The 102,630-nt window shown below is 56.7% G+C and overlaps 1 protein-coding gene across 1 annotated transcript; it reads left to right on the top strand.

Moving 5' to 3' along the window:
• The first annotated feature begins 39,089 nt into the window (after nt 1-39,089).
• CACNG4 (calcium voltage-gated channel auxiliary subunit gamma 4) lies at nt 39,090-96,357 on the top strand. Its single transcript, XM_036838366.1, has 4 exons — nt 39,090-39,330; nt 84,671-84,754; nt 89,487-89,627; nt 93,658-96,357. The coding sequence occupies exons 1-4, from the start codon at nt 39,111-39,113 to the stop codon at nt 94,194-94,196; spliced, it is 984 nt and encodes a 327-aa protein (XP_036694261.1). The 5' UTR covers nt 39,090-39,110; the 3' UTR covers nt 94,197-96,357.
• Nucleotides 96,358-102,630: the final 6,273 nt, after the last annotated feature.

The raw sequence follows: 102,630 nt of genomic DNA, 5'->3' as shown, positions 1-102,630 counted from the left end.
CAGTTCTTTGGCCAGAGAACATTGCAGATTGCTCTGAAATCCCATCATCTCTAGCTAGAAAGAGGAAAATGTGGAGAATCTAGCAATTACCTCTGAAAGCGTACCCGGTGATGGGCGGAGGGAAAGGCGGGGAGAGGACAGGCCCTGGGCACCAGGTCTGAGCCGGTGTCTGGGGCAGCGGGAGAGGAGGCTGGGGGCGGGGGTGGGGCAGCGCTGCAGGCTCTCCCATTTGGGGCTCACAACCTCGGATGCGGGCATGCACCCGTCCCCCCCTGCAGTCTTTCTGTCTTTGAGAATGAACTTCTCAACAGCAGAGATCCAGCTCTATGAATTCACAAACCATGACTTCCCAGGAAGTTCCCTGCCTTAAAGAGGCACATCTGTAATTAACTCGGGGGTCCGTTTAGAGAAACAAATGCTCCGCAGCAGGGCCCAGCTGGTTGCCATGGAAACGCCCAGCGCACAGATGTAGGTTCTGGCGTATTCTGGGATGGAACATAAGTGCCCTGCTCTTCTGATGCAGCCATCTTGGTGCTGTGGACACTCTGACTGTGGGTGAGAACCAACCGCTTCAACTTTCAGATACTGTCCACTAGCAAGTGAGGGTCCACAGGGGATGGGAGAGCTAGACATGGAGGATGTAAATACAAATTTCAAGGACTGAGCCTAAAGGAGCAGCTGAGCTAGTGGGGCCCGTGATGAGGGAAGTCTTTCCGAGGGAAGTCTTTCCCAAGGAAGTGGCATTTGAAACCCAGCCCTGACAAGTAAGAGTTCCTGGGGAAAGGCCTCAGGCAGATGCTTCCAGGCTGGCACCGGCCCGTGCAAAGGCTCTGAGGTGTGTTTGAGAACTTGAAGGAAGCCCAGGTCAGCGAGCAGGAGGGCGGAGGGGCTAAGAGATGGCGTTAGGGACAGGGTAAGGGTGCAGATTATAACTATTGGACACACTACTTGGTATTTTTTTGGAGAGGAAAAAAAAAGCACTTTACAGAACCACTTTCCATAAAAATGGTCAAGTCGAAACTGCCCAGACCAGACACACTAGTTCACAAGGGCCTGTTTCAGTCCTTCTCTACCGGGTGTTCTGAGTTAACTGCCTATTTCTGAACACTCTGCAAGAGAACTCAGCAGAGAACAATGATGTCACGTTTTTAGTGTGAATTTTGTGTTTATTCTGAATTATTGCCCCAGGAAAAGGTGGAGAGTCACTCACACGTGTTAGGTGTCGGCCACCTGCCAGGTGCTGGAGGGGCCACTTCAGGTCTATGGTCTCCAGCCTTCTCTTCAGAATGGCCCGATGGAATAGTGGCTCTTTTTTCCACTGCATTCACGAGAAGCTGGAGTTTTGGAGAAAACAAATAACTTGCCCCAAACCACCCAGCCTGCAGGTGGAGAAGCCTGAGTGCTCTCACGCTGCCAGGATCGCCTGCCACCCTCAACTAAGCTCTAACCTAATCGAAAGGTACCTGTTGAGCGCCCACTGCGCGCCAGAGGCCGTTCCGGCGACAGGCCCCGCGCCCCAGGAACGGACCTTCCAGTGGGCGGGGCTGGGGATGGAACCCGGTAACACACACCTGAGGTAGGTGCAGGTGCGATGAGGCCCATAAAACAGGATCAGGGCTAAGAGAGTGGGGGCGGCCTCTCTGAGGGGGTGACATTTGGGTTGAGCGCTGTACGGTAGGGGACATTTGTGGAATCTGTTAGAAGTAAAGGTTTGGATTAAGTTCAGAAAATGGTGGCATAACTCGGTGCGGAGCCGTTGTCTAGGCTACCTGCTTGGACACAAGGGGAGAGCGCCATCTAGCGGCCGGATCCCGCAACTGCATGGATGGCGCCTGCAGGCTCGGCGCATTTAACATCCACACGCGCAAGAGAAACCCAACCCTTTATAAGCCCCCAGCAATTCAGAGACTGTACGGTGGGTATTCTCAACCCCGAAACAAGTAAGTAAGTAAACAAACAAACAAGCCAATGAATGAATGAATGAATGAATGAATAAACGAATAAATGAATAAATAAATAAAATAAATAAATCTCCAGAAGCAAAGGATCTGCTTATAAAAATCTGATTGGGAATAAGAACAGAAAAAGCCGACCCAGCCTACAAGGTCAGGAAGCTAAAGATGAGATTCTGAAGGCTGGAGGAGATCAGGTTGTACGTCTGCCACAGGGTTACTTTTCTGAGCAGGGGGTGCCATCCAGACCAAGACTGGCTCTTTCCCCCCATCTCTGGGTGTTCTCCAAGGGAGAGAGTAGAACTCCGCGATCTGGCAGCCGGAAAATGAGATTTCCACATCACCTGGCTCTGTCTGCTCCTCTGTCTGCCCAACTCTGCTCTGAAAACACAGAATCTAAAAGGACAACGGCCTTGATTTCCCGGTGGAGGAAGAGGGCAGGAGAGGCCTGTGAAGACCTCACATTTCTACAGCTTTTGGACGAGAAGCCTCTTGGATTTGGAAGGTGCCTTGTTTTTTCAGAGCACACATCCTGGTGGTTGCCACTTAGTACACGCTGACTGAGAACGTACAGAGTCCACCGAAAGTGACTACGAATTCCGTAGTGCTTTGGAACATACATGTGGCTGATTCATCACAACGGCATCTACACAATTTCAAAAAACAGTAATCTGTACCCACGCAGACCTTGTTTTATTGCACTTCACTTTATTGTGCTTCACAGATATTGCATTTTTTTTTTTTACAAACTGAAGGTTTGTGGCAACCCTTTTCCCACGAGCATTTGCTCACTTCACATCTCTGTGTCACATTTTGGTAGTTCTCGTCATATTTCAAAATTTTCGTTATTACTACTGTACTTGTCATGGTGATCAGTGATCGGTGATCTTTGATGTTACCACTGCAAAAAGATTACAGCTCACTGAAGGCTCAGATGATGCGTAGCACTTTTTAGCGATAAAGTATTTTCAAATTAAGGTATGCACATATTTTTTAGACATAAAGCTATTGCACACTCAATAGACTACAGTATAATGTAAACATAACTTTTATATGTATTGGGAAACCAAAAACTTTGTGTGACTTGCTTTATTGTGATATTCGCTTTATCTCGCTGGTCTGGAACTGAACCCGCAGTCTCTCTGAGCTCTGCCTGTGCACGCGAGACACGGCATTTACTCTGTCTGTGGGCAGAGCTGCTTCTCCAAGTCGACTTTGAGACCCTGACAATCAGTCACTGTCCCTTCAGGGTCTGTGGCCCATCATTTGGGAACCTCTGCTTTCAACCATTCATGAAAATAGTACCCACATTCCAAGGGGGCCTGGGGACAGGGGGTCCCCACCCCACCTTCAGGACTTGTTTATTTTTTAGTGTGATAGTCTTTCTTTTTTAAAATTTTATTGAAGTACAGTTGGTTCACAATGTTGTGTTAATTTTTGCCGTACAGCAAAGTGACTCAGTTATACATCTATATATTCTTCTTCATGTTCTTTTCCATTCTGGTTTATCACAGGGTATTGAGTATAGCTCCCTGTGCTGTACAGTAGGTCCTTGTTGTTTCTCCATCCTGTATATGATAGTTTGCATCTGCTAATCCCACCCTCCCACTCCATCCCTCCCCCACCCCCTCCCGCTTGGCAACCACAAGTCTGTTTTCTGCGCCTGTGAGTCCGTTTCTGTTTCATAGATAAGTTCATTCGTGTCATATTTTAGATTCCACATACAAGTGGTATCATATGGTATTTGTCTTTCTCTTTCTGAATAGTGTCTTTTTCAAACTCAGGGTTTATGGTTCCAGATTTTCAGACCCAGCAACTGCTTTGGATTCACGGGATTAAGGAGCGCCCCTCCTCAAAGCGTGTCCTTCACGTGGCCTCTAGGACGCCGCCCTCTCCTGGCCACTCAGTGTCCAGCTCCTCTGTTGCTTCCTTCTCCTCTCCAGAACTCTAAATGCCAAGGGTGTCCCAGGGCTCAGTTCTTAGACCTTTGCTCTTTGTACTAGCTCCTTGGGGACCCCATCCGGTCTCATGGATTTCCATGCCATGTACATATGTGCACTGGCACCTGCCAAATGAGTATCTCCCCCAGGACCTCCCTCGTGAGCTCTGAACCCCGAGTGCCTGGTGACACTTCCACTGGGAGTGCGAGTAGACATCACTCAGGTAACTGTACCAACCTGAACTTCCGGCTCCCCCAAGCCTCCTCCTCCTGGTCTTCCCCATCTTGGTGATGTCAGCACCATCCTTGGAGTCATTTTTAGCTCTTCTCTCTCCCCCCAGCCTCCCCCAATCCAGTCTTCTTCGCTCTATCTTCAAAATACATCCAGAAGCTGTCCACCAACTGACGGACACTGAACAAGATGTGGTTTATCCACGCACTGGAATATTATTCAGACTTAAAAAAAGAAGGAAACGTGACACATGCCACCATGTGGACGAACCTTGAGGACATCACACTGCGTTGATTCCACTTATACAAGGTCCCGAGAGCCGTCATATCCATAGAGACAGAAAGTAGGGGGTGGGGGGAGGGGAATGGGGAGTTCGTGTTTAGTGGGTAGAGTTTCAGTTTTGCAAGATGAAGAGTCCTGTGGATGGATGGTGGTGATAGCTGCCCAGAAGATGGACTTAATCCTACTGAATTGTATACTTAGAAATGGTGGAGATGGTACATTTTATGTTACGTGTATTTTACCACAGTTAAAATTTTAAAAAACAACACCCAGAATCCGAGCACTTCTTACCCATTTCACAGCTACCACCCTGGTCCCAGCCACCGACATCTCTTGCCTGAATTGTTGCCGGGCCCTCCTGCTGCACCCGGCCTCCTTTCAGAGCCGAATCCACCCAGCAGCCAGGGCATCTGGGTGAAGCCGGGTCACGCCAGCCCTCCCATCTCACTCTGGGTCCTGGTGGTCTTATGACATCCGGGCTGGGTTCCCGGGCTGTCCCCAAGCACACAAGTCCAGGGTCTGGATGGACACAGAGGCAGCGAGAGGAGCCAGTCCTAAGTCTGCACCTGCGCCTCGGTGATTTCCTTGACCTCATGCCCTCCCCTTCCCTCCTCCTGTGAGTCCTCCCAGCCACGCTGGCCCTCAGCCTTCCTGCCCCAGGGCCTTTGCTCCAGCTGCTTCCTCTCCGGAAACACTTCCCACCAGTGTCTGCCAGGCTTACCCCTCTCCTCTCACCTCCTTAAGTCTTTCCTCACCAACTCGGCCAGCTTCTCTTCTGGCCCATTCCAGCCCCGATGCTCTCCTCCCTGGTGGAATTCCCTCCGTCTTCTAGCAAACTACACACTCTGCTTCCTAACTTCCTATGTTGAGTGTCTCCCTCACTAGAAGATAAGCCACAGGCTGGGGGTTTCAGTCTGCTCTGCTCACTGAGGCATCCCCCGTGCCGGGCAGGTATCAGGTGCTCCATAAATCCTCAGTGAATGAATGAGTGAGTAGAACCAGGGGCAGGTGACCTCGCCCCGCTGTGCTTCCCGTAGGCCGCCCAGAACAGTGCTTCACAAACCTCAGCAAGAGTCAGAATCACCCAGAGGGCCGGCTGGACAGACTGCTGGCCCCCAGCCCAGAGACTGGGATTCGGGAGGTCCGGGAGGACGGCAGTCTCCGCACTCCTAGGAAGCCCCCAGGCGCGGCTGGTCCGATATTTCACCACCTCTCCGCGCTGGCCGGGGTGGACGGGGAGGGGTCGAAGAGAGCACGCCTGGAAGAGCGTTCCCCGGGGCATCGTGACCTGGGGAGAGACCCCGGGGAGGGGGGCAGGACAGGGAGGTTGGAGCAGAAGCCCCTCCGCGCCGCCTCGCGGGCCCAGGAGAGGGAGCCCCTCGCCAGCGCTAAGCCCGGGGGAGGCGGGAGGAGCGGGACGTGGGCGGGGAGGGCGGCCGGAGGGAGGGATGGTCGGGCCCTGCTCCAGGTCGCCGCGCGGCTTCCCGGCCGGGACACAGGGCAGGAAAAGTGCCCTTTGTGCACAAACAGCGCGACCGCGGTAACTGGTGAATTCACCTCCCAAATAAGGAGACGCCCACCCACCACCCACACATGACCCGCAAAGCCCAGCGGTTCTCGTTCTCGCGTTAAGAAAGGTCATAGAGGTCCTACACGGCCGGCGAATCTCACAGGCTCTGCATCTCACGTGCGTTCTCCCTGCTCCTTTCTCATCTCCCCTCCTCCCCTCCCTCTCCTCCCCCTCCTCCCCTCCCTCTCCTCCCCCCCCCTCTTCCTTCCCTCCCCCTCCTCCCTCCCTCCCCTCCCCCTCTACAGTCATCCCCTCCCTCTCCTTCCCCTCCCTCTCCTTCCCCTCCCCTCCTCCTTCCCCTCCCCCTCCTCCCCTCCCCCTCCTCCCTCCCTCTTCTTCCCCTCCCCCTCACCCCCTCCCCCTCTTCCTGTGCTGCTGCTTCTCCCCTCCCCCTCCCTCCACAGTCATCCGTCCCCACCCCTCTCCCTCGCACACACAAAGGGCACACACCCCTCCTCCCTCCGCACAGAAGTAAATGCACGAGCACAAACCCTGGCGTCTCACGCCCTTGATCCTTCCCCACCAGCACACACATGTGTGTGTCTGCACAGAACAGGAAGGGTCTCTCCCAACCCCTTCACCCCGCAGACCCCTGCGGCTCCTCCCTGTCTAGAAAGACGCACCTGCCCCGCGCACACCTCTCCCCGTCCTCTCTAGGAGTTGTCGCCCCCGACTTGCTCTGACCTCTTGGAGACACAGGTCACAAGGAGACTTCCTCACACCCAGAAGCCCTGCACGCTGCCCACGCCCACTCCTAAGGCCCTCGGGCCCAACACGGAGAACCAAGACCAGCCTTCAGGACATGGTCCCGGAGCAGTTAGGGGTGGCCTTCTAGGATTAATCAGAATCATTTCTGCTAGTGCTTGAGAATCGGTGTCCCGCTAGCAGGCGGCGGCACTTGCGGTGTGTCAGGCGCTGTGCTGCACCCAGGGCGGCCAGAAGTAGGGAGCTGCAGGCCCTGCCCTCAAGGGCTCAGCGTCCAGTGGGGACGGGGGGGTGGGGGGGGGAGCAGCCCCGGGGGGTAGAGGCTCTAACACAGTTACTGAGCACCATGGGCGCCCACAAGTGGGCTGTCAGAGGTACCTGGGCAGGTCACAGAGGAGTGGACGCTTGGGCTGGACCGTAGAGAATGGGCAGCCCCTTGGCCAGGCAGGCAAAGAGGCTAAGACATTCAGGGGGCAGAGGAAGGACAGAGACCCAGGTGGCAGCTCGGGGCAGGGGGGCGGCTTGTGCTGAAACCCGGTTCCCAGCCCTCACCCAAACATCCTGTGTTCCTTGTATCCTTCCAACAGGTTTTCTTCAGTTAAGTGGGCCAGAGTGATTTTTGTTGTCTTCTCCCCTCAAAGTATCTTCCTTTCAACTGTGAACTTAAAACTCTCTCTAAAAAAAATAAAGTCTTTAAAAACAAAACATCTCTTGCCCACCGACTACCCCTGTCCGTAGGACATACAGTTGTGAACAACAAGATGAGACACCAGGAGTCCCTCCTGCCTTTCTCCATCCCCTGAGATGACCAGTGCGAGGAGTAAGATGGGTTCCACAGCCTGATTTGTGTGGAGAGGGAGGGAGGGGAATACGTTCACGTGGTCAAGGTAACGGATGCCACTCCCAGCTAAAGCCGGTCTGTTGCTCTTTCCTTCCTCCCTAGTCACAGACCCCCTGATGTTTGGCTGGACACGTGGCTTCCATGAATAAAGATGACATTTCCTAGCCTCTCTTTGCAGCGATGGCACCTGTTTCCTTTTCGCCTTCCCTTCTTCCTCCTAACTGGAATGTAGATGTGAAGCCTGGCGCTCAAGCAGCCATCTTGGGTCACAAGATGACTGTGTGAGTGGAAACCATTTATGGAGGAACAACAAGATAGAAGGAGTCTGGGGCCCTGACACCAAGAAAAACACACTAGCCATACCTCCAGATTTCTTGACTATGAAAGAGAAGTATAATTCTACCTTGTTAAACTATTATTTTGGCTTTTTTCTTTGTTCCTTGCAGCCAGATCTGATCCTATGGTATATCCATGGGTGCCTCTGGGCCTTTCTGTCTCTAGTTGTGTTCCCACTCAGTCCCTCCTTCCTGTCTCCATCAGTGTGACTCCTTCACAACACAAATCTGATGACTTCCAATGGCTCTCCTTTGCCCATAGGATACGAAATAAACTGCTCGACCACTCGTGGTCTTGGCTTGGAGAAAACCAGTTTAATTCCTCCTCCTTGCCTGATGCCCTGCTATGACAGTTAAAAGAGGTTGAAATAAATAAATAAATAAACCCAAAGTTTAAAAAAAAAAAAATTTAAAAAAAAAAAAAAAAAAAAAAAGAGGTATTGGTGAAGACGGCAGGGCTGGGCACAGAGTCTGGGGGCTGGTCCAGGGGAATGAAGAGGTAAGATGAGTGCTGGTGTGATTGGGCAGAAAGGGGAGCCACAGGGGTGACCCACGGAACCTTGGTCCTGACAGGTGATATAGTGGAGAGAGAACCCGGCCCATCATTGGGGAGTCGGCTAGGACCTGCATACTTGGGCTCCTTAATTGGGGTGAAGCTAATAGCTTGTTAGAGTACTAAGAAAGGAAATCACGTGACCCGTTCAGTCCCCACATCCTTTACTCTGGCATCTTAATTGGGTATTTGTGTGTCTGGAATGAATACTTAGGAAATTGCAGCCACGACCCCAAGGGAATGGGTTTTCTGTTCTCATCCCTCATTCAGGGTGTTGGTTCTTGGCCCGCCTGATGAAAGTGCCCCATGGACCACTGGTCATCCTTTGGTTTCTTGGTGGTCGCCGGCACAGAATGTGAGCCGTGTTTCCAAAGGCTACTTGACCAGTCTGTCTGGGGCAGAGATCCAATTTTACTTACTGTCCCAGAAGCCACAGTGGAACCAGTAAATATCTGATTAATAAATACTGTTATTTACAGGTAAAGATGGTAGTGTAGAGAGGGAAGGAACCTTTTCCACTAGTTTGTACCAGAGCTGCTCTGAGGGAAGGAAGAGCAGCCTTTGATTAGGAAAACACCAGGATCGACCACTTTGAGGGGGGAGGGGAAGCCCGGGGGAGGATTAGAGAGAGAGAACAAAAGCCAAAGAGGAGCAGAAGTCTAGTGGTGGGTATGCATGGAGAACAGGGTGTGGAGGACCGCACACAGGACAGAGGCAGGACAGTGTAGCCCAGGTTAGTGGAAACAACCAAGGGACCATTTAAAATAGCAAAGTCAACTTGCAGTGATCTTTCTGGTGGTGCTGAGATGTGCCTTCCTTTGGCCACACCCTCAATACCCCGCAAAAGTCTATGTCAGTGGAAGTTTGAGAAGGACTCCAGGTGAAAAGGTGGTTCTCCACGGCGGGGTCAAGCTCAGGGTGGAGCTAGAGGCCATCCTGCCAGACAACAGGCGCAGACCAGGAGCCGGATGAGACCTGCAAAAGGCTCAGGGAAGTGAGATGGGGATTCAAGCAGGTCTCATCTTGATTTTAAGGGGCAGCGTGAGCCCAGGTGATATCTGGTCATCAGTGGGACTGGGTGTCTCTCAAGAGAGCAGGTGCTCAAAATTAGCTCTCCCTCCAGGAGAAGGATGAGGCGAGGTTGGATGAGTTGGGCTGGCGTGGGGCAGGATGGTGCACACGAGATGGGATAAGCCACCAGGACTCAGGCGCCTGGTTCTTTTGGGACCAAGCGTCCAAGTAGGGGAAGACGCTGGTCTAGGTTGGAGGAGCTTCCTGTGGTTTGAGGGAAGAGAAAAGTTAACTGGGCCATTCAAGTGCTGAACCCATGACCTTGACCTGAAGTCCGTACCTACCTCTGTCTACAGACACTTCTTGCCTCCGAGGCAGGTTCAGAGCTTAGAAGACACTTTCCAGTAGAAATGGCCCCATGCAAGATTCTTAGGTTCCCTGAAATTGTGGGCTGTGTCCAGCCCCCAAGACCAGCGTGAACTTCCAGTGTGTCTGGACGTGGAGCTAATAGGACTCGAGATCCTAACTTCAATTTAACATATTATTTCCCACAAAGGAAAACACAGTGCTAGTTGTGATTTAAAAACCAAGCAAACAAAGAAACAAGGGGTGTTGCTTCTTCTCCAAGCCCATCACGAACGCGGACATCTCCAGGACCTCATCGCCAGCTCACGTGGGAGGGACAGGCTTGGGGAACTCATGGGGACTCACATGGAGCACAGGGGGCACGAGTTAAACTCATGAATCAGTAAAATGGACGTGAATCAGTTATTAAACATTTAGCTCAACGCTGGGCACTGCTCACCTAGTTAGGGATCTAGAGAGGGAAAGGCAGTGGCTCTCCACCCACCATCTCGAATCGCTCTCACACACTCTTGCCGACTGGTCACCCAGCTTCTGCTTGAATATCCCCAGGGATGGGAGACTCACTACCACACAGGGAAATACCTTTGTGCTCTGGAGAGCCCCGCATGGCTGAAAGGTAACATAAACACATGTACCAAGTTTCCTAATCTCATTCTGCCCTTGGAGTTGGAACCCGCCAGCCCCTGGGGATGGGGGAAAAGGGGGGAGGATGCATGTCTAGGGTGCAGAACCCAAAGCCAAGGTGGGTCTTAAAGACCTGAATGTTGGGGTCCCTCCCTGCACCCTACCGCGTGCTGTGTCCTATGGCACTGGGACTGCTTGTCTCAGTTTGAGCTGCTATAACAGGAGCACCTTAGACTGGGTGACAGACATCAAACATTCACTTTTCACTCTCGGGGGAGTCTGAGTGCATGACGCCAGCCTGGTCGGTCCTGGGGTCGCTCTCTTCCTGGATTCCGTGCGCGGTGGAGAGAGAGGGCACAGTTCTCTGCAAGCCCTTTTAAGGGCATCAGTCCCGCCACAGCGGCTCACCCGCACCCCTCACCCAAATCAAATCACCTCCCAAAGGCCTTACCTCCACGTACCATCCAATGGGGGTTAAGGCTTCAACATACGAATTTTGAGGGGACACAAAGATGCAGACCATAGCACGGCTGTTTATTGAGCACTTAGTATGTGCTAACAGTCTAATAATTATTATATGCTAGTAGACAATTACTATATGCTCAATAGGTACAATTACTGCTTCCTTTGATGGGTGAGGAAACGGAGGCTGGCAAGGTGCAGTAACTTGCCCGAAGTTTACCCAGTCAGTAAGAGGCAGAGCTGCCAGGGTCCCAAGTCCATACTCTTGACCACGACCCGCGGCCCTGCCTGGGTACCTCGTCAGCCTGAGACCCCTCCACTCCTCCCAACCAGCCTCCTCCTCTCTGCCTTGCAAGAAACGCGGCGTGTTCTGCATTCATGGGCTACAAGAGGACCAGGACAGAACGGGTCATAGCTGAGCGTCTCTCTATTCCAGGAGACACCGTGGGCTGTTCCGAGGGAGGGAGAGTCTGCTTTCTGGGGTACAGACTGCGGCCACCACAAGCGGCCGCCTCGGAAGGCGCAGGCAGAGAGGTAGACGCAGACGGCAGGCTCAGGAGCAGCTGCGCCGAGCACCTTCTCCCTGGAGAAGAAGAAGTCATCAGTTTTTAAAAATAGAAAACCCAAAGTAAACCAACATCTTCAGAGGCATTCTGTGTGCTGTTCTCAGAAGTGAAAAGATTTGAAGCTTCCCACTTCTCTCCTCTCTCCTTCTCTCTCACACACACGTTCCCCAGCCTCCTCCTCTCTCTGAAGCTTGTCTGTGATACTCAGCCTAGCAAGGCTGTCTTCCGGGGTGTCTAGGCTTGGTACTAGTGGCAACACCGAAGAAATGTATTCTTTTCATATGCTTGTCTGCCTGTGTCTCAAGCCAGAATAATGATTTTCTCCTAAATGAATAGATCTTCGCCTTTTTCTCTCCTCTTAAAGTGGAGCAGGCAGCACTTTCCTTGTACTGGATTGGGCTGCACCCCATGACAGCTCAGCCCTGGGAGCCCTGGGGTGGGGGTGGGGCAGTCCATGGAACGTTATCTTTAAAGAAAGAAAAAACCTAATTTGTTAAGCAAAAAGTAGGATCTCTTTATTGCTATTTTTTAACCTTTATTGAGATATACATTACATACTATAAAGTACCCATCTGAAGTCTATAAATCATTATTGTTTTAAACCACTAAATTCCAGGGTCGTTTGTTACACAGCCAAAGCTAACTGGTATAAATAATGTATTAATATTGACAGTGAAATAAAAGCACTGAATAATACATGAAATAAATAGCTTCTGTACAGTCAAGACAACTAAATCAGTAAGTGGCACTGTTATTGTTATTGTCACTATTTGTAACAGTCAACTATTTATTGAGTTCCTGCTACAAGCATTTACTATTCTCCAACTCATTCGGATCTCTCAGTAACCACCCCGTGAAGGAGGTTTTGTTGGTTCAGTTCCGGTCCCCATAGATTTTAAGAAATTATTACTGTCCATTGCAGGGGTGCTGTCGGGGACCCAGAAGAATTAGATGACACCATCTCTGCTCACAAAAGTGGGCGAGATGTACAAATATGAAACGCCTCAAGAACACCGTCTATCTGTTCTCTCATTTATTTATTTCAGAAACATTTGTGGAGTATCCACTTCACACAAGGCTCCGTGTTAGACCGAGGGAAATAGAGACTAAGTGTGGGTTCCCGTTCCCCCACGCCCCCCACCTGCTCCCGCCTTAGTGGGTCCGTCTAGGGGTGGTCTACATACATAAACGCCGATCACACATCACAACACAGAGAGGTTCCAAGAAAATAAAGACCAGGGAGGACAACACTGGCAGTGAGACTCAAAGCACTGTGTGATTCCAGACTCCGTGCCAGGAAGTCAGAGAGGACCAACAGGCAGGGCTGCAAGCTCCCCACTGAAGGCATAACTCTGTCATATCAACAAGAAAATAGCCTACACGCCAGTAGAAAACTAGGCAAAGGCTTTGATCAGAGCGTTCGCTGGAAAAGGCACTGAAAGTTCTTATGAACCTGCTCTCATAATACGAGAAAATTTATCCTGATACACCATGTTTTACCTAGAGGATGGGCAAAGAAGTAAAAGTTTGATTACACTTTTGGAGATGCTCTTGTACATTGACGTAAAACGGTACAACCTTGTCTAGATCAACGTGGCAACACTGATCAAGATTATAAACGCACTTGCCCACTATCAGCACTACAGAATTGCACGTGTGTGAAACGACATATGTACAGGATTTTATGGCATTATTTGTGTTGACTAAAGATTAGGAACATCGAATCAATAGGGACTTAAATAAATGATGATACATCTACATAATGGAATAATATGCAGCCATTAAAAAGGAATAATAAAGATCTTATATACAGAAATCGGATCATTTACAAGATATATTGATAAGGTTTTTAAAAGTAAGATACAGAATATCATTTATAGTGTGTTGTTATTTTTCTTTAAAAAAAGGAAGAGAAAAATATATTTGCTTGTTTTTAGAGACTAGCTCTGAAGGATACATGCAGCACTCAGCCTCCTCATAACAACCACTGACGTAGGGATTACTGTTCTGATTTGTAAATAGGGAAACTGAGGTTCAAAGAGTTTAAGTTGCGTGGCCAGGGTCACACAGCTTGTGTGTGGTCGAGGTGGGATTTGAACTCAGGGCTGTCAAATGCCAAAGGCTTTTGTTTCAGGCTCACTGCTCAGCACCCACAGCTTTGACGCCTGTATGTGTAAAGAAATGAGGTTTCCAAGAGAGGGGAGGCATGTCCTTCTCTGGTCTTGCGTGAAACTGAATGCATTTGTCAGAAAACTACATGGCACTGGCCTTGGCCCTCTGTGAGATGTAAAGGTCAAAATCATGGCCTCAGACATTTTCTCAAAATTGCTGATTTGAAGTGGCGGTGTGGTCTCTCAGAAACACAGCTACCCAAACTTTTGACGATGACCGGGAAGTCTGTGCTAACGGGTAATGAGAGCTGGATAGCAGGCCTGCTGTAAGTCAATACCGTGGAGCAGCTACTCTGTGTCTCTCTTACAAGACCTCGTCCTAGACCGCCAGGTCCTGTTGGGCGGCATGGCATCTGCAAGTCAGTCGGTGCATCCACCACAGTTCTCAGGCGCGAGCACCAGGACCCAGTCTAGCTGCTTTCAGCTGAAGAGGAATTTGTTACGGACTATTATGCAAATCACAAATTCTGCAGGAGGCCAGGGAATCAGACTTGGAGGAGGCGCCACGTTCCTTCAGAGGCTCCGGGTAGAGATGCTCTTGCCGCCAACACAGGCACCTTGGCTCACACCACAAGCGCGCCCTCCCTGCGCCGGCGCCCCCGCCAGGACCTGCGCCTCTGCTCTGCCCCGAGAGCGCCACCTCTCCCCAGCGAACGGCAGCTGCAAGCAGCGCCTCTCCGTTGCCTGACGCTGCTCGCCAGTGGAAGAGCCGCGCAGGTGCGTCAGACCGCGGGGTCCAGGTCACGTGACAGCACTGGCGCTGCAAGGCAGGCTGGGAAAGTGAGTTCCGCTTTCTCCCCGGGGCGGGGAGGAGAAGTCATAGTGCGGGAAGCTCTCCAAACATGGGAAGGGCGGTCCTCACCAAGACAAACGGAACCCTAGAGACCGCACGGAGCCCGACGCCTTCCATCAGCAGGCGAGGAACCTGAGAGCCAGAGTGGGGAAAGGACTGGTCCAGCATCACACGGAGGGTGAGAGGTCGCGACCAGCATCTTCCCCCGCGCTGACTCCTGGGCAGTGTCTTCTGGTTCCATCAGTGTCTCTGTTCATTCTTTCAGCAAGTGCTGAGTGAACGCCCACGGTAGTGGGGCCTCTCAGACACACGGCTCCGCTAGCAAGGCCAGTGCTGAGGCGGGGCCCAGGGTCAAACCTCGCTGCTGCCCTCAGGAAGCCGACGTGCCGTGGGGAGGGCCCCTGGGTTCGTGAGCCAGCCGGTGCCGTGTGCAGGCCACCCGGCCTCGTCCCTCGATCCCGGAACGCCCAGCTCCCGGCCTCCTACTCTGGGAAGCCCTCCTTCACCCGCTCAGCCTGCAGGCACGGCCTCATCCCAGTTGCCCTTTCTCCAACCAGCATTTACAGAGCACTACGCATGCTCCGTCATGAGACAACCCCGGAAACCACTGAGATGCTTAACGTGTTTACAGGTGCCAGGACGGCCCAGAGGGACTTAGAAAAGGATATAAAGGGAAGACTGTATTCTACTCCTGAGGGTCTGAAATCTTTCCCCGGAAGAGATGCTGCTTGAGCTGGCACTTGGGAGATGGAGAGGCGTTTTCTAGGCAGACAGGTGAGGAAAAGTGGTCCAGGCAGAGGGGACAGCACTCACAGGACAGCGGGTGGGGGACGGCCGTCAATTCCACACCTGTCGTGTGACCCTTGGGCAGACATTGTCCAGGGCTGTGGGCCTGTTTTTCCAGCCCCTGCGGTGTGGGCGCCCCCCTTATTCACGCCTGGGGATGGTTCCGTTTCCTCGACACTCCCCTGCACGTGGGCCTCCCAGACCCCTGCTTGTTACCCACGTGGGAGCTGATTTCGAGCTCTGGCTGAGTGGCATCTTCCTTTCCTTTCATGTAAAACGTGTCACCACATTTCCGCAGCCCCAGTTGCTCTCTGGTGAAAATTAATAGACAAATAAATAATTTTTAACAAAACTGATTAGCAGAGAAGAAGATGGTAGCGTGTCTTGCCGACTGTATCTCTCCCCAGCTCGCTGCCAGCTGCCCGAGGGTGCCGAGGGGCTTGGGCTGTTTGGAGGCGGCACCGTCAGAAACGGCAGGCCCTCCAGCCCACCGGCCCCGGACTCCTCTCCAGCCTCTGGCCAACCGTCCACCTGCTGGCCAAGTGGACTCTGCCTTCACGATGAATAAAAGCTTCAGTTGGTGGAAAAGACTGTGATGGGACGGAACCCACATTCTGGAGTCAGACAGGCCTGGTTGGATTTTGGCATCTGCTATTTACTAGTCAGGGGGCTTTCTTAGCCTCAGTGTTCTCCTCTGCAAAATGGGGTTGCTGAGGATGCCAGTCTCTCAGGGCTGTGGTGAGGATTCAGTGAGGTGATGCACGGGAAGCCGCAGGGTGCCGGGTAGTGTGACCTCCGTCTCATGGTAAAAGACCCCGAAGCTCTCGGGGTGAAGTGACCTGCCCAAGGTCACACTGTCAGGGAGCTGGGTCTCTAGGTCTGCCTAGTCCAATCCTCGTGATCTCACACTGAGCCACCCTCCAGCTTTACAGAGATGCAGGATGTCCTCTGAAACGGCCCTGGGTCTCAGATCCTGCCTATGACATCAGGCGGCAGAGGGCAGCAGGCAGCCTTCCCAAGTACCTGCCCCTCGGTTACGCCTCTGTCATGAGATGAGAGAGCAAAGGACATAGCTGTTACCATTCTGGGAAGTCAGAGGTGAGAAATGGCATCTGTACAAGGCTATTCATCGCAGTGCTGTTTGAAACAGCAAAACAGTCTACACGTCCATCTAAAGGGGACTAGTTAAATCAGTTATGGTGCACGCATACCATGGAGTGATATGCGTGTTTAAAAATAACCAGGAAGCTCTCTGTGTGTTGAAATAGAAGGATTTCTAGGATTTAGTGTTATGTGAAAAAAAGCAAAGGGCAGAAAGGTATGTTAATTTACTATTCATCAGGGGACCCGTTCTCCGCCTGGCCTGTTCTCTCTCCACCCCGCCTGTCAGGTCCTGCTAAACTGCCCTGACCTCCCCAGATGTCACTTCAAATGTGCCCTCCCCAGGGAGGCCTCCCAGCCGCTAGGTCGGCCCAGCTGCCCGCGGTGTGTCACGTGATGCTTGTGGCCTCTACCTGTCACTGTGTGTTTTCTGCCTGTCTGCCCTGCTCGGTGCTAACGGAGGTGAGACCTGCCTCGTGGACTGTCACACACCCCGTCCTCTCTCCCTGAGGACCCGACAAGTGGATGGTGATGGCAGAGGTAACAGAAAGCCACCCACCCCCCAGAGAACAGAGCACGACCCCCCTCAGCTCTGCTCCCCTCTCTTGGAAAGCACTGAAAGAGCCACGTAGATAGACAGCTATACAGTGCCCTGTGCCCGGATAGAAAATCCTGGGGTCCGTGCTTCCTTCACAAGGGGCACCGTCGAAGCCCTGCTAACAGAGGGACAGCCCCTCCCCGAGCAAGGTGGCACCAGCCGCCCCTGAGGAAGACCACAGCTGCTGGGGAGGGGCACGTGCTTCTTGGGGCAGACAGGAGGGGGCTCAGCAAGAGCCCGGAAAGGCTCCGTGGTGGGGTGAGCCCTCCTCTCGCGGGATGCGGTCGGGGCCACGTGGTCAGTGAGCCTCCTCCTGGGAACTGCCCTGTGCGTCCTACCCAGTGGCACACTCTACAGAGTCGGGCATGATGCAGGGGCCCCAGAGGGAAGGTCACGGCTGCTCCCCGGTCATCTTTTGGGGCCTGGGAGGCCTGACCCCTCAGGGGACGGGCATGATCTCTCCACCGTGGTGGCAGGGGACCCGCGTGGGGGGCAGCGGACACCCACGTTCCCTGACTTCTCAGCAGGCTTTCAAGAAACGGACTTCAAAACAGAAAAGTGGGGACCGCACGGGACCCAGAGGAGCAGGAAGGGAAGGAGGGCGGGAGGGAAGGAACAGACAAGTCTGCCATCAGCCTGTTGACCATGGATTCGATGAAGACCTGTGATGGGACCCTGTGCAGGACCCAGGAGCCCTGGGAAGCCACGACAGGAAGACAGCAGAGACCCCAGAGGCAGACGCTGGCTCTGCCACGTCACAGCGGTGGGGAGAGTTGCTGGCACCTTTGTGCTGCGGCTCCTGTCCCTAGGGTACAAAGGCTCGCCCCGTATTGGGCTATTGGGTTGTCGGGGTGCTTAGGAAAAGCGCTGACTCAGAGAGAGCACTCAGGCTGCTGGCCATTACGTCCATCAATTCGTTCAGCTGTAGGATAAAACGGTTGGATCAGATGCTCTCTGAGTCGCCCTCCAGTAACCCTGCGTACATCAGTTAGGTTTTTCTGGTTATATGCAGCAGACTTGCAACTCTGGCTGAGCTCTGCAGAAGGGGATGGGGGAAGGGGGTGCTCACAGAACTGGGGGGCAAGAACCAGAGAGGGTCTGAAATCAGGGCAGTGGACCCCATTGACACCCTCTCCAAGGAACCAGCACCAGCAGGGGGTCTGGGTCCTCGCCTCACCCTCAGGAGACCCCACTCCTTGGCCAGCAGAGAGCAGGGTACCCAGATCAACCGGACCCCAAGGCTGCACTCAGGGGAGACCAGGTCCTCCAGGGGAGGTGGGGTGCTGTGGCCCACAGAGAGGAGAACGAGAGCCCTGGGGGCAGAACCAGCAGACACCCACCCCCCTGGGTGGTGAGACTGAGGTCTGGAAGCTCTGACTTCTGGTTCTACCCAAGATGATGAACAACCTGGGAAAACTAGGCCGGTTGCTGTTGAGGCTTTGAGAGGCTGTGTCTCCCCGTGGTCACTTTCCGTGGGTGGGTTTTCCCTCATCGCTAAAAAGCTCTGTCTTGGAGGATCCCACTTGCTGGGAATTCCTGGCGGTCAGCTCTGACACAGTGTCCAGCACAGACAGGTCCTTGATAGTAGCCAACCGATGGAGACGGTCAAGCAATCCCCGCGCAGATGAAATTTCCAGACTGACAAAGGGGGGCAGCAGCATTCTGCCTCAGAGGAGTGCAGCGTCCGTGAGGGACGGGTGATGGGGTCTCCAGACCGATGGGGGCTCACTTCCCTGATGATTTCTGTGCTGGTTTCTGAGCCCGGGTGTTCAGCTCTGGTGATTGACTCGCTTTTCTGACCCTCAGCTTCTTCACCTGGAAAATGGAGATGGTTATAACACCTCCCTCATCAGGGCTGTTGTGAGGTTTGATGAGTTAATCGTTCATTCCACAAATATTTGTTGAGCATCTCATATGTGTTGGTCACAGTTCTGGGTTCTTGAGATACATCAGTGATGAAAATAGACAGAGACACCTGCTCTCACGCAGCTTACATTTTAGTGGATACAAACAGAGCCATGACCACCAGGTAGGTGCTCTACTTCTTACTAAAGTGTGAGTGACTTTCAGCACGGTTGGCTGGCAGCTCCAGGGCACCTCTGTTGGTATGCATTCATCATGACTGTTCACAAAGATTCCACCTCTTTTTCTGGGCACACAGGACTTGCTTTGACCAAAGCAACATGAGCAGAAGTAATGGGGTCTTAATAAATACAGACAGACAGACAGACAGACATGAATAAAAAAATAAATATTAAACCCAATGTAGCCATAAATAAATAAGTAAATAATTTTAAAAATTAAAAAAAAAAAGAAAGAAGTGATGGGGTCCTGGGTGGAAGCTTTATGAACCAGTGCACAGTGCTGGGTCTCACGGATGCTGTGACCAGGCAGGCCCCTGGTGACAGAGAGGAGCAGTGCCCCTGTGGGGACTTCTCAGCTGCCCTCCCTGCCGGCCTTTCAAGTGGGCTGGTAGCGTGAGAGAGACATAGGTTTTCTGTGGCATTAAACCACTGATTTAATCTGGGACTTGAGGGTTGCCTATGATGGCAGTGTGACCGAGCTGCACTGATGGATAAATGCCCCCCACACCCCCTGCCGCCGGGGCATTGCAGAGACTCCCATGGTCTCCTCTCTGTAGCTGCGTCTTAGCAGGTCCCCAGGAAGCAGAAACTTAAGAAAGTAGGTCCCTAGGCAGAGAACGCCAACGCAGAACTCCTGCCTTGCTCCCTTGCTCTGTCCATCCAGGCAGGCTGGACGGCTGCCATGTCTCGGATTCACTCTGGGTGTAAACAGTGGCTGCAGCTCCATGAGCACCGGCTCCAGGAGGGTCGAAAGACTGCAGATTCCAGCACAACCGGGAAGCGGCTGGACCTGCACCCGGTACCCACCCCCTGCCCCCAGCCCAGCCATGTCTCCAGCCGTGGGTCCCTCCCGAGAGGCCTCTCATCCTGTCACCCCCAGGACATCGTCCCTCTTCCCCTTTCCTCTGACCCAGCCCTATCCGCTGCTCTCTTTCTACCTCTATTTACTGGGGCCATTGTTTCAAGAAAGAAACTCCTACACACAACCCTCCTCCCACCACCACTGATCCCCTGCCTGTTCAAAGACAGGTGGCTCAGATGGGGTCCAACCTGGAAAATGTAAACCATTCTGAATAGTTAAAATAGAGAGAATTGAATCCAGGGGATTGGTTCCATAGGAGGTAGAGTCACTGGGAAGTCAACTGTGATAGTCAGGGTGCCCGAGGCCAGCAGAGCAGGGAGCCGCCCTCACCGCTGGGCAGAAGGGACGGAGAACAGGGCCTGGGGTCAAGCGGGGAAACCTGGGACCGGAGCAAGGAGATGCAGGCCCTGGAGACAGAGAAGAAGGGGAAGACCCCTACTTCTCCCTTCCCCCTGCCCTCCAGGCCCCTCTGGTGCGTCCCATTGGCGGAATGAGTTAGGAAACACAGCCTCAGAGACAGGGGAAGGGCAAGACGTGGGTAGGAGACACTGAGGCCGTAAATCAACACACCCCCCATCCAGCACCCATGTCCGCATAACCTTCTTGGGTAGAGGCTGCTCTTTCTCTGCAACCCACTCACCCCAGGGCATGGGGCTCTGCCGCTTTTTCCTCTGAACCTTTCCATCTTGGTTGGTGACACTGCTGACTCAATACCCATTCCCAATCCCTTTCTTCCTTACTTGCCTTCACTGTTGGTGCTGGAAATTTAAAAACTCACTTTCCCAGCCTTCTTGCAGCTAAGGATGGCCATTGACCTATAGGCAGAATCTTCTGGAAACTTTGTTTTTCTTGATTAAAGGGAACAGACATGGCTGTGACCACCTCTTTCCCCTTCTTCTGGTCTTGAGTGCCATGAAAACGTCTGGAGCTACAGCAGCCACCTTGCAACCATGAGGTTAAAGAGCCAATACATTGAGGATGGGGGAGCGGAAAGAAAGACCCTAGATCTTTAATGACACTATCAAGATGTTAAACCAGCCCTAGATGGCTCACCACCAGACTTCTCGGTGTATGGGAGGGATAATTAAATGCTTTTATTGCTTAAGTCACTGTTAGGTTTCTATGTCTTGCTACCAAAAGCGTTCCTGAAACAGATAGGGGCAATCTTACCTATACAGCTCCCCAAGCCGGGATCCCAGGAATAAAATCCACCCCCTCCTTCCTCACCCTCCATGTCTCATAAGTCACCTGGAGATCTCACCTCCTCTCTCCTGGCTACGCTCACTGCCCACATCAAAGGTCAGGTTCTCATGCTGCCCGTCTCCCTCTCCTAAGCCTCACCCCACTGCAGCCAGAGGGATCGTTCTAAAATGCATACATTGCACATTGAGGAGTGTCCCTTTTTGGCTTCAAAACTTGTACAGGCTCCCCACTGCCTCCAGAATAAAACCTAAACTGCTTAGCAAAGCGGACACAGCCCTCAAGACCTGGCTCGCGAACCTCAGCCATTCCTCTCCTTGAACTTCTGCTAACGGTTCCCTGAAGTCGCCATCTGGCCACGCACCCCAAGCCTTGGCATACTCTGTCCCCCCGGCCCCGGGGCAGAGGCCGGCCCAGATCCAGGTGGGATCTGGACCCGCTTCTTTCACTGTTCACGTCACGCTCTATCGCTCTTTTACTGGCCTGCTTTTTCCTTCCTCCTTTACCAGAAAGCCAGTTCCTTGACAAGCGGACCGCGTGCGTTATCCATCTCTGTACCCCAGTGCCTGACACACTGCAGGGACGTGATAAACTGTGTGGAGTAGGGAGTGAATGAGTGAGTGAATGAACGGGGCCGTGCGTTCAGGAGCTAGGAAGTCAGCTGCTGGGGGGAGCTGACGTCTTGTGCTTTTGCAGAGGAGAGAACAGCAGTGACCTCAGCCTCTGAAAACCTGCTTAACAACCCGGCTTCCTGGAACTTTGCCCAGCAGCTCCGGGGAGCAGAACGCCCTGCCCACGTGTAGACAGAGCTGAGTCCCTTCTCCTGGAATAAATTCTGTCTCAAGCCACCTGCCATCAGGGAACCATCTTGAAGCGCGATTTTCCCGGAAATGTCACCATTTGTCTTGGAATGCTTGAGGGGAGGTGATGGCGAGTCGGGATCCATCTCTGAGATTCCTCTGAGGCATCCTGTTCCCTTTCTTTCTTCTCAGAGGGGAAGATGACTCAGGGAGCTCTGAGCTTGGCACACCGGTCTCCCGTGAGACAGGAGTGACGGGGTGAGAGCTGGGGCTACTCTTAACGATACAAAGCGCCCTTTGTCCTGCCGGTGAATAAATGATTATCGTGTGGATTACACAGCTCTCCTGTGATGCAGCCACACGGCCCCAAAGCCTCCCAAGTCGTAAAAGAAGGCTTAATAAAGAACTAATGGACTGGTAAAACGAAAAGTGGGATCAGTTAGTTCCCTTCAGATGAGAGCTGCTCATAGAACATTCGTTGTCTTAGCCCCGCCACACACGTGTGTGTGTGTGCGTGTGTGCGCACGTGTGTGTGCGTGCATGCGTGTGCGCGTGCGTGTGTGCTTTGGGGGCAGGGGGGCCTGTTTTCTGAAAAGTGACCATCGTCACCCTCTAAAGAGTCTCCCACACAGCTCACTGCTTCCCCTGTGTCTGTTCCTCCCCTTGGGGAAGTGCAGGCGACACCAGCTCAAGGGCGCGGTGATAAACTCCAGCGACAGTCCCAGCAAGCCCACCTCTGTTGAAGCATTTGGACGGTTGAAGCCCTTCTCAGCTGCAGCTGCAGTGTCAATGCGATTTTAGGTTTCATTGAGGAAACGGCATTTCCTTAGCTGATGTATTCAATCAATTAGATGCCAGTGGCCACAGAGGCCACGCCAACTTCCCAAGTGCCCGTCACAGGGACCATGAATCACACAGTGTCAGGGTGGCGTTGTTCACTCAATTCTGAGTGACACGTCCTGAGAGCTGAAGCTGGGCACAAAAATAAACACGGTGTGTGTCCCGGGACCAGAAGGGATCGGGAAACGGTCTGGGACATAAGTGGCTGCTGTCCCTCTGCTGTTTCCTTCTCGGTTCGGTTTTATGGAAACCTCTGTCCGAGACAAACTCCCAGTGCCGCCCCCCACCCAGGCCAAGCTCAAGTCTCTCCCCCTCTCCATCCCACTGTCCCTGCCCAGCCCAAGCCAGCACCTTCTCCTGCCCAGAGGCCCACAGCCTCCCAGCTCAGGGTCTCCTTCTAGAACCCTCTGCTCTCTGCTCCACGCTGATGCTAGTTTCAGCTCTCCAAAAGGTTTGCCCATGTCGCTCAGTTTCTTGCTCCTAAATTCCTTCGATGACATCCCACCCTTTCAAGAAAAGATGCAAAATCCTTTGCGACCCAACTCTTGAGTCCGTGCCAGCCTCAGCCCTCTCCCCTCCTGCCAGCTTGTCCCCACCACCCCCGACTCCCCAGATGCTCCTCCCTCCCTTGAGCAGACCTGTGCTGAGCGCCTGGCCTGGAAGTCTCCCCTGTGCTCCGCTCATCGTGGGGGGCTGCATAACTGTCCCCTCCCTCCCCACACCTCCGCCCAGGCTGGACTCCCTCAGCCCCTGCCTTGCCCGTCACAGCACTTGGATGTAGAATTTGTTGTCACCTGTCTGCCTCCCCTCCTGGCTGGGAGCTTTCTGAAGGCGGACTCCAGCCTTTGACTGGTACCTGTAGCTCAGTTTAATCGCTGTCTGTGAAGGGATGGGGCTTCTGGCGAAGGAAAATGTGTGTCTTCTGGGCCTGGTGCTGGAGGGTGCCGGTGAGAGACGGCGTGAGCCAGATGGAAACAGGAGAGGAAGACAGGGAAAGAGAGGGCCCCCCAAACCAGGAGCAAGGCCAGGCCTCTCACCTGCATTTTGCTGTTCAGTCTGGCAAGCACGAGATGACTTGGGAAGCAGGTCTGGCTGGGAGACAACCCAGCTCTGAAGGCGGCCGCAAAACGCCGCTCCTGAAAGCCGCTGCTTCCGAAAGTGGCCGCCCCAAACCCCAGAAATCTCCCCTCTCGGTAGAGCAAGCCCACCCCAGGACGGGTCTAAGAAGGACCCTTGGGGACTGCGGGGAGGAGGCTGGGACGGTGGCTGGGACAGAGGGGAGAGGCTGGCTCAGGAGATGCCAGGGACCTGGGTCTGAAGCCTCACCGTGCCCCTGACAGCGTGTACGTGGAAAACTGCCGAACCCTTCGAGGGTGTGTACAGAGCACTTGCTATCATAGTACCTGGGGGTCGTGGTGGGGTTTGAATCACATGGTGGTGTCACCACGGTGACCCAGGGACCCGGACACACTGGAGAAGGAGTGACAAGGCAGGACCCAACTAGTAGAGCCGCAGAGGACAGTGGGAACTTGCTCAGAAGGACTGAGGGTCCCTGAGCTCAGTCACAGGAGGAGTGAATTCGGGCTCCTCCTCAAGGCCCACCTGTGGGCCCCGTGGCTTCGGCTGAGGGCAAGAAGCTCAGCTGAGCGTCTGCACTTGACCTCAACCTTCCAGAGCCCAGACTGCGGTTCTCCATCGACCTCCCACTTGCCCAGAGCCCTTCTGGCTGCCACGCAAACCCGGACACGAAGCCCGAGCCTGAGCCCAGCCCTGGGCCCCGAGCTTCACCAGGGCAGCAACCTGCTGCTCCTTCCCGGCTCGGGCCACCCAGGCCTCAGCTCGCCAAGGACAGGCTCCGGCCGAGCAGCCCCCAGGCCTGGGGGTGTCCGTCCGCCTGGGAGAGCCAGCTGCAGCCCCAAGCGGCCCGAGGCCGCCCCCTCCCCGGGGACTGCTTTGTCAGCAGGCTCGAGAAATGCATGAAATGCCTGTCTTCATTCTGGCTGGTGATCCATTTCCTGCTTTTTTTATATTAGAAAATCATGGCAATTATGCCTTAAATACTCAATTTTTACAGTTCACGTTTAATTTATGAAGGGCCGGCAGGCCCAGTGCTCGGCCTGTGACGACGGCTCCTTGCCCACTGCCTTTTTGCCTCGGGGCCCCTTGAGGAGAGGAAAGCGTGTGCTGGGGTGCAGGCCGGTCCCCGGAGCTGTAGGACTTATTTGCAGCGGGTCAGGCAACTCTAGGTGTCCAGACTCAGCTGGGACGAGCGGAGGGGAGGGCGCCCCGGCTCGGCCCAGGGCCCCGACGAGCTTTGATTTCCATCCACTTGGCTCTGTTTTGGACTTGCTTCGCGTCTGCCTGATTCCTCTGGTCGGGTTCATCAAAACATGTCAGTTTCCTGCTCAGAACCTTCGAGGCCCCCCTGCAGCTCTCAGAGGGAATTCAAGCCGCTTAGGCGAGCTCACCAGCCCTGCTGCAGGCTCAGGGCTACGCGTCTCTGCGGCCTTCCCAGCCCCCGACCCCCGCCGGCTCCCTGGTCCGGGCTGTCCTCCCCCTGCCCCTCTCCCACTGGCCAGTCCTTCCTTCCGCCCCCAAGAGGCCCGGCTGCCCCTTCTCTGGACTGTAACGCCGGGGTGGGGATGTGGGTAGCACGCCTCCCTGGCACTCGGAGTGTCCTGGGGCTGCTGTAACAAATCACCACACATTTCATGGCTTCAAGCAGCACGGGTTTATTATCCTACAGCTGTGCGGGCCTCCCTGGGCTGAGGTCAAGGTGTCGGCCGGGCCGTGCTCCTTTCCGGAGGCTCTGGGGGAGCATCGTTTCCGTCCGTTCCAGCTTCCAGGGGCCGCCTGCCTTCCGTGGCTCAGCCCTTCCTTCATCTTAAGAGTCAGCGGCGGGTTCAGCTCTTTCAACATCACGTCACTCTGACCCTCTTCTGCTTTCAAGGACCCGTGTGATTACACTGGGCTCACCCTGCTAATCCAGGATCACCCCCTGCGGGCAGGTCATCTGATTAGCAGCCTTAATTCCATCTGCAGCCTTGACCCCCTTATCTCGTAACATATACATATATTCACAGGTTCCAGAGATTAGGACGTGGGCTTCTTCGTGGAGCCGTGATTCTGCTTCCCACAGAGGGGGTTCGATAAACGCACACTGAACAAAGACGAAGGGTGAAATGAACCTACAAACGTCACGGACCACCACCCCCAACTGCCTTCATCACGAACATTCTTTGTGCCTCTTTGTCACTTAAAAGTGCCTCTGTAGAACCACACGCTCTACAGATAATCTGCTCGGAGAAAACCAGCCGAGGCTGGGCCGTCCCCTCACGAGGACCCCTGCATTTCACCAACAACGTGGCCAGGTCAGGGTGCCTGCCCGCACCGTCCCGTCGCTGCTCTCCCCCCGTAAGCAGGTCACTGTTCCCCACGAATCCCAAACGCACCGTTGAGAATCGCCTCTGAGACTTCACTCCCCCGTCTGATACTTTCGGTGAACTCTCCCAGCGCAGGTGGGTGGATGCCACCCTGGGAAACCATATATCGATAAAAATCTGAATTTACCAGGAGAGTCTTCTAGAAGTAGATTACTCATTACCAAAGGACCTGGCACAGAGGAGCGTTTTAATACAGGAGCTGTATTAAACTGTACCACTTTGAGAGGGTCGGGAAGCCTTGTCAGGCGGGCATCAAACATTCTGCCACCCGTAGGAGCCAGGGAAGCAATGGAAATGACAGATCAGGCTGGGGAGGACAGCCCAGCAGCCAGACCGATGCAAGCACGCAAACGTCATTTTATGCTGGTGATGTGAAACATTTCACAATGTTGTCGCTGATTCTATTTGGACAGCTCCTTCTCTCAAGCCTAGACCAAAGTTAGGTAACTCTGTTTTTTTTTTTTTTTTTCCCCTTTCGTCTTTCTATGTTTTCCTTGTGAGGGAGAACCAGGACCAGTTGCTATAGCAACCAATTTATTTCTGCAAGTGCATTTTAACTTTCATCCAATGTTCTGTTGGACGGGAAGTTTCTCCTTCTGGGGGACTGACTTCCGCAAGCTGGCTCTAAACCCGCAAACCCTTCTCCTGCTGCTGCCTTAAGGGTTAATGCACATATTTACTCCCCAGGGAAAAAAAAACAAACTTAAAAAAAAAGGCTTTTGGAGGAGAGAGAAAAACAAAGTAATTACATTTCCAAGCCTGCGGTCATGGGACAATAAGCTTGTAGGGTCTCGGGAGAAGTTTGCCACCTAAGTGGGGGCTCTTTTTTCTCCTCCCCTCCCCCATATGATTCAAGGAAGCTATTCATTTACCTTTTCACTCAGCAAATATTTATGGAGCATTTCTCTCTGCCAGGTCCTACGTTCGGTGGTGGAGAATCAGAACTGAATAAAACAGAGAGGGCCGCTGCCCTCCTGGGGTTTGCCGTGTGTGGAAAAGACAGGCATGAAACGTCTCCCCTCTTAATCACTAAGTGATGGTGGCGATCACAGCCGAGAAGAAAAGTACATGAGGAAGAAGAAAGAGGTGCTCAACCCCGGCCGGCCGGTCTGGAAAGGCCTCTCTGAGAAGGTGACACTGAAGTCGAGACCAAGAGTCGAGACCCGCAAGGAGAAGAGAGAACTTGCTAGATAGAGAGCAAGCCAGGTGTGTGATGGCCTTGAGCTGGGAAAGAGCTTGCAGGCTGAGAAGGGAAGGTGAGCTTCGGCCAGCTGTGCAGGGAGAGGGCAGCAGGGGCGGGAGGGCCAGGTCGGGCCTTAGTGTTTGACTCTCCAGGCTGGGAGATCTGGGACCTGGCGTCCAGCAGGAGCGAAGTCACTAGCATTTGTCCAGAGCCCTCTGGCTGCCGAGGGTGAGTGACTGCAGAGGACGCAGGTTGAGGGCGTCCGGGGGAGGTGAGTCAGTCAGAGCGGGTGATGCCGTTCAGGTGAAGAAGCAGCTCTGGAAGAAGACAGACTCTGTGGTGCCAGCGCCCTGGGCACAGTGTCCCCTGCAGGTCTGTCCCTGCTCCAGAGCAGAAGGTCTGCGAGGGCCGGGCCCTGCGGTTCCGACTGGGCAGCCCAGCACCTCCTGCCTCTGGGCCTCACAGGTGCGCGGCGTTAGTTTCCTGGGCTGCAAGTTGCCACCAGCTGGGTGGCTTAAACGTCGCATGTGTATTTTCTTGCATTCTGGGGGCTAGAAGTCCAAAGTCAGGGTGTTGGCGGGGCTGGTTCCTTCTGGACGCTCTGAGGAAGAGCCCGTCCCACGCCTCTCCTCCAGCTTTTGTAGCTGCTGGAAACCTTGGCCGTCCTGGACTCACAGTGGCCCCCCACTGTCCTCTGCCCCTCTGTCTCCCCCCGTTCTCTTGTAGGGACACTTGTCCCTGGACCTAGGGCCTGCCCCTCATCTGGGATGGTCTCGTCTCAAGGTCCTTGACGACACCTACAAAGATCCTTTTTCCTCATAAGGTCACCTTCACAGGTTCTGGGGGTGAGGACACGGACGTATCTTTTGGGGGGGCCACCATGCAACCCACAACATGTGTCACCTGGGTCAATAAATAAATACATCACATTTGCTCTGCTTAATCACTCATCAGAGAGAATGCGACCAGCCCAGGGCCAGACACCAGGAGGAACCTGTAGGACGAGGTCGGCTGAATGAACAGCCAAGTGTAAGTCAGGCGCTCCCTCAGAGAGCCGATCCTGATAAACAGCTAGGTCCTACTGTGTGTCAAATACCCTGTGATAAACCGTAATGGAAAAGAATATCTTTTTAAAAAGAATGTATATATGTATTACTGAATCACTTTGCTGTACAGCAGAAATTCACACAACATTGTAAATCAACTATATTTCAATTAAAAAAAATATATATATAAATGATGTATTACTACAAAGAAAAAAAAGAAAGAAAGCAAATCCTTTGCTTCTCAACCAGCCCTATTTTCAGGGTGTTTTTAATTCATCATCAGTTTCTCTAAGTCCATCTTTTAGAATTGTGTCCAGAGCCCAGAATTTCTGTCTGGTAGAACTGACTCACCGTCAATACACGGACAGAACTTGACGCAGAAAGGCAGACTTCACGCCCCGCCGGTGGACACAGACCCAGCCTGTGGTTGAAGCCCTCTTCCTGAGGAGACGGACAGAGAAACGAGTGCCAGCTCGAAGGTTCTAAACCCTTCCGGAAGCAGTTAATAGTTCCAACGTCTGCACTTTGAGGAAGAGACAGGCTGTGATGGTTAATTCTCTGCATCATCTTAGCTGGGCTGAAGGATGCCCAGTCAGCTGGTTAATGATGGTTTCTGGGTGTGTCTGTGAGGGTGTTTCCTGAAGAGAAAAGCACTTGTCGGGACTTCCCTGGTGGCAAAGTGGTTAAGAATCCGCCTGCCAATGCAGGGGACACGGGTTCGAGCCCTGGTCTGGGAAGATCCCACATGCCGCGGAGCAACTCAGCCCGTGCGCCACAACTACTGAACCTGTGCTCTAGAGCCCACGTGCCACAACTACTGAAGCCTGTGCGCCTAGAGCCCCTGCTCCACAACAAGAGAAGCCACCGCAATGAGAAGCCCGCGCTCTGCAACGAAGAGTAGCCCCCGCTCGCGGCAACTAGAGAAAGCCCACGTGCAGCGACGAAGACCCAACGCAGCCAAAAATAAATAAAATAAATAAATTTAAAAAAAAAAGCAAAGCACTTGTCAGGAGACCAAGAAGAGCCACCCCCATCAACGCAGGTGGGCATCACCCAATCTGTGAGGGTCCGAATAGAACAAAAAGGTGGAGGAAGGGCGAATTCTCTTTCTCTTGCTGAGCTGGGACATCAGTCCTCTCCTGCCCTCAGACAGCACAGCTCCTGGTTCTTGTGCCTTGGGACTCAGACTGGTTTTCACCACCAGGTTCCCTGGTTCTCCAGCTTGCAGATGGCATATCGTGGGACTTCTCAGCCTCTATATTTGTGCGTCAGTTCCCACAGTAAATCTCCTCTTACACACATACAGGTATGTGCTCTATTGATCTGCTCCTCTGCAGGACCCTGACTGATACACAGGTAACAGGAAATGCTCCTCTGAATGTCTCGGTCAAGGTCCCCGGGGCCTCCACTCCATGCTGGGGGACAGACATCTCCTCACGCCCCATCACTCCTCCGCAACCTCCTCCGCCAGCCCCCGGCCCCGACTGCAGATGCGCGGAAGGCCCTCTCCCGGTGCGATGGCGCCAACCATGGAGACTAAAGAACGGCAGTCACTACAGATTGGGAGGGCAGTATGTGCACCCACCCCCCGGGCAAAGGTGCCCGGAGCACGTCTGCCTTCGCAAGTTAACCACAGGCACCGACGCTTAGATTTAGGGACCCCACTCCTCCCAAGGAAGTTCTCCCCAGGGTTTGTCTTCTGGAGACCCTGCCCATCCCGGTGGCTGCCCGGCGGACCATCCTCTCCTCCGGTATGACGGGTCCGCCTCCTGTGACCCAGGACGGACGGGCATCGGGCCCCTGAGTCGGGCAGGTGACCCCGCAGGAGGGCAGGCAGGAGAGCATGCTAGGAGCCTGAAGGCCTCGTGGAGCTGGGAGCGGCGGCTTCTCTTTCCAGGGACGCACGGGCTGGTGTGTCCGGAACTGGGAGTGGCAGGGGTGAGGCGAAGGTGGTCTCCAGGCCTGGGAGGGCCTGGGACTGCTGACGACACCGACCGGCCTTAAACGCCCTGTCTCTCCTCAGCCGAGTCCCCGGGGAGGTGGAGGCCCCAGCTCAGGGGCCTCCCAGCTCAGGTGTGCGGTTCTCTCCTCCTGGCACGGGTGCCAGCTCTACCCTGTTAGCGCCTCAGCCCCCAGGGCCTCTTTACTCTTCTCCAGGGGCTCCCCTAGAAGCCTCTTCAGCCCGTGCTGCACTTGTAAGAAAGTCCCAGGCGGCTGGGTTTAGAGACACAGTTGTGCATTATGAATAAAGGGCAGTCGGCACCTGAGTGTGCTCGGCGTCTGCTGGCGACCCAGGCAGGCCCGGCCTCCCTCTGGAACCGCGGGCGAGCCACGGGCCCCTCGGTGCGGGCAGCCTGAGCCAGACACGGCCCCTGGCTGCTCTTGCAGGGACCGTCCTGCAAAGTGACGAACGTTAACGACCTGCTTCCCCCATCTGTTAGGGCCATCACTAAGATGCTTCCAAACGCATCCCAAAAGGTTAGTTCCTTTTTTCTCTTCCTTTTTGCTTTTTTCCAAATATTTATGAAGAGATTTTCCATTTATCCTGACACATCTTCTCCACCGTGGGTGTCAGCTGGGAGGGCTCAGACAACAAACTCCAGAAGGTATTTTCCCCAAAGCAGCATCTGGCTCCATTGGCAAGTGCAGCGGGCAGCTTGCTGGGAATCGGCCGAGGCAGAGGGAAGAGGAGCCCAGGGTGGGCAGCCCCGCAGCCCCCAGCCCGGGCACCCAGCTCTGGGATGCCCTGGCGCATGGGGTCCGGGCATTGCGAGAGAGCAGGGTGCCTCCGCCGTTTGGTGTCCCACAGCCCCGAGCCCCCGTGGGAGCCCAGGCACAGGACCCTCAGAGCAACCCCACCTGCTTCTCATCCTTCAAGCCCTCTGATCTGATGCCAGAGTTCCTCCACTCTCCCAGGTAAGCCACGCGGGTGGGAACCGGCTCCCTCGTTACCTGTGGCGCAGGGTGCTGGAAGGGAGGGGCTGGCTCTCTCCCCAGCCTATCCCATCCCAGGAGGTGGCCTGGAGGTAGAGCCACAGCCCCCTTGTCCTCACCAAGGAGCATTTCCCACCTGCTGGGCGGAAAGGCAGACAAAGGGCCAGACAGCGTGACCCAACCCAGGGCGGAGGGAGAGCCTCATAGAATCTCCCAGATCACACCCGATTAATAGCTGCCTTCCCCACTGATCCGAGGGCATAGCCAGCCCAGCTGATGCCAGGACCACCACACACACACCCTCCCGCCATTCCCTGTTAGTTAGCACAGAGACTGAGCCAGGCTGCAGGTGCCAGCAATGAATTCAGCTGAGAATCAAACACTTTCCAGGAGAACTTGGGTCCAAAGCCATGCTGGCCCTGTGCCCTGATTCTTTCCCAGGCTGTACATTAGGAATTCCTTGGTAGCTTTAAAAATTACTGATGCCCTGAGTGTGTCCAGAGTGGTCAGAATCTCTGGGAGTGGGGCGTACATTTCTAGGGTAGGCCATTGTCAAGGGTATCCAGTGTTGAAAACTATTGCACTGTGGGAAGAATATGTTCCATGGAGACAGCCAGTTCTAGACTGGAACACGAGCTCTTCTATCTACTAGCTTTGACCTTGAATAAGTTTCTTGGAGCCTCAGTTTTATGATCTATAAAATGGGGATGACAACATCTTTCTTGTTATAAAGTGCCTGGCATATTAACTGCTCAGTAAATTAGAGCTTCTGTTAATCATATCCCATCATGAACCCATCTTGTGGGACAGAGGTTGTTGAAGCTGGACACGCAGAGGAGCCCAGCAAGGACGCAGGTCAGGGAACTGAGATGCACAGGACCATTCCCTGCAGAACTGTCTCTGGGTGGAGGCTGAGGGCAGGCAATTCAGCCCCCTGGCAGTGCCATCCCACAGGCGACAGCACTCTCTACAGATACCGCACCAGCCCAGAGAAGCCTTCTCCTTGAATTTTTAAAAGATCTAGAGCATTTGAAATCGCTCCTCTAGGAAGTCAATTCATTGTCCATCCTCTGTTTATGTGGGAACGGCCTGTTATCAGATCCAGCCGAGTACGGAGCCAGATGCAAGCATCTGCAAATTCACTCTGCCTGGTGCTGCCTTGTGCCAGGGTGGGTGGAGGAGGCCTGAGAGGGGCACGGCCCTTGTGCCGGGAAACAGGTACTGTGGCAGACACGCCCAGGAAGACACCAGTGATTTTTCGGACCGCTTCAAGAGGGCCCCAGAGTCTCGGCTGCCTTGTTTATCTGCACAATAAACGTGACTTCTCAGTTCATGTTATGTGCATCTAGCAGTGACATCAGATTTGAAGGAGATGGGTGAGGGGTGTGGTTGGGGTCAGCTGGGACCACACTTCTCAGAGATCATCTCCTTCCAGTCTGACAGCAGCCCTACAAGGAGGTGGTACCGGAGGAGCACTGAGTGACATGCCCCAGGGCTGTTCCCTACCCCACTGTGTGCCACCGGCCCAGCTCTCTGGCCACAGCAAGATCTCGAAGAGGGTTTTCGCAAAGGACGGCAACGATTTTAATAATGTCTTTGTCACCCAGAAGCTCCACAGTCATAGGTTCCTATGGGGACAGAATGATACCACTTACTTAGTAAAGTCAAAATTATAAGTGTGGCTTCTGGAAGCTGACTGCCGAGGTGCAGAATCAGGCTCCCTCCTGCACAACCCTGGGAGAAGGACTCAACTTCTCTGAGCCTTCATTACCTCCTCGGTTAGATGAGACCAATCATAGTACCTATCTCAAGGAGTTCTGGAGAAAATCAGGTGCGTTAGTATGCGTTAGGCATTCAGGATGGAGACTGACGCTCACGAAGTGCTGAGGAAACCTTAGCTCTTGGAAGCCTCCAGTCAGTGCCTTGCCTGGGCTTCTTGAATCTGTGCAACAGCCCCACGATGAGGCAGGTGCTTCCTTCCCCATTTCACCAGGGCCCAGAGAGGTGTGGCCACTAGCCCAAGGCCACACAGCAGCCAGTGGCAGAGCAGGACCGGAAAGCTTCAGTGACCCGACTCCAATGACCTTCCCTTTCCTCTTCATGAGAAACGGCCCCGGCCCCGGAGAGGAAAGCAGCAAAGACCCAGCAGCTCTTCCATAACAAAGAGAGTGGGAATCGCCAAAAGAGGAAGCAGAGTGCCAATATTCGGTCGGTTTCCATGATCCAGAAAGGTGTCTGCAGAATAAAGCAAGCTCTCCCACCAAGTGGCAAGCGCAGCCCCAAGGGGGCCAAGGGCAGCCTCAGCCCCTACCCCAGCGGGCAGCCCGCAGCCACAGGAAGCCGGAGATGAAAAGAAAGGTGATGTCGGAAGTCGCCAGACCTACCCTGATCCAAAGCTTTCATTCCGCGGCAGGGCGCTTGGCAGCAAAGTTCTGCTGGAGAGGCTGCCTTTTCTTCGAGCTCCTGCACAGGGCAGTTATATTTTAGGAATGAAAAGCTCCGCTTTGCTAAGAGCACAATGATCCACGTTCGCGGCAGAACAAGCGGTCACTGACCACCTTCCCCAGCCCCGTTCTCAAGCGTCTCCGCCGCCTGCACTGCCGACCCCTTCCCTGGAGTTCTGCTCGGCCCTTTGAGCATTGGCTCAGTTCCAGAGGTGGCTGTGGACAAAGGAACCTCTCAGCCTGTTTGTCATGTCAACTGTTTTGAAAAGAATGTTCTCAGAATAACTGGCTAACTGTCAGCGTGCGGGGCCGGAAGCTTTGGCCAAGTCAGGTCGTTAATACCAATACACTCATCAGCGGGGCTGGTTCCCGAACAAATTCTAGAGGGGGAGGCCACCCAGTACGGTGACCCGAGCGAGCGCAGGCCTGACGGGATCTAGCCTGAAAACACATGGGTTTGACTAAGCCCACAGGTCCAGGAGGGTGGCAGTCCGAGGCCAAAGCTGTCACGAAGAAGCCGCTGCTCCCGAACCGGGGGCGGCCCCTGTCCTCCACTCTGGCCAACCAGGACGGGCGATGGGCGTAGCAGCTGGGGGGGTGGGGGGCTCCCGAGGCCGGTGGCTCCCATCACCTGCCATCGGCCCAGCTCACCTCCACCTTCCCGGGGAAACGGGGACTCTGCTTCGTCCCACCTGGGTTACAAGGTGCAGGCCTTTCCTAACCTCTCCAGCTCTGTGTGACTTTGAACTCGATTTCATCTGGATAAATACAAGGAGTGGGGGAGGAAGCAGATGTGGGTGGAGGGACTTCGAAGACCCTGAGTTTCTGCCACCCCCGGGGGGTGGGGTGCAGTGTGTAGCTGACAGAGCCTGGTGGTGCCCGGGCTCAGTGGGTTACTCTCTGTCTAGCTGCAGGTTCTTCTTCTACAAACTGGCGGAGGAAAGCATCCACCTGCCACAGCTGCTGTCGTGATAAATGAATTGATGTGCACACAGGCGCTGGCACGCAGAGGGCACTCACGAAAGGCGGCTTCTCCTCCCTCTGCACTTCTAGGGGCTGGCCTGGCATGGAGACTGAGCCCGCCACTGCCTCACTGCGGCAGAGCTGGAAGAGAACGTATCCAGCTCCAGTCACCTTGCCTGAGACCGAAGTGATACGCAAATGAAATGGAATAAACTCGAATACATAATGCCGAGTACCATTTTCTGATCTGCGCTCTCCCTCAAAGGATCCTGCTGAAATACTGAAGAAAAAACAAAAAGGTCATTCTTGTGGCGTACCTAATCTGATGGGGAGAGGCTGTCAGGACCGGGATCTGGGGTCATTCTTCTCGGATTCCGAGCAGATTGGATGGGTTGCAGATAAGCCTCCACACTGAGCCAAGCCCCGGAACCTTCTAAGACTCATCCCCAACCCTTTGCTATAAAAACTCAAAATCACTCTTTATGTCTGTTCACCTGACATACCTCCCAGGCTCCCCAAATCCCCTTATTAAGCCTTGTGAAATCAGCCAAACCACTCGCTCGGGGCATGGAAATGAGATATGACAAAACGTTGCCACACAAGGTCATTATTTCTGGAGGACAAAGGGGGAGAACCAAGCTTTTGATAAAGGCTTTCGGAGCCGCTGCTGCAGCACAATGACCGAGCGCCCCAAACCAGCCAAGGGCGGCTCCCTTCCTGCTCCCCTTCCTCCGCCTGTGGCCACAAAGGCAGCCTCCCCACGGCTTTGATATGCATCTTACGGGGTGGGAACCGGCTAATACTGTATTCCTCTCCCACAGCCACTGCCCGCTGCGTCACCCTGCAGTTGGGATTGTCAGACGGTTCTGAGCTCATTGAAGCTTTGTCTCCACAGCCAAAGTAAAAAGCCAAGAATTGTGGGAACTACCCAAGTGATCTGCTGAGGGGGAAGGAAACCACTTTGTTTTGAAAAAGACAGCTTTGGACGGCCGGTCTAAATACCTCCACCTTCTCAGCTGTCCAGAGAGGTAAAAATGTGTATGATGATTTGTCCCCTCCCCCCAACAGGAAAACGCATCCTGAGCGGCCCCCTGGGGGAAGAAGCCGAGCATCCAGCCTCTCCGGAACAAGAGCGGTCCAGAGCCTCCTCCAGAGACAGCGAAGGGCACATCCCCCCTCAGCTCTGGAAATGTCACCCGGGAGAAACTCCAGGGACCTCAGGTGGGAGTTACATACTGCCATTTAGAGCTCTCTAACCCGGCGCAGCAGAAATCCCGGATTTAAATCGTGCTCACCCAGGCATGATGAATGGTCTCAGACGGTCTTGAGTTGGTTCTAAGTCCCCTCGCTGGCGGCCAGGTCCTTCTGTGACTCCACACCCTCACTATCTCAGGACGAGGCATGCTTGCCAGCTGGGGGTCCACAGATAGAAAAGCAAACCACCAAGCTCCCGATGGAGTCCCCTCCCCTCTAGTGAATTAACAGGTAAAAATAACACAGTCAAGCAACACTCAGCAAGAACAAAGAGTCCGTTCAGTGTCCTTGGAAAACTCTGGCCTTAAGGTCATCGGGGTCTGAGCTGGGATCTTTCAAGGTGTGAGACCTTGAGGAAGTTACCCTCTAGGGGATGTATTTTACATTTTCTGTTATTCTCACTATTACCCCGCTTACAACACCTCAGGAATCCGAGGCACAGAGAAGTAATTTGCTTGGTGGTCTCCAAAGAAACGTAGAAAAGGGAACATCTACTGCTCATTCCATGAAGGGTTGCTAAGTGGATGCGGTGTGCAAGCCTACTTTATTTGACCCTTAAAACAATTCTGGAAGGGGGGCTGGAGAGCTGTCTTTCTCCCCAGTGGTGCTGGCTTGTCCAAGATCACCTTGCTAGTTAGTCGTGGAACCAGCACGACACGGCGACTGTCTTGGCTCCGAGCTGGGCGCTTTTTCAACCCTCCCACACCTCCTCTGAGAACGGCGGGGTGGGAGCTGGTCTAACACTGCTCCGATGAACAGGGTTCTGCCTCCGTGGGACCAACCCAAAGGTCGCTTGTTTGGAGGCGGACCCCATCATCCAGATGTCACCTCTCCGACCTTAGGGGAGATCGAGGGAAGCTACTCGCCCCACTCTCCCACTCCCACAGATCAGATCAGCTTCTCTCGAAGTCCCCGAGGAAGGCTGCCAGCAGAACAGAAGGGAGGGCTTGTCCCCGAGTGACTCAGGGGCTGACTTAGGGTGTCAGTTTTCACACCATGTTTCATGGACGCCTAGGTCCACAGGGGTGCTTTGGGGGCTGCAGGGGATGGTGTGGGGGGTGGGTACAGGTACCTTGGGTCCCCCATTCAACCAGAGCAACTCCAGCTATCGCCTACAGGGCTAACTGGTGTGAGACCTGGCTTGTTTACAGTGGGTTTCTGTTTAAGATTTAATTTGAAGCAAAGATTTGCTGCTTTTTTTAAAAAAAGAAGAGAAAGAAGAAGAAGAAAAGAGAAGCTTGAGATCCACCTTTCTGGGAGCTTCTGAGAACAGAACCCAGAATTTATCCTTGTGGATATTAGGGGCAGAGGTAGGCAGCCCTGTTCTGGGCCAGAGCGCGCGGTCTCACACCTGGTGCACACCTTCAGACACACGCTGGGTACCTGCTGTGTGCAGACCCCGGGACCAGGTGGTGGGTGGGCGACAGTGAAATACACATGATGGCTCTTGTCCTTTGAGACTTGGAAGAAGCAGAACAAACACCCCAAAGGCAGAAGAAGGGGCCAACAAGTGCTAATTAATGCAGCTATATTATCTTGGAATTTCCCCCCCTCTTATTTACAGGCTCTATTTTCCCCAATCAGACTACCATTTCCCATGGGGCCAAGAAACACTGCTCACTCAGCAAATGTTTCTTAAACACTTCTCATATATGTCAGGTATGGGAAAGGCTCACAATCTCATGGAAGAGAGACCAGTAATTCCAGCATGGGGTAATTAACTTTCTTTGGGTAGTAGGGGCCACGGAAAGTGCCAAAAGGAGGTGAAATTTGCATCTTGCATGAAGAAAGCAGCTCTCCGTAGACCTCCTTTCCTGGGGTCCAGGGCTGCATCCTGCAAGACACCCGTCAGTGATGCCAACGATGTGAGCTTTGGGAGGGGATGAAGTAAAGGCACGCTGGACATCCAGGTGCTGGTCTCTGAGAGCCTCCTAGAGGGAAGAGTTTGGAGCTGGATTTTAAAGGAGGAGGAGCCCGGGTTGGCTCTGGAGAAGGGAGCGTGTCCAGGCTGGGATCGTGCCAGCAGCAGAGGCAATTAAGTGAAGCCAGCAGGGCCTGAGGCAGAGTCTGGCAATAAAGGGAGGAGGTGAGGGAAAGCTAGTTAAGCTCGAGTAGAGTGAGAGGGAAAAAGAAATAAAGGTATTGAAGAGGGAGCTGGGAGAGAGCGGGAACCAGCTGGGGGTGGAGACGCTTGAATCCAGTACAAGTGGGGTGTTCCTGACTGGCAGACATGGACCATCCGAAGTGTAATGGGGGAGGAGCGTCGCAGCTTCCACCACAGTTTCCCCGTCTGTCCATAAAACAGGGATCAGGTGTTCTTCCCGAAGGGCCGCTGGCTGACACCTCCCTTCGGCCTCAACTGTAAAGTCTGGGTCCTCCAGCCCCTGCCGGCGGATCTGCAGGAGCTGGTGGCCCGGAGCCACCTAGGTGGGGGGAGGGAAGTGGCCGGGGCCTGGCCTGTCTCCCAGCTGTGACCCACATCTGGGGCTTCTGGAAATCTGACCTGAACACTCCCACTCCCACACTCACGCCTATTCATTCGTCACCAGGTAAAGGCGCGGATAGGGCACGGGGAAGGAGGGACACACACACGCACACCACATATTAAAGAGCCCCCAGGGCCATGTAAGGAAGGCGGGGTGTCCTGGGCTGGGAAAGCGGGGAGGCTGGCCACGCCGTTTCCCCTCGATCCCCCTGGGGAACCCGTGCCCCGGCTCCCTTCGCTCTGATAATGTGAACGAACCGGAGAGGAGAGCGGAGCGCGCGCGAGCGCGGGCAGCGGAGAGGCGCGGAGGGAGAGAAAATCCGGGCCGGGCGAGAGGGAAGAGCGGCGAGCGCACACCCGGCGGGGGCCGAGGCTCGAGGGGCGGCGCCGAGAGGAGCGGGGCGCGGCGGCGGCGGCGGCGACGCGGAGGGCGCGGGGCGGAGGCGCGGGCCGAGCGGGGAGGGCGGGCCGAGAGGGAGGAGCCCCGGTCGCCGCCGCCTGCCGCCCGGCGGCCCGCGCAGCCCGCACTCGCCGCCGCGCATCGGAGTTTGAGCCCCGGTGCGGCGCCGCCCCCCGGCCCTCGGCGCCCCCCGGCCCCGGCGCCCCCGGAGCGGCGCGCGGAGGGAGGAGGGCGGGCGGGCGCGGCGGGCCGGGCCGGCGGGCGGCGGACTATGAGGCGCCCACCATGGTGCGATGCGACCGCGGGCTGCAGATGCTGCTGACCACGGCCGGAGCCTTCGCCGCCTTCTCGCTCATGGCCATCGCCATCGGCACCGACTACTGGCTCTACTCCAGCGCGTACATCTGCAACGGCACCAACCTGACCATGGACGACGGGCCCCCGCCCCGCCGCACCCGCGGCGACCTCACCCACTCGGGGCTGTGGCGGGTGTGCTGCATCGAAGGTACGGCCGGCCCCGGCACCCCTCGCCACGCGCGCGCGCGCCCAGGCGCGCACACACACACACACACGCGCGCGCGCGCGCGCGCGCACACGCACACGCCCTGCTCGGGGCGCCGGCCGGGAAGGGGTGGGCGCGGCCCTGGCTCCGCGCGAGACACAAAGGAGCCGGGGCGAGCGGGCGGGTCCCCTCGCGGCCAGCTGTGCAGCACCTCGCGGTCCCTCCCGACTGGGGACGCCCCCCCCAACACACTGGCCCTACAAACTCTCCGCTGGCACACGCACACCCCCTCGCACACAGACACAATGAAACACACCGAAACTCACGCGCGCGCGCGCAGCCCGAGACCGGAGCGATCCCGAGGGGCCGCGCCAGCGCCCCCGGGGGAGGCGGAGGCTGGCGAGGGGGCGGGAGGAAGCTAGGGTGGGGGGGAGCGGACGGCCGAGGAGGGAGGGAGCAGGGGGAGAGGTTGCTTGGCAACCGGTGTCTGCGCGATTGCTATGGGAACTGGCCATCCTGGGGCGGGGCCGGCCGGGGGCGGGGAGCGCCGGGGCCGCTCCGCGCTCGCTCGAGGCCTGGCCGAGGGGTGGGAGGGGGCGCTGGGCTCCGAGCGGGTCTGGGGACCCGGGTCGCCCGAGCCTGGCGCCTGCCGAGACCTTGCTCCGCCACGTACTCCTCCAGGGGGCCACCGGCCCACTCCTCCCCGCTCGGTGGGGAGGGGAGGGGAGCGTCACCAAGTCTCCCCCCCACCCCCCCCGAGTAGGGCAGCTAGCCCGCCGCCGTCGTCCCAAGGCCGGGAATCTGAGGTAGAACTGGGGCGCGCAGGGGCGACCCGCGGACCGCGAACTGCCTGGGAGGGGCGTGGCCGCCGGGTCCCGGCAGGAGGGACGCGGCGCTGCGCCCTCCAGGTGCGCGGCCGGGCCCTGTAGTAGGTGGTGTACGGATGCAGTGCCTCTGGGGGCCGGGACTGGGTGTCCCCGGACTGCGGGGACCGCTCCCTCCGGGGGAGGGACCCGGACTCCTCCAGCGGCGACGTGCGCCAGACTTCAGCGCCTCCCGCCCGCCCCGCTGCGGAACTTGAACTAACAGGTGGCTTTGTCCGGGCGGTCTGTTCCCCTCCAGGTTGTGCACGGGTTCGCCGCTTGGTCTTGGCTTTCAGATTGGAAAAGGGGTGGGGGACGTTGGTGGAGGGTTCCTCTCAAAAATCCTTGGACAGAGTTTCCTCCTCCTTTTTCTGTAACCTTTCCGCGTGTGTCAACTCCGCGTTCCGTGGTCGGGGAGGTTCTCCTGCACCCCCAGCCTTCCTTCCTGCAGTTCCAGCCCCTGCGAAGAGTTCGGCGGGGTGGCGTCTTCCTGGAGGTTGGTAGGGAGCTCTGGAAGAGATGGCCCTTCTTCTGGCCGTATTTGGGGTCGGGTAAAAGGAGGCTTTGTAAAGCAGGGTCGCCAGGTGAGGTGGCGCTTGCTCCCTTTCTCCCCACCCCCGTGATGCCTATTCTCATCTGGAATCCTGCCCACCCCTGCCCCCCACTTTCTCTCCCAAACGGAGGTGCTTTGACCTTTGAATTTGGAGCTTATTGCCCGGGGTTAAGTGGAGTCTTCCAGGAGCAGGCATGTGCAATCAGTAGTTTGGGAAACACAGCCACACAAAGGGCCGGCGGGCCCACCATCACACCCCCCTCTTTTCTTTCGGAAAAACATCATTTTTGGTTGCAGATGCTCAGATCACGAACACCTACTCCTCTCCTCTGGAGGACGTGCCCACGTCACTGCCTGCCAGGGCACCTGAGTTAGACACAGAGCAAGGGCGGCTGGGCCCCCGTGTTCTACCTCGCAGGCCCCACTGGGTGCTGCGTATGTGGTCCAGTAAGTCGAGCCCCTGTCATGACCCAAGCCCACGCATGTGGGCCCCAGGCCTTCCAGGTTCCCGGTCGAAATTGGAAGTCACTCCTCCATGCCGGCGAGCCTGGCCTCTGCAGAGTGGCTCGAATGCCTCCTTTATTAATTTCTCATCCTAATTAGGATTGATGCCGCACTTAGCATCTTGCCAGCTGCCTTGAGCCGTTTGCACTCGATGTTCATCAAGAGAGCCCCAAGCTGATCTGGGCAGCTGGCTCTGCTGGCGGAGGGAGGGTGGGGAGCTGCCATCTGGGGACTTCACCCAAAGAACTGGGCCGCCTCTGTCATCCCCCAGGAGCTCGGGGGTTCTGGGGGCCAAACCAGGCCACTTCCAAGGGCCAGGACATCCTTGGACCAAGCCAGGGCTGGGAGAGCTGGCTCCGGATCCCTCGGGGTGCGCTAGAATCATCCTGGCAGTCCTTCAGCCTGGGTGGAAACTGCCAGCTTATCTCACAAAAGCACATCGCAGAGTCCGACGGCCGTCTGCCATCTGTGACGTCTCCACCTGCCAGCGAGGGTCCAGGCCGAGACCCGGACGACACATTAACCCCGGGCCGCTCCCTGGGGACATGGTCACCTCAGTATTGGCTTCTGTGTGTACAATGCATTATTTCCACCTGCTCTCTAGCAAAGTACCCCAAAGCATTTCATGGGAAAAAATGAAAAGCTCCAACCTCTAAGCTGAAACTGAAGAAATACTGCAGCGGGCAGCTAATAAAACACCAGTTGTGACAGTGGGACTCTGAAGGGTTTGCTGGCATCTCACAAACAGCAGATTCAGTTCCCTGGCTGTTTCACAGGAATGATGTTGTGAGGTCAGGAGAGCCCAGCCCTCTGTGTACTTAAGGTGTCCGTGCAGGCTGGCAGGGCCGCGTGCAGAAGACTGCCTCTCCCAGACTCACCACGGCTGACCTCGCCCTTTTCCGCCCCCAAAGCCGGGTCTCCCCGCTGCCCCTCCATAGGACGAGTGTCAAAATCCTCCAGCGCACAGAGCCTTGTACACGTTACCGCATGGCACGCTCACAACAGCCCTGAGAGGGTGCCCTCTTCACCTCCACCTGCAGCGTGGGGAACAGAGGCTCAGAGAGGGCAAGGCACTTGCCCAGAGGCACCCAGGTAGGAGGCTGCAGGGCCAGCATCGAGCCTTTGTCTCACTACAAAGCTCTCCCCACTGTGTTGTCCTGCCCTTTCCCAAACATCTTCTGGGTTACCATTAAAAATAGAACCAAGTACTTGACTATCCAGTGGAGGAGCCCGGCTCTGAGGCTGGCTTGCGGCAGCGTGAAGGCATTTGGAAGTGAGAATGTACAACTGATACACAAATTGCATAACACACACTCCCTTCTCGCTTCTCTCTGTTTCTGTCTTTGTCTCTGTGTGTCTGTCTCTGTCTGTCTGTCTCTCTTTTCCTACCACGTTCTGGACTAGCCTGTTCCCGCCACAAACAGCCCTCTGCTTCCTCCGTCCCCTAGACCCCCACCTCCTTCTTTCTTTGCATCTTTGGTGACATTCAGCCCAAGGCTGGGGACACAGGAAAGGAGTAACAAATCTTTGTGGACTTCTCCACCGAAGCTACCACCCACCAACATTTGTTCAGTCTCTAACGCATTCTGGAATCAGGCAAGGTGTAGAAGGTAAACAGGCATTCCGGAGCACGCACTCTGTGCCGGGGACCGGAGACCTCGTGTAGACACGGGAAGGGAAGGGGAGACTCTGGGCCCCGAGGGCAGCAGCTTATGCGGCAAAGCCCCCGTGCCCACTGGGAGCTCGAGATGTTCACGGGGGCTGCCAGACACCAGGGTCCCCGAGCGAGCCGGTCACTGTGCTGTCATCGGGAGAGCTCTGGGCCCAGAATACAGGGTCCTGGCAAAGTTCAGCCTCAGCAGTACCACCCGCCCAGGTCCCCCATAGACGGAGCTGCCGTCAGCACACTTGCAGCTCGGTCAGAGCCTTGAGATGGCAGTCTCAGTGCCAGGGGTGGCCCCGGGCCTGCTGCTTTGTGTCAGCTCTGTCCTGGGCACCTACTGGGGAGGGGGTAGGGAGACCCTGGCCCCTGCGAGTGAGAGGCTCCTTTGCCCCATCATGCTCACTCCCACCCCCGCCCCGCCACGGGCAGCATCTCTCACCAATGAGTGTACCCAAACTTCGTTCACACCACGGCCCCCAGAGGAAGAGAAGGTATTTGCACTGCACCCTGGGGGCGGGGGAGGAGAGGACAGCCATCGGTGACTACCCCGGGGCACCAGCCACCCCAGGCCCTGCCCAGTTCCTGGGGGGCACACTTTTCTGGCACATCTGGAACCCTTTCACGGCCGGTCAGCTGGGAAGCTCTGCCTTATACCACATTCCGGACACAGGCCCGTTCAGGGAGGTTTGGAGCTGAATGCCCTCCTTTCCCCTCCTGCCCCAGGCCAGGCACTGGGCTGGGCGCTCTTCCTGTCTTTCATTTTCTCTTGCAGTAACTCACAGGCAGCCTGTCCAGTGAGGCCCGGGGGGTGTGCGAGCAGAGAGCAGGCTCCCCTCCCGCAGCACCCAGCCCATCAGCTGGTCCCCTCGTCCGCAGGCCCTCCTTTGCCCTGCAGGGTTGCTCGTAACAGCCATCACGTCAACCTCCGTGCAGGACTTAGCATTAGTTTGTATAATTGCCAGCAACTCTGCAAGGTAAATCTTAATTATCTGCCTTTTATAGGTGGAGAAAATGAGGCTTAAGGTAGCCACGGCTCCTGGGTGTCAGGGATGCCTGCCTCTGTCTGGATCACGGTTGAGGCTGAGCAGATGAGCCCAGCTTTCCCGCAGCCAGGGGATGCCCTTTGTTTGAACCACACAGATTTGGGAAGGGACAGGTAAGGGGGCTGCCTTAGTCAGCTCGGCTGCCATAACAAAATGTGATAGACTCAATGGCTTAAACCACAGACATTATTTCTTACAGTTCTGGAGGCTGGAAGTCCAAGATCAAGGTGCTGGGCAATTCGGTTGGTTCCTGGTGAGAGCTTCTTCCTGGCAAACGGCCACCTTATCCCTGTGTCCTCATGTGACGGAGAGAGCTCTCTGTTCTCTCCTTGTAAGGGCACTAATCCCATCATGAGGACCCCACCCTCATGACCTCATCTCTCTAGTCACCTCCCAAAGCCCCACCTCTGAATACCGTTGGGGGTTAGAGCTTCAACATATGGATTTGGGGAGGACGCAAACATTCAGTCTGTGACAGGCCTGCTCTTCCTCTGTCCCTGCTCTGTAGCTGGTGCCCAGTCTCTCATCGTTCAGGAAGGGGCCCTGGCAGTCCCTTCTCATGTCTACCTTCCCTTAATGTCCTGCTCTGTCTCTTCACCCTCCTCTGTTCTTCACTCTTTTCTCTCTTCTGACAAGAAAAACCCAGCTGGAGCCAGCTGACTTAGTGAAGAGAAGCTGGGGATCTTGGTGGACCCCAGCCTGACTTAATGGTCTCGCAGCAGAGCCGGCTTTGGAGGAGCCCCGTGTCCAGGGCTTCAGAAAGGCTCAGTAGGAAACCAGCAGCTCTTTAAAGTAAATCTCCTGGTGTCAGTCTGCTCAGATGACCAAGACTCTGGGGATATCTAGGACGTAGTAACAGACGCAGAGTAGGAAGGGGCCTCAGGTCATCAGATCCAGGGTGTCAGAGAGCCTGGTGGGCCCCTGTCTCCTCATCTGAAAGTGGGGCCTGGCTGATCTGGAACATTCCTCCCACCTTTGTCTTTCAGCCACACAAGCCCCAGAGAGCCCTGCCCACAGCCTCCAGGTAGAACCAGGTTCAGCGTGGCCTTGGTGTGGCCCACAGGAAGCCAGGTTCTCCAGCTGGAAGAGCCTTTGAGATTAGTTCAGTGCCTCTCAACCTTATTTCTGCTAAGACACACGTGTAAAGGATATGTCACCTGCCTGCTGGGCATGCCTCATCCATCCATCCATCCATCCATCCACCCCTTCATTTACTCATGCTCACGGAGCACTGCTCTGTGTCAGACGTGTGGGGCTCTGAGTCACAGGGGGGGACAGGACAGACGTGGCCCCTGCTCTCTTGGAGCCGAAGTTCTAATGGGGTCGCTGACGCTTCCAGGTGCTGATGAGTGTTTTGACGAAAACAGAGCCGGGTCGGGGGCGCTGGGAGAGGCTGGGGAGGGTGGCCATTGGTCAGAGGGACATGAAGGAGCTGTCAGAGGAGGATTGGAGGGAGCACTTCCAGGAAGAGGAAGAGGCAGGCGAGGCCCCGAGGCAGGAAAGAACCTGGTGCGGGTGGCGGAGCGCGAGGAGGGGGGGCGGGGCTCCATCCCTGCGGAGGGGCTGGGAGAGGCCTCGAGGTCAGGGTCAGCACCCTGCTTTATCTGCTTTTTATGACAAGGGATCTGTGCTTGGGGTGGGGAGGGGATGGCGTTGGGATCTGACTTACGTTTTCAGAAAGTCCGCTGGCTACCTGTGGAGAACAGAGATTCTAGGAGGCAGGGAGGCCGCCAGGAGGCCAGTGTGGGCGTTGCTGCAGGTGCCCAGACTGGAAGCCTGGGGCCAAGTGGGAGCAGCAGAGATGGGGGGACGTGGGGGGAAGGCTGGGGCGGGGGCAGGGATCGAGCATAGCTGCCTGGACGGGGGGCTCGGTAGCTGGCGAGCAGCGGTGCTCTGTCCACATGGGGAAGATGGAAGAAGGAGCGCGGCTGGGAGAGGAAATCAAGTGTGAGCCCGCGGGGGTCCCAGGTTTTCACACTACTGCCCAGCCCCCACAGCCAAAAGCGTGCCGGAAAGTTCTGTAGAGCACAGCTCAGGGGAGCCACAGTAGCTCGTACCCGTCCAGGTGTTGTGGGTTCACTACCGCTGCCCTCACGACAGGGCGGGATTTCTCACCCTCGGTACCTTGGAAATTTTGAACGGGATCGTTTTTTCTGCGGGGCTGCCCTGCGTGTTGTACAAGGTTAGCAGCGTCTCTGGCCTCTACCCACTAGATGCCAGCTACAGCCCCGCCTCTCCAAGTTGTGACAACCACAGACGTCTCCAGACTTTGCCAAAAGTCTCCTGGATGGTGGAGGGGGCCCAGGCAAGATTGCCCCCCATGGAGAACCGCTGCTCTAAGGGAAGTGTCATTTCGGTTGAGGGCAAGGGCTGATCTGATTCCGGGCAACTAAAAGGAACTCCACTTATTTCTCTTTCCTTCGAGAAAACACACGGAACCTTGGGGGGTGGGGGGAAGGGGGTGTTGGGGAGCATCTCTGTTAAGGGGATGACCTGGCATCTGCTTTAGGTGACCGCAGATGTAACTGGTACCCGGCTCCATTCCTTTCTTAAGAGTCGTGAATTGCAGGTGACCCAGCTCACCCTGCCTGTCACGCCCCAGCAGGTGTCTACACGGGTGGGCACTGCAGATGTGGCTGGATCCTTCCACTCTGCAAGCAAAGGAAACCAAGGCTGGAGAGGCAGAGGGACTTTCTCAAGGTCACACAGCTGGTTAGTACAGAGCCGGGGGCAGAAGGAGGTTTGGGGCCGTCTGGTTAGGGCTCTGTCGGCCCAGTCTCCCTGTGGGCCGGCACCTGGGTGAAGACCAGGCAACTAGCAACCACCGTAGCACGAGGTGAGCAGCAAGAAATACAGAAGGACGAAGGGGACTCCCTCCCCCTGGGCCTTTCTCTGCTGTCCTTGCCCCATGGCATCTCGAGGGCTCCCTGAGCATCGGGACGGGGCTGGGGTCCAGACAACACACCAAGTGAAGCTCCAGGGTCTTTGCAAAGCAGACGGCACCTCGCCTGAGACCCACGGCTCCCAGCTGGCCCGAGGATGCGGGGTGTGACCTCACACTTAGCCATGCCTGGCCTTGGCATCAGGCCGCCTCCTCCGCCCCTCCCCCTTCCCCGGAGCCAGGATGGAGGCAGGGGAGCCGCCCTGTTGGGATGCTGGAACCAGAGCTGTGCTTGGGTCAGAAGAACCCTCTGACTGTTTCTGCTCCCCAAAACATCAGGACCTCTCCATCACCCTCACGACTACCCACCCCAAACTTCTATCTGTGCTTCAAGTCAGCGTCCTCCGTAAAGTTAACCCCAGCTCTTTCTTCGGGCTCCTTGAGCATTCTGTCCCCCAGCTGCAAAGGACCTCACTGCCCACGGGCTTGAAAGGGCTTTGGATTCTAACTGGAGCTGCTCTCGCCCCTCCCCCGCTCATCACTCCCCTCCCCCACCTCCGCGATTGCAGAACTAGAGCAAGGTCCCCACTGTCACAGCATCCAACCCTCTGTGCCTCCTACCTCACCAAGCCCACGGAGGCAGAGGTGCCCAGCAAGTGCCGTTTATGTGTCCTCCCCCCACCCCACTACAACCCCCTGCCCCTCCATTGCCCCATTTACAAAAGAGTGTGCAGAGGCCCAGGGGAGTTTCTGGACTCAAGCCCAGCTCCAGAGCCTGGAAGGAAAACAAATGATTAAAAATTGTTTGCCTCCCTAGCTCCCCCCGCCATCAGCCTGTCACCTCCTGGCCCTGGGGAGACAGACAGGGGCTGTGCGCTTGTCTCAGCTCACTTTCCCCCACCTGCGTTAGTCCACGTGGAAGTGGCAGTGTCAGGTGGCTCGCACTGAAGTCACATGGGCCTCGGTTTGAGTCCAGGCTCTGCCATTAGTCAGCTGTGTGTCTTCAGATAAATTAGCTAACCTCTCTGAACTGCGGTTCCTTCACTGTAAAATAGAGGCATCATTGAATCAACCCCTGGGATTGTTGTAAAGGTTTTATGGGAAAATGCATGCAAAATAACCCTCATGGTGCCTGGCATCTTGTAGATATTCAAGGTGTGATTGCCTTCCCCTTATTTCCATATTTCCTGAAACTTGGAAGTTTTCCCAGAAAAAATAAGTCACCCAACCTTTGCAGCTCAGCTGAGTGGGGCCCCAGGTCAGCTCACGGGCCTCCAGGGTCTGGGAATGGAGGAAGCTGAGTGTCCCCGGGGATGTTCAGGCCACTGTAGAACGTGGTGTTCTTTCATCACCTCTCAGAGGCAAAACCACGCTGAATGGCTTCTGGGAGCCACAAAATCAGAACCAGAGGGCTCTCAATTAAGAGTTGAAATAGGGTCTAGCACCAAGGCAGCGCCCAGAGCGCTGATGGCGGCCACCCAGACCGCGCTTCCCCCATCCCACTTCCTGGCAGGCACCGGGGCTACAGCTGTGACCTCCAGTGTTGCGGGATCAGGGCTGTGATAAACGAGGAGAGGGTGCCGGGTGTGGAAACATTGGGGCAGGAGTCAGGAGACCTGTGCCTGGTTCTGGTTCTGTCACTAACATCCGGACAGTCTTCTGGGTATCCCTTAACCTCCTAGAGCCTCTGATTGCTTGGCTGTCAAATGGGCAAATGACACCTGTCTTTCCCTTCATCCGTCTCTCATCCCTCCCTCCATCCTCCGTTCTCCTTCCGTCCTTCCCTCCATCCTCCCGCCTCTCTACCTCTGTCTCCCTCTTTCCCCCTCTTCCCTCCGTCCTCCTGTCTCCTAGCACCTTGTCTTCCCCCTCTTCCCTCCATCCTCCTCTCTCCTTGCCTCTTTTCCCCCCTCTTCCCTCTGTCCTCCTCTCTCCTTGCATCTGTTCTTCCCCCTCTTCCCTCCATCCTCCCGTGCCCTCCCAGGGTTGTGCGAATACCCAATGAGAGGGTACTTGGGAAAGTGTCGTGAAAAGCACGGTGGCTGGGCTCCCACAGAGGCGCTGCAGAGGGTACGGGATTTCGGGCTCATTTTCTTGGAAACACTCGGCTTGGCCTCTTTTCACCCTGACACCTCAGTGAGGACCCGCATGCTGGTGGCAGCCTCACCCATCGGATGCACTGCTGCTGGCTACTTTGTTCTCACCTCCAGAGAGTCAGCCGGTCCCCTCTCCCACCCACTTGATCATTCGTGCTCAGGACACACTGATGACCTGCTTTGTGCTCAGCCCAGAGCTGGCCACCGCAGAGATGAGAAAAAACCCCTTTCCTGCGACATCCCCTTGGGATTCCTTATAGACCGCCCAGACCCACCCACAGCTTTCCCTCTACCTGGCTCCCAGCTGCTGTCATGTCTTGCCTGGATGCCCCAAGGAGTGTCCTGACCCGTCTTCCCGCCCCTCCCTCCCGCCCGCCCCCATGCTAGCCCTTCTTCACACACAGCCAGAAAGAGCTTGGAAAAATGGAAATCAGATCATGTCATTCCCTAGCTTGATGGCCGTCAGTGGGGCCACATCCCACTTGGGATAAAGTCAGGCTCCTTCCCTGATCTGCGAAGCTCCGCAGATCTAGCCCCACACACCTCTGACACCTCCCACCAGGGGCTTCACTGTACTGAAGAGTCAGGTCAGGTGATCTCTGAACCAAGTCTGCGGGATGGTTAATGGGACAGGGGCTGGGTGTGTGGCAGGGGAGTCACCGAGACCTGCGTTTGAATCCTGCTCTGCCCTGTGTTAGCTCTGTGACCTTGGGCAGATTCCTTGGCTTCTCTGAGCCTCTGTTTTCTCATCTGTAAAACGGAGATACAGCGGTAGACACCCCCAGCCGATGGAGCCACTCCCCAAGACACAACCAAAGAGGAGTGCCCTGAGAGACTCCTTGGCTTCAGATGGGCTGAGTGCACAAGGCTGAGGGCCCCCCCTCTGCAGGGTGGAGGCGGGGCTGGCCTGGACGCCGGGACATGGCAGTCACCTGCTTGATGGATGGAAACAGCTCCCCTTGTGACGGGATGTCAGGCTGTGCCTGTTGACCCCAGTGTCTTGGTTCCCTGATGGGACCAATGGCACTGGGGCCTTTGTATTGTCTGAACCAAAGTTCTAGACAAAAGAGCAGAGGACAAATTCTCCCATGTTGTTGTATATGGTGTAGGAAGTGTTACTGAGATCCTGAAATGTTGGCATTCTTAGATTTGGTGGGGAGATGGTGGCGTAGAAGGGAGAACGATCCAGAAAATTTTAAATCAAGACTGCCCTAGAGAAACCCAGACCCTAGGACAGGAATAAAGATGCAGACGTAGAGAATGGACTTGAGGACACAGGGAGGGGGAAGGATAAGCTGGGACGAAGTGAGAGAGTGGCATGGACATATATACACTACCAAATGTAAAATAGATAGCTAGTGGGAAGCAGCCGCATAGCACAGGGAGATCAGCTCAGTGCTTTGTGACCACCTAGAGGGGTGGGATAGGGAGGGTGGGAGGGAGACGCAAGAGGGAGGGGATATGGGGATATATGTATACATACAGCTGATTCACTTTGTTATAAAGCAGAAACTAACACACCATTGTAAAGCAATTATACTCCAATAAAGATGTTAAAAAACAAACAAACAAACAAAAAAACCCAGACCCTAATAATGGGTCACGTGCAAAGGATATAGAATGATTGGTGTCACCAGGGCTGTATTCATGCACCCTTGCGTCATTTCACGCTCTGCTGTCGCCATCTTGAAATTCTTAATGATTTTTGAACGAGAGGACCCCCATTTTCATTTTGCACTGGGCCCCCCCAAAATTCCGTAGCCAGGCCTGGGTGTCCTGTTCTGTCCCCAGAGAAGACTTTGATTGGAGGAAGGGTGGGCCGGGTAAGCTGGAACTGGAGGGGGTGATGCTGGAGGGTCCTGAGTTTGCACGGAAGTTGGCGGCTGGGGCGGGGGGGGGGGGAGCAGGGGGCGTTACTGGAACCACCTCTCTCTTGTTTCCTCCAAGGGCCCCCGCAAACAGCATGCAGGGCCGGGGCTGCCTTGGAGATTGGAGAGCGCCTTGTTAGCGTTTATGGGGCACCTGCTGAGTGCCTGGCTTCGTGCTGGACCCTGTGCGTACAGAAAGGCCTTGGGGAGCTTATTGTCCGGTGCTGGGGAAGCCACGGGAGAAGAGGTGGCAAAGTGAGGACAGAGCCTCAGAACACATCTGGATGTCAGGGCCTCCTCCCAGGGGCTCCGCTAAGGCCTGTTTCTTAGGGTCGTCCGGAGGATCAAGTGGGAAACACTCACGGCGCTCTGCGTACACCTGCTTCGCCGTAGGCGCGAAATACACAGCAGCGCTTATGAGTGGTGTCTTGGAGGACGTCTGGTGGACGTGGGGCGGAGGGCCCGGAGCCCGGGTGCGTCGGGCTTTGAGTCCAGGCTCTACCTCCCAATGGCCTCCGACCGGCCGTTGCACCGTCTCTGAGCCTCAGTTGCTTTCTCGGCAAAATGAGTACGTGAGCAACACCTCCTGTGCAGATTTGCTGGGGGGGCCGAGGTGAGCTGTCCGCGGTCGGCCTGGGGCTGGAACACACGCCCGACGCCCCGGAGGCTGCCCTGTGCCTGGGGCTACGGGAGGGCCCACCGTGAGGGTGGGGCTTGAGGGGCGCGTCCAGCCCATCAGCAGCGCCCAGACCACACTGCGAGCTGGGAGGGGAACGGGACTCCCCGAGGACATCTCAGGACACCCAGGCTTCCTTCCAGGGGCGGGACAGTCCAGCCAAGGCCGTGTCACCAGCTCGTCCGGCCGCGCAGTGGGGGGAGGGTGCCCCAGGCTTGCTTCCGCCGATAACAAGCGCACATTGACGCCGGCTCCCCGGGGCCAGCGTGCCGTTCCGGCTCGCATCTGAGCCCTCGCCCGAGACATTTGCTCGCTTCAGCAGTTTGGCATGTCATACAAAGGGGCTCTGATTTCCCCTGATGTCCAACTCCTCTTGCATGAAAAATAGCTTTTGTTATCTTTCTGCCCACGGATTCCTGCATTCGAGTCAAGGCCAGACGCCTGGGGGGTGGAGAGGCCGCACCGGCTTAACCACTGGGAGGGTCTTCCTTCTCCTGCCTGGCGGCCCCTGTGGCCGGTGGCCGCGGCCCTGGCGATCCGGCTCCCGGGGCGTTGCCTGCGGGCCCCTGGCCTGTCCCCCACCTTCACGCTGGTCAGCTCCTCTTCCCACTCAGTGGCTGTTTGTGATGTGTCCCCAGGGTCCTTGTTTGGGTTGCCTCCATCCCCACTGTCCCCACCATCACCCCCTCCTCCGAAACCCAGCTCCTTTGTTCCCGCCCATCCCCCAGTTCTCCCCGCCCCGCCTTCTGTTTCTTTCTGTCTAACTTGTGTTTCTGATTATTTCTTCCCCTTTTCCTTTCGAGTCTGCCATACTTAAAGCACAGACGCCGTCTCCTCCTTCCTGTTCAAGGCAGTTTTTTGAAAGTTCTTGAGACATTTACTAGATAAAAATGTATTCTTTTAACTCTGCGATTATTAGGAGGGTTATTAAACATGAGGAGAATTCTATTAAATAGCAAATTGAGTGAGTCAGACACCCACAGATGTGAAACCTCTAAAGGTTATCTGGTACAAAATAGATGTGAATATGACTATGGCTGTTCTCCGAGGCCTGAAAAAAATATTGGGAAAAAATTCACCAAAATGGTTTTTCTTAATGATGGTCATGGGAACTCTGAGTGATTTATCTTACCTCCTTCTGTCTTTTTCTCATTTTCTACCCTGTTTTGGGGGGGGAGGGCAATACATGAACCTGATATTTAATTTTAAAAAGCACCAGGGCCAGTCTCCAGCCCGCAGACAGGTGAATGGCTCAGTATGTTCATTCAGCATCCATGGTGTCTGCTCTCTCTCTCCTTAACCGCATCCAGGAACATGCCCCAGGCATCACGCCCAGTCACCTTTTGTCAGTGTTTTATTTCGGGTTGCCCCTGACTTATAACCAAATTGATTGCTGGATGAAAGCCTTTTCGAGCCATCCACCATCAAATCTTTATTTCCTGTAAGCACAATTTACACGTTGGGTTTCCATTCTTAGACATCCATCTCACGTAATAAAAGTGCCCAAAGTGACTGCAACAGTAAGTGAAAAGCAAATAAAACCCAGATATATGCTCTCACAAACTTTTATCACATATGTAAAACCAAGTACTTAATATAAAAGCTTGGCCATGAAATCTTCCTTTGGGGGAATTTTTCTGCCTGAGCCAGACTGGCCAAGGTTTCTTAAAATACGAATCCAATGGAGTTTGAACAGAAGATGCTTGCTTTTTTTTTTTTCCCCTGAAAAATCACCCTGTGGCAAATTTAAGCACGCTCCGTTGCACCAAAAAATCCTCAAATGCTTTAAAATAAAGGATTCTTCTGTCTCAAAATTTTTCCATTGCCAATTCCATTTGTGTAAATTCTTTAGAAAAGGTCTTTGCCTGGTGGATATTGGAGGAAAGGCAGTTTCCACTGTGACCTGTACCGCCGCTGCTGTAACCACACCCTGCTCTTTGTGTCAGTGAGTCAGGTGACAGGTCAAATGCCAGTGGATGCTGGGGTATCAGCTTCCAGGGGTCCTCGTTGCCAGGTTAATGGTCCTTGTTGCTCATTAATGCTGCTTTTAGCCATTAGCGGCAGTTGTGGTTAAGATAAAAGCACCAGCGAGGTCCACATCTGGCGTCTGTGGCTGAGACGGCCAATACTTGAACTAGAAAGTTGTTTCTCGAATCTCATCAGAATCTCTGTGCCTCTAATGGTGATGTCTGCTCCTTCTTGTTCAATCTTTCCTGGAGCTGAAAACAAAACACTCATCTTCAGCCTTGAAAGCCCTTCACCTTCTCGGAAGTGGTGTTTATGCCCGCCTTTGGTCTCCCCATCTCCGGAGGATTGGGAAGGAAATCTACCTGGTTTTCTTGCTTTTTGCTTTTAAACCTGGGTGCTTTCTCTAGCTCATTTCTGGCTTTCAGTCAGCAAGCCTTTGGGGCGTGCCTGCCGGTGCAAAGGGCTCTGGGAGGGGCTGGGGTCCAGAGACCCGGAGGAGACCCTCTCCTTATCAGAGGTGGGGCGTCGAGTTGCCCACGAGCAGGAGGTGGCCGGGCCAGCCCTGCTCAGCCCTCACGGCGCCCTGTTCCCCCGACCCGGTTACCTGTTTATCCATCCCACACCCTCCCGCCCACTTCTCCGTGTAGGACCCAAAGCACGAAGGGTTATCTGGTGAGCACTCATTGTGTACCAAGCATGACATGTATTATCTCAGGAACTTTCCACATGTTATGTCATCCTAATAACAGCCATGATTTAATACTACTTAATTATTTGTCAAACTATTCGTTATAGTTTGAGCTGTTACCTACATGGCCTTTACTATGTGCCAGGAACTGTCCCAGGCACCAGGTAGCTAGATAGACAGCTAGATAGCTAGATGGACTGACTTAGTTAATCCTCAGCCCCCCATGAGTGAGGTGCTATCACTACTTCCGTTGTATACGTGGGGAAACTGAGGCACGGAGAGGTTAAGCAACCTGCCCGAGGCCCCAGAGCCCGCACGTGTTGAGATCAGGATTCAGACCCACGCAGTCTAGCTCCAGGTTCACCCTCCTCGTCCCTGGGCTGTGACAGCGGCAGCTATGACATCTGAATATCTCTTATGTGCACAGTTTGTTTCATCTGTGCACCGTAGCGAGGGTAACACTTCCTGTGTGGGCCGTGGGGAGGCTGGGGCAGGCTTACCCGCCTGGGACACAGCCAGCAGTTGAGCCCCAGTCTCTGACTCCAAAACCCGCCCCCAGCTTTTTCTGCAGTCCGTTGCTGACACCTCCCGTGCCCGCTGCACGCTGGGGAGAGAAGCAGCCTCAGGCTCCCTGAGGAGAGGCTGTGGGTGGCGCAGGGTCCGGAACCCAGGGGCCACACGGACGCTGGGGGCGGGGGTGACGGGGGCGGAGGGCTGGATGTGAAGACAGAGCAATACCCACCCCACAGGCGCAGCCCAGGGGTTGCCAGATGCTGGCTGTGGGCCGGGCTGGCACGGCAGGCTTCTCGGAAGAGGTGGGCACAGCATCGTGACCAGAACAGAGCATGATGCCGGGCCCTGGGGCTGACTCATGCAGCCTGGAAAGGAAAGATTCAGCTGTCAGACCGAGGGCGGCTCTTAAGACGGGGTGCTCTCAGCAAAGAAGGTGAAAATTGTTCTGCTCAAGACAGCTCCTTTACGGAGGCAGTAAGTGTGCACTTCAAGCCCCCGGAACCCACGTCTTGCAGGGGATGCCACCTGTCAGCAGGCTTTCACACCCAGACTGCGATTGTTGGCACTCACGTGGTGACTCCCGGCTCACAAAAGGCAGATAGAAAAGCAGAGTCTGATCCTACTGTATGCTTCCATTCATATCAAGTTCAAATGCAGGCAGGACTAATCTGGGATGATGGAGGTCAGCCGTGTGGCTCCCCGTGTGAGGGCTGGCTGCCGGGGCGTGGGGCGAGAGGGAACCTCCAGGAGGGCGAACACGGTGTCTGTACCTTGATCTGGGTGGTAGTTGCATGGATGTGGACATACAACCATCAAGCCGCACTTAGTGTATATTAGCCTCAACAAAAATTGAAAACAGACAAATACAGGTCTGGGGTGACAAAGACCCCTCAGGTGGCCTGCCACCAGCCCTCACCTGCCCCCATGGCTCCTCACCTACTGGCCTGTGTTTTCGTCAATTCTTGTCAATCCAGCAAATACTCGTTGGGAATGTGTGCGCTTACCCGTGCTAAGCTCTGAGGACTCAAGGATTCATTCATTCATTCATTCATTCATTCAGCTATTATTTTGGTGCCTGGCCTCTTGGAAATGCTGCTTGACCTGCTAAAGGAAAAAGTCTTCCTGTTTCAGCGAGTTCCGTGGTTCAGAGCTGCTCAGAATGACAAGACCTCCCACTTGGACCTGTCATGATCTATAGCCTCTCCGGGAACCTTCAAGACCCCTAGGGAGACCTTCTCTCTTGGCCCAGCCGCTGTGATTTTGAGAGACTGTTTGGTACCCTGCCCTGGGGGACTCGGCCACCAGCCCTCGTCCTGCCCCATCGGCCCCCAGAGCTCCGCCAGTATATGTTTTAAGTTTCTATTCAAATCCAGCAAATACTCATTGGGAATTTAAAAACCAGACCCCAGACTGAGTCATGGGCACCCAAAGATTCATTCATTTATTCACTCAACAAACATTTATTGAGTGCCTGCTACTTACCAGGCAGCCTTTCAGGTGGTGGGGAAATTTTCTTTCACAGCAGTAAATAAATAAAACAGACAACAGTACACGGAATGATGGTATCGTCACAGGAGAGACACACAGTAATCGAGAAAAACCAGGAGCGTCAGAGTGAAGGTCGTGATGACAGAGTGGCTAGGGGGGCCTCGGAGGGAGAGCCCTCGGGGACCATCGTGTCCGGCAGAGGGACAGCAGGTGTCACGGCCCTTCCAGAGCCTGTCCCAGGCCTGAGCGGCTGAGCAGGGAGCAGGAGATGCGGGTCAGAGAGGGGACCGCGGCCACTGGCAAGGACTTGGCCATTTACTCTGAGGGAGGAGCCATGGAGGGCTTGGAGCAGAGGCCTGAGGGGCTTCCACCTGGATTCCAAAAGGATACCTCTGGCTATCATGTTGAATAGGGTGGGGCCTGCCCTTGGGTGGCTCTTAAGTGGGTGGGGCTCTTCTGGGATCCTTAATTAAGAGAAACTTGTCATGGTGCTCTCGATTCCACAGAGAAGTCAGGGAAGGCTTCCCAGAGGCGGTGACATTTGGTCTGTGTCTTGCAGAACACGCACGAGTCTGCAGGCAGGGGGAGCTGAACATGCAGAGTCACGCGTCTTCGTTCGTTCACAAGTTCATTCACTCATCTATTCATCCTTTATTCATTCAGAGGACATTTTATTGAGCACCTGGGTAAAAAGTAGAATCCAGCCCTGTTCCTCAAAGAAGTCAGCGTCCAGTAAGGAGTGGGAAGACAGAGGGACAGCCAGATCCATAACACATCCATGAGGAAACGCGGCAGGGAGCTGCAGCCGCACAGAGCGGGCGGGGGGCGGCCTCCGTGGCCCGGGGTGCGGTCACAGGAGTCTTTCTGGACAACGGGTCATCTGAGCCAGTGTTGAAAGATGAGCATGAATCCACTGAGAAACAGGAAGGAGGAGAATTTCCAGGCAGAGCACCAGAATGGGCACAGGCCTCCCACATCCCAGGTCCCAAGTGGGCACTGCAGAGGCGCGGGACACAGTATGTTCTAGAAAGCCAAAGAACTTTGGGTCTGCTGAAACCAAAGGCCAATATGGGAAGAGGCCCAGGAGCCAGTGTTAGGAGGAAGGCGGGGCCCAAAGCTGGAGTCCTTTGCACATGTCAGGGGCCTGCATTCGGCCCTCGGGCACCCAGATTCTGTGGCTCTACGACAGAAGACGGGGAGGAGGGACCCAGGCTGGAGGCAGGGAGACCTGTTAGGAAAATGCGGGGAGAGTCCAGACCAGGGGTGATGAGCCCTGAAGGAGGACAACGGCATGGGGAAGAGGATGCATGTGAGTTGCATCTTGGAGATGGACGGGTGAGCGGGGGGAGAGCCCATCACAGGGTGACCGTGGACGGTGTGTCACCAAGCAAGACGGAACACCTGGGAGGAAAGAGGACCTAATGAGCTGGACCTTATGAAAAGTCCAGCTCCAGGGCAAAAGCACGGGGCACACGAGGGGAACAGCGGGGCCCCTTACAGCAGCTGGTCTATACGAGACCATACAAGGCTCTCGTGTCTTAACTAATTTCTCCACTATTTAACTATCCCCATTTCACCGATGGGGAAACTGAGGCACAGCGGCTGACCGTAACTCTCCCAAGTGGCAGAGTGTGTAAACGGCAGGGCTGGCCCTGGGCTTTGAGCCCAAGCTCCTGACCACCAATCACACTGCGAGGCAACCCTGGAGAGGCCCCCGCCCCCGGGACGCAGGGTGAGAGCTGGAAACTTCTCTGGGGCAGTGAGAGGAGCCGTGTGGGCTGGGAGCTGTGTCTCAGCAGGACAGGGGTAGCTCCGCCCCCCAGGCCCCCGTAGGCGTGGCTTCTCACGGAGGCCTCCAGCCGGCCTCCCCACACTGGTCACGCCTCCGTCCCGCAGTGCTCGCTGGGACGGACTGAAGTGCTCAACACTCGAGAACGAAGCCGCAGAGGACCCGGAACCCAGTGACGAGAAACGCTGCAGCACGCAGGAGCGCGTAAACAGCATCCTAAGTGAAAGAGGCCAGACGCAGAAGCTGGGGCTGCTGTAACAAAGTGCCACACCTCGTGGCTTGAACGACAGAAACGTATTGTCTCGGTTCTGGAGGCCACAAGCCCAAGATCGAGGTGTCGGCAGGCTTGGTTCCTTCTGAGGCTGGGAGGGAGCATCTCTGTGTCTCTGCCTGAGCTCCAGTGGCCGCCAGCGATCGTAGGTGTCCCCTGGCTTTTCGACCTCCGCCTTCATCTTCACAGGACATTCGCCCTGTGTGCGCGTGTCTGTGTATAAATGCGCCCTTTTTATAAAGACGTCAGTCATGTGGATTAGGGCCCATCCGAATGGCCTTCTTAGCTGTCTTGGCAGTGACCCTATGTCCAGATAAGGCCGCCTTCCGAGGTCCTGGGAGTTAGGACTCCAACAGGAATTTGGGAGGAAAGGGACACAATCCAACCCTCAACGCTCACATATCGTGTTATTATTCCTTTTACACAAAATGTCCGACATATTCGTAGAAACAGGAAGCAGATTAGTGGTTGCCAGGGGCTGGGAGGAGAGGGGAGTGGCAGTAACTGTCTAATGGGTGCGGGGTTTCTATTTGGGGTGATGGACGCGTTCTGGAACTAGGAAACGGGGGCTTGGAAAGATTAGGTAGCTTGCCTGCAGACAGACAGCTGCTAAGTGGGTAAGATGGGATTTGCCCCGTGGCTCGTGTTCTCTCCACTACAACTGGGTTCAGGCGGACGTTTCTTTCGGGCAAGTTATTTAACTCCTGCGAGCCTCATCTTCCTCGTCTGCAAAATGGAGTCCATATATCAACCCCAGCCTCTACCCACGTGCCAGTGCAAGGAGACCGTGCACGTAAGAGCCGCTGGTACGGCCTAAGTGCTTCGCCATTTTCATTCCTCCATCAGTTGAGCTCCATCCAGGACCACAGAAGCCACTCTGTGTGTTTAGACAGAGGAACTGTAACGGAGGGAGAGACGACCCAGGTGACGCAAGAGCTGAGAAGCGGACGTAGGAGCCGTGGGGCGCCCCGACGTGAGTCACTACAGGAGGCCCTGCCGGCCGGACAGTGGCGAGACGGCAGGAGGAGGTGGCTTCGCCAGAGGCCAGGCCATTCAGCAAGCGTCTGGGTCTTGGGGGAAGCAGGGCCCACGGAGGGAGGGACTTCCCGGGAGGGGCTGGACCCCCAGAAGTGGCGCAGCGGCTGCCGCAGACCCTGCCCGAGGCAGCGGGAGGGACGCGCCGACCCCCCACTTCCTTCCCTCACGTCCCAGGCCCCCCCCCCCCCCCCCCGGGCAGAGCTGCCCGGAGTCACAGGGCGAGCCAGGCGCGCGGGCCTGCGGAGGGTAGACTCGCGCCTGGCGAGCGCGCGCTCGGCTCTGCCGCGGGGAAGCGGCCGGCAGCGCCCCCAGCCGCCAGCGCGCAGCCGGAGCGCACGAGTGCCGCGGGCCAGCCCCGGGCGCCGCGTGCCGGCGAGGACGGCGCCCGCCTGCAGCCCGCCCGCCTGCAGCCCGCCCGCGCCGTCGGGAGGAGCCGGCTGGGGCACGAGCACCAGGGCGCAGGGCGCCGCGACTCCGCCGGGCTGCTCAGCTGGGCCACCGGCCGGACGCGTGCGTCTTCCCGCTGTAACCCCCGGGCGCGAGAGAGGACGGAGCCGGCCCGAACCTGCGGCGCTCGCTCTCCTCTGAAGAGAGGAAGCAGCTTTCCTGTTGCCTCCGAGCTCCAGCTCCACCCCTGGAGGTTTTGCCGCATCTGCCTGTGACTCTGCAGCTCGGCCGGGCCTCCCTCGGGGCCTGCCGCCCGGCACCTGGGCCCGCGTCTCCCGTGGCCTCCGCGATTGGTTTGGCCCCGGCAGCTGTCGCGCAGCGGCAGACAGATCACGGTCTCCACTGCTCCTCAGAGGGTCGCCAGCGATAGGGGCCTCAGCGGGGCTCCCCACGGCTCCAGGACAGTGTCCTACGGAGGCCTGGGTGGAGGCTCCCCCTTTCTGGGTCTGTCACGTGAAAGGCACTGAAGAGGCAGGAGGTGAAAGGGAAAAGGAGGATGCTGAGGGACTTTTCCTCCCAGCACCTTTAGCACTGGGGTGCGATATGAGTTGAACTGTGTCCCCCAAAAGATAGATTGAAGTCCTAACCCTGGCAGCTGTAAATGAGACCTTATTTGGAAACAGGGTCCTTTCGGATGTGATCAGGTTAAGATGAGGTCATAACCAGGATGGGCTATAGTGCCATAGACTGGATCCTTAGAGGAGGAGGAGGGACACACAGAGGGAGAAGGCCCGAGAAGACCGAGGCAGAGATGGGAGTGATGCAGCTTACAAGGCCAGGGGCACCGAAGATGGCTGGCAAACGCCAGGAGCTAGGGAAGGGCGTGAAGCAGGTTCTTCCCTGGGTCTTTCAGAGAGGGCAGGGCCCCGCCCACACTTTGATTTTGGACCTCTAGCCTGGGAAAGTAAGAGAATACGTTTCTGTTGTTTTAACCCCGGTTTGTGGTGCTTTGTTACGCAGCCCTAGGAAGCGAATACAGGGAAGTTAGTTCAACCCCGCAAATGGCTACCCAATCAACCAGCCTCCCAGAGTGTTGCCCAGGTCACTCTCCAGGAGTGGGGAACCTTGAACAAAAGAAATGCAGTTTTGTGAGCAGTGGTGTGTTGAGAACTCACGGGGTGGGCTGAGAAGGGATATGGGTCGCCTCGTTGAACCTTCCCACCAGCCCTGCGACGTAGGTACCACCAGTATTATCCCCGTTGACAGTTGAGGAAACTGAGTCTCAGAGAGACGAAATACTTCTCCCAAGGCGACATGAATATTTTTATTCCTTTCTGGCTCTGTGGCTATTTTGAAGGCTGCACTGGGCAAAATGGACTTGTTTGGATGAGAGAGACGTTTGTATCCTGTGCTTCTTAACAAATTACCACGAGCTTAGCGGCTTAAAACAACAGGTGGAGTGTCTCACGGTGTCCACGAGCTGGGAGCCTGTGCCGGCTTGGCTGGGCCCTCTGCCTGCGTCCCCCGAGGTTGTAACCAAGGTGCCTGCGGGCCGCGTTCCTTCCTGGGCTGCGCTCCTCTCCCCAGCTCACTGGCTGCTGGCAGAATTCGTTTCTTGTGCCTGTATGACTGAGGCCCCGTTCTCTTGCTAGCCGTCAGCCAGGGGCCTCTCGGCTCCTAGGGGTGCCCAGAGCTCATTGTCACACGGCCCCCTGGCAGCTCACAACCTGACAATCTGCTTTCTTCCAGGCCACCAGGAGTGTCCCCCTGACTTCTCCCCTCCAGCCTGCCCGGGTGGAGCCTTACGTAACAGCACCCAATCATCCTATTCACAGAGGCTGCCCACACTCGAGGGGAGCGCACCGAGGGGTGGGGTTCCGGGAGCTATGTTAGGATTCTGCCTACCAAGCTCAGATGAACTTGACCTGGAGACCAAGGCGAACTTGAGCCCTGGCTCTGCCCCTGACTTGGGGTGTGACCTTGGAGAATTTTCCCCACACCCTTTAAGTCTGACTCTCCTTGTTTACAACAGCGGGATGACAATACTAGACTCCAGGGGGTGTCATGAGGATGAGATCAGTGAAACCATCAAGCGCTGGAAGTTGCTAGGAGCTCGGTAAATGGCAGCTCCCTCCCCTCCCTTTGCAAGGGTGTCTCCTTCACAAAGGAAAGCATGGGCTGGGCAGGGCACGTGGAAGGCACCTGGCCCTGGAGCCAGAAGGCCTGGCCGGGCTCCAGCCTGATCTCAGGCCCGAGTGTCTCTCAGTTTCTGCTGCCCCTTCCCCTGCTCCCAAACAGTAAGAATCACTGCAGCTTTGTCTGGAAAAGTGAAGCTGAAATGAGATCCCCAGACAGAACAGACACTCCGGAGAGGCTTTCCTCCCTGTGCAGTGTGAAGCCTGGTTCCCCTCTTCCCAGGGGCCAGATCCCACAGGGGGAGGGGCGCTGTCCCCTGCAGGCGCCGAGCCAGGCAGTGGCGGCGGGGAAGTGGCGGCAGATGTCTTTCCTCCTGCGTTATCACTCGTTGTGCATTTGGCCCCTTCAGCCCGTTCTCTGTCGTGACCCTCAGGAGGGTCTTGTACGGACAAGAGATTTCCCACCTGGACAGGGCATGGACCTCCCTGGGCAGACCCCGGAGAAGACCTGACAGCTCCTGACCTCATGTTCATTGGTGATTCTTGGGCAAGTGTCTTGCCATCCGAGGGCCAGAAACCTTCTATGTTTAGGGCATGACATGGCCCTGAGGTTTTTTTTTTTTTTTTTTTACTATGTCCTGGGGAACCTGTTCTTTTTTTTTAAAATTAATTAATTAATTAATTAATTTTTGCCTGTGTTGGGTCTTCGTTTCTGTGCAAGGGCTTTCTCTAGTTGTGGCAAGCGGGGGCCACTCTTCATCGCGGTGCGCGGGCCTCTCACTATCGTGGCCTCTCTTGTTGCGGAGCACAGGCTCCAGACGCGCAGGCTCAGTAGTTGTGGCTCACGGGCCTAGTTGCTCCGCGGCATGTGGGATCTTCCCAGACCAGGGCTCGAACCCGCGTCCCCTGCATTGGCAGGCAGATTCTCAACCACTGCGCCACCAGGGAAGCCCGGCCCTGAGGTTCTGAAGTGAAGAGAAATCAGAGGTACCAAGACACAGTCTGCAGGCCGAGCTTTCTGGGCCACCTCAGAGGAGAGTTCCAGGCTGAGATCCCTCTGTCTGCTCACATCTCCAGCCTCACGTCCCTCCACGCCTGCTAGAATGCCATGGGGCCCTCCCCGAGGGAGCTGCCTGCCCACCCAATTCTGTCCTCAAGGCTCACCTAGAGGCGGCCTTCCGCACGAAGCCTTAACCGCATTCATTCATTCATTCATTCATTCATTCGTGCATTTGACCTAGCACTGATTCCCCCAAGCACAGGGTGTATTATCAAATAAGAAAGTCCTCCCAGCTGCACAAAACGGACCCAGCCCTGCCACCATGCCCATCTTTCTCAGACTGAGGGGTCTGTGTTTAGAAGCCAGCTAAAAGCAGCCCTGCCACGTGTGGGTTGGGAGCAGGTCAGACAGGAACCGCCTGTGTGCACCCCTCTGAGGCCCCCCAAGGCTCCCAGAGCCTGACGTAGAGACCACCGGTCTAGTGGGGGCTTCCTGATCAGGTGACAGCTGGGAGGGGGGTGTTTGCATTGCTTTCTCGCGACAAGATCAGCACGAAGTGGGCTTACCCTGAGGCTTCAGAAGCCAAAGCTTCAGGTCCTGCCTTGCAGGGGCCCTTCCTAGTCCCGGATTCTAACTGTGTATGTGTAATTGTGTGTTCTTTTTCTTTAAGAGGGCCTGTCTAATTACACAAACTTCAGGGCCCAACGAAATCTGGTTCTGTCTCAGTTGGGCCGTAGGTGGAAACGTGACCCACGCAGGACCCTCTGGAAGATGGGGTCCTTGTCTGTGGCGACACCAGGAGGCCGTTTATGGAAGAAGGTTCAGGGGCCCAGAAAGTACATGCACCCCTCTGGGGGGAGCCCGCTGTCCCCCAGAAGGTCTTCCTAAATCCAGTTATATGGGGACAGGGATGGGGGCTTCTGGCACTGAAACAGGGCCGGGCTCTCTGGATGGAATCGGGGGCGCCTCCTGGCCGAAGCCAGCCCGCTGGCCCTGTAACCTCACTGCCCCCAGACCCCAGACCAGGCAGGGTCTCCCAACAAGGACTGTGGGTCTTCCCTCTCCTTTCTCTGTTCTGCGGCTCCCCAGACATCTGGAAAACACCTGGCTGACCTTTCCGACTGCAGCCGCCGTCCTGATCCCCATCAGCAAACGGAGCCCTCGGACCCTGGCTGCCTCCGACTCCCGCAGGGAGACCCCCGAGGGGACGCCCAGCCCCACGTGTCAGCAGCTGGCCTGGGGTCGCCGGCCCGGGCGTGGACGGGTCAGGAGAGATCTCGGGCCGGCCTCGCAGCCCAGAGGCTGCCTGGCTGGGTTCACGGGGGCCGCGCTGCGCCGCTTGCGGGCTCGGCATTTGCTGAGTGGCTTCCCATCATTTATGAATGAGTGTTGGCAGCAGCCTGTGAGTTAGGGCTCGTGGGAGTCGTGGCTCTGACAGGCTGGGCAGGCCGGGCCGCCTGCTGCCGGGGCCTTGTCATCTGCCCTGTCTGCTCCTGCCTGCAGGTCACACCAGAAGTGCCTGTCCGCGCAGAGCAAAGCGCATGTGCTTGGGGAAGAAGGCAGCTTCTCAGCCCCGCTGGGGCTGGGCTGGGCCCTGGGCGGGTGCACGTCTGTCCATCTACCACCCCGCATGGTCGTCCGGCTGGAGCTTCCAGGCACCCACTCACCCACACACCTGTCCACACACAGGCAGCTGGGCACGTCCTGTCCGTCGAGGACAGAAGCCTTTTAAGGTTGGGGCTAACGTTACAAAGTGCTTTCCCTCCCGGCGCAGGCGCACGTGGAGAAGCCACATCAGGCCCTGTGCCGAGGTCCTCCCGAGGACCTCATCCGCACCCGCGGAGGTGGGGCCTGGGTTTATCCAGGCCGTTTGGAGCAGGAAAACAAGGCACAGAGGAGTTAAGCCACTTGCTGAGTACGAGCAGTAATAGACTCAGCTGACTGCCAAATTGGCTCCTCCGGTGGCCGGGTCCTGGTGAGCCCTGAGCTGGGTGTCATGTCAGTAGAAAGCATGCACTTTGGAACCAGATATTTGAGTTGAAGTCCCGGCTCTCTCCACTTGCTCTTCATAGCACTTCCTGGGGCCTCAGTTTCCTCCTCTGTAAAATGGGGACAGGCAGTAAGTAGAACAGCAGCGTGGCCGGGGCCGCACGCCCAGCTCTCGGCTTCCCTTCCTTCTCAGAGGCCGACAGGGGGCAGAGGGTGAGTGAAGAAGTGATATTTCCAGTACAGGGGGGGAGGTGGTGAGGAATGGGGGAGTCAGGGCATCGATACGAGGAGGGCAAGAATAGTCTCCCCCCCACAGATTATCCAGAGATTCATGGCCTCGTGAGCGCCGGTGGCGAGAGCGACTTTGCAAAGTACCTTAGACTCCATCTGACATCTTTATTTCTCTTTAACGAATTTCCCCTGAGGGCGATTTCAAATCAAGTTTATTCTGGTATCTAAAGGTATAAAGGCCATAACTCAGAGGCATTAGATCTAAAATATTCAGGCCTCCACGGCTGTGCTGCCCTGGGTCGAGGCACCTGAACGAGCTTCATTTTCCGGCCGTTACTTGAAGCCTGGAAGTGGGTATCGCGGGCTTCTGTCCACAGACGGGAGCGGTCCTGCCAGGCGCCGAGGGATGTGCCTGCCATTCCTGTTTCTGGATCTGGGTCTCAATGTGGGGGGAAACGGCTCACTGAGTGACCCGCGCCCTGCCATCCCGGGGCGGCTTCTCACGGTGCCGGCTGAGAAAGGGAAGGCATGGGGAGGGCAGGGTGGGAGGACCAGACCCTTCCAGAACTGCCAGGGTCGGGATTTGTGAGTCCGCGCCTCTCCGTGGGGGCCAGTGTTTCTTCTGAAACATCAAGACTCTAGGATTTAGGACAGTGTGTGTTGTGTTGAAAATGGGATCCAGACAGACCTCGGAGTTTTTCCTTTTTCCTGCGGCTCTCACTTCAACCTTTGGTTTTGGAGTGGATTAAAATGGAGCTTGTCTGACAGCCGGTCACGCTGGATCACAACGGTGGTTCTCAGAGGGCGGATCTCCCGGGGATCCTCCTCTAGAACAGTCACATTCACCATGTTACCCTCGGTCGCGCTTCCTGCAGTGAAGTCTTGGCCCAGGAGGGTCGATGACAGCAGCGCTTTGACTGGCGTCTCATGAGCAGACACTGCACACGTCCTCCCACGGCTTCTCAGGACTTGTTATGGGGCATTCTGGGGGCTTCGCTGGAGGGGAAGACAGGGCAGTGCAGCGTGGGTGCTCTCTCCACCCTCCCACGTGGGCCTGGAGCCAGGGGGCCAGGAGACAGCAGTGCTCCCCGACTTCCCCGGCCCCATGGAAGCCCCCCTGGGCGGCAGAAGTTCAGTGCAGTTTCGCCGACATGAATCAGGCACCTGGGAACAGGAGCTGGAGGTCCAAGGACAGGTGAGTCTCAGACCTGTTGACCTTCTGGCTCGGGGGAGACACAATTTCAATACAGTGCAGAACGCAACAGTGATGGGGGAGTGCGCGGAGCATTATGGCCGCTCAAAAGGGAAGGGAAGCAGGTCCAGGAGGGCTTCTGGGAAGGGGCGGCGCTGGCCCTGATGACCTGGGGAGTGTACAAGGCGGAAGGGGCGGGGGAAACTCCAGGCCAGGGAGAGCCGGAAGCGGAGCGTGGCTCGGCAGAGCGTGACGGGAGCGAGGACCCCTGTGCGGTTGCTGGAGGGTGCGGCCAGCAGGGGACGCAGGGTCCAGAGGGAGCAGCCCGAGGTGGCCGCCGTGCCCGAACTCCATCCCGGGGGCCCCGAAAGTCGCCGACGGCGCTGTGGTCAGAGTCCCCACGGCAGGAAGTTTCGAGGGAGGCTGTACAAGGGTGCCCGTTAGGGGAAGGCCGTGCAAGCCCAGCCCCGGCGATGTCATGGGGGTGCAGGCGGGGAGGGGTCAGAGGCATCTTCAGGAGGTGAAACTGCTGCAAGACTGGCTGGTGGATGAAACGCAGGCAGGAAGGAGAGCGCCCCCCAGCGGGCGGGGGCAGGAAGACAAGGAGGAGGACGAGGGTCGCCCAGGGCAGGGCGATGGTCTGGTCCCTGTTGGACATCTGGGTGGCAGTGTCCACCTGCTGCTGCAGGCTGGGTCTGAAGTCAGAGAAGCTGTGGATGGATGGGAGACTGGAGCCCCCAGGGTGGTGGAACGTCACCCAGGGGCTGTGAGCATGGGAAGTGAGGGCAGCAGAGAAACTCCGACCGCCGCCCCCGCCAAAGGAGGAGCCCGAGAAAGGGCCCGAGAAGGACCATCTGGAAGAAGTCGAGAGAGCGCGGCAGAGAAGGGCCATGGAAGCCAGGAAGGGAACCACACCCAGGAGGAGCTGCCAGGGTCAGGGGTGTTGAGCCCCTCGCTTGACTGGTCAGGGTCCAGGACACTCGAGGGTTCCTCTGGACAGAGTGTGCCGGGGGGCGGGGGGGCGCGTCCATCCGGAGGCCCCTGCGTTGGGCGTCCCCAGGGTCAGGTCTCAGAGGCATGTTCACGTGTGCTTTCCTGAGTCCCGATCGGTTCTGGTCCTTCCGGTCTGTGCCTCCTGAATGTCCCCCCAGGCAGGCAGCTCCTTGCCAGCAGCAGCGTGGGGTTGGGCTCACCTGGGGCCCGGCCTGGGGACCTGCCCAGTCCCCTCCGTACCTCCTGCTCCAAGTCTCCAGGTCCCTTTCGTGTGCGTCCTTCTCCCTCTGGGGCTTTGCTTCCCCCAGAACCCTCCTGCGCACATTCCCAAGAGACACATCCGTCACCTCGGTCCACTTGGTGCCTGCCTGAAACGGAAGCCAGTGAGAGGCAGCCCTCCTGAGATGGCCCGGGGCTGGCGGGACATTCCACCACACGGCTGGGCCTCCCTCGGCCCCTGCCGGGCCAGCGGGTGCCCGTGCGTAAGTATTATCTAGCACAGCGGTTCCCAACCTTTTTGGCACCAGGGACTGGTTTCGTGGAAGACAGTTTTTCCACGGACGGGGGCAGGGGATGGTTTTGATATGAGTCTGCAAGCAATTGATTTATTATGGTCTCTGTGCAGTCAAACCTCTCTGCTGATGATAATCTGTATTTGCAGCCGCTCCCCAGCGCTAGCGTCACCGCCTCAGCTCCGCCTCTGATCATCGGGCATCAGATTCTCACAAGGAGCGCGCAGCCTAGATCCCTCGCATGCGCGGTTCACAGTAGGGTTCGCACTCCTATGAGAATCTAATGCCGCCGCTGCTCTGACAGGAGACGAGCTCAGGCGGTAATGCGAGTGATGGGGAGCGGCTGCAAATGCAGATGAAGCTTCGCTCGCTCGCCGCTCACCTCCTGCTGTGCGGCCCGGTTCCTAACAGGCCACAGACCGGTACTGGGGGGTTGGGGACCCCTGATATAGAGTGTGTGTGGATGGCGGTAGGGCTGAGTGGTTTCAGGCTTTGAGGGGTGGCTGCCTGCGTCCTAATGCCAGCTCTGGGCAGCCCTGGGCAGCCCAAGTCACTTAACCTCTTTGGGGCCTCAGTTTTTTCATCTGTAAAATGGAGTCGATGATAATCGCAGCCGGCACAGGAGAGGGTTGTGGTGAGGACCAAGCTGCTGGGGATGGTGGTAGTTGTCCTAGTAACGGGGGTAGTTAGCATGGGAGCAGCTGCTTGACCCCCGAGGGTCCCCTCTGCAGACTTTTGTCCCGTGTCCCTTGTGCGTCTGGTAAGAAACCAGAGCACCTGCAAACTGTTAGGCTGGGGGAGGCTCCAGGTTCAGGCCGTCTGACAGGGCGCCCTCTGGGGAGCAGGGCTTTCCGTAGATGATGGAAGGAGAGGGCCAACTCCGCCCCCGACTTTCAGTGGGCCTGGGACGGAGTGGTGAGTAATAGATTGAGAAGCCCCCGGAGATGACATATAATTGAGTTATGTCCAAACACTGACTGCTTCCTAATGAGGTGATGGCTGGGACTCCTCCCCACCCTGACCCCGGGCTCCCTCTGAGCAGAATCCCGCTGCATTCCCAGCCTCTTCGCCTTTTCTTTGTGTCTCTCGACAGCATTTCTCTTGCTTAATGCTGAGGAGCTGCACTAAGGCTTCCCGTTAACTTGTATCCTCCCCGTAAATGGACACAATTGTTCTGCTCTGTTTCTGGGCGTTTCTCTGTCATCCTCTCGCTCCCAACCAGCCTGGACCTGCTGTGTCCCGGCCCACCAATGCCCCAGCCAGCCCTGCTGGGCCCTGGAGGGAGGGAAGCTGGCTTTTGCAGTTCGTTTGCTTTCATGCAAGCAAAAGCCCCAGGCCTCAGCTCCAAGCCTCCTGGAGGAATGGGAGGGAAGGTAAGCTGTGCCTGGGAATGAAAGGGCCTGGGGCTGGGGCAGGGCACCTGCCCTGGAACCCGAGCCAGCAGCAGAGACAGGGTGCGGGTGTGGCCTCTGGGACCTGCTGGGAGGGGCACAGGACAAGTGAGGGCTGGTGGCCAAGTCCTCCAGGCCCTGAGTCTGGGCACAGCCAGGAGGAAGGGGGCACAGCAGCCTGGGAAGGCCACTGCGAGGGGGCCAAGGCTGCTTTCCCCGGGGGCAGGGTGGGGGGTGACTCTGAAGATGGGCGGGGCATCCCCCCTCTCTGCCCCAGACCAGCGGGTGACCTTGGGTGAGACTTTGTCCCAGAGCCTGGATTCCAGCTGCTGCCCTGTCCCCCTCCCTGGGGAGGGACAGACCTTCTGAGGATCCCACCTGATGGCTGGTCTGACACTCTCCAAGGCTCCCTCTGACCCCGAGGACCCGCCACCTCCCATCTCCTCCCCGGCCTCCGCCTCCAGACACTGCTTGGCCTCCTCTCACCTCCCCAGACGCAGCCCGACCTCCTGACCTCTCGCCTCTGGGCCTTGACAGTGCCGTTCCCTCTGACTGGAGTGTCCGCGCTGCCTTCGTGGTCATCCTTCAGGGCTCAGCTCGAGTGCCAGCTCCTTGGGCAGCTTTCCTGACCCCGTTACGGGCTCCCCAGCACGCTGGTGCCAAGTCAGAGATTCTGGCCGACGCCCCGCCGTAGCCCAGCGCCGCCGGGGGCCTGGCACGTGCAGGCCCCAGAGTGTGGGCCCAGACTTGAATTGAGGGGGGCTGGGCGTCCACAGCTGCTCTGCCAGCATCGGGGGTCCTCGTGGGGGGCGGGAACGGGATGGACACGCTCTCTCTGGCTCCAAAGAGAACGGAAGGAACAGGGTCCAAAATCATGACGCCTTCCCTGGAAAGTCACCGACAGTGGGCGGGGCACAGGCCGGACGTTGGGCGCTCTGGGGGTTGGCGACAATGGATGGGGCGCGGGGTGTGGCTCATTAGCCCAGGTGCTCCGAGTCCAGTCTCAGCCCACGACTTGGTGTCTCCTGACCGAGTGCCCTGGCAGCCCCGGTTCCACCAGGTGAGGGAGGATTTGAACCTGGCACTCTGGACTGCAGGTGCCGGTCTTGAAAACTGGGTTTGAACCCAGTCTCTGGCTGCCCAGGAGGAGCTCTTCCCAACCTGGGGAGACTCAGGAAGCGGATATGCAGCCCCTGCAACCCCCAGCCCCGCCCAGACTGTCAGAAAATGCTGGTGGTCGGTGGGCAGGTGTGTGCCTTCAGGACACTGGCGCTGGGGCCCCGGTTCCGGAGTCAGCCCGGGGCAGATGAGAATCCGGCTCGGCTGCTTGGGGCTCTGCTACCTTGGGGAAGTTACCTGCCGTCTCAGAGCCTCGGCTTCCTTGTGTGTAAAATAGGTTCCTAGCAGCTCCTATTTCATAGGTTATTTTGAGGCGTAAATGAGAAAATGGAAAGAGCTTAGCACAGGGCTTTGCAGGGAGTCAGTGCCCACGGGGAGCCAGCCCTTGTCTGTCAGTCCATTGGCCATGGGCCTAGGGGGCAGCAGTCATCTTGCTGGGCCTTCTAAGGGTTGGGGGGCTTTGCACATTCTGAGCTGCAACGTCACGGGCATATGAGGACAAGGAAGAGTCCATGTCAGTCCTACAGGGTACAGAACTGGCCTGCTCCCCTGTGATAGGACCAGCTGCCTCTTTGTCACTAGAGCAGGGCTGATTATCATAATAACAGCTTACATGTTGTCCCAGGCACGGTGACATTTACAGACTGCATGAACTTGTTTAATCCGCCAAACAGCCCTCTGAAGTTTTTCCCGTGGATGATCCCCATTTCACAGATGGGGAAAATGAGGCACAGAGAGATTAGTTAGGACCCAAGATGACACAGCTAGTAGGTGACGTCAGAGCCAGGACTCGACCCAGCAGAACGACTTCAGAACCTACCATCTCCGCGGTCTCTAGCGCTGGGATGATCGAAAGGTATCATCTCGACGCGTAGCCCCTGCATGGAGCACCGCATTGAGAAGCCTTTAGACCGTGATTAAGGAGAAGACTGCTGTTATGGATTCGCAGAGTCTGCCGTGGGCTTGGGAAGGGAGGACTCAGCTCTGTGCAGGCCACTTGCACGTCATGAACCACAGCACTGCTGACATTTTGGGCGGCATCGTTCCCTGTGGGCTGGGGGTGGCCGTCCTGTGTGCACGGTGGGGTGTTTACCAGCATCCCTGGCCTCCGCCCACTAGCTGCCAATAGCACCACTCCTCCCTCCCCGCCAAGTTCTGACAATCAAAACTGTCTCCAGACATTGTCTCCTCCTGAAAGGCAAAGTCTTCCCTGGTTGTGAACCCTTGCACCAGAGCAGGCAGTGAGGACAATGGGCCAAACAGCACTGAACTTGGAGTCCAGAGACCAGGGTTCTAGGCTTGACTCTGGCACCAACCAGCCTGTCGCCATAGAAATGGCCCTTCGTCTCTCCAGGCATCAGGTCCTTTATGTGTAAAGTGAACAAGATGAAGTAGATGGTCCCAAGGGTTCCTTCTAGAAGTTTGTAATTCCACACTGTGATCCTCCTTCCCTCACCCAAGCCCTTCAGTTAAAACTCTCAGGTTATTGGAACATAACTTTCCAGAGATCCACAGAGCCAAACCAGCAGAAAAGCCTGCAATCTGCAGCGAGCTGCTTTGCCCCTTGGAGCTTCATATTTGCTCATTAAAGGGAAGAAACAAGAAGAAAAAACCCTGAACCTTGGTATTGAGATTTCATCCAAGCAGCAGTTATCAAGCAGATTCAAGTAAAAAAATCACAGAGACAATAAGCGCACACCCACTTCCCTGTGTTAGGAGAGAGAACGAGCTCTCGGGGAAATCTCCCCGGCTCCGTTCAATTATGAATCTCGGCAGGAAGCCTGGAAAATCCTGGCAGCCCCGGAGCGAAGGGTTGAAGGAGGCGTGAGGCTGGAGAGTGAGACGAGGGACACGGATGATGAGAGAGGGAGGCCGGGGTCCCGCCTGCAGCCAAGCGCCAGGGAGCCGGGCTGTGAGGTGGGGCTCTGGGGTCCTCACAGCAGGCGTTCCTTGAAACAGCAGCACGTATATGGGAGGAGACTTGGGTCCAGGGCTTGGTTCGTGGGCCACCAGCAGGTAGGAAGGCTCTTTTTTTCCTTTTTTAATTTTTATTTATTTATTTATTTACTTATGGCTGTGTTGGGTTTTCGTTTCTGTGCGAGGGCTTTCTCTAGTTGCGGCGAGCGGGGGCCACTCTTCATCGCGGTGCGTGGGCCTCTCACCATCGCGGCCTCTTTTGTTGTGGAGCACAAGCTCCAGACGCGCAGGCTCAGTAGTTGTGGCTCACGGGCCCAGTCGCTCCGCAGCATGTGGGATCTTCCCAGACCAGGGCTCGAACCCGTGTCCCCTGCATTGGCAGGCAGACTCCCAACCACTGCGCCGCCAGGGAAGCCCGGAAGGCTCTGTTTTATGGAGATGGAGGAGAAGCCACCACGAATGGGAACATTGTCCGTGCTGGTCACACACTCTCCCCTTATTCCTCAAGGCAACGGCACCAGGTCTGTGGGGATCCCACTTTATAGACGAGGAGAAAGGAAACGACCAACCGACCAGCCCAGCGAGCGTTTTCCCAGGTGACGGTGATCTCAAGAGGCTGAAATTCACAGGCCACGTGCTTCCACGTGGGAACCTGGGGGCTGACGCTCGGCATTGCCGTCCCCCGGTATCCTGTACCCTCTCTCCCCAGGGCTCCGTGGTTGCCCGGAAACCTGCAGTCATTTTCACGTCTCGTGAAAGCATCACAGACCTGCCCTGAGGAATGAAGTATGACCTGGGCCCGCGGGAACTGGGTTGGAATCTCTGATGAAGGTGCAGCTCGTTGTGGGTCAAGCTCTCCTGCAGGCAAAAAACCAACTTCTTCTGACTTAATCCCAAAGGAAGACTTTACTGGGAGTGTGTGGAGGGTCCCAAGGGATTAAACGAGATTAACAGCCAAGACTGAAAAAGGGGAGAATCTTCCGTAACTGGCCTCATGGACCACCAAGAACTCCCCATTCATGAGCACCCCCAAAGTCTCTCTGCCCTTGGGTCTCCTCTGCTTCTGATCCAAACTCCAAACTCCTGAGAGTACATCTGATTGGTCCAGCTTGGGCTGGATGTGTGCCCAAGATCCCTGGCTGGGGCAGGGCCATGCGATGCAGCCGCTGGGAAGTGCGGGGGGCACTCTGTGAGAGACCCATTCCCAGCGCAAGGGGCTCCACGGGCATACCCCAGGGGGCCATCAGAGCCTCAGGATGGGCTGAGCACCGGCAATGGCCCGCCCTTCTCTCCCCATCTCCTGCCCCAGCCCACCTGTCTCAGCACAAGATCCTTAGAGTCTAGGACCTCGAGAGATGCCTCCATTTACCAGACTGTGATCTCTAGGTTCCAGGTTTACAGAGACAGAATTTGGGGACAGAAATCGTCTCTCTGTGAATCCCACCGCCTGGGGGCAGGAGCTTGCACCACAGACCCCAGTCCCCTGGTGGACACTGAACCAGAGTCCGGCCCCGTTGAAACGGGTGCCATCTTTCTCCTGTTGCCGGTGACAAGGGTGACTTCTTTCCCAAATCCTCCACTAGCCCCACTCCGACCGTCCCGTTGGGGGAAACGCCCTTGGACCTGGTGGCTCCCCTAGACCGTTGGGGAAGTTAGGAAAGATCTCGGAGTGGGACCCCTGTCTGCCACCTGCTTACGGCCCGGAGCTGAGGGTGGGTCCAGGTGTCTGCGCAATCCATTCTCCCCTGCTGGGCCTGACACGATGCAAGTTGAGACGTTCTCGCCTCGTGACTGAGGTGAGCGAGGGGTGAGGCAGGCTACCCCGAGGTCCCCCCCCCGCCCACGCTCCTGCCCGCGGGCCCTGAGGCTGCCACAGTCTGTCTGGCAGCTGCAGGAAGCTGCCGGCTCTGAGCCAAAGTCTAAATGCGTCCCGCCTCCCCCAACCCACCCACCCTGCGCCCACGCTCTCCTCCGGAAGCTCAGTCCCCAAACATGCCTCTGGGCTCCCCCCTCGCTGCCACCCCCAGCTGCCACGCTCACTCCTCAGCTCTGTGTGAACGCAGCCCGTCCCCCGAGCTGCCCAGACACCCGTCCAGCACCGGCCCTCATTCCTGAAGCCCCCTGAACCTGCGGCTTCCCCCGTAGCACGTGTCACCAGCTCCCTGTTCTGAGGTGATGTGGGCACTTCACCTCCCCAACCAGGCGATGCGTTCTTGCCGGCCGGACCCGCGCCTCTGGGCCCCCGCAGGGCCTGGCATCGGTAGATGGCTACTGAATTAAAGGAAAGAGTGGGCAAAGGGTTGAATGGATAAACGACATCCACATCAAAAAAAAGACCCCAAACAGATCCTAGAGGGACAGCAAGGCCCTTCAGTGACCTATGAGCTCATTTTAGAAAGGAGAAAAGAGCGCGAGGGAAACCTGTCCCGGGCGCTGGGGCTCAGAGCAACTGCGCAGGCTGTGAAGCCCAAGCACCTGGCCGTGGGGAGGACACGGGGGCTCCTCCCCAAACTCCACAGTCTGGTCTGAAGGCAGCTCCGAGAAACGAGAAGTTTCAAACTATAGACTTACCCTCCACATCATCACAATCGATCTTCTCAAAGTGCTCTGACCGGCATGGGCTAGGGTTAGGGTTAGGCCCCGCTTCCGCTCTGAAAGGTGGTAAAGACATTTCCCACCTTCCCGACGAGGAGAAGCTCTCCTGACCGCTCCTCTGCAGCCGCGGATGGCGTGCTCTCTGGAACTCTGGCCTCCGCCTTCAGACCCTGTCCTCAGGCGTCACTGGATGGCTGTGTACCTGGAAAGCTCCAGGACGGCAGAGACCACGCCTGTCTTGTCTTCTTGATTATCGATGAAACAGAAACACGCCAAAACGTAGAATGTCTGAGATGAAATCGAAGTGGACTTACTGCCCTTGATGCAAGGTGGGTCGTCCTCTTTGGGGATGGCTCTCCTCCACAAAGGATTCAGGGATCCAGGCTGTGCCCGTCTTGTGGCTCCACCACCCCCCGGGCTGGCGGGAGAGGCCGTGCAGAGGGAGAGGTGCACCCACCTCTCCAGGAAGGACGCCTATCACTTCCGCCCAATCCCCATTGGCCAGCTGGGTCCCATGGCCCCTCTACCTGCAAAGGAAGCTGAGAGATCCAGTGTAGCCCTGAGCCCAGGAAGAAGGATAGTGAGCAGATACTCTGCCACATCTGAGTCCCCAGCATCTAGCACGTAGCAGGTGCTCAAAAATGTAAGTTGGATGAAGGAACTTCATAATGCATAAGGTCGTAATGCTTAACAGGGTCTCACAGGGTCACTTACAAGCCAGGGAGCTAAGGCTCCCCCAGGAAAGTCCAGCCCAGCCCTTGCTGCCACTCCAAGCCTGGCAGTTCTCTGCAGGAGCCCGGGGGAGAGGCTTCCCACAGCCTGCCGCCTTACAGCTGGAGAGAGGCCAGCCCTCTGGAGAACACCAGCGTGTGCCAGCCGGGAAATCACAGTTATTAGGAGGTTCTTTGGAGATAAGCATGGAAGCGGAGAGATGATGAGGGGGCGTTCAGAGGGGGAATTACAGGGAGCTGGAGATGGGGAGGGACCGGGGAGGCCTGGAGCCTGGCTTTGCGGCGGCAGCCGGGAGCACGGACGCCTGGCCAGTCGCGTCTGCCCCTAACCCGGTGTCACGGGCTGAGTTGCGTCCCTCCAAATTCGTATGCGGCAGTCCTAACCCCAGTACCTCAGGGTGTGACCGTGTTTGGAAATAGGGTCTTTATAGAGGCTAATCAAGTTAAAATGAGGTCGTGAGCATGGGCCCTGGTCATATATGAGCGGTGTCCTTGTGAAAAGGGGCAATTTGGAGACAGACAGGCGTACAGGGAGAACACTGTGTGAAGGTGAAGGCAGAGATCGAGGTGATGCTCCTGCAAGCCCAGGATGCCAGTGGTGGACAGCACGCCACTAGGCGCTGGGGATGGGGAGCGGTGCGGGGAATGCTCCCCGAGCCCCGGGAGGGACCACCTCTGCCCGCACCGTCTTCTAGGATTTCTGGCCTCCAGAACCGCGAGACCGTGAATGCGTGTGTGGTGCTTTGTAACGGCAGCGCCCCTGCCTCCCTGTGCTGGAATGGTCGAGGTCACTTCCACCCTGGGCTCCGGTCCCTCATCTGCAGACACGTCTAAGACCAGGAGCCAGGGTCTCCCCCAAACAGGCGCGCCGCTCGCCGTCGTCCTGGGCTGCCCTTTCCTTTTGCACCTGCCTGCCGCCCTCACCCAGGCAGCTCCCTTCAGGAGAGGCTGCCGCTCAAGCTTTCCAACCCCGTCGCCCTCCTGGCGGCTGTGCGGTTAGGCCCCATCTCCTCAGCCTCCCTGCGGGACCTCCACTGCACCCCCACGGCCGCTCTCCCCCCAGGCCAGGCCACCTGGGGTTCCAGAACACGAGGCCGGCCTGCCTGTCCACTTCTGCCCTTTCGCGTATGCGGACCCCTGTAGCGCCCCTCTATACACATCAGCACCTCTGGAAAACCCTAAGCTGCCACCGTAGCCAAGCTCTGCCCTCCCGCCCTCCTCCACCTCTCCCTGACCTCTCTGTCCTGACTGGAGGGGGCCCACTCTTGAAAACCTCCACTTCCAGTGCAAGGTTCACCCAGCCTCGAACCTGAGCCAGTGCCCTCGGCCCAAGACTCTGGAAGAACAGGTTTCCCACCAATAAAGAGTGTCGAGGACCCATGTTTCCCCATCACGCTGCAGCCAATCAGAACTACCCGTAGCCCTGAGGCCACGCCATGCCCTTCTGCCTCCCGAGTGTGGGAGGGAGGGTTAGGGCCCGGACTCTGGAGCTGGGCGGCCCCGGTTCGAATCCCGGCTAGGGCGCTTGGTAGCGAATGGTGTCAGTAATCGTCTCTGCGTCCCAGGGTTAGTATGAAGACGAAGTGAGTTAACAGATGCCAGGTGCTTAAACAGTGCCTGGCCATGCAGGTGCTAAGTGAACCCTTGATGTTATTCTTATCCTGAGGATAACACTGTCCCCTCCGCTCCTCACCCACCAGCCCAGCCCCGTCCCCCCAGCCCCCGCCTCCTCCACAAAAGCCCTGGGTCCTTTCTGGCAAGGCCTGTACCCTCCCGGAAACATACAGGCCTCCAGGCCCGCCGGGCTGTTCCCGCCCTTCCCATGGGGGTTGGGGCCAGGGGCCGGGCAGCTTTGGGGAAACACGGGGGCAGCGGAGGCTCAGGCGGGCTCTGAGCTCCTCCCACTGCCCACCTGAGACAGGGACTTGGTCCATCTGGCCCTTGGACCAGGGCTGCGGCTGGTACGGACAGTCTGACTCAGGTCCAGTGAGACCTCCCTGATCTGGACTAGTTAGGACACGGCCACCTCGAATTATTATAAAGTCCAAATTGATAGCTATTTAGAACACTTAATGTAGTTTGATTATTTTCCCACACATAAGATGATTCGAACAAGGCTGCTGGAATGTTTGGTCCACATGGGGTTCTCTCCCTCACCTCCTCTCCGGTCTGGGTGGCCTTTGCCGGCAGCCGGGCCTCGTCTGGGCTTTCCCATTCCTCTGGTGACCAGGGATGTTCTGAAGTCACGAGTCTGAGCACTCCCCACAGCCCACGCTGAGAAGCACCTGTTCCCGGGTGCAGGCCTCCCACCGGAGCCCCGACCTCAGCTCGGAGCTCAGCCTCAACTCGGGGATGAGAGCCCAGGACCAAAACCGCCTCACATCCCTCCCCTGCTGTCCGACCGGATCTCCCCCTGAAACGGCACAGCTGGAAACCCATACAGAGGGCCAACTCGACTCACGTTCACCCGTCCTGGAGCCCAAAGGGGCCTTGCTGACCGGGCCTCCCCGGCCCTGCCGCCCGGGCCTCCGCCTGCCCTGCCGCCCGGAGCTGCCTCTTCCAAAGCCTGGAGACGCCAGTTGCCTCCTGCTTCACTGTCAGGAAACCGTTGTCTTAAAGCTAACCCAGCACTCGCGGTTGTTAGCTGGCTTCACTCCCTGATGTGTCTGGGGAGGACCCACCCTGCATCAGAGCCCTTTCCCTGCATCAGAGCCCTTTCCCGCACTCGCGAGGATTCCTGGAAGGGCGTTGGCATCGGGCGCTTGGGAAGAACGTGTGGTGAGACGTCAGGAGCTGGACTCCAGCAGCTGCTGTGCCATGGGCGCCCCGAGCCTCCTCTTCTCTAAAACGAGGCAGAGATGTCTTTCCTCTGCGGCCCAAGGTAGGGCCTAGTTCTCCGAGCTGGGCCTCTGCCCCGGGACTTGGGAAAAAGCAGGGCTTATGACACCTCTACGCCTCTTTCTTGCATCTTCAAAGGTGTGTTTTCACAAAGATGAGATGGGCTGATGGGCCAGCTTTCATCTGAGCCCAAGCCAGGGCCTGTGTGCAGGCGGGGTGTCCCGGGTGGCCGTCCTGGGGAGCGGGCCTGGGGGAGGGTGGGAGAGGGAACCCAGGTAGAGGGAAAGGCGGTGCGAGGGGCGGCCCTGAGCTGACCATCACTGGTCTGGTCCTGCCGGGACGCGCCCCCAGAAGCAGGTAGAATGGGTGGAGGATGGGAACGCCTAGCTGCTGGCTGCCGCCCTCCTGCTCCAAGGTCACCCGGGGCTGGGGGGCCCTCGCCCCCCAAACCTCCAGCTCCACAAGTGAGTGAGTGTGTGTGCAGTTCCCCCCGGGCGACCTACCCAGTGCCACGGGCAAAAAAGCAAGAAGCAACTGGAGCAGCTGAGTCGAGGTTCTGGCAGGTGACGCCACGGGGAGCTGGTCGCTGCTTTGAGGAGTGGCTGGGATAAAGGTGGGCAGAGAAGTGAGAGGTGGGCCCGGGGTGCCCGTGCGCTCAGCTGGCGCTGACGCTGCTTCCGTGTTTGGGAGGAGCGGGTGACGCCGTGCCTGTGGGAACGCTTTGCGAGCAGCCGTAGGGATGACACGAAGATCACCATTATTATCAAGTCACCGTCCAACATCCTTTTCTCCAGCGCTCCCCTAACTGCGACCGACCTCTGAGGCGGCCTGTTATGGAGGCTTCTGTCACACCCTGAAATGACTCACAGTGTAACCAACTCGTCCTGGTTTGCCTGCGACTTTCCTGGGTTTAGCACTGAAAGTCCTACGTGCCCGTCACCGCCTGAGTCCTGGGGGTCGGTCACCCTCGCGGTCTATCAGGGCGTAACCCCAGGGCACAACCGTCACCGCCCAGAGGCAAGCAATGGGGATGTTCCCCCACGGGGGCAAACGTCACCCACACACACGTCCCCCCGGCAGGTCACCCGCCACTCACCAGCCTCCACATCTGGGTGGCCCTGCGGTCACTTCAGACACAGCCCCACGTTTTCCCTGGAGTCAAAGATCCGGTTTCTTTTCTTTCTTTCAATAAACCTCATTGGTTCATTTTCAGACACTGTAGAAAATTTAGAAAATACAGAGAAAATGTAAAGAGGAAAATCTGAATTCACCGAGAAATGAAACAGTGGACACCTTTTAGGATATTTCTTTCCAGATGTTTCCTAGGCTTAGAGAAATACCTCTAGTATGATGTATGTAGATGAATGGATATGTTAACATCGGCACACAAAATAGTCCTAGAATCTTAGAGCAGGAGGGACTCCTTTGGGCCCAGTTCCCGAGCTTTAACAGATGAAGAAGTAACTCGTCTGGGGCCACGTGTCTCAAGAAGTCTCTTCACGCAGTGGTTCCCTGTCCCGCGAAAGGAGAGGACCCCCGTGTCCCCGGGAGCACAGGCCACGACCCCGGGAGTGCTGCGGCATTCCCGCTGTGTGGTCCGTCTGGGATCTCCAAATTAGCCGCCCCCCCTGCTCATCACTTAGCAGATAACGCAGCAAATGGCCCAATTACCGAGAGAGCACGTGTGAAACGGATGGGAAATGGCGTTCTCTCTTCTCACATCAGCCATTAGTTTTCTCCCCTATTAAATGCCTTGAGGCCAACACTCACAAAATTCAGTTTGACAGGGATAGATGTGAAGTCCTTCAGACTAAAGGACTTTAGTCCAACTAAACAGGTTGGGGGAGGTGAGGCCACTCATGAACACATCCTGGGAGGCCGAGTCCAGGAAGAGCGGGTCCCGAGAACAGAAGCCGGGACCCCGAGAAGAGGAGGGGCAGGGCTGCGCTCCGGGGCTGACCCAGAACAGCGGGCGGGGCCGGGCGAGGGTCTTGGAAGCATCAGTAAAGAAACGGCTGAAGTAGATGGGGATAGTGGACCTAGAGAGGACGCTCGTTTAGGGGAGGTACCCACGTTCTCTGCTCGAGGCGCCCTCCTCCTCCTCAGACCCCACTTCTTTAGACTGGGGCCGGGGGACGCGTCTGGTCCCGACTGCTGGCAGCTTGCCAGCCTCCTCTCGTCCTCGACCTCGGGCCCCACTTTTTGTGCAAACCCTGGATGGCTGGAAAACTAGCTTGTCCTTCATCCTGTTGGAAACAATTCCTCTCTTCAGTGGCTTGAAGGGTTGACGCACGATAGAGGATGGTTCTTTTATTCCCAGGGATTATAAGTAATACCCGTGGATAGGGTCTTGTGGAGGCGGACAACCTCTCAGGAACTGGAAGTTAAAGCTGTTTGGAAACAAGGCCTTGGGAGGTGGCGAGGTCCCTGTCGCTAGCTGGAGGGTACAGGGAGAGGATTCGAGTCCCTGGTGGGGAACCTGCTCCAGGGGCTTTGGAAGCGTGAGCCTGAGAGACTGCACGAGTCTCGTTGCAACAGGAAGATGCTTTTGCGGATGCAGTACACGCAGCTTCCTGAACATCGCGTGGGGGCCCCCGCCGCTGACAGAGGAGCAGGCAGGGCCAGCACGTCTGCTTGCCTTCCTGCAAGGCTGGCCCCCAGTGAGTGAACGAGGCGTGTTGCATTTCCTCTCACCCAGCAGTGCTCCTGTGTTAGTGTCCTGGGGCTGCTGGCACAGACCATCACGAACCAGGAGGTTTGGAACAACAGGATACAGTTGTCGCACAGTTCTGGAGGCCCAAAGTCCAGAAATCAGGGTGTCAGCAGGGCCCTGCCCTCTCTGAGACTCTGGGTACGTTCCTTCCTTGCCTCTTCCTAGCTTTGGCTGGTTGCCTGCGATCCCTGCCATCCCCCGGCGTGTAGACGCATCACTCCAACCTCTGCCTCTGTCTTCACACGGCCTTTTCCCTTGGGTCCAGGTTTCCCTCTTCCTATAGGGACACCAGTCACTGGATTTAGGGCCACGCTAAGTTAGTGTGACCTCATCTTAACTTGATTCCATCTTCAAAATCCTGTTTCCAAATAAGGTCCCATTCACAGGGACCAGGGGTTAGGACTCCAACATGAGTTTTCCGGGGGGGGAGGTGGGGTGCAGGGGGGACACAGTTTAACCCAAGGCAATGCTCGTTCCTTCAGTCTGTGCACAAAAGCTTGGTGTGGAAGGAGGAACGGAGAGAAGTTAGGAAAGCAGAGGAGGGGCGGGGGCAGGGACGCGGGAGAGCGGGCTGTCAGCACGCTCTGAGCAGAATCCCCTGCGGTGGGATCCGCAGTGTGTACACACGGCCCCGAGAAAGGGAAATGTCTCTTCCTATCGTATAGTTGGATCGATGAGCCATAAGTACGCATGGTTACGCAGCCACTAAGAAGAATGTGTCAGAAAATCTGCTAATATGTTGGGCAGTGTGATCCCTTCTTAGTTTCTATCAAATAGAAAATAGCACCCTAAATGCAGAGTGGAGGTTCGCAAAATACATTGGAAGGGCATTTGGAACTAACGTGTCTACATGCAAGCTAGTTTCAAAACCTGCTTTGTTTTCTGATCGAATATGTAAATATGTGGTTTCCTGGCAAAGCATGGTTTTAGCATGGTCAGTGGTGGAGCAAAAGCTTTACTTCCCTAGTCTCTGTGCTATTTCCTTCTAAGATTGCCAGCAACTTTTGGATTAGTATCAACTTACTACTTTTTATTAAAAACAAACAAGTTTTTTAAATCTATAGGTATTTTTTAAATCTATAGGTATTGACCTAGAGAAGTGTGTATACATTATTACATGAAAAAAGTAGGTTACAGAGTAAAGTGTATTGTATTATTCCTTTTTCAAAATAAGGGCTATAACCATCGTGGAAACCAGCTTGGCAGTCCCTTATAACAAACATGCAGCCGTCACGTCATCCAGCAATTACTCTCCTGGGCATTTAGCCCGGAGAAATGAAGAGTTAGGTTCATCCCAAAACCTGTTCATAGCAGCGTTATTGGAAATAGCTGGAAACCACAGGTGTAATCGCTGGACACAATCCAGAGGTCATGAACTCTAGTACATCCGTGCTGTGGAATATTGCTCAGCAGTCAGAAGGAGCAAACTATTGATACTTACCACAACTTGGTGACTCTCGAGAGAATTATGCTGAGTGGAAGAGACAGGCCCAACAGGTTACATGCTGTAAGAGTCCATGTATAGAACCTTCTTGAAGTGACAAAACTGTGCAAATGGAGATCATCTTAGTGGTTGCCCCGGGTCAGGGCCAGAGGCTGGGGACCGGGAGGAGGTGGGTGTGGCTATAAAAGGGCAACACGAGGGATCCTCCAGGTGGTAGAATGTTCCTGACTGTAGCATGTCAGGATCCTGGTTGGGATGTTCTCATCGGGGAAACCGGGTGAAAGGTACACGGGATCGCCCTGCAGTGTTTCTCACAACTGCGTGTGAATCTACAATTATCTCCAAGTAAAGAGATTAATTTTTAAAAAACAGGGGGAGCCTCACGCACGTGCACACGTGGGAAGACGCACAGCCGACTGTCGACCCCGGAGATCAACTCTGAAGAGAGATTATTTACTTCTTTTTCAGCCTCTTAATGTTTGACTGTTCCCACAAGCGCGGGGGACTTGGTGATTTTGTTTAGACCCGTAAAGTAGCCCCAAAAGTGTGCAGGGGGAGAGGGAAGAAGGGCAGAGGGCGCCACCTCGCCCAGCCACGCCTGGAAGACGCTTGCTCGGCATCTCCACGAACGTCCTGAATCTGGGGTGCGGCCCGCTCTGGCCATCCTGACACCAGCCTGCCCTGGGCTCCTTCCTCTGGCTCACAGGTACTCAGGGCTCTCCACCAGAGTAAGAGCCACGGAGCAAAGGGTGGGTGACGTCTGGGTCCCAAAGCAGCAAATCTCCCCTGAGCCGTCAGCGCCGGCCAAGAATCATTGAAGTGCCTTTCAGTAGCGTCTCACATGACTCTCCCGAGATCCCTAGAGGGGGCCTGTGGTTGTCCCCATTCTCCAGAGCAGGAGACTGAGGCAGGTAGCTAAAACGCTCACACTTGACCCGGCTCAGACGACACTGTGGAAGCATATCCCACTCAAGGCGCCACCTCTGACACCCTCAGACTGTCCCCCACTGTCCCTGACCAAACCCAGCCTGCCCAGCAGTGGCCTGGAGAACAGCCCCTGAGCTCTCTGAGGTCAGCAGCTCATGCGCCCAGCTGAGGGGAGGCTGGGGGGCAGCTGACTGGTAAACGGGAGGCACTGCAGGTGCCCCCAGCTCGTCGAGGCCCTTCTCCCTGGGAAGGACGGGGACGGAGCCTGGCCTGGCGCGGGCCCTGCTTCCTGCACCGTGTGCCCGACCAGGAGGTGTGGCCGGGACGTGGGAGGGTCAGCGAGTCGCTCAGCAGCAGCTGCAGAACGAGAACGGCCTCCAGCTGAAAGCAGGCGGGCCCGTGCGGGGGTCAGCACGAGCTCCTTGTAGGGCCGGGGGGCCGGCCTGGGCGTGAGGGGTGGGCTGGCAGGACAGAGCCCGGCACCCTGTGCCCCCCGACCTGTGTCCGCTTCTGCCCCGGGCACTCCCACACTGCAGGGGAGCAGGCGCTGGGAGAGCTGGCAGAAGATTCCAGAAGGGAGGACTGGGCAGTCCTCCTGCCGTCACTAAGCTACTCAGGGTGTCCCGCGAAGGCTACTTCTCTGAGCGGGGAGGGAAACCGGGCAGGAGAGGGTCTGGGCCTTTCCGGAAGTTTCTCTTCCTTCTATCACACCGAGTGAGGGGATTACAGTCACGTTGCCGACCGTGTGCAGAGTCGGCCTGTAACTTAGGAGAGATTCACTGTAACTGTGTGCTCGCGGGAGAAGGGGAGACAGACAGACAGACGGACACTGCCGCAGGGAGGTGGGCGGCAGATCTCATCCTGGCCCACGGCCCCTCTCCCTGCGCGGGTCCTTCTCACCTCTGGCCGCACTGGACTTCCCACCCTCCCCAGACACACGGCCGGCCCCAGCCCTGCCTCTTCACAGCCCCGCCTCTGCCCGGCTGGCCCCTCCGCCATCCCGCTGGGAAGGTCTTTGTCACTTTTCGAGCCTTGGCTCCGCAGTCCCCTTGGGTCCTGCTGGCCCAGGATGTTCTGCTTGAGGCCTCTTGTCCCCGTGTCCTGGTGCCCCTCACTCTCGCGGGTGTCCAGACGCGGACCGTAACGGTGCTGTCAGCCTGGGGCGCGTCCCCCGCTGAGCGCTCCTCCTCTGCGCCCCACGCCCCATCGGAGCGGCCCTTCTGCGCCCTCCACGCCCAGAGCCAGGCACACCCGGCTGGCGAGTCTGGAGCGCAAGTACGTGGAGCCCGCGGAACACTTACGCCGTTCTTTCCCTCGCTCCCCGCAGGGGTCTATAAGGGGCACTGCTTCCGCATCAACCACTTCCCGGAGGACAACGATTACGACCACGACAGCTCGGAGTATCTCCTGCGTGAGTGCCAGCGACCCCCCGCTTCCTCCGTGGGTGCAGCGGGAGCCGGTGGCGGGGAGGCCGATGGGCCCCGTGGGGGTGGAGGGGGCCGGTCCCTGGGTGCTCCCCTCCCTCCCTTTCTGATTCCGAATTGTTAGTCCAGAGGATGGAGTGTTGTTCACGGTTGCCGCGATGTGCTGGGTGTCCCGGTGGAGTTACTTGGCTGATAGGACCACGCCCGGCTGCGGCCCGGGAAGATGGAGTGAGGGTGGGGATTCCCTGCTCCCCAGGGCCACTGTCTTCAGAGGAACTGATTGCTGTGGCTGGTCCAGAGGTCAGGACGTAGGCTTGCCCGAGCCCGGCATCCTGGGGGCTGTGACACCCCAAGCACACGGCCCGGCCAGCCCTGGACCTACCCAGCCCTCCCCATCCGCACCCAGCATTCTAGTCTTGAAAAATCAGATTAAGTCACGCGCTGAAACAGCCATTGGGTGCCAGGCAGCCTGTGGGAGAAAGTGAGGAAGGTGCCGGGACCGGCCTCGGGTATGTGGCCCTAAGTGTCTCTGGCACAGACTGGTAGAGCCCATGAGCTGCCCCTGCCCGGGTCCTGCAGCGGGGCTGGCCCCCAGACTGGAACCCGGAACTCAAAGGACAAACCCAGCCCCACACCCTAAATCCAGATCTCGTCTGTGGGCACCTCCCTGGGAGAAAGGATGGAGCCTCAGCCTGGGGAGGAACCTGGAAATGGAAAACACGGCACCGTTTTGAAGTCATTTTCCCCTTTTGCATGAGCCAAGACGCACGCAGAGCTGCTCCCAGCAGCTGCCCCAGGGGCTCAGGCCAGCTTCATTTATGGAGAATCGATACCAGTGTCCTCAGAGGGAGCAGAGTTCACTCTGCTCCTGCTTATGGATCGTTCTTTTCTAAGAGGAAGGGTTTTGGTTCTGAGTCATCTAGTGACATAGAACAGCGTGTGGTTCCCCTGGAGCCTGGGGCAGCGTCAGGCTGCTCTGGCCAGGCCCAGAACCTGAAATAATTTACCCGGATCTGCCTCCCATTCCTCCTCCCTCACCTTCTCCCCTTCCTCACGCCTGTACTCTCTTTCTGCTTTCTGCAGGCCACCACTGAACCCAGCAAATGATAGTCCATAGGCCCGCCACAGATGGTTGTGCAGGTTGCACACTGCACAACTCAAGGGCTGTCATTTGCATAGACTAGCGTATACATAACACTCTGTGAGTTGCATGGTGCGTGGCCTGCACAGCCATCTGGGGCGGCGGCTGGTGAAAGCCAACCCTGACGCGGGACCTCCCCTTGTTTGCCGCCCCAGGGCAGTCAGATGGTCCCTGAGGCTCTGAGGGCAGCTTTGCTTCCCTGGTCACCTTGGGACTGCGCGGAAGCAGCTCCTGGAGAAACACGCCATTCCCTCCCCACTTCCCACGTGAACTTGCCTGAGGTTAATCGGCGCGGGCTCTGCCTCTTTGCTCCCCTGCCCTTCCCCTTCATGGTCCCCAGAGTGCTGGGATCTCTTTCTGGATGGGCCTCGTGGCACATCGGCCCAGAGGTCAGACGATGTGGCTTCGTGGGGTCCCAGCAGGAAGCAGAGGGGACGCTCGGATGGATGAAGGAAGGGCATTCAGTGAAGGACTAATTACAGAGGTGTGGGCGGGGCTGAGGGAAACCTACAAGGGGCGGTGAACACACCGCGGCTAGCAACAGAAGGACCCCGTACAGCCCTTGACCTGAACAGGTGGGAGAGGCAGGTGTGGACACTTGCGCCAGGGGAGCTGCAAGGACAGGCCGCCTGGCAGGGGCTGCGGCCTTTATGACGGAGTGCAGCTGCCTCATCCTCGTCCTCATCTGCAGGAAGGAAGCCGGGGGAGTAACCGTCTCCCCTGCACTCTCCTCCCAAAGCCGGAGTCAGGGGACCCCGATGACCCGGCCCCTGGCATCAGCCTCCCAGGGCCCAGAGCAGGATGGAGAGAGGTGGTCCGAGGTCCGGGAGGGGCAAACCGAGCGTGTGCTGCACGCTCACCAATCCAGCTTCAGGCTCCTGCTGTCCTCAGACCCCACCGGCGGTGCCCCGGGCAGGGCGTGAGGGCTGGGAGGGCCCCAGCAGCGATTTCCCCAAATAAAATGATGGCAGCTGCACAGCAGCAATCAAAGCTCATTTGGGAAGGAAATGTCTCCTCAGTTGTGCACTGCGGGGGGCCAGCGGGCTTCATTAAGGAGCCCAAGGAAGAGAAGGGGTGACGGCTTTGGGGCCTGTGATCTCGGCTGCCGGTGGAGGTGGTGGGGAGGGCAGAGCTGACTCTCCATCAGGGAGGTGGTTTTCCGCCCAGGGGCTGCAGAAACAGCGAGAATTGGCCCTGAAATCGAGCCCCGGAGTGCAGGCACCTGTGAGCTTGGAGCCAGAGGGGGTGGGCAACATTCCAGGACAGAGCAAGGTCGTGGTCACTGCGGCCATCCGGCCTGAGTTTCCCTGATTCCCTGCCATTTCCCTCTGTTGACCCCGCTGGCCTCAGGGGTTCCCGTCCCTCTTGCCCTGGGCCTGGTCCCCCTTCTCCAGGCGCCGCATTTTGGGTTTGGTGGGTGGTTTCTGTGCTGACCCCAGAATGCTGGTGTCAGGGCTGCTGGGAGCCCACGGCGAGCCTGAGGGCGAGTGAGGAGATGCCCCCCCTCTGGGCAAACACAGATCCTTACCAGATCTTGATGTAGCCACAGGGCCGTGGGCTGGACCTCAGCCCCGCTCTGTGCAAGGCCCAGCCTGCACCGCGGTTGGTGCCTGCATGTCTAGAGCTCCGGGTGAGCCCACGTGGCAAAGGATGGTGCTCACGTGACTTACGTGGGCAGGATGGACGGCTCTGGGCCAGGCCCGACCTCGGAGATGTTAGAGGCTCCAGGCTTCCCTCCCTGCAACCCCTCTGACCCACCTGCAGAACAAGGGCATCGAGGGGGACCTGGTCCCCCTTTGCCGGCCCGGCTCGGATCAGAGGCGCATTTCAAAAGCCCACAGGAAACCTCCGCCCAAAACCTGCGGCTGTGAGAAGGCAGAGGGAGGAGGAGGGGGAGGCGGAGAGAAGAGCTTCATTCAATGCCCGGACAAGCCCCTCTCTGTGCAGCAGGGCACACACTGGTGGGCTTACAAACAGGGAGACAAACGCTGCCTTCAGAGGCTGAAAGGCCGCAAACGAGCTCAGCTGGCTCTGGAGGGGGGCATGCCAGTGCCCCCAGGGTCCACGGAGCCGGGATTTCTCCTGGGCTGGGAGGCCGAGCTCGGGGCTCTGCTCGCGTGCCCCTTCCCTTCCTCCTGCCTCCTCTCCCAGCCAGACGCTCAGGAAGGGGGACCCGCATCCCCTAGGGCCCTGCTAAGCACCTGATGTACCTTATTCCACCAGATTCTCATCACAACACTTGCAGGTAGTGTATTCTTTTCCTAAGGCCGCTGTAATAAATCACCACAAACTGGGGGGCTTAGAACAACAGAAATTTACCCTCACACGGAGTGGAGGCCAGACGTCTTCACTCAGGTGTCGCCAGGGCTGTGCTCCCTCCAAAGCCTCTAGGGGAGAATCTTTCCCGCCTTTTCCAGCTCTGGCAGCCCCGGCATCCTTGTCTTGAGCTGTATCATTCCTTCCTCTGCCTCCGTCCTCACATGGCTTCCCCCCATGGGCTCTTCTGCTGTGTCGCTTCCTCTTCATATTAGGGTGCTTGTCACTAGATTTAGGGCCCACCGTAATCTAGGACAGTGTCATCTCAAGATCCTTAACTTACTCACAGCTGCAAAGACTTTTCTCCAAATCTGGTCACACCCATAGGTACCAGCAGTTAGAATGTGGGCGTAGATTTTGGGAGGCCAGAGTTCAACCCCTACAGGTAGGTATTACTACTCTCCCCAGGTTATAAAAGAGGGGAGTGAAGTGGTCTGAAGCTAGCTGCCCTGGTCGCCCCGCCGGGCAGTGCACAGCTGCAGATCTGGCTCTGGGGGACCCCGCAGTCCGTGGACGTGCTCCTCGGTCCAGCCACCTCCTCCTCGGTGACCTCACGAGGTCCGGAGCTTCCTGGGGTGATAAGGCTGGTGTTGACGGAGATGGGAGATCAAGGCTGTCACTGAAGGAGTGTGTGTTGTGAGCAGGGCCTTTGCTAAATAAGCCTGTTAGGTGTGCAGAACCCACCCTAGACGTAGGCCTGTTATGAACTGCATTCCACTACTAGGGAAACCCAGTGTTAGGGAGGCCCCACCTTGGCCAAGGCCACACAGCCAGCGTGTCACAAAGCAGGGTACCCAGGCCCACTGAAGGCAAAGCCCGTGCCCTCGGCCGCCCGTCCGAGCTGCCTCTCTTGGATCCGCTCCCAGCATCCCGGAGGCTTCACGGAGACGGGGTCCGCGAGCTGTGACGGGCCGTCTGACAGTGTTTTCGTGCCTGTTGCTGTGGCCTCCCTGGTGGTGCTGAGGGAGTCTCCCCCCGTCCGGCTGGCAGAAGCGGGGCCCACGTCCAGGGAGAGCCTGAGACGTGGGCAGATGTGCTTCCAGGCCACGTGGCGCCCAGGGGGACTGACCAGCAGGCCGGGGCCATCACTTGGTGGTCCACCCTGCCCCACCCCAGCTCCCTACCCACCTTGGGCCTCCAGGGCGGGATGGGAATCTTCAAAGTCAGCGGAAGGGCCTTGAGAGCTTCGGGGCCGACGCCCACGGCCAGGCCGGTAGGATGGCCAGCCCCACGGCCCTCTCTCTGTGTCTCCCGCCGGCCAGGCCTCGTGCGCGCCTCCAGCGTCTTCCCCATCCTCAGCACCGTCCTCCTCCTGCTCGGTGGGCTCTGCATCGGCGCCGGGAGACTCCACAGCCGCAAGAACAACATCGTCCTCAGCGCCGGCATCCTCTTCGTGGCCGCAGGTGAGCCGTCCGCTCTGGTCCCCGCTGCACAGACCGCTCGCCTGCGGCGCGTGGCGGGGATGACGGGGGGCAGATCGCAACGTCGCCGCGGGTGACGCAGGTCAGAAGTCCAGGGCGCCGGGCAGGGAGTGGAGAGCAGCTGCTTAACAGGTACGGGGTCTCCTCCTGGGTGATGAAAATGTTCTGGAACACGCGGAGGTGGTGGTTGCACAACACTGTGAATGAACTAAATGCCACTAAATTGTGCACTTTAAAGGCTTAATTTTACGTTGTGGGAATTTTACCTCAATTAAAAATAAGAATAACTAGCCCCGGTGCGCGGAAGGCCACAGAGGGGCAGCGCTGGTGCCTCACAAGCCCCCGTCGGGGAGCCTGGCTGAGCTGGGGGTCGGGCGGTCCTCGGAGGGACGCTCAGGGGCCAAGGCCTGAAGGAGCTGACCCGGTGAAGACAAGGGGGTGGCACAGGGCCGGCGCGGGTGCAGGAGCAGCGGAGCCCGCGCGCCCGGGGCAGGGTGAGCGAGGGGGCAGCCCCACCTGCCCACCCTGACCGCCCGAGTCTCCTGGCTCCGAGGCAGGCAACAGCACCTCTGCGCCCCCCAGAGCTGCGGGTGAGAGTAACCCGCTCCCTGCCCAGTGGGTCCGAAAGGGCCTGACACCGTCGCTCCTCTGAGCCTAGCCGCACACACCGCGCTGCAGGCCGGAGGCGGGTCAGAGCTCACGCCTGGTCCAGGGGAGAACCCAGTGGCCTGAGTCGCTGGGGCTGGGGGCGTGGAGGGGCGTCTGAGGGGCCAAGCTCGGCCAGTGGCGTCCTCAAGACTCCGGGCGGCCCGGCGGGATGAAGATGGTGCAGCAGGGCTGGTCGTGCTGCGGGGGGAGCCGCTGACTTCGTAGGCCTCGTCCCCGTGAATCAGCGTGAGCAATGTCACAGCTCCGCCCGCAGCTCTTTCCTGAACTGTCATCAAAGCTCCTTGCACTGTCCTAACGGCGTTCTCGCTTTCCAAGAGCCTTGTTCTCACACCGGACCCGTGAGGCAGAGCGGCGCGAGGGTCCCGTGCCTGGTCTCTGAACCCTAAGTCAGCCCAGTGGCACCGTGGGGGTGGCAGTGAGACTCCCAGCCACCGGGCCGGGCGTCCTTCACTGGCCCAGGAAGGGGCCTGCGAGCTGCGCGGCCCACGTAAGTCCCCAGAGGTCATCTCATCCCCGTCTCTTCTCATGGCTTCTCTTGGAGAAGGAAGGTGACTGCCGTTTGCATCGCGGAACTGCGGGCCACAGCAACTCAGGGACCGGCTCAGAATCTCAGGGCCAGGGCTCCTGGCTGCCATTCCTGTGCTTTTTCTCCCGGCCCACTTCAGTCTTTGTCTCCTTCCAGGGCAGTAAATATATGTGTGTGTGCATCTGCGGGGTGTGTGTGTGTGTGTGTGAGTGTATGTGTGTGCATCTGCGGGGTGTGTGTGTGTGCGCATCTGCGGGGTGTGTGTGAGTGTGTGTGTGTGTGCATCTGTGGGGGATGTATGTGAGTGTATGTGTGTGAGCACATGTGTGTGTGTGAGCGTGTGTGTGTGTGAGCATGTGTGTGTGTGTGTGTGTGTGTGTGTGTGAGCATGTGTTGGGAAGGAGAATCTCCTTAGGGAGAAGCAGGACGCTCCTTCCTGGCCAGGTCCCCGTCCTGTCCCTTCTCCTCACCTTAGCCCAGAACGGGCGCCAAGGCAGGAAGGCAGGGACACACCCCATTCTCTCTCCTCCTCCAAGCAGGCAGATCGCTCAAGGTGTGGACTTGAATCCTGCTGTGCCGTTTGAATCCTGTCCCCTTTCCTTTCCCGAGGAAGTGCACCCCCATCACCCCAGCTCCTGAGGAGGTGGTCACGTGCCCCAGGCGGTTTCCCTGAAGTCACCCGGCGGCAAAGACAGGCTGAGCCCAGGGCTGTCAGCCTCTAAAGCGCGCTGCCCTCTGCACTGCCTGTTCCCCCCGGAGGAACCTTCTCAAAGGCATCTCCAGATGCCCTGGGTCTCCAGAGGGGCTGTGGCGCCCGGGGCACAAAGACACTCAGCTGAAAGCACAGGTCTCGCCACAGAGGAGAGGACGTGGCAGGGAGGAAACACAATGGCCGGGCAGGCAAGCAAGGGGCTGTTCATTGGTTCCCGTTTACTCCCTGGATCACGGAGCCCTGATCGTGGGCCAAGGCAGCGCAGACCCAGAGTCACGCACAGGGCCCGGCGGTGAGGTGAGACAGGCCGTGGTTAATTCTAGTTGGGAAATGATCGGAGCCTCAGGAGAAGTGTGGTCTAAAGGCTGGGAGAGTCAGAAGAGGACGCCGGTAACTTCTTTGGGAACATGGAATCAGCTGGGATGTGATTTACAGAGCATTCTTATGACTTGTGCAGAATAGGGGAAGGAGAGACAAAGCCAGCAGGCAGGGAGAGGAGGGACGGAAGGAAGCAAACCGTGATTGTGAAAACCCGTGTCAGTGGGGGCTCTTCTGGAGCACAGCGGAAGGGGCGAGGAGTCCAGACCTACAGCTGGATCACTGAGCCCTTAGCAGGAAATACTCTAACCCATCCACGCTGGGATTGGTGCAGTAGGAAGATGGACAGAGGACCTGGGCAGGGCACAGATGATACAACACATTACGATAAAACACAGTAGACTGTAATAGAGCTCAAAGCATGCTCTCTGTGTGCTGGGCGCGGTGCTTTGTATGCATTAGCTCGTTGAATCCACACACCCACCCAGTGTAGTGCGTGCCACTGGCATTCTCACTTTGCACGTGAGGACCCTGAGAGGTAAGTAATTTGCACAAAGTGCCAGAGATGAGAGTTGGTAGAACCAGGATTCAAACCCAGGCAGCTCGGCTCTGCTCAACCTCACTTATAATGAGAGAAAATCACATAAACACACTAACGGGTTTCACCTCCCAGACTGGCAAAGATCCAGAAGTTTGATACTATGAATTATAGGCTGATGAGACATTTTGTGCCACTATGGAGGGTGCTTGGGCTGGGACTCTGAATTCAAACACAACTAGGCACAACTCAAGATCGTGGGACAGAAAAAGGACATTAGTGGAGACCCCAGTGAGATCCGAGGAAAGTCTGGAAGGTAAATGGATAGTAGCACACCAGATGGGCTTCCTGGTTGTAACAAATGTACATGGTAACCTAGGAAGTTAATGGGGGAAAACGGAACGGGGAGTTGGAAAGGGGCTCTCTCTGTACTGACTTCACACCTTTTCAATAAAGCTAAAATTATCCCCAAATAAAAGTTTGTTTTTAAATGCACACACCCGGTGAGGCAGCAGTTTCACTTCAAGGAATTCATCACAGTTTTACTCACGTGTGTGTGGAGTGCTGTAGACATAAGGCTGTCTCATAGCCGAGGGCTGGAAGCCGCCTGCATGTCCGGAGCAGAGGCCTGGGAAGATGCCCCTGCGGTGGGGTTGGCGCCACAGCAGTTAGAAAGACAGAGATGGCCCTTCCTGTCCTGATAGGGAACTGCCTCTCGGGTGGAGACAGTTGAGTGAAAAGGCAAGGGGCCAAAGAGCATTGTGCAAAGCAAAAAATGGAAGAGAGAGAGAGAGAGAGAGAGATGGAGGGAGGGAGAGAGACTGGATATGGATATGAGAAGGATATACGAGAGAAGATAACAGTAGCTGCCTTAGTAAGAGCCTGTGTTTTATTATATACTCACTCAAACTCTGTACTTCATTACCCATTCAAAATCAACTACTTTTACTTAAAATTAGCAACCAGAACAAAGACATACCCACCAAAAAGGGGAGTGGCCACCATCCCCTGCTCCACCCATCTGACCCTGCTCTGCCAACTGCCTTCTACTCTGCCCACCAGCCCCTGCCCTGCCCCGCCCACCAGCCCCTGCCCCGCCCACCAGCCCCTGCCCCGCCCACCAGCCCCTGCTCCACCCACCTGTCCTCTGCCCCACCCACCTGCCCCTGCCCAGCTGTGGGTCTAACCTCTCTCTGCCTTTGTTCCCACCCCCACCCCTACCCCCACCCCCCTCCTGCTTCCCTTTCAGGCCTCAGTAACATCATCGGCATCATCGTGTACATTTCCAGCAACACGGGAGACCCCAGCGACAAGCGCGACGAAGACAAAAAAAACCATTACAACTACGGCTGGTCTTTTTACTTCGGAGCCCTGTCTTTCATTGTGGCTGAGACCGTGGGCGTCCTGGCCGTAAACATTTACATTGAGAAAAACAAAGAGCTGAGATTTAAGACCAAACGGGAGTTCCTTAAGGCTCCCTCCTCGTCGCCCTACGCCAGGATGCCGAGCTACCGGTACCGGCGACGGCACTCGCGGTCCAGCTCCAGGTCCACCGAGGCCTCCCCGTCCAGGGATGCGTCTCCGGTGGGGCTCAAGATCGCCGGGGCCATTCCCATGGGCGAGCTGGCCATGTACACGCTGTCCAGGGAGCCCCTCAAGGTGACCACGGCCGCCAGCTACAGCCCCGACCAGGAGGCCGGCTTCCTGCAGGTGCACGACTTCTTCCAGCAGGACCTGAAGGGAGACGTGCACATCAGCATGCTCAACCGGCGGACCACCCCGGTGTGAGCCGCCCTGTCCTCTCGGCACCGGCCTCTCCCCAGGTGGGCGGCTTGGACCCCACAGGGGGCATCTGACCCGTAAGACGGACCAACAACAGACTGAGGCCAAACCCCACCCTCCCGGGTCTCCAGAATGGGTCGCGGGCTGGCTTGGAGCGAAGCCCCGGAGATGGGAATCAGAAGCAAGAAGGCTGATTTTATCCCCGAAAAGGGTGTTTTGATGCCCCGGGGTTCCGAAATCTCCCAGGAGGCCCCAGAGCTCTCCTGAGGCTGCACAGCCTTGCCCCACCCGGGAAAACAAAATCGAGCCATTATCTCCTCTTGGAAACAAATCTTCTGCCAGAAGAACAGGCTTTCGGGGCCTTCCCTCCCTGCCCGGGCTTCACCAGGCCCGCAGGGGCCTTTGGATGCTGGTCAGCTGCTTTTGAACCCAAGGTTCTGGCGTCTGTGAGCCGCAGGCGAGGAAGCCGAAGCTTGCCCCCTTTCCCTCTGTCTCTCTGTCTGTCTGTCTCTGGCAGCAGCCGCTTGTTGAGGTAACACTGACGCTGAGGAGAGAGCCTGTGACCACCTGGTGCTCTGGCCTTTGTGCTGTCCGGGGCCGCTTCCCTCAGCCTGGGGACATCGAGGCCTGCGGAGGAATCCGTGGGGTTTGGGGGCGTCTTCGCTGGCCTGGGCGTGAGGTAAAGGCTCTCCTCTCTGCTTCTGGAAGGTTCTGCCTCACATGGAAAGGGCAGAAGTCACTGACTGTACTTGAGAGTCAGGAAGATTCCACGGGTCAGAGGAAGGGTGGTCTCTTACTTTGTCCCCCCACCTCTGCACACTGGCCTGAGGAGCAGCTCTGCCCCTCCTGGGGGGCCATAGGGACAGACCTTCCCCCCAGGTGTTTGGCAACAAGAGCCCGAACCTTGTGCAAGAAAGGGAGACCCGAGGGTGAACAGAGACCAGAAGATCAGAACAAACCCCCGTTTCCGGGGCGGCCACTCATCCTGATTTCTTGCAGAAACGCCAGGAGAGCAGTTACATCCCTTCCCTCTTGAAAAGTGGCAGCAGCCCCTGCCCCAGCCCCTGTTCCTGTCACTTCTGCCCCCGCCCCGCCCCGAAAGCACTCAGCGAGGAAGTTTGGATGAAAGGGCCGAGCACCTGGGAGGTGAGGCGGCAGGTTCCATGCTTGACGTTTTTCCAACCGTTTCTCCCCTCTGGAGGCAAGCAGAGAATGTGGAAGCGTGTCTGGGCTCAGAGTGAAAGCTTTCTGGAACACGGAGCTGAGCCTCTTTTATATAAACACGTGCTTTCTGAAGACAGATCCTTTCTTACTTTTTGAGACCTGGTAATCCCTCTGAAGCAGTTGTCCGTGACCCCGGTAGCTGTCGTACTCAGAAGTGACAAGCAAATTCTTACCTCAGCCACCTGCTCGTGGACCCCCTTGGCGGACTCGGCCCCGGGAGTTCAGATCCGGGTCATGGTCGTCGCCATCCTCCGCCGCCCCCAGAGGGGACCTCCACATGTCCCACCCCCAGTGACCGCGTGCCGGGGCCCCTCCGCGCTTGCTCGAAACCCTTCCCTCCCGTCGAGGTTGGCTTTGTGTGGTTTGTCCAAGCATGTACAGCAGTGAGTGCTGGAGTGTCCGGGCTCGTGGCCTGCCCCTGCCCGCCTTCCCCCTCCCCAGGCCATGACACCATCCCACCAAGCTAGAAGGATGGGGGCAAAATCTGGGGACTCATCCCCAGCAAGGTCACTTCCAAAAGCAGGCAGCCTTGTCCTTTCTTCCACGGAAGCCACCTTCCCACCTGCTGCCCTGGAAGTTTCCATCATTTCGTGGAGAAAGCTGTGTTCCAATGAATCCTACCTCTTGCCCAGTCCCAGGAAGAGAACTCAGGGCCCACTTTCGGGGCCAAGAAAGTAGAAAGAAGCGACAGGAGGGACAGAAGAGCAGGGGGCAGAACCACCTCAGCGCCTCTGGTCTTCACAGCCTTTCTCCCACCGTTGCCCCAGGTTCTGGTCGCCCCCTCCTCCTCGCCTGCCCTCGCTCTGAGACCTGCGCCCACGGGGGCACCGGGTGGCCTGTGCCCCCCACACTCCCCCGACCCCACGCCCTCTCCATCCTGCCCCTGTGTGTCTCGCCAGTTAAGCCCCTGTGAATCCCGTACCTACTACTGGTTTTGGGTTGTTAGTTCTGTCTTTTTTTAATTAAATAAAAACATTTTTGAAACGTTCTCTTCTCGATGTGGGAGGGGGGAGGGGGGAGGTCCCTTCAAGTCTTCGTGGGCACTTAGTGTCCTCAGGTCTAGGAGACGCTGGGGACCCTCCAGGAGAAGGGGAGGCGAGAGCGGACCCTGTGCTGGTCAAGGCCAGTTTCTCTGGATTTTGTCCGGGTCACTGGCCACCCCCCCGGCACCGCCAGCTGGCTTCACGCTCCTGGGTGATGCCATGGAGGTGTCCTGTCACAGACGAGGCAGAAGAGGGACAGGCCACCCCCGGTGTGGCGGAAGCGTCTGGGCAGCTGAGCAAGCCAGGCCTGTCTTTAGAGTCTGCAGGGCAGGCGCTGGCTGGACAGAGCTGCAGCCTCAGGGGCGCCAGGCTGCCTGGTGGGTTCCTAAAAAGTCCCAGAACCAGCCTCCTTCCCCTCCCAATTCCAAAACGAATGAGGAGCAGATAGAGGGGTCCTGTCCCAGAGTGTGAGCTTTTATGCCTGGAGGAACTGGACGGGAGAACGCGGCTCCAACCAGAGGTCAAATGGCACGGAAGCCACCCAACCCCAGGCATGGCAGCTGCCTGCCCCCACTCCCAGCCACCGGGAGGAGAGAAATCAGGGATGGAGAGGGGGACCAGAGAGACCCCTCTGATCAAGATACTGCACAGACCCCCGCCGGTCATGGTGCAACCCGCCAGGCTCACGCTGGCAGGCGGGCACCGGCTGTACGTCCACCCACCCCTTGGACAGGCATTGAAGCGGGATAATCAGCATCCTCCCCTGGTCCCAGTGGAGCTGCAGCCCAGAGCACCTTCACATCCAGTGACACGTTCCCCTCTCTTTCAGGAGAGTTTTCTTCCTGAGAGCCGTGGCCTTCTCTGGTCCTCCTGGAGCCAAGATGCACTGGACTCTTGAGCTTCCTTCAGGAGAACGTTGGTGTCACGAAGGCCTTTCCCAGGGCTTTGGGAGGGAGGCCGAGGGCCCAGTGTCCCCACATCCCGGCCCTTGTGGCTGCAGGAACCGGCTTGTCTGAACTTTCAGCCCTGGCTTTTTAACCCTCTTTCCTCCTTCCTGAGACAGGCACCCGGGGAAACTGACGTTCCCAGAGGCACTGAGCCACCGGTGCTGGGGCGGGGGACCTCTGCCCTGTCCCACCCACTGACCCCTGCCAAGCTCCGGGCTCACGGCTCTGCCAACCCGGAGCCATGACACTCGGCGTTGGCACCAGGGGCCAGAACTTCTGGTTATTTTTAGCCCTGAGGAGACTCTGGCTCAGCACACGCTTTTTGCAGCGGTCCTGGGCGGACTCCTGTGTAGTCTGCATTCAGCGCCACGGTACGGCCTCCGTCCGACGCGGGGCTCACACGGTCACGCGTTTCAGTTCAACGAAAAACTCTGTCTCCATAACCGGCAGAGTTAGAGCCGCAGGAACCGACGCGGAAGTGGGTGGTCTAGGGCCCAGAGCCCCCTCCGGCCCTCACTTTACCCCTTCCCTGTATCACTCAGAGTAGGCTAATGATGTAGCTAACCACCCCGAGTGCAGAATGGCTTAGTACAATGGAAGTCTATTTGTCACTCATAGAGTCCGATCCGTGGGGCGGGTACATTGTGTACAGAATACACACTGTCATTCAGAGGTTCAGAGACCCGCCGTGGAGGCTCTGCCATCCACAACATGGGTGTCTAAGGTTGCCCTTGGCGTTGACATCCAGCGGGCAGATGGAGAAGGGGGACGGCAGGTGGTCTTGTGGGTAGAGGGTGTTGTGAGAGGTTTTAATGGACCAGGAAGTCGTGACATCCCCTTCTGCACACATGCCACTGGCCAGAGCTCAATCACGTGGTCCCACCTGAGAGCCAGGAGACAGGCTGTGTAGTCTAGCTGGGGAGGGGAGGAATACAGTTTGGGGCACAGCTGGTCAGTCTCAGCTCCTGGTCTGGGTCTTTGGGCATCTCCCTCTTTTGCCTCCCCTCCCCGATCATTTTGGGAGTGCCTACTTGAAACTGACCCCTTTGCCTGTGACTGCATCAGCCTCTGTGTGTCCAGAGCCCCTCCTCCAGCTCCAGAGTTGAAGTCGGGCCTCTTCTCTGCTCTGGATGCCCCATCTGTAAAATGGGTCCATGCTACCTTCTTCCTAGGTTGGAGGAGCAGGCTTGAGCTCAAGCCTTGACGTAAACAGGAATCTCAGGATCATGGGACATCAAGACCAGCCGGGGTGGCAGGTATCTTAGGAATCATCTCATTCAATGTGCTCATCATAGAAGAGGAATCGAGTCCAAAGAAGGAGGCGAGGGAGATGGAAGGGAGAATAAAAGGAAGGAAGGAAAATTTTTTGAGGATCTTCAGAACAAACTCAAAAGGGAGACACCACTAGCCCAGTGGTTCTCAAGGGGGGGGGGGGGGGGGTGATTTTACTCCCAGGGGACATTTGCCAACGTCTGGAGACATTTCTGGCTGTCACGGCGGGGGAGGGCATGCTCCTGGCATCTCGGGTGGAGGCTGAGAATGCTGCTCAACTCCCTACCGTCCCCGAGAATAATCTGGTCCAAAATGTCGGTAACTCCCGGCTGGTTTTACAATGAGGGGAACCGAGGCACAGAAAGGGGGAGGATCACACAGCGGGTTTTCAGTGCTGCATCGAGGCTGTGGCCACATTAGCAAAACTCACGTACTTATTCTCAGTATTTCCTTTCCCTTCAACACACTTCGATTTCTGCCATTCTCCTCTTCACTTCTGAGCCAACAGTTGTGAAAACAGAAGTTGGGGGTTGAAGAAGGAAATGGGAAAAGGGCCACCTTTCCCTGGGGGAGGGGAGGTGTGCCTTGTCCCAAGGTTTGGGGGCAAAATGCTGATGGAATTGAACCAAAGGGCAGTGGTAGGACAAGCCCAGAATCCTGGCCCAGCTGGCCACTGGGCCTCACCACCCACTGCCGGCAGCTGCAGCGACGTGGCCAAGAGCCAGAAAGACAGAGACCAAATCCCCCAGCCACCCTTGGGCAGCACCGGCCAGTAACCCAAGCTCTCGCAGAGCCCCAGTTCCCTCCCGGGGCAAATGAGGAAGGAGGGTAACGCTTCCCTCCCAGGGCCGCTGGGAGGACGAATTAGACTTGAACTTAAGCAAACATTCATAAATACGCCAGCTTGGGGACTGGCCTTAGAGTGAGCTTTCAGGACCGTCTGTCGACTAACAACACTCAAGGAATTTCCCCAAAAGAATTATTCTAGAACAGCCCTGGAAGGAGGTGCTCTGAGAGCCGGGCCCGCGGGGTGTCTGTGCCGGCAGCACTTCGGTCGGGGAGGAGCCCGTCTTCCAGCCGATCCAGGCACTGGGTGGTGCCCCCGGGGGAGGCTCCTGTCCCGGTGGCTTCTCTGGCTGGTGCCCGTCGTTTCTGCCCTCCGTGGTCCCCAGGCTGTGTGGGGAGAGGTCCTGTTTTAGGTCCCTAGCGTGCAGTTGGCAAGAGGAGAGGCCTGGCGGCGAGGAGGAGAAGGTGGGGGGCAGGCCTCCCTGCAGGGGGCTCAGAGCCAGCCACGTGACTTCTGCTCCTGAGCTGGTTCCTAATATAGCACCCCTGGCCGCCCAGCCCTCGAGTTGGGCGGGGGAGGGGAGGCACCGAGGGGACCTTAGAATCCAGAGCGGGAGACGGGGCAGACACACCTGACACAGATATTTTTTTTTTTTTTTTTTTTAAACATCTTTATTGAAGTATAATTGCCTTACAATAGTGTGTTAGCTTCTGCTTTATAACAAAGTGAATCAGTTATACATATACAATATGTTCCCATTTCTCTTCCCTCTTGCATCTCCCTCCCTCCCACCGTCCCCATCCCACCCCTCTAGGTGGTCACAAAGCACCGAGCTGATCTCCCTGTGCTATGTGGCTGCTTCCCACTAGCTATCTATTTTACATTTGGTAGTGTATATATGTCCATGACACTCTCTTACCCTGTCCCATCTCACCCCACCCCCTCCCCATATCCTCAAGTCCATTCTCTAGTAGGTCTGTGTCTTTATTCCCGTCTTGCCACTAGGTTCTTCATGGCCTTTTTTTTTTTCCTTAGATTCCGTATATATGTGACACAGATATTTTTAAACTTGCAGCTTCCAATACAACTGCTGGTGCAACCTCAGGAACAGAAGCCCGCGATCAAAGAGGGCGACAGACCCACCCCTCGTGCTCACAACTTCAGGAAAGGGGGCTGGGAGGGACCTACGTCCTGACCTTCGTCCCTTGATAAGGGTTCTCGGAGACACGTTAACCCCTGTGAGATCTCCAGAGTCCACAAATTAAATTGCAAATAACTAGGTGCTTTTTAAAACAAATAATACTTATGTTTTTCTCATTCTAAGAGTATTACATTTTACCTTTAAAAAGAATCTGCAAAATACAGAAAAGTTAAAGAAGAAGACACTACCAGCCAAAATCCCACCACCTAAGATGTAATCACAGTTAAGGTTTCACTGCACCCAAATGTACGTGGGGTCAATACCCTGCCCCTGTTCACTGTTATTCATTATGAGAATCTTCCCATGTCTTTAATTTAGATTATTCTTCAAAAACGTAATCTTTAATGACTGCATGACACAGAGATCCCACCATTTATATAACTATTGCCGGATTCGGGTCTCTAGATCTTAAACAGTGTCTGAATGAGACCAAAGTTCGGGGATATTCAGGCTGCCTTTGGTTAAGGTCTGGTGACTTCTCTGGGAATTCCCTGCCAGTCTAGTGGTTAGGACTCCGTGCTTTTACTGCCGAGGGCCAGGGTTCAACCCCTGGTGGGGGAACTAAGATCCTGCAAGTCGCACAGCCAATACAAAACAAAATAAAACAAAACAAAACAGAATGATCTGGTGACTTCACACGATGACCTTCTGGCCCAGCTTTATCCCAGCAGCTGGTGAGAAGACCAGGCTCCTCGTCCACCACCAAACAGAGTCAGGATCTTGTCTGTGTACGCACGGGGGGTCTGGGCTGTGGCGATTGTGGCCTTCCTCCTCCACTCCCTGCCAGGAGGCTGTCTTCACACTGAGTGCTTCTTGGAAAGCTAGGGCTGCTTCTTCAATTACAAAACCTCATTCTTTCCAGTCACTGAGTGTATTAGCTAGTAAGGCTATGTAACAAATGACACCAACACTCAGTGCTCTTAAACAACCGTGAAATACGGTCACAGAATCTTATCTCTGCTTGACAGAGGCAGGGTCAGGCTAGCTTAGCTCTGCTCCTGTGCCTGGGGCCTCGGCTGGAAGACTCGGTGCCCGATGGTGGGGGCTGGAATCATCTCAGGCCGCTCGGCTCACAGGCTGCCCAGCCCCATCCTCAGTCCCAAGAGGTGTGGGGCTGGAAAGGGAGAAGGGAGATCTGAGGGACCTTAGGATCCAGAGGAAGCTGGGGGGCAGATACACCTGATTCAGACACCTTTAAACTTGCAGTGCCCAACGAAACTGCCGATGCAACCTCAGGACCAGAAGCCTGCGATCAGAGGAGGTTCTGAACTCATGTCCCTGGACTTCTAACTGCAGGAGAGGAGAGTGGGGGGTGCTGACAGCTCCGGACCATCGCTCCTCCACCCTCCTGGGGAAGAGCCTTCTCAGAGGGCCTGGGCAGACCCCGCGAGCGCTTTCTCACCACTGTCACCGCCTGAACGCCCTCCCGGCTTCTCCTTCACGCCATCAGAGGCTTCCGCTCTGGCGCGAGGCCTCCTCTGCAGCCCAAGTCCTGCCACGTCAACGTCCACGGGGCCAACACTCCGACTCCTGGCCTCTCAGCTCTCCGGCCTGCGCACCTCCAGGGACCACCTGACCTTGTCGTGTCCACTCATCTTCATCCCCAGCCTGGATCTCACCATCTCCCCTGACGGTCCTCCCCGCCGGATCATCGGGGCCCCCGTCCTCCTCTGACCACAGCTTCCACTGCGCCCAGTTCCTTTGCCCGTCCCCCCACTATACCCGCTTTGCAACCTCACCAAGCCCTTCAGGGTCTTGACCTCTCTATTTTCTCCCAACACGGTGACATTTCCAGGTCACAGGGCGACCCTAACCATGACCTAACCAATCCTAACCAGACCTGACAAATCATCCTTTAAACCCACGCTTGCCCTCAGTTCCCTCGGCCTCTTCCTTCTAGTTTTTCCCCCTGGAAGAGCCCCAGCCCTCCTTCAGTGTCACCTCCCACCTTCTCCATCCCTGCACCTGAGCTGCAAGGCGATGCCAGAAAAAATCAAGGAAATCATAAGTCAGTGCGTGTGGCACA

This window comes from Balaenoptera musculus, chromosome 20 (assembly GCF_009873245.2).
Source record: "Balaenoptera musculus isolate JJ_BM4_2016_0621 chromosome 20, mBalMus1.pri.v3, whole genome shotgun sequence".
Classification (NCBI taxonomy): Eukaryota; Metazoa; Chordata; class Mammalia; order Artiodactyla; family Balaenopteridae; genus Balaenoptera; species Balaenoptera musculus.
The sequence above is the reverse complement of the archived record's forward strand: the minus strand, read 5'-3'. Positions and strand labels throughout refer to the sequence as shown.

Coding starts and splice junctions, on each gene's coding strand:
- CACNG4 (XM_036838366.1), top strand. CDS start 39,111: ATGGTGCGATGCGACCGCGGGCTGCAGATGCTGCTGACCACGGCCGGA. Junction 84,755..89,486: donor CAGCTCGGAGTATCTCCTGC/GTGAGTGCCAGC, acceptor CCCGCCGGCCAG/GCCTCGTGCGCGCCTCCAGC. Junction 89,628..93,657: donor CATCCTCTTCGTGGCCGCAG/GTGAGCCGTCCG, acceptor CTTCCCTTTCAG/GCCTCAGTAACATCATCGGC.